This window comes from Ambystoma mexicanum, chromosome 2q (assembly GCF_040938575.1).
Source record: "Ambystoma mexicanum isolate Mex_15411 chromosome 2q, UKY_AmexF1_1, whole genome shotgun sequence".
In the NCBI taxonomy this organism is placed as follows: domain Eukaryota; kingdom Metazoa; phylum Chordata; class Amphibia; order Caudata; family Ambystomatidae; genus Ambystoma; species Ambystoma mexicanum.
The window spans coordinates 1,492,060,354-1,492,182,855 of NC_090924.1; the positions used below are offsets into that span (position 1 = coordinate 1,492,060,354).

The 122,502-nt window shown below is 47.0% G+C and overlaps 1 protein-coding gene across 1 annotated transcript; it reads right to left on the minus strand.

Annotated features, from left to right (window-relative positions):
* Nucleotides 1-58,900: 58,900 nt before the first annotated feature.
* Nucleotides 58,901-121,684, minus strand: LOC138570320 (zinc finger protein 182-like). Its single transcript, XM_069649103.1, has 2 exons — nt 121,499-121,684; nt 58,901-64,055 (listed from the first exon to the last, which is right to left on the minus strand). Exon 2 carries the CDS (start codon nt 63,432-63,434, stop codon nt 62,406-62,408), a length of 1,029 nt encoding a protein of 342 aa, XP_069505204.1. The 5' UTR covers nt 63,435-64,055; nt 121,499-121,684; the 3' UTR covers nt 58,901-62,405.
* Nucleotides 121,685-122,502: the final 818 nt, after the last annotated feature.

Here is a 122,502-nt window from a genome sequence, read left to right on the forward strand (position 1 = left end):
AATCTCCCTCCTGAAATTCAAGTAGTAGAGAACCATCTCCCTCCTGGAATTCCAGTAGTAGAGAACTGCAAGAAGCATACAGAACCATCTCCCTCCTGGAGTTCCAGTAGTAGAGAACTGCAAGAAGCATACAGAACCATCTCCCTCCTGGAGTTCCAGTAGTAGAGAACTGCAAGAAGCATACAGAACCATCTCCCTCCTGGAATTCCAGTAGTAGAGAACTGCCAGAAGCATACGAAACAATCTCCCTCCTGAAATTCCAGTAGTAGAGAACCATCTCCCTCCTGGAATTCCAGTAGTAGAGAACTGCAAGAAGCATACAGAACCATCTCCCTCCTGGAGTTCCAGTAGTAGAGAACTGCAAGAAGCATACAGAACCATCTCCCTCCTGGAGTTCCAGTAGTAGAGAACTGCAAGAAGCATACAGAACCATCTCCCTCCTGGAATTCCAGTAGTAGAGAACTGCCAGAAGCATACAGAACCATCTCCCTCCTGGAGTTCCAGTAGTAGAGAACTGCAAGAACCATACAGAACCATCTCCCTCCTGGTGTTCCAGTAGTAGAGAACTGCAAGAAGCATACAGAACATCTCCCTCCTGGAATTCCAGTAGTAGAGAACTGCCAGAAGCATACAAAACAATCTCCCTCCTGAAATTCCAGTAGTTGAGAACCATCTCCCTCCTGGAATTCCAGTAGTAGAGAACTGCCAGAAGCATACAGAACCATCTCCCTCCTGGAGTTCCAGTAGTAGAGAACTGCAAGAAGCATACAGAACCATCTCCCTCCTGGAATTCCAGTAGTAGAGAACTGCCAGAAGCATACGAAACAATCTCCCTCCTGAAATTCCAGTAGTAGAGAACCATCTCCCTCCTGGAATTCCAGTAGTAGAGAACTGCAAGAAGCATACAGAACCATCTCCCTCCTGGAGTTCCAGTAGTAGAGAACTGCAAGAAGCATACAGAACCATCTCCCTCCTGGAGTTCCAGTAGTAGAGAACTGCAAGAAGCATACAGAACCATCTCCCTCCTGGAATTCCAGTAGTAGAGAACTGCCAGAAGCATACAGAACCATCTCCCTCCTGGAGTTCCAGTAGTAGAGAACTGCAAGAACCATACAGAACCATCTCCCTCCTGGAGTTCCAGTAGTAGAGAACTGCAAGAAGCATACAGAACATCTCCCTCCTGGAATTCCAGTAGTAGAGAACTGCCAGAAGCATACAAAACAATCTCCCTCCTGAAATTCCAGTAGTTGAGAACCATCTCCCTCCTGGAATTCCAGTAGTAGAGAACTGCCAGAAGCATACAGAACCATCTCCCTCCTGGAGTTCCAGTAGTAGAGAACTGCAAGAAGCATACAGAACCATCTCCCTCCTGGAATTCCAGTAGTAGAGAACCATCGTCCTCCAGGAATTCCAGTAGTAGAGAACTGCCAGAAGCATACAGAACCATCTCCCTCCTGGAGTTGAGTTCCAGTAGTAGAGAACTGCCAGAAGCATGCAGAACTATCACCCTCCTGGAATTCAAGTAATAGGGATCTGCCAGAAGCATACAGAACCATCTCCCTCCTGGAGTTCCAGTAGTAGAGAACTGCCAGAAGCATACAGAACCATCTCCCTACTGGAATTCCAGTAGTTGAGAACCAGCTCCCTCCTGGAATTCCAGTAGTAGAGAACTGCCAGAAGCATACAGAACCATCTCCCTCCAGGTGTTCCAGCAGTACAGAACTGCCAGCAGCATGCAGAACTATCACCCTCCTGGAATTCAAGTAGTAGAGAACTGCCAGAAGCATACAGAACCATCTCCCATCTGGAATTCCAGTGTTAGAGAACTGCCAGAAGCATACAGAACCATCTCCCTCCTGGAATTCCAGTAGTAGAGAACCATCTCCCTCCTGGAATTCCAGTGGTAGATAACTCCCAGAAGCATACAGAACCATCACCCTCTAGGAATTCCAGTGGTAGAGAACTGCCAGAAGCATACAGAACCATCTCCCTCCTGGAATTCCAGTAGTAGAGAACCATCTCCCTCCTGGAATTCCAGTGGTAGATAACTCCCAGAAGCATACAGAACCATCTCCCTCCTGGAATTCCAGTTCAAGATTTTTGGAAGTGTTGTCTTGTCCCACTTCTAGGAATGGTTTAACGAGAAGCATGTTCTTGTTGACAATTCTGGGAAGGAGTGGGAACTAACGAGCAGGCGCTAAACCTGTACCTGATCATAGCTCACTTGCTTTATATGAACAAGGAGCCCATGTAAATGGCATTCATGGATCAGAGCACTGTGTTTGACAAAGTAAACATTGCACATTTATGGCACTGTCTCCACACCATGAATTGCCATAAAACCCTCAATAATATTCTTTTGAGTCTCCATAGTGATAACTCGGCTTGTGTACGATCAGGGAATAACGGACACTGCACGCCTTGGTTCCCAGTAGACCCCCTTAAAACGGTCTAACTGATTCATGATTGTCTGGCAATGATGGTGTCCCTCATTTTGGAACATATCAAATACCAGTCCTACCTTACAGTGATGATACAGTGTTTTTGGCAAGGACTCCTCGTTCATTATAGAAGCTATTGGATGCCTACAACAGATTTGTGAATGGCCTGGATATGAAGATTAATGTAGCTGAATTTTCTGTATTCGTTTGTTACCCTATGAGCATGAGAACCATTGCTAACTTTCAGCACCTTCTGGTCAACAAGTCTTTAGATCATCTGGGAGCCCCATTTTCATCTGCTTTTATTGGGGATGCGCACATGGCAAAACAAGCCTCTGGGATGTTGCACGCCGTAGGAGGCATAAAGGGGTTCTTGAAACTGTATAATGCCCAATCCATCCCAATTATTTTAAGGGCCACAACTAAAGCTTCAGCCCTATATGGGGAAGTATACATCAGAATACCTAACCCCTTTGTGTGTTGGAGAACGCTTCCAAGCAATATATGTTCAGCCTACTACACTCAGCACCTAACATTGCTGTTTAAAATAATTTGATGCAATACCCTTAGAGGACGGATTGAGATTGGGACTTGTTAAGCTATGGCTATGGGTTAGGACCAAGAACAAAGCCGTATTGAGCAATCGCTGCAGGAGGTGAACTGCTATGCTTACTTCCACAACAGCCCCACCCTAATGAAACCTGTGATAGACAGCATTAATTCTGCCCTCCCTCTTAAAGGGTAACTGGGAAGAGAATAGCAGGAACTCGAGAACTCGAGAAAGACGTGAACAGGAGACATATCCTTTTCTTGGAGAAACAGCTGCTGGACTCTCTAAAGTCTAGAAATGATGGTCTTCTCATCACCGGAGCCAGGGTTAGTGCTATCTTCTTGAATGGTATCACTGTGAAGTGGACGGGGAATAACCCAGCGAATCCATCTGTACGCTGTGTAAGGATGCTCTAGATCCATCTGTGCGATGTGTAAGGATGCTCTAGATCCATCTGTACGATGTGTAAGGATGCTCTAGGTCCATCTGTATGATGTGTAATAATGCTCTAGATCCAGCTATACTATGTGTAATGATGCTCTAGATCCATCTGTACAATGTGTAAGGATGCTCTAGATCCATCTGTATGATGTGTAAGGATGCTCTAGATCCATCTGTACGATGTGTAAGGATGCTCTAGATCCATCTGTATGATGTATAAGGATGCTCTAGATCCATCTGTACAATGTGAAAGTATGCTCTAGATCCATCTGCACAACATGTAAGGATGCTCTAGATCCATCTGTATGATGTGTAAGGATGCTCTAGATCCATCTGTATGATGTGTAAGGATGCTCTAGATCCATCTGTATGATGTATAAGGATGCTCTAGATCCATCTGTGCGATGTGTAAGGATGCTCTAGATCCATCTGTACGATGTGTAATAATGCTCTAGATCCAGCTATACTATGTGTAATGATGCTCTAGATCCATCTGTACAATGTGTAAGGATGCTCTAGATCCATCTGTACGATGTGTAAGGATGCTCTAGATCCATCTGTACGATGTGTAAGGATGCTCTAGATCCATCTGTATGATGTATAAGGATGCTCTAGATCCATCTGTACAATGTGAAAGTATGCTCTAGATCCATCTGCACAACATGTAAGGATGATCTAGATACATCTGTATGATGTGTTAGGATTCTCTAGATCCATCTGTACAATGTGTAAAGATGCTCTAGATCCATCTGTACGATGTGTAAGGATGCTCTAGATCCATCTGTACGATGTGTAAGGATGCTCTAGGTCCATCTGTACGATGTGTAAGGATGCTCTAGATCCATCTGTACGATGTGTAAGGATGCTCTAGATCCATCTGTACGATGTGTAAGGATGCTCTAGATCCATCTGTATGATGTATAAGGATGCTCTAGATCCATCTGTACAATGTGAAAGTATGCTCTAGATCCATCTGCACAACATGTAAGGATGATCTAGATACATCTGTATGATGTGTTAGGATTCTCTAGATCCATCTGTACGATGTGTAAAGATGCTCTAGATCCATCTGTACGATGTGTAAGGATGCTCTAGATCCATCTGTACGATGTGTAAGGATGCTCTAGATCCATCTGTACAATGTGTAAGGATGCGCTAGAAACATCTGTACGATGTGTAAGATGTTCTACATCCATCTGTGCGATGTGTAAGGATGCTCTATCTCCATCTATACGATGTGTAAGTATGCTCTCGGTCAATCTGTACGATGTGTAAGGATGCTCTACATCCATCTGTATGATGTGTAAGGATGCTCTAGATCCATCTGTACAATGTGTAAGGATGCGCTAGATCCATCTGTACGATGTGTAAGGATGCTCTAGATCCATCTGTATGATGTATAAGGATGCTCTAGATCCATCTGTATGATGTATAAGGATGCTCTAGATCCATCTGTATGATGTATAAGGATGCTCTAGATCCATCTGTACAATGTGAAAGTATGCTCTAGATCCATCTGCACAACATGTAAGGATGATCTAGATACATCTGTATGATGTGTTAGGATTCTCTAGATCCATCTGTACAATGTGTAAAGATGCTCTAGGTCCATCTGTACGATGTGTAAGGATGCTCTAGATCCATCTGTACGATGTGTAAGGATGCTCTAGATCCATCTGTACAATGTGTAAGGATTCTCTACATCCATCTGTACAATGTGTAAGGATGCGCTAGAAACATCTGTACGATGTGTAAGATGCTCTACATCCATCTGTGCGATGTGTAAGGATGCTCTATCTCCATCTATACGATGTGTAAGTATGCTCTCGGTCAATCTGTACGATGTGTAAGGATGCTCTACATCCATCTGTACGATATGTAAGGATGCACTAGATCCATCTGTACGATGTGTAAGGATGCTCTATATCTACATCCATCTGTACAATGTGTAAGGATGCTCTAGATCCATGTGTATGAGGTGTAAGGATGCTCTAGATCCATCTCTACGATGTGTAAGGATGCTCTAGATCCATCTGTATGATGTATAAGAATGCTCTAGATTAATCTGTACAATGTGTAAGGATGCTCTAGATCCATCTGTACGATGTGTAAGGATGCTCTACATCCATCTGTACGATGTGTAAGGATGCACTAGATCCATCTGTACGATGTGTAAGGATGCTCTATATCTACATCCATCTGTACAATGTGTAAGGATGCTCTAGATCCATCTGCACCATGCTCTAGATCCATGTGTATGAGGTGTAAGGATGCTCTAGATCCATCTCTACGATGTGTAAGGATGCTCTAGATCCATCTGTATGATGTATAAGAATGCTCTAGATTAATGTGTACAATGTGTAAGGATGCTCTAGATCCATCTGTACGATGTGTAAGGATGCTCTACATCCATCTGTACGATGTGTAAGGGTGCTCTAGATCCATCTGTACAATGTGTAAGGATGCTCTACATCCATCTATACGACGTGTAAGGATGCTCTACATCCATTTGTACAATGTGTAAGGATGCTCTAGATCCATCTGTATGATGTGTAAGGATGCTCTACATCTACATCCATCCGTACGATGTGTAAGGATGCTCTAGATCCATCTGTACGATGTGTAAGTTTGCTCTACATCCATCTGTACGATGTGTAAGGGTGCTCTACATCCATCTGTGCAATGTTTAAGGATGCTCTAGATCCATCTGTACGATGTGTAAGGATGATCTAGATCCATCTGTACGATGTGTAAGGATGCTCTAGATCCATCTGTACGATGTGTAAGGATGCTCTACATCCATCTGTACAATGTGTAAGGATGCTCTTCATCCACCTGTGCGATGTGTAAAGATGCTCTAGATCCATCTGTACAATGTGTAAGGATGCTCTAGATCCATCTGTACGATGTGTAAGGATGCTCTAGATCCATCTGTACAATGTGTAAGGATGCTCTAGATCCATCTGTACGATGTGTAAGGATGCTCTAGAAATATCTGTACGATGTGTAAGGATGCTCTAGAAATATCTGTAAGATGTGTAAGGATGCTCTAGAGGATTTGCCACATCTATTCTTCCTATGCCCAGCTTACAGGTAACTCCATCAGCACTTCTTGATGCCTCTTCTGAAACATTTAACATTTTAGACCATGTAGACAAGCTCTGGTTTACTTGCTGAAAGTCCATACACCTCTGAATGCATGGTCACTATTAAGGTTTATTAAATCAGCCATGAGCATTTGCACCAAATAGTTAAATATGGAGTGAACTCAAGGGAATTGCTGGAGGGTCATGTACTGTTTCAACTAACTCGCGATATTGCGATTTACTGCCATTATGAAGATACTGATATTTTATTTGTTTTATCTGCAAGTGGTTGTACACCAATACATTTTGAAGAAGGGAGATTTTGTAGTTTTTATATAGATTTTATGTTGTACTATGTGACAGTGTGTGGCCAGCTTATAGTGTCTTTCTTTATTGTTGCTTGTTGTAAATTGGCTAGAAACTGGATTCCTGAATGAACTGAATTTACGAATCAGTTACACAAAGTGGGGGGTGTTAGAACAGTTATCAAAGTCCCTATAAAAGTATAAGGAAGCATTGAACTAACTCAAGGCTTCCGGCCCCAATTTACAAACAAAGCTCCTGGTCAGTGCCCAACTCTTCTGAGCTCCAGGAAGATGGTTATAGCAATGCAAGGCTCAGAACTGGATAAGTCACAAATTCAAGGGAGTCACCTTGGAAGGACCTTCTTGCGATAGAGAGGGCAGATCTTCACAGAGTGTTGGTTGACTTAGACAATGGATGTGCCTTCAGAAGCTTCCAGCGTCTATGCCCAGCCTCTCGTGCTTTGTATTATTAGCTCCAGTGCTTGGCTAGCTAAATGGGGTTCCAGATCCTCTCCTGATGTCCAGAATCATGGACTGCTCTACAAGAGACCTGCAACACCAAAAGGCGAGTAACTGTCCAATCATAGACAGCCAGCGAAGGTGCCGTTATGACATCACTCATTAGTATGTTGACACCACCAGGAAGCTACTTATCATGGGACGTATGGTTTCAGAGGTTGAATTACATTCAGGACCCTCACGCATGGCACAAATATCTAACCTCGTATCTGTGATGGTCACATGTTTTAGGGATTGACTCATGGTTGTGTTCCCTGTTGGAAGAGCATTTTGATGCCATGTCTATTGGCGTAGCCAATAACCTTTCAGTATTTTCCTCCAATCGTAGAGGCCGCTCACATTCCAAGATAGTATCCAGACTTATTCCCTCACACTGACCTATCAAACTCTGTGTTACCTCCCCAACATATGTACGCAAGTGTCTAGTCTCAGGCACATCTTGCCTGAGCCGGAAAGATCATGTCAGAGGCTAGGAAGACTCCGCACTGGATGCCAATAGTTAGTAGAATCTCTTTTCACACCCTGTGCATCAGGCACACATGTCTGCATGGAATCAGTCCTGGCTTCTTGTCCAATCGTCTAGCCTGGCTGCCGGTACGAAGCGCTCTGGGGTCCAACAATGTAGGTCTCCTACAAACCATCCTGACCAAGCTTGATGCTGTGGCTCAGGGGTCTTTCATATAAGCTGCCCCGAAATGCTGGAACGCACTGCCCCCTGACCTGACCTTTCAAATATGCTGCCCCGGAATTCTGGAACACACTGCCCCCTTTCCTGACCTTTCATATCTGCTGCCCCGGAATGCTGGAACGCACTGCCCCCTGACCTGACATTTCAAATATGCTCCCTAGGAATTCTGGAACACACTGCCCCCTTTCCTGACCTTTCATATCTGCTGCCCCGGAATGCTAGAACGTACTGCCCCCTGACCTGACCTTTTATTTATCAGCCTCGGAATGCTGGAATGCACTGCCCCCTGAGCTGACCTTTCATATCTGCTGCCCCGGAATTCTGGAACACACTGCCCCCTGACCTGACCTTTCATATCTGCTGCCCCGGAATGCTGGAACGTACTGCCCTCTGACCTGACCTTTCAAATATGCTGCCCCGGACTGCTAGAACGTACTGCCCCCTGACCTGACCTTTCAAATAGGCTCCCCCGGAATGCTAGAACGCACTGCCCCCTGACCTGACCTTTTATTTATCGGCCTCGGAATGCTGGGACGCATTGCCCCCTGACATGACCTTTCATACATGCTGCCCCGGAATGCTGGAATGCACTGCCCCCTGACCTGACCTTTCATTTATCGGCCCCAGAATGCTGGAACGCACTGCCCCCTGAACTGACCTTTCATTTATTGGCCCCGGAATGCTGGAACGCACTGCCCCCTGACGTGACCTTTCATATCTGCTGCCCCGGAATGCTGGAACGCACTGCCCCCTGACCTGACCTTTCATATCTGCTGCCCCGGAATGCTGGAACGCACTGCCCCCTGACCTGACCTTTCATATCTGCTGCCCCGGAATGCTGGAACGCACTGCCCCCTGACCTGACGCCATGGCAGGCTCTACTCAAATTTAAACAGCCCCAGAATGCTGGAACGCACTGCCCCCTGACCTGACCTTTCATATCTGCTGCCCCGGAATGCTGGAACGCACTGCCCCCTGACCTGACCTTTCATATCTGCTGCCCCAGAATGCTGGAATGCACTGCCCCCTGACGTGACCTTTCATATCTGATGCCCCGGAATGCTAGAACGCACTGCCCCCTGACCTGACCTTTCAAATATGCTGCCCCAGAATGCTAGAACGTACTGCCCCCTGACCTGACCTTTCAAATATGCTGACCCGGAATGCTGGAATGCGCTGCCCCCTGACCTGACACCATGGCAGGCTCTACTCAAATTTAAACATGGGCAAAAACTCTGTTGTTCCACTGCCTACTTCCCTAATCGCGGACAGGGTATTGGTCTCTTCACTATTTGTTTTATGTTGGGTATGTTCTGTCTATGCGATTATGCCTACAAGCTTGTGCTGGGTGCATTATACATACAAATAAATACATACAATACCTCATGTGTCATGCGTACCCTAATGTGAACATTCTTCCTTTTCTGGAGTGCCCCGTAGCTTGCTCAAGATATGCCTACGTGACCAGTTTCCCTCTGGTCTGTGCCTGATTGAAGTGCCCTGTTAGCACAGCTTTCACTGGACAACTTGAGATCTCTTAGCTACCATGTGTTTTATGAAGTGTTTTGAATTCAGCAGTGGTACCCGAGTGGGCATGGAAGGAGAGCTGTAGGCTGACAAAACATATAGAAGGTTGTTGAATAGGTTTGTGCATGATGGCCGGTGGGTGAATTTGAGGATGAGGTGAAAGGGTGTCACAGAGGTATGGATGGGTAATTGCTGATGAGAGGGGTGAGTGTGGTGAGCGTGACACATGAGGGGCAAGCTCTGATTACGGGCAATATTATGGGTGGAATGGTATGGATTAGGATGGTTTAGGGTGTGGATTAGGATGTAGAAAGAATGTTGAAGGAGTGTGCGGAACATAGGGAGAGTGACAAGGTGTTAGTTACTAAGACACTTCCCATGGTGGTTTCGCCTGTGCCGGCGGTTGTCTGGGATGTGGTAACTGCGGATATACTAGGCCATGTGGGGGTGAGGGGCTCTCAAAGTATTTATATGGTGCTGGTCATGGATGTGTGGTGAAGTGGCCCGAGATGCGTAATGATGGAGATTAGTTCGATGAAGATAATTCCGGTTTTGGAGTCACTGTTTTGGTGCGAGGGATTTCCTCGACAGATCATTTCTGATAATGGGCCTCAACTTGTGAGCAGGGAGTTTGAACAGTTTTTGGAGGAGAATGGCATCCGACATGCCAGCACAGCATTGTATCATCCCACCAAAGGAAATGATGTGGTGGAGAGGTTTAATAGGACACTGGTGGATACAGTGGGGATGGCTTCAGTGGCAGGGAAGGAGTGGGTAGGTGCAGTGATGGAGCGAGCAGTGCAGTACAGGTTGGAGCCACATGAAACCACCAGGTGTTATCATTAGAGTGTCCGAGAAGGAGCAAGCCTAATACAGGGCTATGTCCGGGGTGGTTGAGAAGATCAAACGTGATGTATGTGCATGATGGCAATATGAGGAGGATACCCTGAAGAGGAGAGAAGGTGAAGGAAAGGTATAACGTGAGATGCTGTGTGAGGGATATGCCTATGAGGCCAGGGTCAGTGGTAAAAATACATTTGGCAATTAATGTTTTTGGGATGGAAATGACCCCATCACACCCCCTTAGGCACTTCCATGTTAGGCAAACCCAATACGAAGTGATATAACCCACAAGGGGGGAGCCGCCTCCACCTATAGGGCACATACAAAGGCGGCGTGCCACATAGAAGTATGCAAATAGCACTAGCCCTGTCCCTGCCCCGCAACTACATTTTGTATTAGGCCAAGACAAGACATGCTGATGGCCTGCAATGCGCGCGTCCCGAGTTTGCACAGAGGTGCCAAGCTCAACATCAGCACACCAAGCCTGTTCCGTGCAAGCCCTGTTCCCACGGAAGTCCATTTCCCTCCTGTCCTTTCAGTGTTGTGAATATCTACCATCGCTTCCAAGAATGTGCCCTGCGAAGAGCGTGAAACAGTACCAGGCTCCAGGGCTGTGTCCATCCATCGCCACTAAACTGCCATTAGGCCTCTGACCCCCACCCAGCTGGTCGGAGCCGGCCACACTTCACTGGCCCCACCCCCAGGCCGTCACCTCCCTACAGGTACCCACCAGAGATCTAATGCCTGTGCGAGTGTATATCTCTCCAATAGCAATGCACATCTCCTGTAACATGCAGTACCAGGAAGGGTAAATCATAGATCAAACCCTGGGGGGGGGGGAGACCTTGGGTGCGGGAACTGCGGTATCAATGGAGCCCTGAATGGAGGGGTCAGCATGACTGTATTTTATCCTCCCCTCTCCCTGGCACCCCTTTCCTGTGCCGCCCAGGTGCCTGCCCTACTTGAATGAATAGTCCGTCTTAGTTGGTAAGTTTAGCTAGGAAACATTGGCCTCATTACGAGGTTGGAGGTAGCCATGGAGCTATTAGCTCCATGGCTGCCCCCAAAACCCTTCCAACTCCGCCCTGGTGAATGGAGCAATTACCGGTCCATTCCGAGGTCGGAGGGACCGATAATTCCCCATTCACCAGGGCCATTCCCCATTCCCATCTGAGCCCCCATAGGGCTCAATGGGAATGGGGAAGGCACTAATAACGGTACCACAAATTGCGGTGCCTGCAGAAACCAGGCGTTAGAGAACGACCCGCAAAGGGAACTCGTAGTAGGGAGGTAAGGGATTACCGGCACCGGTGCCCTTACCGGTGCCGGTAATCCCTTACCTCCCACCTCATAATGAGGCCCATTGTGTTTTATGCCTGCCCTGACCTTCACTGCGAGGATGAGCCCAGCTCACACACGTGGAGCCAGATCGACAGAAAAGAGCCAGCCAATTAGTGCTTGGCTTTCCCTATCGAGCGAGCTCATGTGTAGGGGGCCTCCAATTGGGAGCAGCAAAATGTCTCATATAGCTGTGACATGTTTTCTGTTCATAACCCCAAGTTTTCTGATGTAAGACCATAGAGCTCTCAAGCAGCAGAGTTCTTTGCTGACACTTGTATTTTGTATGAGTAAACCCTTTTTATCCTTGCAAAATCTCTTGGCTTTATTCCCTAGTGGGCTGTATTTACTCTGGAGTGTGCATTGTACAGAAAAAGGTGTCAAAATACACTAAGACCATGATAGTTAGGAAGGATCTAAGAAATTCAGTGTGGCTGGAGAAAGGTGAGGTGTGGAGTAAGGAGAGGGTTGCAACGATCCCTGGTGCTTAAATTAATAAGGAGAGAGAGTTACAATGATGCCTGATTTAAAAGAAGGAAGGGATGGAAGTCTATTAAAATTGTAAATAGTTGTTTGTATATAGATTGCTAGTATATGGGTTGTGGAGGTAAAGTATTCTGGAATCTGTAGTGCTACAGTGGAGGGTGGAGAGCATTTGACCTCAGAGAGAGAGACAGTTTAGAGTGAGAAGGGGAGGTGGCAAGGAGGAGAAGACTGGGAGGCAGGGCTGCCGTTCTGAGAATAAATACATGAAAACTACTATTGGCGTGAGTCCCTCCTTCTTAACCTCCATATGTCAATGCCCCACCCAATGATGGTGTAACCAGTACCTACAGCATTTGGCAATGTGCCCCTTGCCCTCACAGTCTCTGCACACCACGTGATAGGCGTAACACTCTTTATCACTAGATAAATGCTCTGTGCTCCAACAATGATAACATCTTCTGACAAACACGTTTTTTCTTTCTTCCTTTTGCCTTCCCCTCTATTTTCTGCTTCACAAATACCTTTCCACTGTCCTTGATGGTTTTCCCTTTCACTGTTTTTTCTATGTTGGGAGTTCCGCCGATCTCCATCCAACTCCTTTATACAAGCCTCCATGTGCTCCACAGTCTTAGCTGCCTCTGTAGCTCTTTCCAGCTAAATATCTACCCTCCAAAGTGCTTCATGTATCTTGCAATTGCTGCGTTTTAGCATTAGTTGATCTCTCAAGTGTTCTTCTCTACAATGCTCAAAATCAAATTTATTACAGACCACCGGCCACTCCAAAATGGCTGCGCCGCTTTAGAGGCAGTTGTTCCTTGCCTGGCCTCACTCCCCTACCTCCGATTGGTTGCACTGGCCTAGATTGGCCAATCCAAGCAACCGGGAGGTGGCAGCCGGCCACAACGGTAAAGGCCCATGACGAGGCCCACCTGTTTTACTTCCCCTCCTCTGCCTCAACTCCTGAGATGGAGCTACGCTTCAGGAGGTGCTGGAGCACTCTCCCTTCCACCAGACCATCCTGGAATACAATCCTTGAAAGGGGTAAGACCTTTCCTGATTCTATGTGCACTGAGCATGTTGTGTGGTTTCTTTTTCATTCCATCATCTTGCTTCATGACATTTTTGAAAATGCACTTGTGCAGCTTTCGGGATAACTGAAGATTGTTCCCCATTCTGTGACTTTACTTTCACATGTGTCTTTTCCTAAAAATCGTGTGCTATTGTATTTTGGCCTCATTGTTACCGGCCACTCCAAAATGGCCACACCGCTTTACAGGCAGTTGTTCCTTGCCTGGCCTCACTCCCCCACCTCCCATTGGTTGCACTGGCCTAGATTGGCCAATCCAAGCAACCGGGAGGTGGCAGCCGGCCATAACTGTAAAGACCCACAATGAGGCCCATGTCTGCTCCCTGTCCGCTTCAGGTACACCTCTCACCTCCCTGGTCACCTGTTATGCTATGTGTGCCCCCCACACCCTCATGTCGCCTGTGATGCTATGTTGTGGGTACACCCTTGGGTTGGGACCTGTGTGAATGGAGTGTGTGACCAATATGCACATCATGTTGTGGCTGTCTGGTTTCTGTGTGGATGACACAAAGAATGAGACAGCCTGCCTGAAACTGGTATGAATGCAGTGTGGAGTGCTGAATGGCTGGGTACTTGTCCCAATACACATTCCTTGTTATGAGTGTCTGGAGGGAAGTGAATGGCCTGAATGCACTGTGAGTCTGATTGGCTGCCTGGCTGCCTGCCTGCCCGAATGCCCTTCTGAATGATTGGTTGCCTGAGTGTGACCCAGCAGAGTGAATGAGAGACCAAACAGTATATCTGGGGACCTCTCACTGATGGAAATTGTTCAGAAGCTGAAGTTGAAATTGATGCTTAACTTTGAGGCCCGCTGGAAGAAGAAGAATTACTGCTGCTGTCCTTCACTAATCTGAAAGCTGCGTGACCATCAAGGAACTGATCCAAGAGAGGACCTGGCTAGGAGACCTCTTCCCGAGCAACGAGGGATCATCGTGAACCAGCTAACCTTCACCAAAGCTCCCTGGAAGTCAGTCCTCGAAAGGCTGCCCACCAGTGACGATGACCGGCGCGGAATCACGAAGGTCCCTGACGAACGAAGGAGAATCCGCCGGTGGGTTTCCTGTCATCCAAAGTCTTCAGAGACGCTGATGAAGATCCGGAAGCCAGCCGTGGTCACGTCTCGTTCACTGATGCCAGACGCTGACGACCCGACGCCCTTGCTGGGCCAAAGTTCTTCATTGACTCTTTGTGGCAACAAACTGTAATCGTCGAGGTGCACCGCATGCCTCATCCTCGCGGGGACATTCACGACTGATCGTCGACGAGCACCGACCAGGACCGAAGCTGCTGCCTCGCTGCCTTCGTTCACCCTTTTCTTTGTGGGATCTCAATGATCCGAGGCTCCTGCCTTAAAGGGAGTTCACTCAAGAAGGATCCATCTACGACCCGACGTCAAACTCTGCTAAACCAGGTAAATTGGGGTGGTAGAACATTTGTAGAAGGAGATAAGTCTCTAATAGACAATGGGCCTCATTACGACCCTGGCGCTATGAGGTTAACGGGGCCAGTAGAGCTGCCGGCGCCGTTAACCCCATAGCACCTCATTACGAGGTCTGCTCGCGGGACCCGCTCAGGGCGCCTGGTTTCACCAGGCGCCCTGAGCGGGTCCCGCGAGCTGCCCAGCATGCTAACAACGGACCCGTCATTAACAGGCCCATTGTTAGCATGCTCCCCATTCCCATTGAGCCCTATGGTACCGGGTCCGGGTTCCTTGAACGGGGAAATACTGGGCCCTCCTAGGTCGTAATGGCCTGGTATTTCCCCATTCAGGGAACCCAGACCCGAGTATGGAGGCAGCCATGCCCTTATTAATGGCATGGCTACCTCCAAACTCATAATGAGGCCCAATGTATGGACTGGGCTTGTCAAAATACTTTATTTTACAGGTTGAACAGTTGGGGAGATCCTCATACAGAACTGTGCGTATTGGTAGGGGTCCAGTATTCTGCCAATTGTCTAACCAACATGTTTTCCTCCAAAGTCTATTGTTGGTTAACTTTGCTATATTGATTTGTATGCCATTTTGAAACTGTCAGCAGTTTGTGCATTTTAATGGAATCAAGAGTAATTGTGGCACCACATTGAAACTGTATATATTTATCATTTTAGAAACGCCTGAGCACAAAGTGTGTTATTGTGATTGTGTACATAACATTATCCTTATTTATATAAAGAACTGTGTTATCAGTGACATAGTGTGTGGACATTCCTTTGTGGGTGCTTGGGGACTACACTGTACTTAAGAACCAGCCTGCATCACCTCCTGAGAGCTTAAGCCTTGATTGCTCGACCTTCGCTACCTAAAGAGAATCTTGGCTGGGGGGCTCTGTGCTTTTACTCTGCCATATAGAGAGCAAGAGTACAGAAACCCCCCTCCAGTCTTTACAGTAGGCACCATGTATTTGCCCATTGCTGAACTTTCACATCTGTGTGAAATGCACTTATTATGTCCCTCATATGTACTGCTGAAGTAGTTCCCTGCAACAAGAGGCAAGCTTTTTCCAAGTATGTCTTTTTGCACTATCCAGGCCCAATGTAAGAAGCTGGCCATTGCAGCAGATGTGTGGGTGTCACATAGAGTGTCCCATAAGGACAAGACTCATCCTGGTAAGCAGGAGGAAGGGAAAAAGTCCAAAGATAAGGAGAGTGGGGAAACTGATAAATCTTCCTCCCAAAAGGGCCACAAAAAGAAAAATAAGGGTAAGACACAAGAGAACACACACGGTAGTGGAGGTTATCCTCCTAAACAGAACTCTGGTTACAGAAAGCTTCCCTATGTCCCCAGACCCAGTGGATCGTGTGTGGCTTGTGGAGCAAGTGACAATGTGAAGGGTCAAAACCTTGGGGGTCCACTCTGCTAATCTGTCTTATGAGGAGGAAGAGATCACAGGGCATCCTTCTCCTCAGACTCCTTCCCCAGTGGGATAGACTCTGAGGTAGTTTTAGCAAGTGGGCCTCATTACGAGTTTGGAGGTAGCCATGGTGCTATTAGCACCATGGCTGCCTCCAAACCGGGCTCCATTACTGGGTTCCTGCAATTCCTGCAGTGGGGACTTACAGAGTCATTCCGACATAGGAGGACCTGGTAATTCCTCCTTGCAGGAACTCATCCCCATTCCGATTTGAGCCCTCATAGGGCCCAATGGGATTGGGGAGGGAGGTAACAACGGGCACATTACAAGTGTCCTGTTGTTACCTCCCTCTTCCCCTCGCAGGACCCGGAAAAGACGTCTGGCTTTACCAGACGTCTGATCTGGGTCCTGCAAAGGGAAACTCGTAATAGGTGCTCCCGTAATGAAGGGGGCCGGTCCCGTACCGGCCCCCTTCATTACGGGAGCACCAAAGTTGTAATGAGGCCCACTGACTCAAGGTTTCAGGCTAAAAAATATAAGTACATTTATTTTTAAACCATCTGTTCATAAAACACTTCACTTCTATTAAATCAAAACCGCACTTCAAAAACACTACACACAACCAACTCCCCTTGTGCATAACAACTCAAGGTAAGTACCTTAGGATTTGACAGGCTGGTGTTATGAAACAAAGATGTTACCGTGGGTTAATACGCTATCACTTTTTGACAGTAATAACAGTTCGGTCTTACCCGCGAGAAGAAACACACTTAGCACATGAATTAACACAAGAGAAGTGGGGGTAAAAATCATAGGCAATACTTTTTTCAAGGCATATAGAATCAGAGGGTACTTTCTAAAATGTAGATAAAAGTCAATAGGCCTGCACCAGTGTCAAATGGGACAGGGGTCCTGTTGTCGAGGATCACAAGGTTAGAACAGTTCACGATTCAAGATTGCCAGGAGTACTTGGATATTGTGAAAAGGGAAGCAAAAGTTATAAGAGGGAAGGAAGACAAGGACAAGCCTTGGGTGAGGGAGAAAGGGTTCATCCCAATTCCTCGAAGTCAGACACAGTACCTTATTCGTTTGAATAAAAGCTGGTGCTACGGCAGTTGTTCCTGGTAGTTCCTGAAGACTCACGGTTCCTGGCGCTTCAGTCGTGGGGACAAGAAGGAGGACATCTGGAGCGATCTGCACTACCCAGTGATGAGGTCAGCAGCAGCAAAGCGACGTGAATAAAAGGTGCGCTCCTTTAAATCAGGAGAGGGCTCTTCTGATGGCTATCCGGACCACCACAGCACTGTGCAGTGATTTTGACCGAGAAGAGGATTCTCTGGCTGTAGGAAGGTGAGCTGGTTGATGCCACCAGGCTCAAGTGAAGAAGACTCCGGACTGGTTCTTCTCTTGTCGTTGAAGGGTAGATAGCTCAGGACTGCAGCAGGGCTTCACCGGGACTCGGGGTTGCAGCAGCCGTCTTCTTCTCTGCTTCTCTTCGGTTCCTTGCAGTAGTTCCAATGGCGACTCTGACTTCCAGCTCGAGTCCTGCCTTTTATGCCAAAATCCCCCATTCACACAGCCTGGCTGTCAATCACTCAGCAGGGGGGTTGTCCGGCCACGACAACCACCTTAGCCAATCGACACAAAGTGCGACTTGGGTCTCCAAGGAGATCCTGCGCAGGGGGTGACTAAGCCCCTCCCTCACATTCAGCCCACCTAGACACCCAGACGCCAAAGGAGGGCTTCTGGACAGAAGCCCGCCAAAGGTCGGCGAACAAAGAAGGCAAACCTGGTTTGCCGCACAAAGTAAAACACAAGAAGGACTTTAACAAAAAGAAATGGTGATAAAACCCGACTGGAGCCAAATTAAAAAGTATTTGGTCAAGCGGTTTAAGTTCGAGGCTAATACAATAGCCTAAAACAGTACCACGTTTATATACTATAATCACGGTAGAAAAGATATTGTAGGTACCAGTGCCACCAGCCAAGTCTTAGTGTTAAGGGAGCGAAACAAATCTCCAAGAGACGTAGACAAAAAGGACTAGGAATTAATCCTTCCCAGTACTCCATGTAAAATGGGGTGTACTGGGTCTGCAGTTTAAATGACTACATAAAGTAAATGGCAACTTTAACTGTTTCTGGGGGACAGTAGTCAGCCCCAGAAAACTGGAGTCAGTGGGAAGTCTTAAAGACAACCCTGTGTCACTGCACTGAAGGTGCTGTGTAACACACAAAAAGAGTTGGGCTCAGGGAGTGGTGTGGCTCCAGAGCCCAAGATCACACAAACAGTAAAAATACACATGGCAAAACACATGTAAGAGTGGGAAAAAGGTTCACACTCTTACTTGGTGGAACAAATAAACCCCATAAATCCAGCAAAGCTGCTGAGGGACTCACTAGGTGAGGGAAATTAGCCATAAATGAGAATTCTCCTTAACACTGTGCCGGTAAGCTACTGGCACCGTTGTTCCCAGGTCGCCATACTCTGAGTTCCGCGAGTGGGCGCCTTTCCGCCTGCCGGGCTGAACGGCACCCTCTCGCAGACCTTGACGGCAGCACTGGCACCGTTATTAACGGTGCCAGAGCTACCGTCCTCCCCATTCCCATTGAGTCCAATGAGACGCGAATGGGAATGGGGAGTAATTTTTTCTGGCGCTTGGCAATGGAGAATTACCAGGACCACCGGGGCTGTAATGCCCCAGTAAGTTCCCATTGCCAGGCACCAGAAAAAAAATGACTCCGGCGGCAGCCATGCCGTTTTTAACAGCACGGCTACTGCCAGAGACATAATTAGGCCCAGTGTGCTGATCAATGGAGTAGATCCTCCTGCCCTTAGGGATAGTGGGTGCAGCAGAACTGTAGTGGATTCTGGATGTAGTTGCCAGAGCTCTTCTGTTACCCACTAAGTTGGCTGATGGTCCGCCTCTGAAGTTCTCAGTTATGCCTGTAAATCTTGCTATCAATGGTTCAGTGGTCAGGATTCCAATGAGCATTCAGAAAGATGTCCCAGGGAAGGTCTTCCTTTGAAATTATCTCAGAGCATTAGGGCCTGTGGGATACACAGCAGAAAGACCCCGCACAAGGTCACAAACAAGAGCTGCCCTGGCCAGGGCCAATGCCAAGCCCAAGCCAAAGTGGAAACCCAAGGCTAAAGGAGTCAAGAAAGACAAGAGAGGGAAATAAAATATTCCCCCTAAACTCACCTACCACTGAGGTGGGGGTAGTTGGTCAACCACCGGAACCTGACGAGGAAGAGGTGTTGCCTGAAATTCTCAATCCCCATGACCATCCTGAGTTACAAGGTTTGCTAGTGGAAGGTGGTCCTGACAGGGTTGAGTTCAGTAAGGGCCAAAGTGAGTGCCCATTTTTGGATGGCCTAAGGAGACAGGCCTGCTCCCAGCTGGGGGGTGAACCCCCTGGGAAGCAAAGGATTTATTGGGAAGGTGGGCTCCTGTATGGTGAGCCCACAGAGTCTACGGAAGGAGACCATAGGAGGTTGGTGGTTCCCCTTGCTGTAAGACCCTTCCTATTGATGCTGGCGCATGAAGTGCTGCTTGCTGGTCACCTTGGAATTAAGAGGACCAAGCAAAGGATATCCATGCACTTCTACTGGCCCAAGATGGGGGTGCAAGTAGAAAGTCACTGCAGGAGTTGTGCCACGTGCCAGTTATCTGGGAAGAGTGGCACAACAATCCAAGCTCCACTGGTACCAGATAATATAAATAGAAGCTACCTCACTATCTGCGCCACCAGCCGGTATTTGTTTGATACCAATTAAAATAGTTGTAAGCACATATGTAAGGTTGGTACATTTCCAGTCTGGAAAGTACTACTGGTTAATACAGTTTTAGGTACATGTGTATAATTGACAAAATGCCGGTCTAGAGAGTACTTCAGATTAACAATTATATGCTTTGCATCAGTGGTTATTTTATTATTCCATAAAGAACGCCACGCCAACACGTGTTTCAACACTTTCTGGGCCGTCTTCAGGGCGTAAACATATCAAACTAGTAACTAAATAATAATAAAACCAATAATAGGAACAATAATGGGAAATACAAGCAACAAATCAGATTGTTTCCATCAGATGTGTTTTCACACCAATTCAAATTTAAATTTACAGAGAGTCAGATAAAAATGAAGAAAATGAAAAGACAAGAACATGGGTAAAGGGCGGGGAAGGGGAGGGGAGGAGAGAACAAAAAGGAGAATTCAAATGAGTAAAGTGTTCACATGTTTGTATAAATTCTTATGTATCAAGATATTGCTTGAGCATTTTCACATCCCAAATGCTGGTTAGACTAACTAAAGGTACCTGGTATTTCACCAAGTCGGTTTACAAAAATGTTCCGGTAGCTGCAGAGTATGATGTGGTTTGGGCAGGTAGACGATAATATAATATCGTGAAACTTAGATCAGTCTGGAATAAAAAATAAGGGTCTAGTATCTTGTCACAGATTCAAATCAATATTGATGAGAAATCAAAATAGGCTCGGAAAAGATTTGTGAGCTTACCCGCCATTCAAAATGGGTTTCCCATGAAAAAGTTTATTTTTCCTAACGGCAACGATATTCTGTGAAATTTCCGTTCTGATGACTTGTTGTCTGCTTTAATTTAGATGCACTGTTATGGCAGAATCGTGAGTAGGAACCAAAAATAAAATGAAAAGCGTATGTTAGGGATGCTCGTTAATAACGCGATTTCCTTAAACAGTCATAGAAAGAGTGTGATCAATAACATCCCATGGGGTGAATTCTTGAGAGCCCGCAGGAACTGCAGTGAGGACTTCAACTTTAAAAAAGAATGTAAGTCAATAAGAACCAGATTTCAAGAAAGAGGCTATACAAATCCAATCCTGAATAAAGCCATACTAGATGTAAAATCTTTGGAACGCTCATCGATCTTATTACAGAATTCGAATTCCCAAGCAAAAAAGTCCACTACTGTCCCTTAATATGTAAACTTTATTACAAAATTTTCGAGTGACTAAATTTAACTATCACATTCTGAATAAGCATTGGAATCGGTTACAAGTAGACCAAGACTTGGTGCCTTACATTTCAGAAAAAACCCAGTATTATATTTTACAAAGCTCCAACTCTTAAAAACCTTCTAAGTCCCTCTTTTTTGGAATCTGGTCCTAACAGACAGAAAAATTGGTTATCTGAAAAAAGTAAACCTAGTGGCTTTTACAAATGTGGAATCTGTAAGTTTTGCAAGTTTGCCATCTCACCAACCAAAATATTTACTTGTCATGGAGGTCTTAAAGTGACTATCACAGAATTCATTAATTGTCGCTCTAAATACATTATATATGCCATAATATGTGTATGTAAGAAAGTATATGTTGGCAGTACCATCCGAGAGCTAAGAATAAGGATTAGAGAACACCTTGCAAATCTAAATAGTCAAGACGCAAAATGACCACTTGCACAACATTGGCAAAAGGAACACCAGATGGCAGATCGATGTGACATCAAATTTGTGGGACTTAAAGATATTAAGCCACATATCAGAGGCGGAGATAGACAATTGAAACTTTGTCAAGAAGAAGCACAAATGATTTTTAAATTACGATGCATTCAGCTTGGACTAAACTTAATGTATTTTTATCATTTGGTTCCATTTAGTTTTTGGAGTTTGCAGAATTGGTAGATGCTGCCGCATCCCAAACAGGTTATACCCATTATGCCCATCAGGGACGGATTCTTTATCTTAAGCTACGCCCATGTTTATGTATACCAAAATCTCAATCACCTTGAATATCTGATACACCGCCATACCAGTTATACTGAGAATGTGACTCTTTTACCCCCTTTTTTGAGAATTAACTAGTGTGCACAAGCGAAAAACGTCATACCTTAATTGATACCCATATTTTCAACCCGTAATTTATGCAGGCATTTTTCACTGTGCTGGACGACTCTAAGTGAATTTATTATAAATCAAAATACTAAATGCTGCTATGGCACCCCTCTTGTAGCACCTGCTAACCCAATCGCAGGCTTAATTAATTTTCTTGCTTAATACGGCAAGCATACATGGTTTAGATTTTTTGAAAATATATCTATATCTATATATATATATATATATATAAATATATATATATATATATATATATATATATATATATATATAGAGAGAGAGAGAGAGAGAGAGTACCCTTCGTAACTTTTATAGTCATGTTTTAAAATAATTCATCTAAAAGTGAACTCATTTTAAATCAATGGCACTATGTGCACCTCTCTTGCAGCACTTGTTAACCTAAATTCAGGCTAAATTACCTCACCTGCTTAATACGGCAACCATACACGTTTTAGATCCTTTATGATATACTTATATTTACATAGTATCCTTCGTAAAAAAATGTTTAGGCATGTTTCACAATAATAGTTAAGACACCAAACCATTGCTATCATTATGTGTTAAAAACTGTGTCTCATTCTATTACAACACGGCACTTTCGCTATAAGACTCTTCTTACAGAGCCTACCCGAGTTGTTAGGTAACTGGTAAGCAACTAAGTCACGTGACCATAGGTTACATTAGCCCTGATGGCAGTGATAGGCCAATCGAGACACCACCCACATTCCAAAAACGTCTGCACACTCGTTCAGCTGAGAAGGCAGCAACTTGGAGCGTTGCACGTATTGAAGCATAGAAATGGGTAAACCGACATATTCTCAGCGTTTATATGAGCACTAGTTAGTGTTTGAGGAAATCGCGTTATTAACGAGCATCCCTAACATACGCTTTTCGTTTTATTTTTGGCTCCTACTCACGATTCTGCCATAACAGTGCATCTAAATTAAAGAGGACAACAAGTCATCAGAACGGAACTTTCACAGAATATCGTTGCCGTTAGGAAAAAGAAACTTTTTCGTGGGAAACCCATTTTGAATGGCGGGTAAGCTCACAAATCTTTTCCGAGCCTATTTTGGTTTCTCATCAATATTGATTCGAATCTGTGACAAGATACTAGACCCTTATTTTTTATTCCAGACTGATCTAAGTTTCACGATATTATATTATATTCTACTTGCCCAAACCACATCATACTCTGCAGCTACCGGAACATTTTCGTAAACCGGCTTGGTGAAATACCAGGTACCTTTAATTGGTTTAACCTCTTTGGGATGTGAAAATGCTCAGGCAATATCTTGATATATAAAAATGTATACAAACATGTGACCACTTTACTCATTTAAATTCTCCTTTTTGTTCTCTCCTCCCCTCCCCTTCCCCGCCATTTACCCATGTTCTTGTCTTTTCATTTTCTTCATTTTTATCTGACTCTCTGCAAATTTAAATTTGAATTGGTGTGAAAACACATCTGATGGAAACAATCTGATTTGTTGCTTGTATTTTCCATTATTGTTCCTATTATTGGTTTTATTATTATTTACAGTTACTAGTTTGATATGTTTACGCCCTGAAGACGGCCCAGAAAGGGTTGAAACACGTGTCAGTGTGGTGTTCTTTATGGAATAATAAAATAACCACTGATGCAAAGCATATAATTGTTAATTTGAAGTACTCTCTAGACCGGCATTTTGTCAATTATACACATGTACCTAAAACTGTATTAACCAGTAGTACTTTCCAGACTGGAAATTTACCAACCTTACATATGTGCTTACAACTATTTTAATTGGTATCAAACAAATACCGGCTGGTAGCGCATATAGAGAGGTATCTTCTTTTTATATTATCTAGTTTGCTTCAAGGGCTTTTTGAGAAATTACCCCTCAATCCTCACTACTGACGCATAACCACTTGTATACCCGTTTTGTGAAATCATTGTTTTTGTGCGCACCTACAAGTATAGGATTAATTTCTCAGTTTTGGTTTCCACTGGTACCACTCCCAGTAGTGAGGGTACAATTTCAGATGGCAGGGATTGACATTGTTGGTGTTGCGCTCACCTGGTCTCTGCGGGGACGTTGGGGCACGGTTGCAGCCCTCCCAGGATCTAGCTCGCCTGGATCAGGCTTCTTCCCCTGCTCCTGTGTTGTGAACTGCTCTGAAGGTTGGAACTGCCTCTGTAAGGATACAAAAGGTCGTGAGGATGCTGTGATATGGCTGTAGTTCTCAAACCCTTCTTCCCAGAACGTGGTGAGCATGCTTTTGCCCATATAGTCTCACCTGTTAAACTATGATGATAAGCACTCCGTCCTGCTTCTCAAGTGCAGGGGTGCTTTAATTGGGCCTAGTTCCTTCACTGGCCCTCGTGCGTGGCAGCCCAGACCGACTGTGACTGATCCACTTCTAAGGTAAATGTTCTTCAACAATGATTTTTGTCTGTATTAGTTACCAATGTCTTTTCCACATGATTAGTGTTCATATTCCTAGTAACTTCTTTCTTTCTCCCCAGTAGGTGATGAAGGCCCAGCTGAGTCGCGCTGCTGGAAGTGAGCCCGAATAGAGCCCTGAGGAGTCCACAATGTCCCAAATAGATGGTAAGTTTGAGCCCTGAGGTCAGCGCGAGGGTTAAGTAGTGCGCGACCTTAGCGAATTGTCTGTATGTGGTTTCTGACCTTAATTATCCTTTTCTTCTGCAAGTATGGCCTGGCGACTACTGACGAGGAGCAGCTGTGCGAAGACCTCTCGGTGGGTGATGGATGACTGTAGCCACAAGGTCTATGGCTGAGGAGAACTCCAGCATAAGTGTTCAAACTCCGGAACAGGTAAGGAGCACTGCAGGCAGTAGTATTGCTGGAGTCAGGTAGGTACGCTCTAGGCGATGGTAGATGGTGTTGCTGAAAGCGGGTAAGATGAGCTTCAGGCGAAGGTAGGATGCGTCTCGGGCGATGGATTTGCCGGAAACAGGTAAGATGCACTTCAGCGAAGGTTTTGCTGGAAAACAGCTAAGATGCGCTTCAGCAATGGTTTTGCTGGAAAACAGGTAAGGTGCGCTTCAGCGATGGTTTTGCTGGAAAGCAGGTAAGATACGCTTCAGTGATGGTTTGCTGGAAACATGTAAGAAGCGTTCCATGCGGCGGTGAGCGTTACGCTGCATAAGCAGACTAACGCAAAGCGCTGACATCCGGGCGGGGCAGACTTAAATAGCCTGGTCCCAGTCACGCCCCTTTGCTTCTGCTTGCTGGCTCCACACTGCCACTCCCAGAAGCTGATGCACGTGTAGCCCAATGCATTCCTATGGCCACGCCCGGCCTGGGTGCACATGGGGGTTCAGCAAGAGATGAAATAGCATGTGCACGAACACACTTTCTCATGAGCCTGGCGCCAAAGGTGCCAGGTCTGGGTCCAACTGGACCCTTTAAGTGATGTCAGTTGTGGTTCTTGCCCTGTGGCCATGACAGTTGGTCCCCTTGACTCCCAAACACCCTCAGGCAATAGGCTTATCCTGGTGCTGGTTGACCATGCCACCAGGTATCCTGAGGCCATCCCATTAAAGACTGTGATTGCCAAGTCAGTTGCAAAAGCTTTACTTGGCATATTTACTAGGGTTGTCTTCCCTAAAGAAGTTGTGTCTGCAAAGTATATGCAGGCCATGTGGAAGGAATGTGGTGTCACCTATAAGTTTCATCCGCATACTACCCACAAACCAATGGTCTCGTAGAAAGCTTTAACAGAACCTAAAAGATCATGATTGGGGCTCTTGAAGAGCTCCAAAGAAGAAAATGGGATTTGTATTACCATGCTTACTGTTTGCCTACAGAGAGGTACCTCAGGAGGGTGTTGGTTTCAGCCCCTTTGAACATCTGTTTGGTCATCCTGTGAGGGGACCCTTAGCAATAGTCAAGGAGGAGTGGGAAATGCCCACTCCCCCTGTCACTACCAATGTAGTAGACTATGTGCTAGGACTCAGAAAAAGGATGGTACCTCGGATGTGTCTGGCTAGTAAGAAACTGAAGGCAGGGCACGCACTGGTGAAACATTGGTATGACAAGAAGGCTGCCCTCATCAATTTTACACCAGGTCAGCAAGTGCTGATCATGAATCCCATAAGGCCTAGAGCTTTACAGGCCAAATGGTCAGGCCCTTACACAGTGGTGGAGTCACTGGGTGAGGTCAACTATTTAGTGGACCTTGGAAGATATGGACAAGCTCCAAAAGTGTTCCATGTAAATAGACTGAAGGCTTGCATCCCAAGAGTTGAAATCGCTGCACTGATGCTGGCTTTAGATGTTAAGGAGGAGGAGTCAGAACCTCTCCCTGACCTGTTCCAGGCAGTCCTTCAGACAGCTCCATTGAGGGTGTCCAAGTGGCCCCTCACCTGACCTCTGATAACAAGCTGAGGTGAAAGGTTTACTGAGGCGATTTTCCACATTGTTTTCACAGTCCCCTGGTTTGACACCTTGGTTCAAACATGAAATTGACACAGGAGAAAGTGTACCTACTAAAAGTAGGAGATACAGGATGTCAGACAAAGTAAGGTCTTACATTAAGACAGAGGTCAACAAAATGCTGGATCTTGGGGTGATTGAACCCTCTAGTAGTCCTTGGTCCAGCCAAGTGGTTTTGGTGCCAAAGGCAGGTACCTCTGAGGTGAGGTTCTGTGTGGATTACGGGGCTCTGAATGCCATCACCAAGACAGATGCACACCGCCTGCCTAGAACGGATGAGCTGGTGGATACTTTGGGTGCTTCCAAAAACCTGAGCACCTTTGACCTCACTGCAGGCTATTGGCAAATAGCTCTGGCAGAACATGCCAAGCAGAATACAGCTTTATCAACACCAAAGAGTCTTTACCAGTTCAGTGTAATGCCTTTTGGGTTGAGGAATGCACCTGCCACTCTTCAGAGGCATGTGAATCATGTCCTGAATGGGTTGGATGAATTCTGTCTGGCGTATCTGGATGCTATAGCAGTTTTCAGTGCCACCTGAGAGGATCATGTGAAACACCGTAGGATTGTGTTACAGGCTCTTCAGAAGGCCCTCTTGACCATAAACGTCAGTAAGTGCCAGATTGGGCAAGGTTCAGTGGTCTACCTTGGGCATGAAGTAGGTGGAGGGAGGATACAGCCTCTACCCAGTAAAGTACAAGCAGTACAAGACTGGCCTACCCCCACTACACAAACCCAAGTGAGAGCCTGTTTAGGGCTCACTGGGTACTACAGGAATTTCATGGCAGACTATTGCACCATAGCTGCCCTTCTGACTGCTCTCACTACTCCTAAGTAACCCAAGAAGGAAACTTTGTCTGAACAGTGTGGGAAGGCCTTCAATGGCTTAAAAGACTCCTTGTGCCAAGCCCCTGTTCTCAGGGCCCCTGATTACCAAAGACCTTTTATTGTGCAGACAGATGTCTCTGACACTGGGATAGGAGCTGTACTATCACAAGTAGATGAGAAGGGTAAGGAACACCCTATTGGCTGCATTAGTCGCCAGCTTAAGGACAGAGAGTTCAGGTGGTCCACAGTAGAGAAAGAATGTTACTCTGTTGTCTAGGCACTAAGGAAGCTGAGGCCCTACCTCTATGGGACCCACTTCACTGTGCAAACTGACCATAAGCCCTTAAAGTGGCTGATGAACATGAAGGGAGAGAATCCAAAGTTGCTTAGGTGGTCTATAAGTCTGCAAGGCTTCAGCTTCACTATTGAGCATAGGCCAGGTTTCCAACATAGCAATGCTGATGGGTTGCCCAGAATGTTTAACCGACCTGAGCATGAGACTCATCCAGGGGTGGATTAATTCCCCCTGTCCTTGGGCTGAGAGGGGCGAGTGTTAGGTAAGATTCCCATTTATGTGGCATTTTCCCTTCAGTTGTGTTTACCACCATAGTCTGCTTTGCCAGTGAAGCACAGCCTTCTGCTGCACTCCACTGGGCTTTTCGCTCTCTTTTATGGGGAAACTGACATGCCCTTAAGACAGTCAGTGCTGGGAGACTTGTTTCCTTTAGTCCTTTTCCAATGTTGCAAATTGTCTGCAACATGTAACAAGTGCACAATGTACCTTCCAGTACAGTGCACTTGGGGCTTCTAGTCATTTCCAAAGGCCCTAGATACTTTCAAAGGATTCTTTAGGAGAAGTGTGGATGTGCCCTGGACAGGGCTGGTGCAGCTTATCTTTTCATGTATTTTAGTAGGATTGTGTTGGTTTAAAAGTATTGCTATTGATAACTACTGTGTGTTGAACTTCAAAGGCCTTGAATAAATGTACATATAATTTTTATATATACACCTGCCTGGGAGTGATTTGTATTGTCCTTTATTCTGTGTGCTCATTGAGGTCTTTCAGCCACCCTCACCCCTCCTGAGGCCTAGTCTTGACTGCCACCAATGCTACCTTGATTGGTTTGGCTTGTCCAGAAGATTACCCTGTTTCAAGAAACTAGGCTGGCCTTCTGAACCTCTGCCCACCATGTCAGGGTTCAGAAATCCATCTTAACAAGTTCTTTGGCAAGTTATTCAGACCAAAAAACAAAATCCATGTCCAAGAACTAGAAGTCAAGCTACCTGCCTGGCCCTTCACCCTGGATTACAGGTTGTGGAGATTCTTATCAAAAAAGCAAACCTATGCAGAGCCCCTGGTCCAGACGGGATAAGGAACAATATGATCAAGCAATTACCAGATCTCTGGATACTGCTTATTCTGGACATCTTTCTTCAAATCTTCATATCTAGATGAATTCCGGACACTTGGAAAAAAAAGTGATCATTGTCCCATATTAAGAGAAGGCAGTAGGATGGATCCATCCAACTATCGTCCCATAGCCTTACTCGATGCCCTGAGTGAACTGTTCTCTACTTTTCTTTTAAAGCAATTACAACTTTGGATACAATCTACGAACAGATTTGACCACAGACAGACAGGTTTCTGGAAAAGGAACGGGTACAGAATTAAACCATTTCTTGCTTAACATACTCAAGGGAAAGGCATATAACAGCAAAACTAAGATATACTTAGCTTTTGTTTATTTGAGCAAAACCTTTGACAGTGTTGACCGGCAGCGCCTTTGGACAAAGATGTAACTTTGTAATTGCCCCATGCTATTGGCTGCAATCAAATATATCTACGATTCCACGTCCATACAAGTCCGGCTGAATGCTGAGGAGACATTGACTAAGCCGATTCTAACGTTTAGGGGCTTAAAACAGGGATGTCCTCTGGCCCCGACTTTATTCAGTCTCTTCCTATTGGATATGGTGGACCATTTAAACATATCAAAATCCTTTCCCCATCCATCGGGGGTGTGGAACTTCCTAGGCTTCTCCATGCAGATGATATCGTGCTAGTGGACACAACTCTGATTGGTCTTCAGAGATTTCTTGTAGCTTTGAACAAGTACCTGAAATAAAATGATCTCTCGATGAACTCGTCAAAGACCAATATTAAGACGTTGGGAACACAAAGAGCCAAGGGAAGACCAGCATCTAAGTGGTACGTTAAAGATCAAAGGTTAAGACTGATTTCAGAGATTATTTACCTGGGAGCCTTGGTAAATAACAGTACGTGTGACCAGCCACGGCAACTGCACCTGAAATCCAGACTTAAACCCTTGACTGGTCAGGGGAGAAGGATCCACAAAAATTACAGAAAGTTTTCTATTCAGCCGATATCATCATTTTACAGCCTAAAGGTGGTCCCCTCACTGACCTTCGGAGCTGAGGCATTTCCACTCACCTCTTGGGAAATCTGGGCTACCTTAGAAGGAACCTTTTGGAGAAAAATCCTGAACTTTCCTGGGATTGCTTCTACTGCTTTGATCAGGTTTGAATTAGGCCTCACCTCATTAAGAGCACGTGTGACATGGAAATTGTTGGCACTTTATCAGAAAACTTTAATGCCTGCGCCGGCAGTGCCATACAAAAACCGGAAAACCAAACAGGAGAGAACTGACAAGGTTTTAATGAAACAGTGGTTTGACTGTTGTCGCCACATTCTGAAAAATGTGCAATCAGATCGGGAGGAATTGTGCAATTTCCCAGAAAAGGTCAAAACCAAACCCTGGCGTGACGACTGGATTAACACCCAAAAGGAAAGAAATCTACTTCGCCTCATGGAGCCTCTAAGTGAAGAAACAAAACCACGAGGATTGCACCCCAAATACCTTGCCAACGCCCCCAATGGCTGGTATAGAGATCCCTTCCTTTGTTTTAGATTTGATACCCTACAAATCAATTACTAAAAGTCTATGGAAAATCTGTTAAGAAAGGATGCAGATTCTGTCGGAAAGAAGAAATCACGGAATCACTGTCATTGCTCTGTCAAGGTTTGACGGATCTTTGAAGCAGTCACTTGATCAAACTTCTCGAGCCATACAGAAATTTGCAGGTGAAGGAAATATGGTCCTTCTTGAAAGGAGAGAATTTGGCAGCAACTATTTCCTTGTTGAACATTTTAAACAACGTTTTTGAACTGTCATTGAACTCCCTGGGCTTCCGTTATTCTGGATTTTGATTTGTGATTCCTGAGTTGCAATTGTAATTTAATGACATTTGTTTTGGAGCTCTTTTTCTTTTAGAGGCAACGTTTGGATGTCTGATAAAGGTTTAATTGAAAACATAAATCAATAAATAAAAAAAATTTAAAAAAGTAAATGCAAAAGAACACAATCCAGAATGTAAATAATTGGCCCAGAAGCGGGGGTCGTGACTAAGAAGCCAAGGAATAGGACGTGTGGATCCTGGAACATCCGTTGTTGCACATATGCTGAAGCTAATGCACCCGAGATATAAATGAAGCCACAGATTGGGGAATATGCAAGGAACATGGAGATCGTATTACTGCATCAAACCGAAGCGTGCAACTGAAGTTACAGATGGAAGAAAAGTGAAATGCTCCTGCGGCGTAAGAAATAAAATGGTGTCTGCCTAAGAACAAAGAGGGAAGCCGTTGAGCCAGAAGGGAAGCCGGAAGGGAAGCCGTGCGGGGCGCACCGCAGCCGCAATGTGTAACATCCACGGGCAGCTGATGAAGAAGCAAGGAATACTGAACAGCAGGCTAACAACCCCTGTGACACTCGATGCCCAAGAGAGCTGCGGGTTGATTGATGAAGGTACGGAGATCCGGGACCCAGAACCAGAGCACGCAAGGGACCGGATCGCACCAACCATTGCGGAAGAGAGGTGAATAAAGGCCTGCAACTGTGGATAAGAGCTACTGAGGATAGAAGCTGAATCTCGCCAGGACTCACGTGATGCCAATAGCGGCATGTAGACAGATTGTGTTTGCCGAAGGGAAGGTGCAGACCCAGAGACTGGATGAGTGAGGCAAAATAAATGAATGTGCCGCCCCGACACAGACAAGATTACTTTGCGAAGAGGACAAAGGGATCAGGCTGGGTTCAGGTAGCTCATCGCGCAAAGAACACACAGCAAGCGTAAGCACGCCCTGAGTAAAGGAAAGACCTCAGAACGGCTACAGTAGCCAGAGACGACGCAGGTAGCTCACGCCCAGACACAATGAAGTGCAATAGACAGGATACCAGGCATTATGTAAGACAAGGAGATGAATAGTATCAGCTGGAATCAAGGCATGAGACAGTGACCGAAGCCCTGTGTGGAAGAGTGGGCGCCCGGAATAGATGTACACATAACGAGTGGCTTTCTAAAAGAAATGGCCCACTAAATGGGATGATCCAAGACACTGGATACAAAGCTGGCTAAACAACCCCAACAGCAGTTCAGGAATGGTGACAAGATATAAGGGCAGAGCAAAAGCTGCATGTCGAGGTTGCCATAAGACCAAAGACCCAAGAAAAGGTAGCTGTATTGGAACTTGTGGAACATTACCAACCGGGGCGCATGCATGCATAGTATATGGAACAGATAGACAGCCAGATACAACATAGGATGGGAAAGGAAATCAAGAGAGAAACTACTGCAGCTTTCACAAACAACGGAAGAGGTGTGCTGGCGTGAAACACCGCACATTGCTGCAATAGAGGAGGTGCTGACACAAACCCTTAGAATACAGTGAACAGCTGGCGGGACAGAAGTGCATAACATTAGCTGTACCAGGTCTGGAATCACACGGCCCCTGGAGGTGGCTACACACATATGCAAGGAAGAGGACACAGGTGCCCAGGCACATGACAGATTCTACAGGCTGTACGTTTGACACCCCACAATGGAAGGAGGCACGGAAAGGAATAACGAGACTGGTGGTAAGAAAGCGGACTCATGCAGTGTGACAGAAGAACGGATGGCGTCCAAACCGAACAAATCTAAGGTGAAACAACCATTAATAGACATTTTTGGCAAACCAGCCCAGATGGGGGAAGCAGCAAAGACTGTACGGCAAGAAATTCAAGGAGGAACAGTCCCGATACGAGATGATCATCAGATCCTGGAGGCCATTGCAGAGCTCCAGCTGTCATGGGAGTCCAAGATTGACGCTGCCATCGCAGAACTGAAAACATCATTAGAGTTCAAGATTGATGCAGTGAGTGTGGACGTTAACCTTCTGAGACAGGATGTTAGGGCGCTGGCCAAGCATACAGAAGGAGGTAAAGACAAACTCAAGCACATGTAGCACCAATGCCAAGGAAGTCTTCAAACTACAACAACAGGTGTGCAACCTAGAGTGCAGGGCAGAAGAAGCAAAGGGACGAGCGCACAGAAATTATATACGCATTGCTGGACTGCCGGAAGAAGAGGAGAACCGAGACCCCACAAATTTACATTGAAAATATGCTGTTGCAAGAAATAGGAGGTGGGTCACTTACCCAGGTGTTTACAGTGGAGAGAGCACACAGAGCCTTGATTAGGAAGCCAGCACCCTCCCCGGCTGATCATCGCAAAGATATTAAACTATAAAGACAGACAAAAGATCCTGGAGCACTTTTGCAAGGGGGGAACAATAAACAGAGCATCTGTGACTATCACAGCGGACCCGGATTACACTTTCTTGGTGCAGAAGCAACGTTTGAGCTATGTGTAGGTTAAAAGAAGGTTGCAGGAGTCTGGATTCAAATACATGCTGTTGTATCCAGCGAAATTGAAGGTCCTACACCGAGGCAGAGTGTATTTTTTCGAGACTACGGAAGATGCAACTGAGTGGATGAACAAGAGGAACTGCCCAGCAGGAGCGGATGATCAGTCAGAGAGCAGAAAGGATAAGTGCACCTACATTTCCCCGATGATGCATTCTTGGACGGAGCTAACCCGGCGATATAAGGTTGTATAAGTGACATTATCCTTGAGACAAAAGCGTAACTCAGGATCTGGGACGCGCTTTTAGACAGATCAGTTGAAATGGGTGATGATTAATGCGTGTCATTGACTTTAGGACTAGAATATAATGCAGAATATGATGAAATTAGTGCGAACTGTGCGCACAAAGGTTAAGTATACAAATTGTGCAGTACTCTATTGGCCAAATACAGGAGACACAGGGGCTGCTCCGAGAACGCTGCACTAGGAAACACGCTATCAGCCCCAGTAGTTCGATTAGTTGGGATACTGGTAGTGCGGTATCCGCCTGCTGAGCTTCGTGTATCGCCATTGGACCGAGAAAGGGACTACATGCGGGGGAGCCTGAGATCCAGGGATGGAGCTGGGCAACAGTTGGGGATAGTTGGGGGGGCGGGAGGGTTGGGAGTTGGAGTAATTGGAGGGAGGTTGTGGGAAGTTGGGAGAGTTAATGGGGGTCAAGCCTATAAACACAAGCCAGGAAAGAAGAAAAGGAGGGTGGAGGCAGAGATGGGAGGAGTAGGAAATGGATAAGATCGGTGAAATAAAGATAGTAACCTGGAATGTGAGAGGGCTTAATAACTATATTAAACGAAAACAGGGTGATGATGTATTTGAAGAGACAGAAAATAGACATTGCGTTATTGCAAGAAACTCACCTGACTAAGGAAAAGCAGGATGTGATAACAAGGAAATGGAAAGGAATAACCATGGGAGCAACGTATTCAGCGTATGCTAGAGGAGTCATAACTTGGATAGCGTCACATATCCCGTTCAAGATTTTACAGTCCACCATAGATCAAGAGGGCAGGTTGGTATTAATAAGCGGGCTAGAAGAAACCAAAGAAGTGTGTATCATCAAAGATACAGCCTACTTTAAGACCTTATATACCAAGATAAGTCAATATATGCAGTGATGTGGGGGGGGATTTTAACTGTACCCTGAATCCGGCGATGGAAAGGTCTGACAAAAGGGTTGCACAACCGACTCTAGCAGTGAAGGCCCTAAGCACCTTGTTAAAAGATTTTTGGCTAGTGGATGTGTGGAGGCTGCACCACCCACAGGATAGAGAATACTCACACTACTCTGCCCCACAGAACTTATTTACTAGGCTAGATTATATATTCATTGGAGCAGAGTTAACAAGAGAAGTGACATGAGCAGTATACAAAGCCAGGGTCCTCTCAGACCATGCCCCACTTGTAGTAACAAGGCAGATTTTACCACCCAGAGCCAGAATCCTGACATGGAGACTCAGGGGCGAAGCATTAAAAGATACAGAGAGGACCCGAGAAAGGAGATAACAGAGTATTTTGAACATTACAAGGGGAGTGTAGATTTGGCTGGGACACTGTGGGAGGCAATTAAGGTAGTAGTGAGGGGAGAGGCAATTTCCAAATCAAAGGGGTTTCAAGGCAGCATAACAGGGGAACTACAAAATGCAGAACAGGAGTTAGAAACAAAGACGCGGGAGGGCACAGGATCCCCAGAGGAGATCAAGACCATATGCCAATTACAGTGTGTCTGAAAGAGTCACTGTATAAAAGCTGAATTTAGAAAGTGTGCCTAATAGCGTCACTGTGGTAAAGTTGAACTTGGAAAGTGTGCCCTGATAGAGTCAATGTGTAAAAGCTGAATTTAGAAAGTGAGCCCTAGTAACGTCACTGTGGTAAAAGCTGATTTTAGAAAGTGTTTGTAACAGCGTCACTGTGTAAAGTTTGAGTCTAAAGGTATTCCCAAAATCATTGAGTTTGCCTAATAGCGTCACTGTGGTAAAGTTGAACCTAGAAAGTGTGCCCTGATAGAGTCACTGTGTAAAAGTTGAATTCTAAGTTTGAACGTTGAAAGTGTGCCTAATAGCGTCACTGTGTTAAAGTCTAAACCTAGAAAGTGTGTCTAATAGCGGCACTGTGTTAAAGTCTGAACTTAGAAAGTGTTTCTAATAGCGTCACTGTGTTAAAGTTGAACTTAGAAAGTGTGCCTATTAGCATCACTGTGTTATAGTTTGAATTTAGAAAGTGTTCCCAACAAGTCTGCCTAATAACGTCTATGTGCTAAAGTTTGAACTTAGAAAGTGTGCCCAATAGCGTCACTGTGTTAAAGTCTGAACCTAGAAAGTGTGCCTAATAGCGTCACTGTGTTATAGTTTGAATTTAGAAAGTTCAAGTTATCTGTATAACATGTTTACCCCTATCCATCCTGTTGCTTTATGTACGTATTCCACTATGTACGCTCCCCTGTCCTGCTCTCGTGCCTGGTCGCAGGAGCTTTACTGATAACCACAATATCACACTACTACGCTTACTCTCTCCTATACACCATCATTCAACTAGAACACAGCTATACTATGATAGAATTCGGCCTAGCTGTTCTCATACTAACATAACCCCACAAACACTGCATCATCCTAATAAAACACATCTAGCTGACCACATAACAGCTAGCTTAAGCGTCTCTTCAGGCTTAACACAGCCAGAACTCAGTCTGGGTGTCCAACCTCCAGACTGAACACATGTTTGTTTGTTTATTTGTAGAGCACTTCGGACCCGTGGGTAGAAGGGCGCTTAAGGATACGGTTACAGGCAAAAGATATGCATTTACATTTACAAGTACATCAATTTACAAAACATTTACATAGTACAACAATTTACATTTAGTGCAGGTATGGTTGCGGCTGTTAGATATTCGGGATGATGGAGGATGCTACTCTTTGTTCAGTAACCTGCCAATAACAAGTTTCCTAAAGATCGGGAAGGACTCAGTGGTTTTAATTTTGAGTGGTATGGTGTTCCAAAGTTGGGAGGCTAGTACAGTGAAACTCACGCCTCCTGCTCTTTTTAAGGCATATCTGGGCACTAGCAGGCATAGGGAGTTGGATGATCTAGTGGTTCTGGATGTGGATTTTAGAGTGAATTTGTTGGAGAGGTACGGTGGGGCTAGGTTGTTTAAGGTCTTGTAGGTGAGGCAGATAGTTTTGAGGTCAATTTTGTGCTGTATAGAGAGCCATTTGCACGCTTTCCTGGTTGTAGAACTGATTTCTCAGCACCACACCTACCGCTAAGAAGCAGCATGCAACAACCACACCAGTGGAACACATATCCTGTGCGCCCACGCACCATACGACACTCTCTCTCTCTACTGACTAGAACTGCGGTTCCCGAAGGCGTTCAACCTATCAGCGCTTTGAGGTCATATCAATGATATATAAGGTGCTATATAAATGGCAAGTAACATAACATAACAACAAAAATGCAGGAATGAATGGGAGAGGCTAAGCAACTTAAGTTATAAAAAATAGGTTGAAAGACAGCATGCGGCAATGCGATAAGCCGGGCAGATTACTAGCCTGGTTATACAAAAGCGAGACCCCGAATCACACAATCAGAGCAATACAGGGAACCGATGGCCAGCTATGACACACCCAGGAAGGAGTGAATGAATGTTTTTTGGAATACTATAGGAAACTATATCCAGACTCCACTGAAGGGGAAGAAATAGACGATTGGAAGCCTTTAACACAGATTGCACTCCCCAAACTAGAGAAAGCTGAAAGGGAGAACTTAGAGGTCCCGATAATGGCAGAGGAGCTAGAACACGTAATCAAACCTTTGCCCACCAGCAAAGCCCAGAGGGCAGATGGTCTCCCGAGTGAGTTCTGTAAAGCTTATAAGACAGAAATACTCCCTCCCCACTTCTAGCAATGCTAAATGAGGCATGTAATACAGGCATATTGGCCTGAGCTTTACGGGAGGCGATCATTATCCCGCTCCTGAAACCTAACAAACCGGACACGGATTGCGGGTCCTACAGACCACTCTCGCTGCTCAATCAGGACAGTAAGATCCTGACAGCAGTGATGGCGAATAGGTTAAGACCAGTCATACATAAACTCAAACACTCAGACCAAACTGGATATGTTCAACCAAGGAATTTATCCGACAATTTACGTAGGCTCCATCTTGTTATAGATTATGTCCAGGGGAGCTCCCAAGAGGCAGCAATAATCTCACTGGATGCAGTGAAAGCCTTCAACTCTGTCAAATGGCCCTGGCTGATGGCCGTCTTGGAAGACTATGGAATTGGGCCTGCATACCTGAGATGGGTCTGATTTTTACACAGTGCACCTTTGGCATGAGTGAAAATGGGCGGGAGCATATCAGAACAATGGCAACTGAGTAAAGGCACCAGACAGGGATGCCCGTGGTCCCCGATGCTTTTCATCCTAGCATTAGAATCCTTAGCGGCGTCTTTAGACAGCAATATGAGGAAGTAGGAAACAGTACTAAGGGAGGACAACACTTGATATCGATATATGCAGATGACATGCTGTTGTACTTGAGGTACTGTTAGGGAGAATTCTCTTCTAAGGCTAATTTCCCTTACCTATAGAGTCCTCCAGCAGCTTTGTTGGATTTCCAGGGTTTATTTTTTACTCCTGCTAAGAGTGAGACTCTTTTTCCCACTCTTAGGCATATGTATGATGTGTGTTTCAGGCTATTGTTTGTGCTTATGGGCTATGGAGTTTTCTCACTGCATAGGTATCATCTTTTTACATGTGTGTTACACAGCACCCTCAGTGCAGTAACACTGGGGTGTCACAGTGACCCCCAATCATAGGCTCCATACCCTGGGACTGACTACTGTCTCCCAGGGCATGCAAAGTTACCATTGACTTTGCTAGTCAATAGTTATGAACTAAACCAGTACAACCCATCTTACTATGGTAGTACTGGGAAGGGCTAATAGTTTTTCCCTGGTGTTCATTTTCGAGAGGGTACCGTCCAGTCCCTCTCTCCAAAGTTTCTGGCTGGTGGCAGTGGTTACTACCATAAATATTCGACCGCAAATATTTTCCTATGGGATTTTCCCATTGTTCGAGGCTACCACTTTTACTCACAGCCTCTAACATACCACCGGGTTATTTTAAAAGGAACTTTAATCCGGTATTTTTTTTTTGCCAGATATTTAATAATATTTCTTTCTCGTGTTGCTCTCTCCAATCCAAACCGAGATTGGAGCCCTTTGTTCATCCTTTTGGTGGGCTTCTGGACAGAAGCCCTCCTTTAGGCGCCAGTGAGTCTGGGGTAGACAGGATGTGTGGGAGGGGGAATAGGCGCCCTGGACAGGGCTGCCTAAGCAACCCAAGTCGCACTCAGCCCTGATAGGCTGGGGGTTATCCCACCAGGATAGCCACCCCACTGTGTGAGTGACAGCTGGCTGTATGAATGGGGGTTTTTCTGCATAAAAGCAGGGACCTGCAGACTGGAAGAGAGACATCGACACTGGACCTGAGAAATCTGAGGAGGAGAGAAGCCAAAGACATCTGCAACGACTGAACCACTGGTGAAGCCCTGCTGAAGATCCTCACCACTTTTCTCTGACGACAAGAGAAGATCGTCACCTGCAAGAGCCTTCTTCCCTTGAGCTGGTGGGACCATCCAGTTCGCCAATCGCCTTCCAGGACCTGCCTTGGTTGAATCGACAGTGCCAAGCACTAGGAGACCGGATAGCCAGGCACCCGTCCACCACGACCAATATTTAAAGGAGCATACCTTTTATTCCGTTTTGGCATCAACGCGGCTGGCTTCATCCCTGGGCAGTGCAGTAACTTGAATCTTCCTCCACGACGAGAACCTCTCTTCCTCTGCTGAATCTCTCGAACTGCAGGAACTGCCAGGAACTACCGCCACCGCAGGAGCCTCTTCCACTTTTAAGGTACATTGTTCCACCAGGCCTCCCGTTTCATTGGGTATTGCTAAAAGTGTTTTAAATCCTTTACTTACCTTCTGGGCTGGCCGTCCCTATCATCTAACATTGTCTTTTTACCTTCTGCACCCTCCTTTTCAACCATTAAACAAAGACTTGACTGCAGCTACTAGAACCATTTGAACCTGGGCACTTTGCCTTGTACCACTCACTCTGTCACAGGCCTATTGACTCTGGCTAATTCGGATACAACTGCCTTCTCTAGATTGCTTTTCATTAAGAAATGTGTTGGTGCACCTAACTCTTATAGCCACCTTTCCTTCCCCTGTCTATATTGTTGAAGTGTCATTTTGCTCGGTTTTCATCTAAGTATTGCTGATGCTAAAGTACTGCCTTGCCTAACCTGTTCACAATCTGATTGGGAAGTGTTGCTGGTGTGTTTAGGAGTCTAACCCTGTATAAGTTGACCTTTCCAGCCATCTGAAGAAATTGTTAGAGTGCCATGCCGTTTTGCTCAGTTTTCACTCTTACTCAAACTTGTCTACAATTTAAATAGGGAGTTGTGTATACTTTTCTTGACTTAACTTTCTTTAATGATAGTGATTTGTGTGTTGAATTAAGAGTTGTTAGGCAGAATCCTGTGCAGTTCCCTTAGGGAGCACTACAGAAGATTAAGACTACAGGTACATGCAATAAGTCCCCTTTGGTTTTGTACAACAAATTGCAGTCCTTGGCGGCTTTTGTTTCCTATTTTGGCGATTTCTATGTGCACAAACTTAACTTTTTGCTTGCCTGGATGCTGCACCTTTAAGTGTATATTGCGGCTGCTGCAATATTTAAATCAATAATTCTTTTTGAAAACACTTCTATGGAGTGCGCTCCTGGCACGAACAGTATTAATACACCAACAAAATAACCTTTTCAGTAGTATTTATTTTTTGCATTGAGATCATGCGGTTTCCTTCTTTATACATTGATACACATCCTTATAATTCTTTCGTCTCATCTCCTCTCAGTACACATCCTTATAATTCTTTCCTCTCATCTCCTCTCAGTACACATCCTTATAATTCTTTCCTCTCATTTCCTCTCAGTACACATCCTTATAATTCTTTCCTCTCATTTCCTCTCAGTACACATCCTTATAATTCTTTCCTCTCATTTCCTCTCAGTACACATCCTTATAATTCTTTCCTCTCATTTCCTCTCAGTACACATCCTTATAATTCTTTCCTCTCATTTCCTCTCAGTACACATCCTTATAATTCTTTCCTCTCAGTACACATCCTTATAATTCTTTCCTCTCATTTCCTCTCAGTACACATCCTTATAATTCTTTCCTCTCATCTCCTCTCAGTACACATCCTTATAATTCTTTCCTCTCATTTCTTCTCAGTACACACCCTTATAATTCTTTCCTCTCATTTCCTCTCAGTACACATCCTTATAATTCTTTCCTCTCATCTCCTCTCAGTACACATCCTTATAATTCTTTCCTCTCATTTCCTCTCAGTACACATCCTTATAATTCTTTCCTCTCATTTCCTCTCAGTACACATCCTTATAATTCTTTCCTCTCATTTCCTCTCAGTACACATCCTTATAATTATTTCCTCTCAGTACACATCCTTATAATTCTTTCCTCTCATTTCCTCTCAGTACACAGCCTTATAATTCTTTCCTCTCATTTCCTCTCAGTACACATCCTTATAATTCTTTCCTCTCAGTACACATCCTTATAATTCTTTCCTCTCAGTACACATCCTTATAATTCTTTCCTCTCATCTCCTCTCAGTACACATCCTTATAATTCTTTCCTCTCATTTCCTCTCAGTACACAGCCTTATAATTCTTTCCTCTCATTTCCTCTCAGTACACATCCTTATAATTCTTTCCTCTCATTTCCTCTCAGTACACATCCTTATAATTCTTTCCTCTCATTTCCTCTCAGTACACATCCTTATAATTCTTTCCTCTCAGTACACATCCTTATAATTCTTTCCTCTCATTTCCTCTCAGTACACATCCTTATAATTCTTTCCTCTCATCTCCTCTCAGTACACATCCTTATAATTCTTTCCTCTCATTTCTTCTCAGTACACATCCTTATAATTCTTTCCTCTCATTTCCTCTCAGTACACATCCTTATAATTCTTTCCTCTCATCTCCTCTCAGTACACATCCTTATAATTCTTTCCTCTCATTTCCTCTCAGTACACATCCTTATAATTCTTTCCTCTCATTTCCTCTCAGTACACATCCTTATAATTCTTTCCTCTCATTTCCTCTCAGTACACATCCTTATAATTATTTCCTCTCAGTACACATCCTTATAATTCTTTCCTCTCATTTCCTCTCAGTACACATCCTTATAATTCTTTCCTCTCATTTCCTCTCAGTACACAGCCTTATAATTCTTTCCTCTCATTTCCTCTCAGTACACATCCTTATAATTCTTTCCTCTCAGTACACATCCTTATAATTCTTTCCTCTCAGTACACATCCTTATAATTCTTTCCTCTCATCTCCTCTCAGTACACATCCTTATAATTCTTTCCTCTCATTTCCTCTCAGTACACAGCCTTATAATTCTTTCCTCTCATTTCCTCTCAGTACACATCCTTATAATTCTTTCCTCTCAGTACACATCCTTATAATTCTTTCCTCTCAGTACACATCCTTATAATTCTTTCCTCTCATCTCCTCTCAGTACACATCCTTATCTCTCATTTCCTCTCAGTACACATCCTTATAATTCTTTCCTCTCATTTCCTCTCAGTACACATCCTTATAATTCTTTCCTCTCAGTACACATCCTTATAATTCTTTCCTCTCATTTCCTCTCAGTACACATCCTTATAATTCTTTCCTCTCAGTACACATCCTTATAATTCTTTCCTCTCATTTCCTCTCAGTACACATCCTTATAATTCTTTCCTCTCATTTCCTCTCAGTACACATCCTTATAATTCTTTCCTCTCAGTACACATCCTTACAATTCTTTCCTCTCATTTCCTCTCAGTACACATCCTTATAATTCTTTCCTCTCATCTCCTCTCAGTACACATCCTTATAATTCTTTCCTCTCAGTACACAGCCTTATAATTCTTTCCTCTCATTTCCTCTCAGTACACATCCTTATAATTCTTTCCTCTCAGTACACATCCTTATAATTCTTTCCTCTCAGTACACATCCTTATAATTCTTTCCTCTCATCTCCTCTCAGTACACATCCTTATAATTCTTTCCTCTCATTTCCTCTCAGTACACAGCCTTATAATTCTTTCCTCTCATTTCCTCTCAGTACACATCCTTATAATTCTTTCCTCTCATTACACATCCTTATAATTCTTTCCTCTCAGTACACATCCTTATAATTCTTTCCTCTCAGTACACATCCTTATAATTCTTTCCTCTCATTTCCTCTCAGTACACATCCTTATAATTCTTTCCTCTCATTTCCTCTCAGTACACATCCTTATAATTCTTTCCTCTCATTTCCTCTCAGTACACATCCTTATAATTCTTTCCTCTCAGTACACATCCTTATAATTCTTTCCTCTCATTTCCTCTCAGTACACATCCTTATAATTCTTTCCTCTCAGTACACATCCTTATAATTCTTTCCTCTCATTTCCTCTCAGTACACATCCTTATAATTCTTTCCTCTCATTTCCTCTCAGTACACATCCTTATAATTCTTTCCTCTCATTTCCTCTCAGTACACATCCTTATAATTCTTTCCTCTCATCTCCTCTCAGTACACATCCTTATAATTCTTTCCTCTCATTTCTTCTCAGTACACATCCTTATAATTCTTTCCTCTCATTTCCTCTCAGTACACATCCTTATAATTCTTTCCTCTCATCTCCTCTCAGTACACATCCTTATAATTCTTTCCTCTCATTTCCTCTCAGTACACATCCTTATAATTCTTTCCTCTCATTTCCTCTCAGTACACATCCTTATAATTCTTTCCTCTCATTTCCTCTCAGTACACATCCTTATAATTATTTCCTCTCAGTACACATCCTTATAATTCTTTCCTCTCATTTCCTCTCAGTACACATCCTTATAATTCTTTCCTCTCATTTCCTCTCAGTACACATCCTTATAATTCTTTCCTCTCATTTCCTCTCAGTACACATCCTTTTAATTCTTTCCTCTCATTTCCTCTCAGTACACATCCTTATAATTCTTTCCTCTCAGTACACATCCTTATAATTCTTTCCTCTCATTTCCTCTCAGTACACATCCTTATAATTCTTTCCTCTCATTTCCTCTCAGTACACATCCTTATAATTCTTTCCTCTCATTTCCTCTCAGTACACATCCTTATAATTATTTCCTCTCAGTACACATCCTTATAATTCTTTCCTCTCATTTCCTCTCAGTACACAACCTTATAATTCTTTCCTCTCATTTCCTCTCAGTACACATCCTTATAATTCTTTCCTCTCATTTCCTCTCAGTACACATCCTTATAATTCTTTCCTCTCATTTCCTCTCAGTACACATCCTTATAATTCTTTCCTCTCATTTCCTCTCAGTACACATCCTTTTAATTCTTTCCTCTCAGTACACATTCTTATAATTATTTCCTCTCAGTACACATCCTTATAATTCTTTCCTCTCATTTCCTCTCAGTACACATCCTTATAATTCTTTCCTCTCATTTCCTCTCAGTACACATCCTTATAATTCTTTCCTCTCATTTCCTCTCAGTACACATCCTTTTAATTCTTTCCTCTCATTTCCTCTCAGTACACATCCTTTTAATTCTTTCCTCTCAGTACACATCCTTATAATTATTTCCTCTCAGTACACATCCTTATAATTCTTTCCTCTCATTTCCTCTCAGTGCACATCCTTATAATTCTTTCCTCTCATTTCCTCTCAGTACACATCCTTATAATTATTTCCTCTCATTTCCTCTCAGTACACATCCTTTTAATTCTTTCCTCTCTGTACACATCCTTATAATTCTTTCCTCTCATTTCCTCTCAGAACACATCCTTATAATTATTTCCTCTCAGTACACATCCTTATAATTCTTTCCTCTCATTTCCTCTCAGTACACATCCTTATAATTCTTTCCTCTCATTTCCTCTCAGTACACATCCTTTTAATTCTTTCTTCTCAGTACACATCCTTATAATTATTTCCTCTCAGTACACATCCTTATAATTCTTTCCTCTCATTTCCTCTCAGTACACATCCTTATAATTCTTTCCTCTCATTTCCTCTCAGTACACATCCTTATAATTATTTCCTCTCAGTACACATCCTTATAATTCTTTCCTCTCATTTCCTCTCAGTACACATCCTTATAATTATTTCCTCTCATTTCCTCTCAGTACACATCCTTTTAATTCTTTCCTCTCTGTACACATCCTTATAATTCTTTCCTCTCATTTCCTCTCAGTACACATCCTTATAATTCTTTCCTCTCATTTCCTCTCAGTACACATCCTTATAATTATTTCCTCTCAGTACACATCCTTATAATTCTTTCCTCTCAGTACACATCCTTATAATTCTTTCCTCTCAACACGTGTTTCCCCACGTGAAATACACGTGGTTCATCAGGAGAGATTCTAATTAAGAGAAGAAAATTATACAAAAAGTAAGACAAGATTATTTATTAAAACAAACAACAGTGGTGGTAAATGTTATAAGCAACTATAATAGTATTGCCTTTCAGTTATACTCACCAAAATTCTGTGTTTTGTGATATTATTTCTGATATATTATTCCTTTGTTCATAATTATCTCTCTCATTTATGAAAATCTTTCTTTATTAAAGTAAGATACAGGCAGGTTTCTGTAAAATAGTAAGAAAGGGTATCATGAGTTAAACCCAAGCTTTCCTGTTCCTCCATGGCCTAAAGCTGTATAGTTCCTAAAATGTTCCATTAAAGCCCAGATTATATTTCTCTCATAAGAAAATTACCTTTTGTTGCCCTTGGTACGATTGCCTCCGGTCTGCCTCAATCCGCACTGCTTAACTACACGATTTTCACTTTCTTTTATACAAACCGTGATCTCTTCCCATCATTGTCAGCGGTACCTTTTAGGCAGAATCCTGTGCAGTTCCCTTATAAAGCACTACAGAAGATTAGGACTACAGGTATATGCAATAAATCCCCTTTGGTATCAGTCTGTACTACAAAGATTTAGTTGGTAGCTGTGGCTGAGCAGTTAGACTTATCGCAAGAGGGAGATGAGCAGAGGGAGGACGTTCCAAGCTTTTGGGGCTAACACTGCGAAGCTGGTGCCAGCGGCTTTGGCTCTATTAAATGTCGGGACTGTGAGTGGGTGGGTGTAATGGTCTCGTTTTGATCTATGGGCGGGCACCTAATGCATTCTTTCAGCTAGGTAGGAGGGGCCAGACTGAGGGAGGCATCTGTGTGTGATAGTGAGGGCCTTGAATATTATGCGCTCTTTGTTCAGGAGCCAGTGGGCATCTTTTCTTGCCTGAGCGATGTGCTCTCTCCTGGGGATACTTAGAGCTGCTCTTAGAACACTATTTTGCATGGTTTGCAATTTGTTGATGTTATTGGCAGATGTGCCTAGGAGTAGGATGTTACAGTAGTCCATCTTTGCACCAATGGTAGCTCTTGCAATGTTGAGGCGTTTTTTTGGCGTTTATGATTTTTGTTGTGAGGGCCGCGGATGATGAAATGGCGCTGACTTGTCTTTCCATTGATAAGGTGGAGTCCAGGTATAGACCCAGGGTTTTTACAGCAGCAGAGACTGTAATAACAGGGTTCTCAATATTGAAAGAGCTGTATTTGTTGTCTAATTCTATCAGGGATTCTTTGGGGCCTACCAGAGGAATTTCTGTTTTTTCTCTGTTGGCTGCCATCCAGGCCTGGATGTGAGCATGTGTCTGTTGGAGAGTGTTGAGGTCTTGATCATAGTCACCTGATAGCAGGAGAAGAATGTGTGTATCTTCGGCATCGTTGGTAAAAGCTATCCCGAATTCTTCCAGGTCGTTGAACAGGGTTAGAGTGAAGAGAATATAGAGAGTGGGGGATGTCAGGAACCTTGTGGTATCCCACATCCAATGGGGGATGGAGTGGCTGATGCCTGGTCAGAAAAGACCCTCATGGCTCGGCCCTCCAGGAAGGAGGTAATCCATGTGGTTGCTTCCTGGGAGAAGTGTGCAGAATCCAAAAGGTGTTTGCACAGGATCTTGTGGTCCACCAGGTCAAAGGCTGCCGAGAGATCCAGGAGTAGGAGGAGTGAGGACTTGCCTTTGTCCATGGCTTCAAGTAGCTGATTCTTAAGATCAAGCGAGGCTGACTCGGTGCTGTGACGAGGACAGAAGCCAGATTGTCTTTTTCCAAGGATGTCGTGTGTTTCCAAGTATGATTGGATCTGCAGATACGCCGCCTTGTCCAGAATTTTCAGCAAGAACGGGATCAGTGGTGATTGGGCGGTAGTTCTTGGGGGAGTCAGGGTCAATGTTGCAGAGTGATGTTTTAATATGCTTCATGATCAACAGGACTTCAGGTATTGTTACTTCCCTAAAGGCAAAGGGTTTAGTGCCTTGTGGGCCGCCTGAGGCTAGCGTAGTGGCAGATAGTTTTGATTTAGGTATTGCAGCGTTGGGCAGGTTGTAAAGTTGTGTTTTGATTTTTTCTTTCTGGAGTGTTTTAATTTTGTCTAATATGGCATGTTATGTTATTACACCATGTTTAACTTTTCTCGGTAGGTTGAGTAGAGGTGGGTGGTATAGTCAGCTCATTTTAAATGGCGAACAACTCTTCAGATTGGGAGTTAGCTTCCTCGATCCTGGTGTTGTCGGCAGATGCTTTAGCCGTGGGGATAACCTTTTTGTATTGTTTTGCAACTGCCAGGTATGTGTCACGTGTGGACACGTTTGCCACATGGTCAGTGCTGCTCGTTTAGAGGTGCGTATTGTTAGGAAAGATTTCGTTATTGTAGGGAACTTTCCTTCCATGTGGCAACCCCTAAACTTTTTGCTATTGTTTTCAACCTGTTTTCTTGACTTTGCCAGAGAAGTGCAGCCTTCTGCCGTACTCCTCTGGGCTTTCGCTCCTTTCTTACGGGGAAACTGACATGCCCTTAAGACAGTCAGTACCGGGGAACGCTGTTTCCCGTAGTTTCTTTTATCGTGTCGCCATTTTAGTGCAACACGACACAAGAGGGCACTGTAAGCTAAGTTACAGCTCTCTTGGGTCTCTAGCCTTCTACAGACCCTAGACACTCTTGTAGGATGGTTTTTGGATCGGTGCAAGTCATTCAGGGACTGGGCTGGTGGCAGCGATCATTTGGTTTATTTTGAGCTCCTTTTGCCGTTCTGAGCACCTTTTTACCGCGAACACAAAAGGGTGGCCCGGCTACCCAAAATGGCCGGACCACGAGGCTCCTTTGTCTCGTCCACTGTCCGTCTTGCTCCCTTTACCTTCCCCCAGGTCAGGCGACCCGGGGCCTTCCTTATTTGGGCATGTAGTTTCCCGCGAAACACGGTTGCTTTCGCGGGCTTCTACATGTCGTTTGAGTGCCCCCAGGATGTGGGCTGGGCTGTCTGGTCCCAATACACATCCTGGGTGCCAGAGAGTCTAGGGTGGTGTGAATGCCTGGGACCACTGTGGTCCGTGATTGGTCCACGTATGGTATGTGTGTTGATGAGCGGATCTCCCATTGGCTCCCCTCCGTTTTGGCGCGAAGGGAACCGTGGATAAGAGGGAGCTGGAAACACCACTACCATGTCGATCTCCTGAGTTCTTACGAACCCAGGGATACAGGAGCCAAGTATCCTGCGAACACGAGGCTGGACCGAGGAATCGCTGGTGACCCCCTGAAGAACTTCTGCTCCTCATTGCTGTCGTCCGGTGAAGCCCTTTCCACCTAAGATCGAACAAGAAGGCCTGTACTGGCGCTTCGACCTATTGGAATAGCAGGACCAGCTATTCCCGGCACCTTCATCAACTCCTGCCGTAAGCCTTCGGAAGTGTCTCTGGGCCATCCAGTTGACTGACCAGCTTACTAAGGAGTCCTGCTCTGTAATCGCCGACAGGTTGGGTGGTATTCTGAGTCCGGGGCACGCTCACACGCTTCGTTTGCTTAGCAACCCTAAGCTAGAGGTGAGCGGTGCTCGTTTGGCTTGAATACACCCGGCCGTTCCGTTGCCCTGCTGTGGCGACAAAACTGTGCTTGTTTCTTCGATCGGGACGTCTTTTTACTCTGCACGACGACGAGACGTTCCCTGCTCTTCAGAACCTGCCAGAAGCTGCATCTATCGAGGAGAAGCTCGGGCCTGCTTGCTTCGGGGACCGGTGAGTAGATTAGCTAGGATCTGGTCGCCCTCCTGCAGTGCCCCTTGCTTTTCCCCGCTGTAAATACAGCACCCCTTGTCCGTACTCGCGCCCTGCTTCTGCCTCACAGTGGAGGCTGCGCTAGAGTCGCGGACCGTGTTCTCCTTCATTAGGGCACCCTACAGAGCTGTCCAACGTCCTCCGAAGAGCTTCACCTTCTGCCCATTGGCACCGGCGTGTGCAGGTACTTTTGAGCGCTAGGCTCCACTCTTCGTAGGGATTGGACTACCATCCAGTTAGGGGCCTCAGAAGGCGGACATATCACACGCATTGGTTCGCACTGCCTGTTTTCCTTCCCCTGCAGGTGGATAACATATTTCGTGCTGCTAATGCTGTGAAACTGTGTATTCTGTATATATATTGGGTGGATAGTGTATGTGTTGGTTTAATATCGTTGTATATTGCTGCTTTTACTGTGGTTATTAGTTTCAAGGCCTTATAATAAATGTGTATCTATTTTTTGATATAAACAACTGTTTGGAGTAGTTTGTAAGCGCTCTTGCTTTGTGTGCTCCCTGCGGGCTTTCAGTCACCCTCACCCCTCTTGAGACCTAGTCTTGACCGCCGCGATCGCTACCTTGATTGGTCTGGCTTGTCCAGAGGTTACCCTGTTCCAAGTAATTAGGTTGGCCTTCTGAACCTCTGCGCCACCAGGACAGAGTTCAGAAATCCGTCTTAACAAATTGGTGTACAGCGGTGGGATACGACTGAAGGTATCCAGTGTTGCGCACGAGCTAAGGCGTTTTCAGGTTATTCCAACCAGGACACGCAGTAAAGTATTGAATATAACGTTAAAAAGGCCATAGTCCTATCGACAGTATGGAAACGAATACTTTATTAACCTTAAATGCTTCGAAATCTGAAACATTGAAGAAGATGTGTGCGGAGAGAGGGGTTTCCTCTCAAGGCACTAAATTGGAAATGATCCAGAGAATCGTGGCGTGGCAAGAAGCGCAGCTTGACGCTATAACTTCCGAGGACAGTGCAGAAGGTGGTGGGGCTGCTCTCACTGGCAGAACCGACGGTTCTGCCGCTGCACTGATCCATCACGACCACGAGGACAGGGAGGATGTAATGTCTAACGTTTCCTCTGCCAGTGTTGATGGGGAGGCTATGCTTGAATTCAAGAAGCAAGAGCTGCGGTTTAGGCAGCAGGAGCTTGAATTCAGCATAGCCAAACTGAAAATCGACCAGGCAGAAAAACAAAAAGACAGGGATCACCAGTTGGAACTGGCCAAGCTTCAGTTCGCAAATGGGTCCAAGGGTCCTGGACATGGTTCTGGGGCTTCCTCTCATCCACGGTTTCCAAAAGATCTGCTCAGTGTGTATGAGGAACGAAATGACATTATGGACTGGTTAAATGCGTTTGAGTATGCATGCGAGGTTCAAGAGGTTGATAATGCGGATAAGATTGCATGGTTACTCAGCAGACTGCCCCATTCTGGTTGCAGTGCCATTATGGAAATGTCGAAGGCTGAGCGCGCTGATTTTGCAATGTTGAAGCAGACTCTCATTTTAAAGTTTGAGAAGACTCCGACCCAATATTTGAAAAGGTTTAGAGAGTATAAGAAAAAGGAAGGTGGTACTTGGGTGTCGTATGTAGCTGAGTCCCTGAAAAACTTGACTGGCTGGGTTGAAGGTTATAAGGTTTCTACCTTCGAAGGCATGATCAATCTGGTCATGCTGGAACACATTTTTGCTTCTTCTTCCCCGGAGCTTAAGCAGCATTTGGCCGATTCGAAGGAGATAGATCCTAAGAAGCTGGCCATTGCAGCAGACTTATGGGTGTCACATCGAGTGTCCCATAAGGACAAAACTCATCCTGGTAAGCAGGAGGAAGGGAAAAAGTCCAAAGATATGGAGGGTGGGGAATCTGCTAAATCTTCTTCCCATAAGGGCCACAAAAAGAAAAATAAGGGTAAGCCATACGAGAACTCACAGGGTAGTGGAGGTTCGCCTCCGAAACAGAACTCTGGTTATAATAAGCCTCCCTACGTAAACAGACCCAATGGGGCTTGTTTTTCTTGTGGAGCAACTGACCATGTGAAGGGGGATCCCCGTTGTAAGGTTAGACCTTTGGGGGTCCACTCCGCTAATCTGGCCTTCTCCTCCTACGAGGAAGAAGAGATTACAGGAGCATCCTTCTCCTCAGACTCATTTCCCAGCGGAATAGAGGCTGAGGTAGTTTTAGTGTCCCTGGGTTCCTGGGAGCCTAAAGTCGCTGAGGCGTATGCTAGGATTCCGGATAATACCAAGCACTACTTTAAAGACAGTGTGCTGATCAATGGAGTGGATACTCCAGCTCTTAGGGATAGTGGGTGCAGTCGAACTGTAGTGGATTCTACCTTGGTAGACTCAGAGGAAGTTGCCAGAGCTCCTCTGATGCCCACTAAGTTGGCTGACGGCCCCCTCCGTATGTTTCCCGTGATCCCTGTTAATCTAACTTTAAATGGTACAGCAGTTAGGATTCCAGTGAGCATTCAGAGAAACGTCCCGGGAAAGGTCTTGTTGGGCAATGATCTCAGAGCTCTAGGGCTCGTAGGAGACACTGCCGAAAGACCCTACACACGGTCTCAAGCACGGGCAGCATTGGCCAAGTCCAATACGCCGCCCCAGCCGAAGGGGAAACCCAAGGCGAAAGGAGTCAACAAGTCCCGACGGGGGAAAGAGAATATTCCCCCGAGCTCGCCTACCACTGCGGTGGAGGGAGTTGGTCAATCGCCCGAGCCTGACGAGGAGGTGGCGATGCCTGAAGTGTTCGACCCCAACGACCATCCTGAACTAAAAGACTTGTTAGTTGAAGGAGGTCCTGATAGGGACGACTTCAGTAAGGGCCAACGTGAGTGCCCATCTCTGGAAGGCCTAAGGAGACAGGCCTGCTCCCAGCTTGAGGGTGAACCTCCTGGGAAGCATCGGATTTATTGGGAAGGTGGACTCCTGTACAGTGAGCCCACAGAGTCTACAGAAGGAGACCATAGGAGGTTGGTGGTTCCCCTTGCTGTTAGACCCTTCCTCCTGCAGTTGGCGCATGAAGTTCCCCTTGCTGGTCACCTTGGAATGAAGAGGACCAAGCAAAGGTTATCTATGCACTTCTACTGGCCCAAGATGGGGGTGCAAGTAGAAAGTCACTGCAGGAGTTGTGCCTCCTGCCAGTTGTCTGGTAAGGTTGGCGCGACAATCCAAGCTCCGTTGGTACCGCTCCCAGTTGTGGGGGTACCATTTGAAAGGGTAGGGATCGACATCGTTGGTCCCCTTGACCCGCAAACATCCTCAGGCAATAGGTTTATCCTGGTGCTGGTCGACCATGCAACCAGGTATCCTGAGGCCATCCCATTAAAGACTGTAACTGCCAAGTCAGTTGCAAAAGCTTTACTCGGCATATTTACTAGGGTTGGCTTCCCTAAAGAAGTTGTGTCAGATCGTGGCAGCAACTTTATGTCGAAGTATATGCAGGCTATGTGGAAAGAATGTGGGGTCACCTACAAGTTCTCTTCTGCATATCACCCCCAGACCAATGGTCTGGTGGAACGTTTCAACAGAACGTTAAAGAGCATGATTGGGGCTCTGGAGGAGCCCCAGAGAAGAAAATGGGATCTTCTTTTACCATGCTTGCTGTTTGCCTACAGAGAGGTACCACAGGAGGGTGTTGGCTTCAGCCCCTTCGAACTTCTGTTCGGTCATCCCGTACGGGGACCCTTAGCCATCGTCAAAGAGGGATGGGAGATGCCCTCTCCCCCTGTTACTACCAATGTAGTTGACTATGTGCTAGGGCTCAGAAAACGGATGGTACTCCTGATGGGCTTGGCTAGTGAAAAGTTGAAGGCAGGACAAGCGCTGGTGAAACATTGGTACGACCAGAAAGCTTCCTTAATTCACTTTACCCCTGGTCAGCAAGTCCTGATCATGAACCCTATAAGGCCTCGCGCTTTACAGGACAAATGGTCAGGCCCTTACACAGTGGTGGAGCCCCTGGGTGAGGTGAACTATTTAGTGGACCTTGGAAGGCCTGGACAGGCTCCAAAAGTGTTCCACGTAAATAGGCTGAAGGCTTTCGTCCCAAGAGTCGAAATCGCAGCACTGCTACTGGCGTCAGACGTTGAGGAAGAGGAGTCAGAACCTCTTCCCGACCTGTTCCAAAGCGGTCCTTCAGATAGCTCCGTTGAGGGTGTCCGAGTGGCCTCTCACCTGACTTCTGATCAGCAGGCTGAGGTGAAAAGTTTGCTTAGGCAGTTTTCCCCCCTGTTTTCACAGTCGCCTGGTTTGACACCTTGGTGCAAACATAACATTGACACAGGAGACAGTGTACCTACCAAAAGTAGGGGATACAGGATGTCGGATAAAGTACGGTCTTATATTAAGACCGAGGTCAACAAAATGTTAGACCTTGGGGTGATTGAACCCTCTAGTAGTCCTTGGTCCAGTCCTGTGGTATTGGTTCCAAAGGCAGGCACTTCTGAATTGAGGTTCTGCGTGGATTACAGGGCTCTGAATGCTGTCACCAAGACAGACGCTCACCCCTTGCCTCGAACTGACGAGCTGGTGGATACCTTGGGTGCCTCCAAGTACCTCAGCACGTTTGACCTGACTGCGGGCTATTGGCAAATAGCTTTAGCAGAACATGCCAAGGAGAAGACAGCATTTTCAACTCCCGACGGGCTTTACCAATTCCGGGTAATGCCGTTCGGATTGAAGAATGCACCTGCCACTTTCCAGAGGCTTGTGAATCATGTGTTGAATGGGTTGGACGAATTCTGTCTTGCATATCTGGACGATATAGCAGTTTTCAGTGCCACCTGGGAAGACCATGTGAAACACCTCGGGATTGTGCTCCAGGCTCTTCAGAAAGCCCACTTGACCATAAAGGCGAGTAAATGCCAGATTGGACAAGGCTCAGTGGTTTACCTTGGGCATGAAGTAGGTGGAGGAAGGATACAGCCTCTCCCCAGTAAAGTACAAGCAGTACAAGACTGGCCTACCCCCACTACGCAAACCCAAGTGAGAGCCTTCTTAGGACTCACGGGTTATTACCGCAATTTTATGGCAGACTATGGCACCATAGCTGCTCCTCTGACTGCCCTCACAACTCCGAAGAAACCCAAGAAGGTAACTTGGACTGACGAGTGTGAGAAGGCCTTCAATGGCTTGAAAGACTCCTTGTGCCAGGCCCCTGTGCTCAGGGCCCCTGATTATCAAAGACCTTTTATCGTGCAGACGGATGCCTCTGACACTGGGATAGGAGCTGTACTATCGCAAGTAGATGAGAAGGGTAAGGAACACCCTATCGGTTTTATTAGTCGCCAGCTTAAGGACAGAGAGCTCAGATGGTCCACGGTAGAGAAAGAATGTTTCTCTGTTGTGTGGGCCCTAAGGAAGCTGCGGCCCTACCTCTATGGGACCCACTTCACTGTGCAGACTGACCATAAGCCGTTAAAGTGGCTAATGAACATGAAGGGGGAGAATCCAAAGTTGCTTAGGTGGTCCATAAGTCTACAAGGCTTCGACTTCACTATTGAGCATAGGCCAGGTGTCCAACATAGCAATGCTGATGGGTTGTCCAGAATGTTTTACCGACCTGAACAAGAGACTCATCCAGGGGTGGATTAGTTCCCCCTGTCCATAGTCTGGGAGGGGCGAGTGTTAGGAAAGATTTCGTTATTGTAGGGAACTTTCCTTCCATGTGGCAACCCCTAAACTTTTTGCTATTGTTTTCAACCTGTTTTCTTGACTTTGCCAGAGAAGTGCAGCCTTCTGCCGTACTCCTCTGGGCTTTCGCTCCTTTCTTACGGGGAAACTGACATGCCCTTAAGACAGTCAGTACCGGGGAACGCTGTTTCCCGTAGTTTCTTTTATCGTGTCGCCATTTTAGTGCAACACGACACAAGAGGGCACTGTAAGCTAAGTTACAGCTCTCTTGGGTCTCTAGCCTTCTACAGACCCTAGACACTCTTGTAGGATGGTTTTTGGATCGGTGCAAGTCATTCAGGGACTGGGCTGGTGGCAGCGATCATTTGGTTTATTTTGAGCTCCTTTTGCCGTTCTGAGCACCTTTTTACCGCGAACACAAAAGGGTGGCCCGGCTACCCAAAATGGCCGGACCACGAGGCTCCTTTGTCTCGTCCACTGTCCGTCTTGCTCCCTTTACCTTCCCCCAGGTCAGGCGACCCGGGGCCTTCCTTATTTGGGCATGTAGTTTCCCGCGAAACACGGTTGCTTTCGCGGGCTTCTACATGTCGTTTGAGTGCCCCCAGGATGTGGGCTGGGCTGTCTGGTCCCAATACACATCCTGGGTGCCAGAGAGTCTAGGGTGGTGTGAATGCCTGGGACCACTGTGGTCCGTGATTGGTCCACGTATGGTATGTGTGTTGATGAGCGGATCTCCCATTGGCTCCCCTCCGTTTTGGCGCGAAGGGAACCGTGGATAAGAGGGAGCTGGAAACACCACTACCATGTCGATCTCCTGAGTTCTTACGAACCCAGGGATACAGGAGCCAAGTATCCTGCGAACACGAGGCTGGACCGAGGAATCGCTGGTGACCCCCTGAAGAACTTCTGCTCCTCATTGCTGTCGTCCGGTGAAGCCCTTTCCACCTAAGATCGAACAAGAAGGCCTGTACTGGCGCTTCGACCTATTGGAATAGCAGGACCAGCTATTCCCGGCACCTTCATCAACTCCTGCCGTAAGCCTTCGGAAGTGTCTCTGGGCCATCCAGTTGACTGACCAGCTTACTAAGGAGTCCTGCTCTGTAATCGCCGACAGGTTGGGTGGTATTCTGAGTCCGGGGCACGCTCACACGCTTCGTTTGCTTAGCAACCCTAAGCTAGAGGTGAGCGGTGCTCGTTTGGCTTGAATACACCCGGCCGTTCCGTTGCCCTGCTGTGGCGACAAAACTGTGCTTGTTTCTTCGATCGGGACGTCTTTTTACTCTGCACGACGACGAGACGTTCCCTGCTCTTCAGAACCTGCCAGAAGTTGCATCTATCGAGGAGAAGCTCGGGCCTGCTTGCTTCGGGGACCGGTGAGTAGATTAGCTAGGATCTGGTCGCCCTCCTGCAGTGCCCCTTGCTTTTCCCCGCTGTAAATACAGCACCCCTTGTCCGTACTCGCGCCCTGCTTCTGCCTCACAGTGGAGGCTGCGCTAGAGTCGCGGACCGTGTTCTCCTTCATTAGGGCACCCTACAGAGCTGTCCAACGTCCTCCGAAGAGCTTCACCTTCTGCCCATTGGCACCGGCGTGTGCAGGTACTTTTGAGCGCTAGGCTCCACTCTTCGTTGGGATTGGACTACCATCCAGTTAGGGGCCTCAGAAGGCGGACATATCACACGCATTGGTTCGCACTGCCTGTTTTCCTTCCCCTGCAGGTGGATAACATATTTCGTGCTGCTAATGCTGTGAAACTGTGTATTCTGTATATATATTGGGTGGATAGTGTATGTGTTGGTTTAATATCGTTGTATATTGCTGCTTTTACTGTGGTTATTAGTTTCAAGGCCTTATAATAAATGTGTATCTATTTTTTGATATAAACAACTGTTTGGAGTAGTTTGTAAGCGCTCTTGCTTTGTGTGCTCCCTGCGGGCTTTCAGTCACCCTCACCCTTCTTGAGACCTAGTCTTGACCGCCGCGATCGCTACCTTGATTGGTCTGGCTTGTCCAGAGGTTACCCTGTTCCAAGTAATTAGGTTGGCCTTCTGAACCTCTGCGCCACCAGGACAGAGTTCAGAAATCCGTCTTAACACGTATGTCAAGAGTTCTTGAGTGAACCATGAGTTAGAATGCAGTATGTGCTTGGCTGTTTTTTATTCCAGTGGGTCTACAGCGTCTACTACCTCCTTAAGTGTGGCATTGTAGAGCTCTACTAGTTCTGTAGGATACGCTAGAGCTGAGGTTTCAAGGAGAGGGAGAACTCTATCCCTGGTGAGTCATTTTTTAGATCTTGCCATAGTGGCAGGCACTGGTTGGCTGAGTTTACCTCTCGTTTTAGACGCTATAGTGAAATGCAGTAAATGTTGGTCGGTCCAGAGGCGAGGAGTGTTGGAGCTGATGTCAGCGTCACAATTATAATCCACTATCCAGTCCAATATCCAGTATATATGAGTCGCTGATGTCTATGGTTGGGAAAGAGGTGGTCCAGACAAGATTAAATTGGGAAGAGGAGGTGGGGGAAGCAATGGAAGATTGGCAGTGGGTCAGATTGCAAGGATACCATAAAAATGTATCAAGAAACACGCAACTGCAACAGATTCAATAATACGTTACCGATGGGGCATACATGACCCCTAAGAAAATAGCTAACTTTAATAATGCAGATACTCAGACATGTCCGAAATATGGGTAAGTGAATGCAGGGATGGTACATATGCTTTGGTCATGCCCCGAAATAAGAGAGTTCTGGGGGGAGGTAGCCCAGTACATGGCAGGAAAAGAGGTAAACTCCCCGTGGGCATGCCTGTTGGGGGGGTTCCCGAGGCCTGAAAAGCTAGACACGTGAGCAAGCAATGGGATGGAAAGCAAGTAGGAGACCGCTGATACTCGTCTGGGGGCAAGATCTTAAGAAATGGGCAAATGCTGAGACAGTGGTACGGCAAGAGGAAATAAGCGAGGGGGGAGAGGAGGAAGCAGATACAATGGTTGCCTGGAGACCACTGGTAGCAACATTATTTGAGCCAGACCGAGATATCCCGGGAGAAGGTAGCCCTTCAGGGGTGGAGTAACAGAGGGAACGCACAGAGGAGTGGTTGGAGAAAGGATGATATGTGGTGTAGGCTGTAGGGTGGGGGAGGCGGAGGGAGGAGGGGGAGGAAATGTAACATGAAACCATACGTGTTAATGTGTATAATGTCTTGTCAAGCTGTATGGTTGGCGTGTTGAAAAAGTAATAGAAACCGTTTAAAAAAAATAATAATTGGCCCAAAAGAGCAGGATGAGTTACTAGTCCATGTCATGTGGCACTCTGAGGGCTCGGCTCATTTTTAAATGATTCCACGGTTCATTTACTGTGATTCGCTTGAGAAATACATGTGAATAAATGATGACAATGCTTACAAATATCTGCTAGGAGGTCCCATGTAACATGTGACTTTTTCAGCCACAATGAACCTTTTAGCCCTCTGCCTTTTGCATGAGACATTAAGGTCCTGACCTACAATGGGAAAAACAGAACTACAAGTCCCAGATTATAAAGTATTTTTTGGGGAAAAAAGTCAAGACTGCTGTACTGGTGACACATGGCATGGGGTCCTTTGGCAGCTAGCTTGTAAACACGTAACCATGCTCCTCGCCCTACATATGTTCCGTTACCTGCTGATCGAGGAGGGTAGTCTGTCTGAGCTCAGAATGTATGTCCTTGTGTGCTATAATAATGCCCCCCCCTCAAGGCATGCAGCAGCCCGTGCAGCGTCTATGGCTAATCATTGAGTGGGCCTGGCCCCTGTTCTGGGAGTCAGGAGCCTATTCACATAATAAACGAAGATGGAAAAACAGATCAAAACTAGCACTGGCAAAGCCAATAGTTTGGACTTTTGCATAGGCATGGCATAGCCCTTTCCCATGCACTGCCATAAGGGAGGTACTGGGGGGAAGTGGCTGTAGAGATAAGCATGGCCATGGGCAGGGAATGAGAGGGAGGATAACCAACCACCCACAAGCTGTGTGCCCCTCCTCACATCCATCTCACTCCTAGATGTTCTCCATAGTTTCATCCACACCCCCTAACAGCCAAAACTAAAACCAGCCTCTTCACCGTTTCCAGTGTCGGTCATGGTAGATTGGTGTTTAATATCCAGCGTCTGTAGGGGTGGGGGTGTCATCGCTGGCATTTTCCCCAGAGTCTCCCTAAGCTGACTCACACATGGGCAGCGCTGCCTATAACACATAGATCACGCATGTAATCACCATTACACGAGACCTTCTTCCTAGTCACATTCCTCATTCTGTGACGGTGGTCATTCCATCCAGGAACCTTCCAAATCCTTTCTTCCACTCCTCCTACCTGCCTCAAGCCCCCCCCCCCCTTGGCCCTTACTTTGGGGGTGCAATAGGCTCCAGCATTTGTTTACCAATGTCTCAACCAATCCCCTGGAAGATTCAACACCACCATGGGACACACAATACTGTCACCAGGTGGGAGATCCTGGGTAATAGTGATTATCAAATGCAATGTACTCATTACCCCAGGGCCACACTCCAGAGGGGTGCCCCTACGTTGGATTGGCCCATCACCCATCCTTACCATGAGACGTCTTGTAGCCGTCCTGAAGGTTAGTATTCAAAGTGTATCTGTGGCCAAAATCAAAGTATCAAAAATGGTACATTCTCTTAATCCAGAGACACTGAATCCATGAAAGTTGATTTGTATCGACATTAGCCAATGCAATACTGCACTCACTGCGACAGGCAACGTCACCGGCTGGAGAAATAGGTGGCGCTATGAAACATCCTGCAAATCCCTCCGGAAAAAAAACCTTCATCTAACATCTATGTTCAAGAGCATCGCACTTTCAATGCCAAACTAAAAAGTGAACACAATTACTATTTGGGCTAAAAAAACGTACTAAAGGTTAATGTGAACTTCAAATAATAGATTTATTTGGCAGTCACTATCTTTTCTATAAAATGTATGCATGCAGTAAAAACAAACCGTTCATATGTACAGACCCGTGCAAGACACTTACAAATGATAAAACAACCCATGTGCAACTTGTTTGGTCACTAATGAAGTCCAAGACACATCACTAGAATTCCATAATTAACATATCGTCCACTGACTGCTTATGGCCAAATATATCTGATTGTAATCATTATCACATTGCCATCCAAAAAGACTGTCCAGCAACTGTTCTCAATTGTCTGCAAGAGTCTGACTTGCTCAAGTTGACTTTTGGCAGATCTCATAAGGCAGCCCATCTCCCCCTGGCTCGGGGCGCTCTGACACAGCCATGCTTGAATTGGTTGAATAAGAAAACCCTACAATCATACTGCCTCTATGCCAACTGGGGCTATTGCTGCTGATTTGCTCAAGATGTTGCTGTTCATTCGCTATTTCCTCATATTCTGTCTTTATATTCGCACTGCAGTGAAGAATGAAGACTTTACAACAGCAGCCATGTGTGTAATTGTCCATTACATGACTTGCTCCAGTACTTGTAGCAGGTGTGGTGGCATTGCCGGTGGACATTGCAATCTGTTTGCTATAATTCTGCTGAGTCATGGTAATTCACACTGGTTTTCTGACTGAACCGCTTTTGACATTCAGAGCACTGGTAAGGTTTTATGACTGCATGTCCTCCCTGTTGTCTAAGACCATCCTTCCGACTGAACGTTTTTGGACATTCTGTGCACCTTTAAAGTTTTTCTCTGCTGTGTTTAGTCTCATGGTTAGTCAGAACCCCTTTCACACTGAAGCTGTTCTGACAGAGCACTTAGAAGTTTTTCCTACAGGGTGTTTGCCTAATATTTAGTGCGATCCTCTTCAGTACGGATACTGTTCCGCTGTTTAGAGCACTGGTGTTCTCTCCAGTGAGTTTTCTCTCAGTTAGTGTCAGATTCAGTCTCCATATTCAGAGAACTAGAGACGCCTACACACACACCCCAAAATTTCACCAAAGACAAGATATGGTGTGACGACATCCAAACAGCCATCCGTAACAAGCTGAATTCACGGCAAACAAAACTCCTGAACACCAAACACACACTCACCAGCCCTCACACCCCGCTCCCTCCTCTCCTCCTGACACCTCTCCCCTCTTCTCATTCGAGGCCATACAGGAGCAGGCCATGATCAACCTCATGAAACTATAAAGCCTTCCAACTGCAAGGGTGACTCCTGCCCGGCCACATTTATCAAGGACTGTGCAAACACTCGCCCCATTCTTAACAGCCTTTGTCAACGCCTCTATTGCTACAGGGAAAGTCCCCTCCTGCCTCAAGGAAGCCTGGGGCCGACCCCTCCTAAAAAAAAAAACACACTTGATCCCACCTCACCCAATAACTACAGACCCATCACCACCGTCCCCTTCTTACTTAAGATACTGGACAAAGCAGCGTACTTGCAAGTGCAACACTTCATAGAAGAGAACAAACTCCTAGGGCTACGACAAACTGGCTTTTGCCCCAGGCACGGGACAGAGACTGCATTACTTGACCTAAAAAAAACAGATGGATGATGCTAGAGACCAAACTAAACCTCTGGACCTCTCTGCGGCATTTGACCGCGTAGACCATAATGTCCTATGCCACCACCTCACCTCCACAGCCAAATTCTCCCCTGACGCCACTGCATGGATCACCTCTGTCTTACAAGGTAGAACCATGCAAGTTTTCTCTGATCAAGCCTCGGCCTCACCCACCATCATGCTCCGCGGAGTGGCCCAAGGCTCCTGCCTCTCCCCTACTCTCTACAACATCTTTACACGCCCCCTCTTTCTCATCCTTGATGCCATGGGTATCTCCTACACCAACTACACTGACGATACTCAGATCCTCCTCACTCTCACAGGCAACTACAACACAGACTCCACGACTCTTAACAACATCTACAACACCATCCAAACGTGGATGGCTCTCAATGGACTCTGCCTCAACGTTCCATCTTTGAATCTCTTTCTATAACACTTTGTTCAAATTGTATTGTTTTGTTGCAAATATCATGATTTGTTGTTGTTTGTAATTAATGAAAAAATGTTTTGTATACATGTGTAAGTGTGCGTTTTTTAATACAAGTCATTTGTTTTCACAGCCCCTCGAGTGCATATGGGTTTTCCTTCTGGACATTTTCTTTGGGTCAATCTATTTAAGATATACTCCATTAGTAAATACAATTAAGGTTCCTTGTTATTACAAATTGGTCATGCTTTATTCAAATGACAAATAATCAATACGAACCTTGCTTAGTAGCAGTACTACCCTTTGCTGTATCTGCCTCAACTCTGACAAGACAGAATTCCTGCTGGTAGGATCCACTGAAACTCTCAAAAATCCCGACAGCCAGTTCAGCCACTTCACCATTGACTCCATCAAAATCCCAGTATCTGACACAGTGAAAACCCTCAGAGTCTATTTGGACTCCAACCTATCCATGACGAGAAAAGTCAATACAATTGCCTCTACCACAGCCTACCATGCAAAACCATTAACGCTGCCAGGCCCTTTCTCTCCAAAGAGAACTGCACCAACATCGCCAGAGCAATCACCGGCTCTAGGTTGGACTACTGTAACATACTCTTCCTAGGGACCTACACAAACAATCTAGAAAAACTGCAAGAAATCCAGAACAGTGCTCTGTGTGCAGCCCAAGGTATCTCTAAAAGAGAACACATCTCGGCCACTAGAAAATCAGCCCATTGGCTGCCGATAAAGGAGAGGGTTATATCCAAAGCCCTGACTCTCACCCATAAATGCATCCACCCCTCTGCACCGGCTTACCTATCGCAAAGAATCCACCCCGCCACATTTGCAAGGCCAACCAGAACACCCTACGCAAACATGCTCACTGTGCCCAGGGTAAAAAGAGCCAGGGCAGGAGGTGCTAGCTTCCCCTACCTTGACTCCCTACACTGGAAGGCCCTTCCTATGATGCTTTGTGCCGAAACCTCACTCAGTGCCTTCCGCCAAGCCATGAAAACCACTCTTTTCACCTGATCAACGACAGTCTCCATAGGACTTCTCGACACATCTCCTGATAAACCTGCAAATGTATCTGCAACTAGCTGACTGCATTAATGTGTTACTAATGTAAAATATGTAAAGTGTAAAATATGTACATTCTACCTCTCTTCTATATATTGTACCTCCCTGTAACTAAGCTGTCTGTGTGCTATACAAATATAAAAAATAAATAAATTGTGTTCTGACTGAATCTTTTCTGGCCTTCTGAGCAGTGATACGGTTCTACTCCAGTATGCATTCTTTATGTTTAGTTAGATCACTTTTATAACTGAATCTTCGCTGACATTCGGAGCAGTGATAAGGTTAAACTCTGGTGTGTTTTCTCTCATGCGCGGTCAGACTGCTTTTATGACTGAATCTTTTCTGACATTCTGAGCATTGATAAGGTTTTTCTCCAGTGTGTTTTCTTTTATGTTTAATCATACTGCCTTTTTGACTGAAGTCTTTCTGACATTCTGAGCACTTATAAGGTTTTCTCCAGTGTGGTTTCTCTCATGTATTGTCAGTTGGCTTTTAAAATGGAATCTTTTTGGACATTCTGAGCACTGATGAGGTTTGTCTCCAGTGTTTTGTTGCTCATGTTGCCTTAGAATCTCTTTCTTACTGAATCGCTTTTGACATTCAGGACACTGATAAGGTTTTTCTCCAGTGTGTTGTTGCTCATGTCGCCTTAGAATCTGTTTCCGACTGAATCTCTTCTGACATTCAGGACACTGATAAGGTTTTTCTCCAGTGTGTTGTTGCTCATGTCGCCTTAGAATCTGTTTCCGACTGAATCTCTTCTGACATTCAGGACACTGATAAGGTTTTTCTCCAGTGTGTTTTCTCTCATGTATAGTCAGATTGCTTTTTTGACTGAATCCCTTCTGACATTCTGAGCATTTATAAGGTTTGTCTCCAGTGTGTTTTCTCTCGTGTATAGTCAGATTGTGTTTCTGACTGAATGTTTTTGGACATTCGGAACACTGATGAGGTTTTTCTCCAGAATGTTTTAGCTCATGTATAGTCATATTGCGTTTCTGACTGAATATTTTTGGACATTCTGAGCACTCATAAGGTTTTTCTCCAGTATGTGTTCTTATATGTTTAGTTAGATCACTTTTATTCCTGAATCCTTTCGGACATTCTGAGCACTGGTGAGGTTTTTCTCCAGTGTGTTTTCTCTCATGCTCAGTCAGATGGCTTTTTTGACTGAATTCTTTCTGACATTCTGAGCACTGATGAGGTTTTTCTCCAGTGTGTTTTCTCTCATGTATAGTCAGTTGGCTTTTCCGAATGAATTTCTTTTGACATTCAAGACACTGATAAGGTTTTACTCCATTGTGTGTTCTTTGATGTAGAGTTAGATGTCTTTCATGACTGAATTGTTTGTCACATTCAGAACACGGATACAATTGTTCTTGGAGGTGAGTCTCTCCAGATTGGGTTTTGTTGAGCAAAAATGCCATGACAAGAATTCACATAATTTCATAGTCTGTACATTTGGAAAATGTTGACTATAAACCTCAGAAGGAACGCTTGATTTGACCTACAGCAGCTTCTTTCTATGGGTTTATATATGTGCACCCATATGGACAATCTACACTGTGCAGCACTATTTTCTTGAACACCCCATTTTGCAATTCAGACAACTTCTTGACTCTCTCTTGACGAATCAGACTGATTTGTATGACCAATGGTTTTCTAGCAGGCACCACACTGATGGGTGATTGTATGAATGTTTAGTAGATTTAACCTATATGCAATGATGGGAACACAATACATTCCACCTGTGTCTTCTCCGATATAACGCCAGAACAAACATACCACTAACATACATTTGCATTGAGTTCATATGCGGTTGCCCTGTCCTCTTTGATGGTTTGTTCTGTTATAGAAAGTACTTGCAAAGATCCTGTGGTCATGGATTCCACTGTTGACCTGTACACATGGTGAGGTTTACTGGAATGAAACAACTTTCAGAGTCAGAGCCCTGGGACACTTTCAGTTTTCTTCCTGGTCAACCTTTCCAAGGTCTTCATTTCTCAGGTAATCTCCCTGAATGGCAGTGCTGCTTTCTCTTCATCCATCTGTGGAGTTAAAGCAACAGATTATATATATGCCCGTTAAACAGTGCATAGCAATTGCATGCATCCTCTATTTCAGTGGAAACTGTAATATTCTGAAAACTGGTGCAGGGATTCAGAGTAGAAGCTGTTTTTCTGAGAGGAGTGGTGGCACTGCGTGGACAGAGATCTTCAAGGCGATTAATAATCAACTCATCCCTTTTCTAATAGCACTTCATACATTTCTCTTTCCTTTAAGCACTCTAAAAACAGGTGTTGTATTACCCAATTAAGTGGCACTCAGACAGGTGTAAAATGAAATGCTGAATGAGGCCTGCAGGGATCTGAACCTGGTTGGCTATAGTTGGACAATGTCTGAGATGAGCACTTAACTTGATGAGCTATCTTACCAGTGGAGAACACAAAGTGGAAGGCATAGCTAAAGATTACTCTAAGTGGGACATATGAAGGTCCAGGCAAAGTGGTTACACATTATCTTTAAAACTGTACCTTAAGCTTCGGAAAAAAAACACCCACAAAGGGTCAATTAATATTTAAGTGTCAAGGGCTAAACATGTGTGTCTTGACTTTGTAACATTTTAACAAATCTTTCCTTCTAATGAGTTGTCATGAACTACAGTTAACTGATTCCACTCTGACTCCACAACACACAGGCACATTTTGCCTAAACATTTTTTATGAAATTCTGTCTGTGATGATCATAGTATTGCTGTCAGTGGCTGTCTCTGGGTGTCTGTCTGTAACAGGTTGTGCATGTATCCATGTCCAGACACCAGTGGCTGTCTCTGAGTGTCTGCAAGGGGATGTTTGTCACTATCCATGTCTGTGTGTCAGCGGATGTCCCCGAGTGTCTGTCTGTAACAGGTTGTGCATGTATCCATGTCCAGACACCAGTGGCTGTCTCTGAGTGTCTGCAAGGGGATGTTTGTCACTATCCATGTCTGTGTGTCAGCGGCTGTCTCTGGGTGTCTGCAAGGGGATGTTTGTCACTATCCATGTCTGTGTGTCAGCGGCTGTCTCTGGGTGTCTGCAAGGGGATGTTTGTCACTATCCATGTCTGTGTGTCAGCGGCTGTCTCTGGGTGTCTGCAAGGGGATGTTTGTCACTATCCATGTCTGTGTGTCAGCGGCTGTCTCTGGGTGTCTGCAAGGGGATGTTTGTCACTATCCATGTCTGTGTGTCAGCGGCTGTCTCTGGGTGTCTGCAAGGGGATGTTTGTCACTATCCATGTCTGTGTGTCAGCGGCTGTCTCTGAGTGTCTGCAAGGGGATGTTTGTCACTATCCATGTCTGTGTGTCAGCGGCTGTCTCTGGGTGTCTGCAAGGGGATGTTTGTCACTATCCATGTCTGTGTGTCAGTGGCTGTCTCCGGGTGTCTGTCTGTAACAGGTTGTGCATGTATCCATGTCCAGACACCAGTGGCTGTCTCTGAGTGTCTGCAAGGGGATGTTTGTCACTATCCATGTCTGTGTGTCAGCGGCTGTCTCTGGGTGTCTGCAAGGGGATGTTTGTCACTATCCATGTCTGTGTGTCAGCGGCTGTCTCTGGGTGTCTGCAAGGGGATGTTTGTCACTATCCATGTCTGTGTGTCAGTGGCTGTCTCCGGGTGTCTGTCTGTAACAGGTTGTGCATGTATCCATGTCCAGACACCAGTGGCTGTCTCTGAGTGTCTGCAAGGGGATGTTTGTCACTATCCATGTCTGTGTGTCAGCGGCTGTCTCTGGGTGTCTGCAAGGGGATGTTTGTCACTATCCATGTCTGTGTGTCAGCGGCTGTCTCTGGGTGTCTGCAAGGGGATGTTTGTCACTATCCATGTCTGTGTGTCAGCGGCTGTCTCTGGGTGTCTGCAAGGGGATGTTTGTCACTATCCATGTCTGTGTGTCAGCGGCTGTCTCTGAGTGTCTGCAAGGGGATGTTTGTCACTATCCATGTCTGTGTGTCAGCGGCTGTCTCTGGGTGTCTGCAAGGGGATGTTTGTCACTATCCATGTCTGTGTGTCAGCGGATGTCCCTGAGTGTCTGTCTGTAACAGGTTGTGCATGTATCCATGTCCAGACACCAGTGGCTGTCTCTGAGTGTCTGCAAGGGGATGTTTGTCACTATCCATGTCTGTGTGTCAGCGGCTGTCTCTGGGTGTCTGCAAGGGGATGTTTGTCACTATCCATGTCTGTGTGTCAGCGGCTGTCTCTGGGTGTCTGCAAGGGGATGTTTGTCACTATCCATGTCTGTGTGTCAGCGGCTGTCTCTGAGTGTCTGCAAGGGGATGTTTGTCACTATCCATGTCTGTGTGTCAGCGGCTGTCTCTGGGTGTCTGCAAGGGGATGTTTGTCACTATCCATGTCTGTGTGTCAGCGGCTGTCTCTGGGTGTCTGCAAGGGGATGTTTGTCACTATCCATGTCTGTGTGTCAGCGGCTGTCCCCGAGTGTCTGTCTGTAACAGGTTGTGCATGTATCCATGTCCAGACACCAGTGGCTGTCTCTGGGTGTCTGCAAGGGGATGTTTGTCACTATCCATGTCTGTGTGTCAGCGGCTGTCTCTGGGTGTCTGTCTGTAACAGGTTGTGCATGTATCCATGTCCAGACACCAGTGGCTGTCTCTGGGTGTCTGCAAGGGGATGTTTGTCACTATCCATGTCTGTGTGTCAGCGGATGTCCCCGAGTGTCTGTCTGTAACAGGTTGTGCATGTATCCATGCCCAGACACCAGTGGCTGTCTCTGAGTGTCTGCAAGGGGATGTTTGTCACTATCCATGTCTGTGTGTCAGCGGATGTCCCCGAGTGTCTGCAAGGGGATGTTTGTCACTATCCATGTCTGTGTGTCAGCGGCTGTCTCTGGGTGTCTGTCTGTAACAGGTTGTGCATGTATCCATGTCCAGACACCAGTGGCTGTCTCTGAGTGTCTGCAAGGGGATGTTTGTCACTATCCATGTCTGTGTGTCAGCGGATGTCCCCGAGTGTCTGTCGGTGTATTGTAAGGAACTCATGGTGGCAACAGTAAAGACAGACACAAGTGATCATAGTTCAAGGGTGTTTATTGAACAATAAATCCATGCAGGGTGAAAACATGCCTAACCTAAACCTAAATGTAAGACCATAAAATGAAAAATAGGGCAGTCCTTGTGGCGTCTTGTCAAAGTAAAAGGCCTACACTAAAAAAACGATTGCCAAATCCTTACAACTAATTACAAAAATAGTGTGGGATAGGGTTTCAATAAAGGAAGAAGTGTTCACAAATAATAAACATGAGCTTCCCAGCATGAGCCGACAGTTCCGGATCAGCTATCAGGTCTTCGATGGCTAAGTCTCTCTTCAATAAAAAGTCTCTTGCCTTTGAGGGCCTGATGTGTTCAACAACAAACAAACAAACAAAAAGTTCTGTTCCACGTATGTCTTTGGGTGACGGCTTCACCCTTGGGTCATCCTATTCCGGGCGTAGACCCTTCACAAAATCGTCTTCAACAAATCGACTAAACAGTTCCTTGTTCACTGAACTTTCGGTGATAACTTTCCACCCCGGATCTCCCTCTCTCGGGCTCGGCACCCTTTCAGATGTTAGCCTCTCTCCGTCCGGTTCACTGTGGCTTTTCTCAATTCACGAATCTTAATGTCTTTTTAAACAGTTCTTTGGGTTTTCCCCTTTTGTCGGCTTCCCTCTGCCGGGTTCACTCTCGCCAACTTTTACAACACACTGTTCATACGCTCATTTTACCAAGTGGGAATCATGTCCCTTAGCTTTGCAATAATCTGTCGATCAAAGACTTTCAACGGTACAGAGGATTTTACAAGAGCCCAGTATGACCACTTTGACCTTTTCTCGCCTCTTCCCAAGGTCTTCTGGTTATGGTAGTCTCTTATCATCAAGTAATCGCCCAGAGTTTCCTGCGTGAGCACCCACGTGGTGCCGGATGCCTCTGTTACGGGTTTCCCTCTCTTTTCTCAATAGTTCCTTTAAACCTTTTAAAGTTCCAATTTAGCTGCTTGCTACTTTCTATTCAACACAGTTCGGTTTCTTATCGACTCTCCCCTCGACTCACCAGCTGTGATGAACCGCTTGGGTTTCTTCTCCTTCGAGTCAAGGTTTGTACCATGGAGACCAGCGTCTCTCCCTGGCTTGGTTATCAGCGGAGAAGGGTCTTGAGTACCATTGACACCTCCTGTAACACACGCTACTCTTTGTTGCGGTCTTATGTTTCCATCTGCGGAGGTTTCACGGGCCTTAATCGGAAAGGCCAAGGTCACTTCTGTCCTTGTCACCCTCTCGGTATTCACTGTCTTTCGCCTGAATTAGCTCTCAAGTCGTACAGTCTGCCTTGCTTTTCTTGTGCTCCACTTTGGAACCCTGTGGGGAAGGGAAAGGGCCGTCAGGTGTGTGTGTGATTATGGCCAATTGCCTGACTTTGCTTCACCCTTGTATTGGGACATGTCAGGTAAACAACTCTGGTGTTAGTCTGTGGTCTTCCTTGTGGTGCGAAAGTGTTCATGTCAGAAAAGGGGGGGCAGTGTTTTGGAATATCCTATGTGGTAGGTTGGGGAATAGGTGTCGAAAGGAGGGGGATACAGTGTTTCACCCGTCAGTGTCCCACTCCCACTCCCCAAGGAACCCCCATCCAGGTAATCCTCCCTCACTGGTGCACCCCCAGGAACTGGATCCAATAGCGATGGCCGTGTCCTGGCCACCTGGATGACAGATCCCCAGGGACTAGTCAGGGAGACACCTTCAGGTTTCTCAAACAACAGTAAAGAGTATGTATCCATGCCCAAACACTAGTGTCTGTCTCTGAGTGTCTTTTTCAAATACAAAAATAGAGATGTTGTTCGTAGGTGTGTCCTCTGGAAACTCATGATCTTGTCCGTGCACCCCAAAGGTGTAGGTCCACTAAGGCATGTTTTTAAACCGTGTGAAAGGAAGACAGTAAGTTATAAGTGCTTAGATGGCACTGGCCATGTGGGCCCACACTCTCATCACAGCAATCACCTGAGTGCGATAGTCCAGTGATTTGATGAAAGTTGGGGAACTTTGATGCTACTTCTGATGGCCTACTCACAAGCATTGGCAATGCCAATAGTTTGGGCTTTTGTGTAGGCATGTGAAAGGCACTTGCCAAGCACCTCTGGAGAGGTACTAACTGGCCATTGATGGTAGCAGGTGCAAATAGGTGCGAGTACATGGGCAACTAATAGCAGTGCATGACAAATGCATAATACCTATGCACAAACCAAACGGTTGGCATTGCCAATGCTTGCTTTTTGCAGGACGTCAGTGAAGGACACGATTTTAATCGTGATAATGTCCCCTCCTATAAGGCTATTGACATATAGAACTGAGCAAACCAAGAGGAAATCGTGCTTACAGTGGGGGACACACAGCACTTAATGTGCAATCTACTCTACACACCTGCTTCTTAATTTAGACCACTGAACGTCACATGCTCCTCTCTGCCACTGCACAGCTGAGGACAATTGTTTGTGTGCTTCTTGTGGCCAGAAGGTTTGGAACACTGACATGCACTCCAGTGCCGTCACTTCTGAAGGGCACGCGGCAGGTCATGCTTCCTGGTGTTGCCTCTTCTTGATTTCCTTTGAGCATGTGAAAGCACATTCCTCATTCTTCTGCCAGGGCCTGCTACTAAGCTGCAGAAAGGGCCCTACACATGTGAAGCATTATCACAACTTTATCAGGCAGGCACATTGGCAGTGTACATCCTAGCTTTCAGAAATATACCCTGTTCACTAGTTTAGAATGTACAAGCTGCCATAATAACCCCAATATGTAATATATTTATATAATCACTGGAGCCAGTGCAAGAAAGTTAATAACTCCACCAGTACCTGCACAGGAAGAGGGTGAAGAACTCTGCACACCAGACACCCTTGTACCAGAAGTGTGGACTGGAAGCAGACAGTCCCAGCCCACTGCCTGGGTGCCTACATACATGACCTGCCGCAAAAGAAATGCATGCTCAAATAAGGAAATCCCAGCCCTGGAAAGGCAGTGAGAAGGCAAAGGCACACAATGGCCAAAGGAACAAACAAAAGACCTTGTGGCACTGCCATGTTGAACACTAGCCACAGTCAGGAGCCAAACGTGGGAAATGTGGTAAAGCTTGATTAAAAAGTTCAAAAAAGAAAAGAAAAAGCTACTTCTGACACCAGTTTGTCCTGAAGCACAATGTACAATCACCAGAAATTCCTTTCAGGGTGCCTACGGACACAAAACAAAAAGGGCCCGTTGTACAGGAAGGTACTTTGTGCAATGATAAAATATGACCAAAAAGTAGCAACAAAGTCAAAAGACTAAAAGCCTGAAGGAAGTGCCCATTTCCCCATAACAATGAGCGAAAGCCCAGGAAAGCGAAGCTGAGGGCTACACTCCACTCCACTGTAAAAGGTCAGGGCAGGAAACAAAAGCAAAAGCAATATGCTTGGGGGTCCATGGAGAATGGAGGAAAGGTTGCTTCTAGAAAAATCTTTCCTAACAACGTAACACACTGACTTACATTAATTTATTCATCTGGCGCTCTTTGCCCAGGAGACAGTCTAATATCACAAGGTGGCAGAAAAGTGGGTATACTATTGTACAGAGGTGATGCAGCACTCACAGGATTAACAGGAGCAAAGACACCGATAGCTGCACTGTTAGAGTTTTGGAAGGATTGTAATGTCGTGGTAAATACTTCCAAACCAGTGATGATGTTCTGTCAACTTTCAATGTCAATGAATGCGAGGCTCGAATTTACGGGGGGAAATCATTCGGCAAATCAATTCCTTCAATTATTGGGGCATAACATTATCTGGTGATGGCATCCCGAAGCATCAATTTGACTGCAATGCTGTTAATCGAGATAGAAAGAGAGAGAGAGAGAGAGAGAGAGAGAGAGAGAGAGAGAGAAGTTTGCGAGTTAGTCAAGCTTTCCTGCAGCATTCTGACAGCAGGGCAACACTGCCAACTACCGGAACCGGGGATGGTTCTCCTCAAGTTTTAGAGTGGCAGGGAGGCTGTTCCAGAGGGAGTCCCCAGCCGAAGACAGAGATCTAGCCCCAGCTTGTTTCTTTGAAAAACGACTGACCCTGAGGGAGTTAGAGGTAGAGGAACGGAGAGCTTGAGAGGGGAAGTATTTGCAGAGGGATAGCTGAAGGTATTTTGGACCCAGGCCCCAGAAAGCCTTGTGGACAATGCAGAGGGATTTGAATTTAATCCTTGCATCCACTGGGAGCCAATGGAGGAATTCCAGAGCTGGAGAGATACGATCCCAGGGCTTGAGGCCAAGGACAAGCCTCGCAGTCCTGTTCTGGATAAGTTGCAGAGGGCGGAGATAATAGAAGCAGATAGAATTAGAAAGAGGCTGTTATAATAGTCCAAGCTAGAGAGAACCAGAGCTTGGGAGACCATGAGCTTCTGGGGGAAGGAGAGGAAAGGCAGAGTACCTCTGAGGAGGCGCAGTAGGAGGTTTGACTTTTTAGAGACATTAGAGATGTGGGCGGAGAAGGAAAGTGTGGAGTCAAAGATGATCCTGAGGTTCTTAGCCTCGCAGGTGGAGGTAGGTGGAGGGCCAAAGGAGGCCGGCCAGAGAGTGAGGGGAACAGATGGTGAAGGTGTGCCGATGAGGAGGATCTCCATCTTGCTAGCATTCAGACAAAGATCATTGGCGGCACACCAATCTTGGATGGCAGTTAGGGAATCAGAGATGAGAGAGGGAGAGGAGGTGGCCGAGGGCAGCCTGAAAATGAGTTGAGTGTCATCAGCGTAGCACTGGAAATTTGAGCAGAAAATGGCAATGCAGGGGGTGAGTGTTGTCAGGTATTGGTTGAAAATCCAGGGTGAGAGGTTAGACCCCTGGGGAACCCCACAGGTGGAGAGGAAGATAGATGATAGGAAGGACCCAAGTTGGACCTGGGAGGGTCGATCAGAGAGGAAAGAGGTCAGCCAGGCCAGAGCCTGATCAGTGATATCCAGGTAAGCATGGAGACGGTTGAGCAGGATCTTATGGTTGACCGTGTCGAAGGCAGAAGAGAGATTGAGGAGGATGAGGACAGAGGGAATGTTAGAGTCATGTTTGGAGAGTAGATCTTCACGGATGTGCAGGAGAGCAGTTTCTGTGCTTTTGGCAGTTCTGAAGCCAGACTGTTGGTTATGGAGACAGCCAACAGAATTGGAATGAAGGTTAAGCTGAGAGATGGCCAATTTTTCCAGGAGTTTGCCCAGAAAGGGAGTAATGGATATTGGGTGATAGTTAGTGGGACAAGAAGGATCAGCAGTGGGTTTCTTGAGTTGAGGATGCACAAGGGAATGCTTCAGAGGGGAGGGAAGTGCCTCAGGAAAGGATCCTGAGGCAAAGGAGTGGTTGCAAAAATCAGGATGGCAGCAAACGCCTCAACTGACACACGCTTCATGGGCTGGATGTCTGAGAAGGTAGGTGGCAGTGTTGGGATAGGCTTGGCTTGGGGGGAAGAGAGGGAGAGATGAGATGAGAGGAGGGAGTGAGTCGGGCCAGTGGGGAGAATGGACACGGAGAGAGTGTTGCAGAGGTCATGGAAGAGTACAGAGGAGGAAAAAGGAGAGTCTAAATGTATATTGAGGTCACTGAGGAGGAGGTGTTGAGTGGTAGAGGCCAGGAGGGAGGAGGAGAAAACACCCACTCAGAGAGAAATTAGGTGATTTGACCATGTGGCTGGTAGCTGGCCGCCACAGTAAGAGAATGGGTAGGCGAGAGAGAGAGTCTACAGACAAGGCATTCAAAAGAGTAGTAGGTCTGAGTGGGGATGATGGAGGCAGGAATCCACTCAGGAAAGATCAGGGCTAACCCCCCAACCGGACCGGGAGGATCTGGGTGTGGAGAGGATTTTGTAGCCATTTTGTAGCCATCAGGGAGGAGAGTGTCAAAGCTTGTGACAGAGCTGGCCATGAACCATTTCTCAGTAAGACCAAGGATATCAAGGTCTAGTTCTTCAAGAAGGTGGCAGATGTCAGAGAAGTAGTTGACAGCAGAGCGAGAGTTTAGAGTGGCAATATGAAGAAGGTTGCCAACCTTAAAAACCTTCCTGGGGAGGGGTATAGATCAGAGGTACGCCCTGTGGAGGAGAAAGAGCCCTAGGAGGGGCAGAGGAGGAGGAGAGAGAGGGTAAGGTAGCCAAGGGGGGAGAGGAGGGGACAGCAGGAGATGAGAGGAAATTGATGAAGTGTGGGAAGCGTCTATTAAGGAAGAGTAGATTGGCCTGAGGGCCTTGAACCATGACAGTGCCATTTAGGTAGACATTAATGATGACTTTAGAGGAGTCGAAGGAAGCCATGACAACTTCCCAACGAGTGCCACCATTAATGGGAGAGGAGGAGATAGGACAGAGCACAGAGGTCATATGAGCAGTCCATAGATCTGGTTAAGGAACGACAAAGAGGATGTCGGTGAGGGTCTGTCTTGAGGAACCATTGGAGTAGGTGTCAGCGATAGGAAGACCAGGGTTACAGGCCACTCCAAAACTTTAGGAAAACAATCTCCGGTTCCGGAAGAACCTCAAGACCTTCTTCTCTTCTTCTGCCATCGCTCCCCCTCTCCCCTGCTGATCTGTTCTCTCTTGGCATTGTGCACCTGGCAACCCTCTGTCCTCCGGGCCCAGGTACCTGCTCCCCTTGCCACCCTCCCGCCCTTCCTCCGGCCACCCCTTGTACTGGGGTCTGCATCTGTACCCATACAGCCTCACCACGTTTTTTTTCCTGCACTTATCAGACCTACCCTGTCTGCTGCCTTAAACCTAGCACTTGCCAATTGCTGGCTGCGCTACCACTGTTTGTTGTCTTTATTATTTATTTATTATTATTTATCTGTTTCTCCTTTGCTTTGCACTTTCCACTTCTCCCCCTTCCATGCTTTTTTACCCTCCCCCTCTCCCATGCACTTGCGCGTTCTCAATGTCACGGGGCCTAGTAAGATCGTTGTTTTGTTCTCCCTTATTCCCCTCCCTTGACTTGTAGCGCTCTGAATCACTTGTGTACGAGCGCGATAGAAATACAATATCAATATCAATATCAACTACTGGAATAAGGAGGAACTGGTCAAATCAGCCGAATTATGGGGAGTGTTAGGGAGAATTCTCCAGAATGGCTAATTTCCCTTACCTACTGAGTCCCTCAGCAGCTTTGCTGGATTTCTAGGATTATTTTTTTACCTGGGGAGAGTGTGAGCCTTTTTTCCCACTCTTACCTGTGTTTTGCTGTGTGGTTTTAACATTTTTGTGTTCATAGACTGTTTAGTTTATTATTTGATAATGCGCTCCAAACCCAGGGGTCGCCGGGCGCAGCAGGTACAAGAATACTTAGGCTTAGGTTTCGTACAGTAGATACATTATGTGAGATATTAACAGGTATAAATACAAATATACAAATGTACAAGGAGTGCAAAATGTAAGTCCCTCTCATTCGTCTGGAGTTGCTAAGGTCAAGAGTGGTTATGCGCAATGATGGGACCGGGTTCAAAAGGCTAGTGGTCATTACTCCAGAGCCAACTTTTCAATTTACATCTGAAACTAACGTAGGGGAGATTGGCTCTCAATGCCGTAGGGAGTGTGTTCCAGGCGCGGGCAGCTCTAACAGGGAAGCTAGCACCACCTGCTTTAGTTAGTCTGAATCTGGGCATTTCAAGTAGAGCGTGGTTAGAGGCTCTAGTGTGGTGGGTAAAGGACTTTCTAGTCAGTCTAGCCGATATATAAGGGGGTGCAGTGTTGTTCAGTCCTTTATGTGTGAGAGATAGAGTTTTAAGTTGAACTCTATCAGTGATTTTTAACCAACAAGTGTCTTTCCTAATGTTAGATATGTGCGCTCTCCGGGGTATGTCAAGGGCTGCTCTAAGAGCATTGTTCTGCAATATTTGTAATTTATTTGTGACAGTTTTATTAGCACCCGCATATAGAGAATTGCAATAGTCCAATGTGGACATTACTAGGGCGTTAGCTAGTGTGATGCAATTAGTTTTAGACAAGTATGGTCTGCAGGCCCTGATTAGTTTACAGGTGTAAGCTGTGGAGGAAGCCAGGGAGGTAACCTGTTTTTTGAGAGACAAAGTGGAGTCGAGGTAAAAACCTAGTGTTTTTACCTCTGTTGCCACTTTGATTATATTGCCGTCTATATTGAGGGCGCTGTAGTTGGGGCTGAGTTTTTTGAGATTGGAGTTGAAGCCCAGTATCAGTATCTCTGTTTTGTCGTCATTCAGGCAGAGGCCATGAGAGGCCATCCATGCCTGAATGAGGAGATAAATCTTATTTACTGGAGCTGTGTCTTCAACAAAATTGCCAGATAATGGTATAAGGATCTGCGTATCGTCTGCATAATTGGTGTAAGTTACTCCCAATCTGTCAAGTTTGTCAAAGAGTGGCTTAGTGAAGATATTGTACATTGTGGGGGAGACACATGAACCTTGCGGGACGCCACAAGTGATATGTATTGGGTCCGCTGAGGCTAATGGGGAGAACACTCTCATCATACGGTTGGCTAGGAAGGATTGTACCCAAGCTATAGCTTTGCTTGAGAAGTGGACGGCAGATGCTAGATGGCAACATAACACTGCGTGGTCCAGTAGGTCGAAGGCCGCCGATAGGTCAAGGAGGAGGAGCATAGCTGTTTTAACTTTATCCTTCAACTCGTCGATTTGTGTCTTAAGGTCAATTAAGGCTGTTTCAGTACCATGTAGTGGTCTGAAGCCAGATTGGCACGATCCTAGTAGTTGGTTTGTTTCCAGATAATTTTGGATCTGGAGGTAGGCTACTCTGTCGATAATTTTATGGAGAAATGGGACTGTGGTAATGGGCCTATAATTGGTCGGGATGGCTGGGTCAAGCGTCTGTTTTTTTAAGAGAGGCAGAACCCACGATTCTTTGAGGTTAGTGGGTACGGTGCTGGATCTGAAGGAGGAGTTTATAAATTTGGAAATGAAGGGCGCCAGATCTCTAGCTGCATCCTTGATAGCTTGTGCTGGGCAGCTGTCACCTTGGCAGTTGGATGGTTTCAGGGATAATATCACCTTTTCCGTTTCCAATATGGATATGTTGGAAAATCTAAATGGTTTGCAGTTACTATGAGTGACTGTACTAAGTGTATCTGCCATGTGGGAGGTATGACTTTCAGTGGAGTTCAGGGTAGCTTTCTTCTTGGCAATTTTCATTTGTAATGTTGTAATTTTATTGGCTAAGGCATTTTGGATGCTAGTGCACCATTGTTTGTCTTTGGGGTCATTATCTATTGGTGTGATTGGGTTTTCCATTTCCCGGAGGATGAAGAAGAGTTCTTTGGAGTTAGAGTTGGCTTTGCTAATTCTCTCATTAAATGTATTCTTTTTAGCTTGGATTATTTCCTTCTTGTATTTTTTGGCCAGGCTGTCGAGAGAGTTTTTATTCTCAATTGATGGTGTGTGCCTCCAAATGGCTTGGAGTTTACGTTTTTGGATCCGTAATTCTTTAAGGTGGGGGGTGAACCATGAATTGAGATGGGATTCTCGTTTACTTTTGCGCAGTTTGATCGGGGCAATAGTTTCCAGGGCTTTAGACATGGTATTATTGAAGGTCTCAACTAACGTGTTAGGGTCAGACTTGATAGCGCTAGCGGTGAGGGCTGGTTGGAGGAGTGGAAGCAGATTTTCAGCCGTGATATCTTTTTTACTTCTAGTGGACAAAGGTGGAGCTGTTTCAAACTTATCTAGTTTAGGAGACTCTATGGTGGAAGCAAAGCAGATGAGGTGGTGGTCAGTCCACGTTTGTGGTAGGATGTTGGAGATTGTAGTGGCACAGTTTTGGTTGGCTATCCAATCTAGTGTCCGTCCTTTTATATGTGTGGGGGCTAGGACTTTTTGGGTAAGGCCATGGTCGACTAGAATAGATTGGATGGGGTGGGCCTGTTTGTCAGTGTCATCGTTGAATCCCAAGTTAAAGTCGTCTAGTAGCAGGAGCTGAGTGGAATCTTTAATATTCGTAAGGAGGCTCGATAGGTCTTCCTCGAAATTGCCTAATGGGCCTGGTGGTCTATACACCAGAAGGACAGTAAGTGTGCTGTTGTTGGAAGTAGGTATTTTAGCAGAGAGAAGTTCACAGGATGTAATAGCTGGGCATGGGGTGAGCCTTACAGCTAAATTCGTTTTGGCAATGATGGCCAGGCCACCTCCCCTAGAGTTCGGACGATCGACTCTTAGTATATTGTAGCCGTCTGGTATGGCGATCATCAGTGCGGGACCAGCGGCATCATGAAGCTAGGTCTCAGTGACAGCTAGGAGATCTAGGTTGTCCGTGGCTAGTATGTCGCCAATTTCTGTATTGTGTGCTATGAGGGACCTCGCATTGATGAGGGCTCCTGATAGGGTAGGGCTTGTTATAGTTTGTGGGTCGGTCTGGGATTGGGAAGATTGGGTCTCTTTTGGTTGTACGAGATGTCAATGTGTGATTTAGGGCGTCTGGCTGCAGCTAGGGTAGCGGTGTTAGAGTCGGAAGCCGTTCTAGTTAGTGTGTGACCAGGTGCTCTAGTTCTTTTGTTTTTAAGGTCGTACAGTCGTGGTAGTCTCGCTCTAAGTCGGATATTTCTATCTTGAAGGTTACAGGGTGTGGTGTTGGTATGATCCATTGCTATGATAATAGTAAGAGTGGTCCAGAGTATGGAACAGAGTATGTAAGTGCCGCAAGTCTTGGTAATGCACATGTTGGGGAGAGGGTAGCAGTGGCACTTGGTTGGGGCAATCCCAACAGTGCTGAGATGACTAGATACAACAATCCCACCAGTGACTAAAATGCATAGACAGTAGGGCATCTAAATGCAACAATCCCAGCAGTGACTACAATGCATAGACAGTAGGGCATCTAAATGCAACAATCCCAGCAGTGACTAAAATGCAAAAGAGCAGGAGGGCATCTAAATGCAACAATCCCAGCAGTGACTAAAATGCAAAAGAGCAGGGGGGCATCTAAATGCAACAATCCCAGCAGTGACTAAAATGCAAAAGAGCAGGAAGGCATCTAAATGCAACAATCCCAGCAGTGGCTAAAATGCAAAAGAGCAGGGGGGCATCTAAATGCAACAATCCCAGCAGTGACTAACATACATAGACAGTAGGGCATCTAAATGCAACAATCCCAGCAGTGACTAAAATGCATAGACAGTAGGGCATCTAAATGCAACAATCCCAGCAGTGACTACAATGCATAGACAGTAGGGCATCTAAATGCAACAATCCCAGCAGTGACTCACCTACTCCACAGGCATCATCTTTTTACTGTGTGTTACACAGCACCTTCAGTGCAGTGACACAGGGGGCCTCATTACGACCCTGGGGTTAAGGGTTTAACGGCGCCGTAAAAGGTGTCGGCGCCGTTAAACCCTTAACGCCTGATTACGAGGTCCCTTTGCGGGGACCCGACCTTAACGGCTGGTTTTACAGTGCCGCAATTTGTGGCACCGTACTTAGCGCCTTCCCCATTCCCATTGAGCCCTATGGGGCAAAAATGGGAATGGGGAAGGGCCCATGGTGAATGGGGAATTACCGCCCACCAACCTTGGAATGGGGCAGTAATTCTGCCATTCACCATGGCGGACCCCGGCATGGCCCATGGTGCTAATAGCACCATGGTTTAGCGCTGGGGTCGTAATGAGGCCCAGGGTTGTCTTTTAGACTTCCCAACTCAGACTCCATTTACTGGGACTGACTACTGTCCCCCAGAACATATAAAGTTGCCATTAACTTTATTAGTCTCTGTAAAACCACAGACCCAGTAAAAACCATCTTACATGGAGTACTGGAAATGGTTAATACTTATCCCTTGTTGTCTGTTTTTCTTGGAGCATTGTTTTGCTCCCTTTTCATCAGGACTTTGCTGGTGGCTGTGGTAACTACCCTATTTTTCCTACCGCGGTTATCTGAAATAACCTTGGTATTGTTTTAGGCTATCTTGGTAGCCTCGAACTTAAACCCGCTACACCATATATGTTTTATTACGGTTCCGGCTGGGTTTATTCGTCATTTCTTTTTGTAAAAGTCTTTCTCGTGTTTTACTCTGCGTGCCAAACCAGGTTTGATTCCTTTGTTCACCATCTTTTCGTAGGCTTCTATGCAGAAGCCCTCCTTAGGTGCCTGTATGTCTGGGGGAGACAGGATGTGAGGGAGGCGTATCCTTGGTGACCCATGTCACACTTTGAAATGATTGGCTGTGGTGACTGTCCCGGCGGGACAGCCACCCTGCTGTGTGATTGACAGCCAGGCTGTGTGAATGGGGGAAAACTGCATAAAAAGCAGGTCTCTGGGTCTGGAAAGGCAGAGTCGCCACTGGAACAAAAGAACCGATGAGGAGCTGACGGAAGGGGACCCCTACCACGACTGAACTGCCCGGTGAAGCCCTGTTGCAGGTCCGAATCCTCGAACTCCAATGACAGAGAAGATCCGCCAGGAATCTTCTTCCCCTGAGCTGGTGGGACCAACCAGTACGCCCAAACTGCAAGCATGGATTCCCTTCTTTGGTCGAATTCGCTGTACATAGCTACAGTGGGCCGGATAGCCAGGAAGGTCGGACCCTGCTTGGGTTTTAAGGAGCGCACCTTTTATTCGTTGCTTTGCTCTGATGCTGGTTTCTTCCCTGGGTAGTGCAGGACCCTCCAGTCTTTGTACTTCGTGTCAGTCCGACAGTCGCTTCAGGAACTGTGAGCCTGCAGGAACTACCAGGAATGTCCCCTCATCTACAGCTTCTTCTCCATTGAAAGGTACTGTTCAAATCCGGCTGTTCGTTTCATTCGGCCGCGGTGAAAGTGTGTGAAATCTTTGTCCAATCCGAGGGCTCGTCCTTCTCTACTCTTTAACCTAACTTTTCTGCTCACCAACTTCGTCCGGAACTCTTGGCAAAGACTTAACCGTGAACTACCCTGAGCTGTGTGATCTTGAGCAAAAGACTTTTGCCCTATTGACTTTGGCCCTAAGCCTTTTTGATTTGATTCCATCACTGTAGTTCCTCTTTCTAGATTGCCCTGCTTACTTACCTGTTGGTGCTATTCAATTTTTGCCTAACTTTGTCTTTCCCTCCCTTTTAAATTTCTGGAGTGCCATTTTGCTCCCACTTCATTTTGTGAGCTTAACTTGTCTGGAAACTATTGGGAGTGGTGTGGTGTATTACGAGTGTGATTTTTAAACTGCTTTACTTTAGTGAAATGTTATACAACTGATGTGTAAATAAATGTATATTTTTTTACTCAGAAACCTTGAGTCAGTGTATGTTTGAATCATAGTAATAGCTGTCCTTTGTGTAACTATTGATACTGCTCACTTACTCTTGAGATAAGACTGGCTGCTCAGCCATCGCTACCACTTTACTGTGTAGTACAAGCTTGTACCAAAGGTGAATTTGTACTGTCACTTGTAGTCTTAATTGTGTGTGGTGTTCCCAAAGGGTACTGCATATAATTCTGCCTAAAAGGGAGTCTTCTAACATGCCATCTTTAGAATTAGTTGAGAAAAGCTGCTGCGCCTCCCTAAGTGTACTCCGACCCTTCCAGTATATTTAGAATTGGGGATCTCATCAATTACTTAGTAGGAGAAGTTCAAAGCAATCAACTTTTGGTTATGACTTAATAGCCAAAGTTGCCCACCTTTGATTTATGGGATGTAGCTGGTTGTACAATATTGATTTAGGATTTGACACTCCTCTGACATCTGCTGCCTCCTGGAAGAACTTGACCTGGATGTCCTCGGTCTCACTGAGACATGGTTCATGGGCAGCTCTGTCACGAGCTTTGACACTCTCCTGCCTGATGGCTTCAACATCCACCTAGATACTCCCTGCTCCTCCTCAGGACTCTTTCGCAACCTCTGCGATTCTCTCTCTCTTTCTATTCTCCCCTCTGGCCCGACTCACTCTGCAGGGCAGACACTTGATGTTTTGATCTCCTCTGACCTCCACCTCTCCATCCCTCGGACCACTCCTCTCTCCTGGAGTGATCACTACCTCCTTTCCTCCCATCTTTCCCTCTCTTTCCCTCAGGACAAGCCAACCCCAACACTGCCACCTACCTTCTCGGTCATCCGACCCATGAAACGTGTTTCACTGCCACTTTCTCTCCCTCTCCCTCTCCGCTGCTGGCTGACTCTCACCCTGACACAGCCCTTTCCATGTTCTACTCTTCTATCTCTGATACTCTTGATGTTCTTGTCCCTGTCATGAGGATCCGCTTAAAGCCCAAAGCAAAGTGCACTCTTGGCATGATTCCGACCTAGCTACGCTTAAACGCAAGTGTAGGGGTGCTGAGAGGAAATGGCGTGCTTCCTGTGCATCCTCTGACAAACGGGCCTGCCGCATGTTCCAAAGGCAATACCAGCTCCTTATCCAAACCAAGAAGAGAGCCCACATCCAAGCCTGTGTCTCTGCGGCATCTAACAACTCGGCCAAACTCTTTCAAATCTGCAATGAGCTGGCCAACTATGCTGCAGTCTCTACCTCTCCTATCTCTTCCCCGGCCCTCTGCAATGCCCTTGCCTCTCACTTCATCTCTAAAACCCAGGACATCCTGTCTACCCTCTCGTCTTCTCCACCTCTTCCCCCTTCTGTTTCTGCATATTCTGACCCTCCTGCAGCCAGCCCCATTCCATCTTTCATTTACTTTCCTCTGTTCTCCACTGACGGGGTTTCTAGACAAGCCTGATCTATGAAAGTCTCGTCAAAACAGGTTCTTCCCTTTTCATCTAAAACCATCAAGGACCACCCTTGCTCCTGCTCCGGCTGACTTCTGCAACCACTCCTTCGACTCCGGAGCCCCTTGTTCAATCTCTTCTGAAGAAACCCACAGCCAACTCCTCATGCCCGGCTAACTATCGCCCGATCTCCATCACTCCTTTCCTGGGCAAAATCCTGGAACAGTTGGCCATCTCCCAGCTTAGTTTTCACACTGACTCTGTTGGTTGTCTCCATGACCATCAGTCTGGCTTTAGAGCTGCCAGAAGGATGGAAACAGCTCTCCTGAACATCCGTGAAGACCTGCTCTCCAACCTTGACTCTAACATCCCTTCTGTCCTCATCCTACTTGATCTCTCTTCTGCATTTGACAAGGTCAACCATGCCATCCTGCTCAACTGTCTCCGTGATAACCTGGGTATCACTGGTCAGCCCCTGGCTTGGCTCACCTCTTTCCTCTCTGATCGACCTTCCGGGTCCAACTTGGGTCCTTTCCTCTATCTCACTTTCTACCTGTGGTGTTCCCCAGGGGTCTAACCTCTCTCCCTGGCTGTACAACCAATACCTGGCACTCTTTGCCCATGGCATTGCCGCTCTCTGCTCCAACTTTCAGTGCTATGCGGATGACACTCAGCTTCTTTTCAGGCTTCCCTCTGCCACCTCTTCTCCTTCTCTCATCTCTGACTGTATGTCTGCAATCCAGGAGTGGTGTGCCTCCAATGATCTCTGCCTTAATGCCAGTAAGACGCAGATTCTCCTCATCGGCACACCTGCTCCTTCCTTTCCTGTCACTCTCTGGCCGGCCTCTCTTGGCCCTCTTCCTGCTCCCACCTGTGAGGCTAAAAATCTTGGGGTCATCTTCGACTCCACACTCCCCTTTTCTCCTTACATCTCTGATGTCTCTAAGAAGTCAAACTACCAACTGCACCTCCTCAGAGGTATTCTTCCTTTTCTCTACTTCCCCCAGAAGCTTACTATTTCTAGAGATCTGGTTCTCTCCAGGATGGACTACTGTAACAGCCTCTTTCTAAATCTGCCTGCTTCTACTTTCCACCCTCTGCAACTCATCCAGAACAGGACTCTGAGATTTGTCCTTGGCCTCAAGCCCTGGGATCATATGTCTCCAGCCATGACATCTTTTCATTGGCTCCCAGTGGCTGCAAGGATTAAATTCAAAACCCTTTGCATTGTCCACAGGGCTTTCAGGGGCCTGGGTCCAAAATACCTTAAACTGTACCTCTGTAAATACCTACCGACTCAAGCCCTTCGCTCTTCCACCTCTAACTCCCTCAGGCTCAGTTGCTTCTCCAAGCAACGAGTTGGTGATAGATCTCTTTCTTTGGCTGGGGCCTCCCTCTGGAACAGCCTCCCTGCCTCTCTGAAACTTGAGGAGAACCATATTCGGTTCCGGAAGCACCTCAAGACCTTCCGCTGCTTCTGCCTTCGCTCTCCCTCTCCCCTGCTGATCTGTCTGCTTCGGCACAGTGCACCTGGTTTACCCCCTGATTTCGGGCCCATGTCCCTGCCTACCCAGCCACTCACCCACACTGCCCCTGGCAACCTTTGCACTTGGATATGTATCTGTTACCCTACAGTCCGCTACCTGCACTTACCAGACACCCTTTGTCTGTGCTCAAAACCTGCATTTACCACCTTGCTGGCTGCACTACCTTTTGTTTTGTTGTATCCCGTGCTCAGCACTTCACATGTCTCCCCTCTCCCTTGCTCTTTCCCCCGTCCCTCTCCCCTGCACTAGTGCATTCTCAATGTCACTGGGCCTGGTAAGATCGTTGTTTTGTCCTCCCTTGTTCCTCCCCTTGCCTCGTCGTGCTCTGAAATATCATATCATATAAATCAGGCCTCCAAGTGGTGGGAACGAGAGCGAAGGGTGTGAATCATGACAACAGGTCCCTGACCCTGTCGCAGAATGTCATAAGAGTTTGTGATATAAGGTGTATACATGTTTTGTGTGTAAGTAGCATATGAGTGTTTGCCATACAATCATGAAATGAACATGTCCTATACACCTTTTTTAATCATATGTATATTACTGTACGTTGCCAAAATGGCTTCAGTAACTTAGGACTCAGGTATGAGGGTTAGGTATTTTATTTACAGAGTCCAAATGGTGACTGATGGATGACTATAGGATGCCAGACTAAGGGGGGTCGCTGGCCTATACCTTGCCCTCCGGTGGGCTCCCTCCACTCTAGCCTAGGCTTCCCTATTCCCCAGCAGGTTGCAATAATAGCCCATCAATGGGTAATTCCTACTAACAGGGTATATGCTGGTCCTTCGTGAGGGTCTAAATGTTGCAGCCATATGTACTGTGAGGCAAGTATGGTATCACGAGATAGAGACAGACCCAGGATACACGTTTCCTAAAACTTTTATTAACTTGAAATGGGGTTGGAGACTTCCGAACTGGCCCTGTCTCTAAACGGGAGTAGTCTCGACCATTAAACTAAGTCAAAAGGAGTCAAACGTCTGTCAGTCAAAATAATAAAGATGTCTGTGTCAAACCTATGCTTGCCCTCACGTTCTCCAGAACAATAATGTGTACGGGAGCAAAGTAAATGGTGTATCCAAATTAATATCGGGATGGACTGGAGTTGTTTCACAACTCCCTTCCCCACGTTCCAGCCACGTGTAATCTTCACAAGTTCTGGACTCTTCTCGGTTAGTCACAATTCACACAGGTCTCCGCCATTGAGGCCCACTTGCCAAAATCCCTAGGGGTTAAGTGTAGCAGGCTCGACTCCCTAGTCCCTAAGAGGGCCCCCCCCTTGGAAAGAAGGCACTACTTCCCAGGATTTGTCACATGCCCCTTCCGTTGGTTTGGGGCTCCCCTCTTTTGGGGGCCACTCAAGTAAAGAGGCCTCTCTTCCAAACACATGGTGGTTCATTGTTTGTTCCTCGGAATTCCTCCCAGGATGACAGAGGGGAATATTTCTCTGTTTTCTTTCCTTTGGGGGTGTGGTTATGTAAGTCAGGAAATGTTGGGAAATCTGTCCCTATAATTACCTCTTCTGGCAGCTCTGGAATGACTACTACTTTCAGGGCTGTTGGATCTCCCCTGACCTCTAAGGTGATTGGGACCTTGATAATGTGAGGAAAAGGGGAGTAGGGGTTGGCTGTGTTGCGGCTGGAATTTGGAGGCTCCATTGGCGGTCCGCTTGGACCAGGAGACTACGTTTCCCATGATTCTTAGGGGGATTAGTGTGCGCACGTGCATACAGGAGACTCGCTATAAAGCTCCTCCCCAGGCTCTGCCGCTTGCTGGTGTTTTTGGGTGTTCTGCCAGCATGGGCCGGAGGAGAGTGGACGAGGAACTTGGTGACGGTCGGATGTGGAGCTGCAGCGCTGAATGAGGGACAGGAGGAGGAGTCACCTGTAGACTCCCTCGCAGTGGGAGAGTGAGCGCATCACAGACCGCAGGATCTTCCCGCTTCACGGCATGTTCTACAGAGCCTGGGGAGGAGGCAGTCACACCGCCTCAGGCCTCAGTTAAGTGCTCTACTGCTTGTGTTCCATTGCTTGTGTCACTGTCATGCTAAACGGGGGAGGGATGAACGACGAGTACAGGTTGCACTATGGGCCAATAACGCTGCTGTTAAGGAATGCTTCTCCTGGCATACGAAACGTTCTTCAGGCTACCCGGTGAAGGCATATGAACGCTATTGCCTAGCTCTCAACCATGTGTGTTGCAACAGGGTGAAATCACCCTATTTTGTTTTTGGCGGGTGACACGCCCATTGGAATGAATGGGCGTGCAGGAGGCTTGGCGGGTGAGTCAGCCCTTTACAAGGCGGGTGACACCCGCCAAAAGCCTGTGAGTTGAGAGCTATGCTATTGATGGAGTGTGTTTGTGGACATGGGTCCGGGAGCATGCAATATTTATTTGTACGTTGCAGCTTGCTAGACATGCATTTGGGATTCACAGGCAGACAAGAGTCTGATGCGTCAGTGGGGAATTGTACATTGGAATCCTTCTCTGCCTAATGCCATTTACTGTGTCATGTGTTCATGTGTTCAGCAAGCACCAACGTGCTAAAAGGTTATGCTCTTGTGTCTTGTACTTGTGTCCATGTTATTGCTTGTCCAGATATTTCTGGTGCTATGTGCTTTGTTAGTGGCTTACCAGCTATGTTATGATTTACTGAATGTTTGCTGATCATGAGAGCATAGTCCTAATCAAGAAGGAGTATGCTCAGTTTAAGAGGAGTGTGTATCTAGGAGCAAGGAGGCCAGGGAAGTAGGAGAGGATAGTGCTCAGGAAGAAGGAGTATGCTCAGTTTATGAGGAGTGTGTATCTAGGAGCTAGGAGGCCAGGGAAGCAGGAGAGCATAGTGCTCAGCAAGAAGAGGTTTGCACAGTTTAGGAGTGTGGATCTAGGAGCTAGGCGGCCACGGAAGCAGGAGAGCATAGTCCCAATCAAGAAGGAGTATGTTCAGTTTAGTAGGAGTGTGGATCTAGGAGCAAGGAGACCAGGGAAGTATGAGAGCATAGTGCTCAGCAAGAAGGAGTATGCTCAGTTCATGAGGAGTGTGTATCTAGGAGCAAGGAGACAAGGGAAGCAGGAGAGCATAGTCCTAGTCAAGAAGAAGTTTGCTCAGTTTAGGAGGAGTGTGGATCTAGGAGCAAGGAGGCCAGGGAAGTAGGAGAGCATAGTGCTCAGCAAGAAGGAGCATGCTCAGTTTAGGAGGAGTGTGTATCTAGAAGCGAGATGGCCAGGGAAGTAGGAGAGCATAGTGCTCAGCAAGAAGGAGTATGCTCAGTTTAGGAGGAGTGTGTATCTAGGAGCAAGGAGGCCAGGGAAGCATGAGAGCATAGTCCTAGTCAAGAAGAAGTTTGCTCAGTTTAGGAGGAGTGTGGATCTAGGAGCAAGGAGGCCAGGGAAGCAGGAGAGCATAGTCCTAGTCAAGAAGAAGTATGCTCAGTTTAGGAGAAGTGTGGATCTAGGAGCAAGGAGGCCAGGGAAGTAGGAGAGCATAGTGCTCAACAAGAAGGAGTATGCTAATTTTAGGAGGAGTGTGTATCTAGCAACAAAGAGGCCAGCGAAGCAGGAGACAATGGCCCAGGCGTTGGACCATGGTGCTAATAGCACCATGGTCCATGCCGGTAACTTACCGACTCCGCCATGGCGGAATAGGGAATTACCACCCCATTCCGAGGTTGGCGAGGCAGTAATTCCCCATGCCGCCATGGCCCTTCCCCATTCCCATTTTTGCCCCATAGGGCTCAATGGGAAAGGTGAAGGCGCTAGGTACGGCACCGCTAATTACGCTGTAGAGGTTTTTGGAGGTTTCAAGAACATTTTCCGCCTTTTTGACTCAGTGTAAGCTGCATTTTCTGTGTAAGCCGACAGCGTTTGAGTCAGCCCAAGCGTGCACAGCATTTGTCATATCATACTTGTCAGGGGATGCCGCGGCTTGAGCCATTCCTTTGGTGCAGAAGGATGACCCGATCCTATATGACTGGAGGAAGGGGGTTTCCGCTGAATTCGCACATTTGTTTGTTTATCGCAATGTATCTTTGGCACAGGTTAAGTAATTATTGGCCCTTCGGCAGGGAACCAAGTATTTGGTAAAGTATGTGACGCAGTTTAACCGGTAAGTGGTGGAGAATGCTTGGACTGAACCAAAACAGACTGTTCTATTTTATCAAGGATTGACGGATGAGCTAAAGGATGCACTTGCGCTGTAGAACCTCAACCAGATTCATGAAGCACGTTAATCAATCTGGCTCTAAGACTCAATCACCTATTGAATGAACACAGGTGAGAAAGGCAGAGTAGGGAAGGAGCACCATTTGCTAGGATGGACAGGAGAAGAGAGATTGGTGCGCATTCAGGGAGAGCCCATGCAGATTGGGAGTGTCCGGGGACCATTGTCTTCGGAAGAAAAGGAAAAAAGGAGAGCTAACAGTTGATGTTTATACTGTGGTAAAGTGGGCATTATATTAAGAACTGTCCTAATACTCCAGGCCAAAACATGGAAAAGAAGAAGTCATAGGAGGGAAAAGAGGGGGCTCAGTAGGTGGGGGAACGACTACACCAAGACTTAGGGCCTCATTACACGGAAGGCGGTAATGGTTAACGGCCACCGTTAATGGTAACGGTGACCGTTAACCATTACCGCCTTACTACGAGGTCCCTTAGCGGGTTGGTGTTTAATGCCTGCTTTTTGCAGACGTTAAAAACCAACCCGCTAAGGGACCTCGGATCTAATTACAGCACCGCAAAATTGCGGTGCCGTAATTAGCGCCTTCCCCATTCCCATAGAGCCCTATGGGGCAGAAATGGGAATGGGGAAGGGCAATGGCGGAAGGGGGATTTACCGCCCCTCCACCTTGGAATGGGGCGGTAAATCCCCTTTCCGCCAAGGCGGTGCCGGTATTTTAACGGCATGAGCCATGGCGCTAATAGCACCATGGCTCACCGCCTTCCGTGTAATGAGGCCCTCAGGGAGGAAGATTTCCCGATGTCAGTGGCTAACACCACAAGGTTCACATTTATACATGTTGGTAACTTTAATTTTTGCCAATACTAGGGAGACAGTTTCTGCCATGGTGGACTGGGGGTTACAGGGAATTTTCTAGACATCTCGTTAGCAGCCAAGTTGAGAATACCTACAGTGTTGAAAAAAGAATGTGAGCCGGTACAAGCAGTTGATGGGTCATGTTTCACATCCGGGCCCATAACCACACAGTCCCAGGGAGTGACGATGAGGTGTGGGGCAGGACATGAGGAGACTATTGCATTTGATTTAAACGCAGCTCCCCAATTTGGGGTCATTTTGGGCATGCTGTGGTTAGTGACACATAACCCAAGAATTGACTGGGGGGAGAGGACATTGACATTTGAGGCGGAGCATTGTGGATATTGATATTGATATTTTATGTCTATCGCGCTCGTACACAAGTGTTTCCCATCTGCCTGAGGCAGGGGTTCCTGCACATTTCTTGGTGGAAGGAGTTTTTCCACAGAGCAATCTTGGCGAGGTGACCACCAGTTTGCAGGAGCAGTATTGGGAGTTTTCAGGGGTGTTTGATAAGGGGAGAGCAGCACAGTTACCCCCTCATAGACAATTTGATTGTGTTATGGACCTAAAGGGTAATGCTAGACTCCCTTGTAGTCGGATTTCCACCCTCTTTGAGAAAGACTCAACATCTGCGTGAGTACATTGACGAAATGTTGGCTTGTGGGTTTATTCGGCATTCCTAATCACCTATCCCCCCCATTATTCTTTGTGCCCAAGAAGGAAGGAACTTTGAGGACTTGCATTGATTATAGGGCATTGAATCAGGTCGCCATCCAGAATAGGTTCCCACTGCCATTCATTTCTGTCTGGTCCGTTGGGTCAAGTAAAGATGGCTAAAATGTATAGAAAGTTGGATTTGAGAGGGGTTTACCATCTTATTAGAATGAAGGAGGATGATGAATGGAAGCTTGCTTTCCGGACCACGTTTGGTCTGTTGAGTATCTGATCATGCCTTTTGGTTTATGTAATTCTGCAGCAGCTTTTCAGCATTTCATGCAGGAGGTGTTACACGAGTATTGGGATTTATTTGTGATAGTTTACATTGATGACATTTTGATTTATTCAGAGTCTGTCGAACAGCATGTTCAGCACGTGGAGGTGGTGCTGAGAAGGTTGCAGGAGTATCAGTTGTTTGCAAAGTTGGAGAAGTATGAATTCCAGACTACTAGAATAGAATTTCTAGGGTTCATTCTGATGCCTACTAGGGTGGTCATGGACGACAGGAAGGTTCAGATGGTAACCAAATGGCCATCACCTCGTTGTGTAAAGGACATTCAGTCAATCCTGGGGTTTGCTAACTTCTACCGAATGTTTATTAAAGACTTCTCAGCTACTATTACACCCATTACACGACTGTTAAGAAAGGCAAGCACATTCAGGTGGGACATGGGGGCAGAGGAAGCTTTTGAGAAGTTGAAGCTAGCATTTACTAAGGCACCGATTTTGTAGCATCCAGATCCGGAAAGACCGTTTCAACTAGAAATGGATGCCTCCAACATAGCTATTGGGGTGGCTTTGTCACAGGCTGACAAGGAAGGACTCATGCATCCGGTGGCCGATTTTTCGTGCAAAATGCAAGTTGTGAACAGAACTTTGCTATGAACGATAAAGAGCTCATTGCCATCCAAGCTGTCTTCCAAGAATGGCGACGTTACTTGATGGGGGTACGACATTCTGTGGTGGTTATTACGGACCATAAGAATGTACAATATTTAAGATCAGCCAAAACCTTGAGCCATCCTGGAAGGAGCAATGGATGCTGTGTCTAGACAGGAGAATACAGGAGGTCTGTGTCAGGTGGAGCAAATGATCATACCTGTGATTAAGATTGTGGGGGCAGTAATGAAGAATATGCTCTGTGAAGTGTGCAAGGAGTTTCCTAGAAAGAAATGGCAGGAATGGGTGAGGGGAAACAGAACGAGGAACATTCGGGAGGAGCATCCCTATCAGAAGGGCAAATTGTTTCTCCCCACATAGTCTTTGCGAAGGAAAGCCTTGTTTTGCTGCCACAAGTCCTCTCTGGCAGGTCATGTAGGGATAAGAAAGACTCAAGACATGATGCAACGTTATTTTTGGTGGGATGGATAACCTGCTGATGTTCATGATTATGCAGCACAATGTGAAACCTGTGTGAGATCCAAGGCAGATCACGTGAAGAAGGCAGGATTGTTGGAACCTTTACCTATCCCGGAAGAAACTTGGACATGCTTGTCTATGGATTTTGTTACAGAACTGCCCAAGGATGGGAGGTTTGAGACTATCTGGGTGGTTGTGGACTATTTGACTAAGCAGGCACATTTCATTCCATGTTTAGGAATTCTGAGTGCCGGAAGGCTGGCAAAGTTGTTTTTACAACATGTGGTGAGGTTGCATGGGTTAGCTAGAACCATTTATTTATTTATTTTAATTTGTATAGAGCACACCAGCCCATAGACGATGGTACATGCAAGATAACAAGGTCACATTACAATGATACAGTACATAGTGCGCATGGGTTAAGACAAACAGCCAAGTTTTGAGGGCTTTGCGGAAAGCAGTGAGGAACGGTTCAGCTCTCAAGGTGAGCGGGAGGGAGTTCCATTGCCTGGCAGCATCGAATGGGAAGCTGGCACCACCAGCTGTAGCACGTTTGTAGCACGTTTGACTCTGTGGACTACGGGTTAGTGGGAGTAGGGTGTTCTGGTGGGTATGGAGGAGCCTGTTCTGATTACTTTCTTTGAGAGAAAGGGTGGGGCCATGTGTGTGATGCACTTGTGGGTGATGGCAAGTGTCTTAAATAGGATCCGTTCTTTGATGGGGAGCCAGCATACTTGCCTTCTTACTGCAGAGATGTGTCCTTTTTTGGGAATGCCAAGGGCTGCCCAGAGAGCGTTATTGTAGATTATTTGAAGTTTCAGTAGGTTTTTTGCTGTGGGGTAGGCAAAAAGGATGTTCAAATAGTCCAGTTTAGAGCCTATTATCGTGTCTGATCGCAGCTCCCAGTTTACGTCCAGGTTTTGGTGTGCCTTCTGCAACATACTCGGAATCTCATGTTCCATCCTCAGGCGGCCGGGCAGACTGAGACAGTTAATCAAACCATGGAGCAATACTTGAGGTGCTTTTTGGCAGAGGGCAGGTCATCTTGGGTTTGGGCCTTGTGGCTGGTAGAATTCTGCTACAACAATACTAAGCATGACTCATTAGGAATGTCCCTGCATTTCTGTTTGTATGCTCAGGATTGTAAGATGTTGCTAGAGGAATTCCCAGTACACAATAGAATACCTGTGATTACTGAGCGTGCACAGGTACTGTTGGGCATCATGAAGAGGGCACGCCAAGATCTTGATAGGGCCAAGTTGGCTTATAAGAAACAGGTGGATCTGTTACGCTCACCTGGTCTCTGCGGGGACGTTAGGGCACGGTTGGAGCCCTCCCTGGATGCGGCTCCCCAGGATCGGTTCTCTCCCCAGCTGCTGCCAAGTACACTGCTCTGGATGCTGGTACTGCCCCGGCCAGAACACGAGAGGCAATGACAAGGGTGTGGAGGTATTGTGACTCCCCTCAGACCTTTCGTGCCAAAATTAGGTAAGTAAGCGTTTACCCATATGGGCTCACCTGATATATAGTGAGGGCGAGCTCTTTGTCCTGCTTCTCATCAGCAGATACGCTACGAGAAGTTGCTTCACTGGCCCATAGATGTGGTGGCCTAGGCCGGCTGTGACCGAACCACTTCGCAGGTAGGAGTTTTTGTGATGATTATTGTTCATATAATTATTAATTTCTTGTCACATGATTTAAGTTCGTATCCTTGACAATGTCTAATTCTCCCTTATAGATAATGGCGGCCCAGTGGAGCCGGTGGAGGACACAAAGTGTTTCCAAGAAGATTGCAAGTTGGAATCTTAAGGTAAGCACTAGATGCGATGGTGCGCAACCTTAACAAATGTCCTTATTGGGTTTCTAAACTTATTTGTTCTTTCCTCCTGCAGGTATAGCCTGGTGGTGCTTCGAGAAGAGTTGCGGTGGACGGACATGTCAGCGGGTGAAGGATGCCTGTGACCCTGACGAAGCTGGCCGTGTAGAACTCCCAAGTTGGTGTCCGAGCTGAGGGTCGGGTAAGGCGTGCAGCAAGTGGTTGTATTCCACGAGCCAAGTAAGTGTGCTCTGGTCGATCGCGAATGGAGTCACTGCGAGCAGGTAAGAGACGCTTCAGCGATGGTTCTGCTGGTTCTGCTGGAGAAAACAGGTAAGTTGCGCCTCTGCAATGATTTTGCTGGCTCTGCAGGTAAGATGCTTCTCCGCGATGGTTTTGCTGGAAGACAGGTAAGATGCTTCTCTGAGATGGTTTCACTGGAAAACAGGTAAGATGCTTCTCAGGCGGTGGTGAGAGTTACGCTGCTTTAGCAGAATAACGTGAAGTGTTGGCCTGCAGGTGGGGCAGGCTTAAATAGCCTGGTCCCGGCCACGCCCCCTTGCTCTGCTAGATGGTTCCACCCTGCCACTCCCAAATGATGCTGCACGTGCAGCTTCTTTGATTCCTATGGACACACCCGGCCCAGATGCACATGGATGATTAGTATGAGATGGAATAACACATGCCCAAGGAAAAAAGTGTGCTGGGGCCCTTTAGGGGATGTCAACTAGGGTTCCTCTACAGTGGCCATGACAGCACTCCCCCTCAACGCCCCTCTCACGATTGTCCTCCCTCCTGGTCTTGGTTTGGTGGGATTATTATGATGAAATCGTCTAGCTAGCCGTGGGGCATGGACAAATTCACTGGGCTCCCAAGTTCGATCTTGCCGTCCGTAGCCTTTCCAATCAATTAAGTAGTACAGTTTGGATCGTACTACCTTAGAATCCAAAATGTCTTTGACTTCGTATTCCGGTTCCCCATCTATGACATCTGGTTCAGGTGGAGTTTCTATCCGAGTATCTGGCTTCATTGGTTTCAAGAGTGAGACATGGAATACCGGATGGATCTGCATGTTAGCTGGTAACTCTAACTTCATGGCTGCAGGATTAATAATAGCCTTGATGAGATAGGGTCCCAAGTACCCAGGTCGGAAGGCTCAGGGTCTTTTCAATGGGATGTTCTTGGATGCCAACCAAACTTTATCCCCAACTTGGTAATGTGAGGCTGCCTTTCGGTGTCTGTCCGCAAACCTTTTCTGTTGTTCTTTAGCCCTGGTTTGTGTCTCTGTAGCCTTTTTTAGAGTTCGCGAGATAGTCTCGTGTACGGTTTTGACAGCTGGCATTTCAAAATCGTCAGGAGAATCAAAGATGAATGTTCGAGTGTGACGACCTTGGACTGTATAAAACGGGGTCTGTCTGGTGCTAGTGTGGACTGAGTTATTGAAGGCAAATTCTGTTAACCAGAGAAGGTCTTTCCAAGGCTCCTCAGTTTGTTGCAGCATGCACCGGAGCTATTGCTCTAAGGTCTGGTTGGCCTTTTGGTCTGGCCATCAGTTTGGGATGGTGACTCGTGGATAGACGGAGGTCAATCTTGGCTATTTTTCAGCATCTCCTCCAGAGAGCAGAAACAAATTGTGTTCCACGATCCAAAATTAGCTCCGACGGGAAGTCATGTAGTTTAACAACTTGCTCTAAAAACACAGTGGCAAGTGCGGAAGCAGTTGAAAGCCCTTTCAAAGGAATAAAATGGGCCATCTTAGAGAACAAGTCTACAATAACCAAAATTGTATTGAACCCGTTGCAAGAAGGTAGGTCGGTAATAAAATCCATCGACAGTGTGTGCCCAGGTGCTGGTGGTACCGCTAGAGGACGTAATAGCCGCGCAGGGCTTTGTTTCTGAGATTTATTTTGTGCGCACACCCCACAGGTGGCGATGTATTGGGCAATGTCCCTTCTCCAGGTTGGCCTCCAATAGCCCTTTTGGATCTTGGCCCGAGTCTTGTCGATTGCAGGATGCCCTTCCACTAGCGATTCATGGTAGTTCGCTATTATCTTCCTTTGCAAGGTTTTGTCTTGGATATATAACCTTTCTCGGAAATAGGGCAAGTCGTCCTTAATGGAGTATTGAATTCCTTTAGCTAGCCATTCCTGTTGTGCAGTTGGATTCATTTGAGATCGAAGATCAGTTTTCAACTCTTCCAAACAGGAGGTTGCAGCGATTTGATTCTGAAATCGTTCTTCGGGTATAATGGCCACAGGCTCGGATGTTGCGAAGGCTTCCTTGTCTTCTCCAATGCGAGATAGGGTGTCAGCTTTCCCATTGTGCACCCCTGGTCTGTATGTAATTAACAAATAATATTCTGCAAAGAAAAGAGCCCAGCGGAGCTGGCGTGAGGATTGGGCCTTGGATGTTTTTAAATATTGTAAGTTTCAGTGATTTGTAATAACCCTGACTGTGTGCCTGGCTCCTAAAAGATAGTGGGCCTCATTACACGGATGGCGGTAAGGGATTACCGTCACCGGTAAGGGCACCGTTGCCGGTAATCCCTTACCGCCCTACTACGAGGTCCCTTAGTGGGTCCCGTCCTTAACGTGTGATCAGACCACACGTTAAGGACAGGACCTGCTGAGGGTCTTCAGAGCAAATAACGGTACCGCTAATTGTGGTACCGTTATTTGCTCCTTCCCCATTCCCATTGAGCCCTATGGGGGCTCAAATGGGAATGGGGAAGGGCCATGGTGAATGGGGAATTACCGCCCCCGCCAACCTTGGAATGGGGCGGTAATTCCGCCATTTACCATGCCGGACTCCGGCGGCAACCATGGCACTACTAGCGCCATGATTACCGCCATCTGTGTAATGAGGCCCAGTGTCTCCATGTCTTGAAGGCCCCTTTGATGGCCAATAGTTCCTTGTCGGTAATTGCATAGTTTAACTCTGGCGCAGAGAACTTACGGGACCAGAAGGCTATGGGATGCAGTTGTCCAGTATCCGGATCTCTCTGTGATAAAACGGCTCCATTGGCAGTACTAGAAGCGTCTGTTCCGACTACATATGGCAAGTCAGAACGGGGATGCCGAAGAACTGGTGCGTAAGTGAAGGCCTTTTTCAGTTCCTGGAAGGCCTTTTCCGCCTCAGGAGACCAAAGGAATCTTTTATTCTTCTTCAGTAAGCACGTGATTGGATGGACTATCTGCGACAATCCGGGAATGAATCGTCAGTAAAAGTTAGCAAATCCAACTACGCTTTGCACGCACTCCTTTGATGGATGTTGGTGATGGCCATTGTAGAATTGTGTTCACCTTGCGGGTATCTATATGAACAGCTCTTGGGGTAAGCATAAAGCCCAAAAATCCGACTTCTGTGACGTGGAAAGAGCACTTTTCTAATTTGGCAAACAGCCGGCGTTGACGTAGCTTTTCCAAAACTGCTCTTACATGGGTGACGTGTTCTTCCTTGGACGAAGAATAAATGAGAATGTCATCGATGTACACGAGTGCACAAACGTCCAACAATTTGTGAAGTACATCATTCATGAAGAACTGAAATGCAGCAGGTGCATTGCATAATCCAAAGAGCATGACCTGATACTCGAAAAGCCCAAACTTGGTTCGGAATGCCGTTTTCCATTTGTCCCCATTTTTTACCCGCACGAGATGGTAGGCCCCTCGTAAGTCCAATTTCGTGTAGATTTGGGCATTCTTAACTTGATTGAGCAATTCCGGGATAAGTGGTAAGGGATAGCTGTTCTTTATGGTGATTTGGTTCAGTGCTCTATAGTCTATCAAAGTTCTCAAATCACCTTCCTTCTTAGGTACGTAGAATAGAGCTGAAGAGGCAGGGGACTTAGACGGGTGGATAAAACCATTAGCTAGGTACTGGTCCAAGTAAGATTTTAGATGCTGATTTTCTTGCTCAGTTAGAGCATAAATTCGACTGCATGGAATTTGCGCCCCCGGCACCAGATCTATTTGACAGTCGTAAGGCCTGTGAGGAGGAAGAGTATTTGCTTGTTCCTTCTGGAACACATCCTGATAATCCATATATTACAGGGGTAGAGAGTCAGAAAGTCCCAAGATAGATTTGGTTTTGGGTTCTTTGCTATTTTCTTCTTGGTGGGAGCAAGTGTTAGTGCATTCTGGAGGAAAAATCAGCACTCTTGTTCGCCAGTCGATCCTTGGGTTATGTGTTTCCAGCCACGGCACTCCTAAAATCATCTGAAACTGTGGAGCTCCAATAAGGTCGAAGGTAATATCTTCCCATTGGCCGCCCTGACATATCAGCATGACTTTGTCGGTATGTTGCGTCATAGGGCCAGATGACAGTTGAGACACGTCCACGGCTGTGACATTTTCTGACTTGATCTTTTGCTGAAGAAGAAGGCCTATTCGTTTGGCCAGATTTTGATCAATATAATTTCCCACTGCGCCACTATCAATATATGCCTCCAAGGCATGTACTTTTGTGGGTTGCTGATGGTTGACCAAAAGTACCAGGATGACCAGGACTGAGGTCTGTACAGATTCCTTCTTTCCGCTCGACAAGTGGGCCCCTACACTTGCCAGGCGCTTGTGTTTTCCTGATCTTGTTCCTTTTCTTCATTCCCATTGTCAGTTGCTCCTACAATTCTTTTGGGGGGTTTGATGGGGCACTCTCGAAGGAAATGTCCTGCTTTTCTGCAGTATAATCATAGTTGTTGCTGCCTCCTCTTCTCTCGCTCCGCCTTGGAGATAGGAGTGCGTAATCCTCCAATCTGCATGGGTTTGACTGATTAATGGGTTTTGGGTGAATTGTCCTGGGGTCGCATATAGACAGACCTCCCTTCATTCCTTGAGCGGTCCATTCTTTGATTCTGCAACCTGTGATCTAGTTGTACCATCAGATTTATATACTCTGCACACCCTTCAGGAGGATTAACCACTTGGGCTAGCACATCTTTTAATTCCCCACACAAACCCTGATAAAAGAGCATGGTCCTCTTCTCTTCCAGGCAATTTGTCTGTACCACGGGTCAATTGAAAGTGGAAATATAGGTAAGCAAGTCTTGGCTCCCTTGTCTGAGAGACAGCAGTTCGATGTCCAAGGCTTGGCCTTGGGTATGTCTAGCAAACAACTTTTCCATTTCTAGTTTGAAATCCCCAAAGTTTCGGAGCAGAGGATCATCCTGGTTCACTAATGGTATCGACCAGTCTGCTGCGCTTCCTCCTAAAAAGGAAAGGACAAAAGCAACTTGTGTGCTATCATTTGGAAAGGCCCCAGGTAGGCACAGAAAGTGAAGACGACATTGATTCATAAATATTGCATATTTTTGTGGATCGCCAGTGAAACATTCAGGCAGGGCTAGCGGCAGTGCCCCCGGAAGCACCACCTGGACTGGTGGTGATGGCTGCGGTGTCGGAGGTTGTGCCATCCTAGGTAGCGGGATATGTCCTGCATGTGTCTTAAGCATTTGCCTTGCCAAGTCATCAGTTCGTTCCCGAGCTACAATTAAGTCCCTTCGCAAGGCACTGGTCTATTGTCTAGAAGCATGGACTTCAGCCGGCAGTTCCCCTACTAATTGGGCCAGCTGGTCGGTCTCCGAGGTTTCCATAATGCCCAGGCAGAGATTCAGAGAGGCTTCGAGTTCTGTTACACTCATCTGGTCTCTGCGGGGATGTTGGGGCACGGTTGGAGCCCTCCCTGGATGCGGCTCCCCAGGATCGGTTCTCTCCCCAGCTGCTGCCAAGTACACTGCTCTGGATGCTGGTACTGCCTCTGCCAGAACACGAGAGGCAATGAAAAGGGTGTGGAGGTATTGTGACTCCCCTTAGACCTTTCGTGCCAAAATGAGGTAAGTAAGCGTTTACCCATATTTGCTCACCTGATATATAGTGAGGGCGAGCTCTCCATCCTGCTTCTCATCAGCAGGGGCGCTTCGAGAAGACCCAGTTGCTTCACTATTCCATAGATGTGGTGGCCCAGGCCGGCTGTGACCGAATCACTTCGAAGGTAGGAGTTTTTGTGATGATTATTGTTCATATAATTATTAATTTCTTGTCACATGATTTAAGTTCGTATCCTTAACAATGTCTCTTTCTCCCTTATAGGTGATGGCGGCCCAGCGGAGCCGGTGGAGGACACGAAGTGTTCCCAAGAAGATGGCAAGTTGAAATCTTAATATAAGCGCTGGATGCGATGGCGCGCGACCTTAACAAATGTCCTTATTGGGTTTCTAACCTTATTTGTTCTTTCCTCCTGCAGGTATAGCCTGGCGGTGCTTCGAGAAGAGTTGCGGTGTGCGGACCTGTCGGCGGGTGAAGGATGCCTGCGACCGTGACGAAGCTGGCCGTGTAGAACTCCCGAGTTGGTGTCCGAGCTGAGGGTCGGGTAAGGCGCGCAGCCAGTGGTTGTATTCCACGAGCCAGGTAAGTGTGCTCTCGTCGATCGCGGATGGAGTCACTGCGAGCAGGTAAGAGACGCTTCAGCGATGGTTCTGATGGTTCTGATGGAGAATACAGGTAAGTTGCGCCTCTGCGATGATCTTGCTGGCTCTGCAGTTAAGATGCTTCTCTGAGATGGTTTCGCTGGTAAACAGGTAAGATGCTTCTCCGAGATGTTTTTGCTGGGAAACAGCACTGCTGGAAATGCACGCGTATGTTAACTTGCATGCTCGCTGTACGCCGTTCTGGTGTCTGGGTGTTTCCCGCCTGTCAGTATCTCTCCTGATGAACCATGTGCATAAAACGTGGGGAAACACGTGTTGAGAGGAAATAAAATCAGTATGTGAATTAATGAATGAAAAAGGAAATTACATGTAAAAAATAAAATATCACTAAAGAAGTAATCTTGTTGATGTGGCGTATATTGTTTTTACCCGAAGCGCATTCCACATAAGTGTCTTCTAAAAAGGAAAATTGAATAAAATATTGCAGCAGCCGCAATATACACTTACGGGTGCAGCATCCAGGTAAAGTAATAGTTCATTTTTGTACTTAGAAATCACTGAAATAGGGTGGCGCTGTGGAGCAGCCCAAGATGGCTGCCTAGCCTTTCAGCTCCGTGCGGCCTCGGCATTCATATGCTCCCATCTGCGGTTCCGATATTGTGAAGGACTATCGGCTGGCCGAGTTGTTTCTGCCACTGCACTGGACATTTTGTGCGTTTTTGGTCATGATCGGCCCACCTGGGACCTGGCTGGCGGCCCTGTCGGATTTGGGCCTAGCACTTCACCTGGCCCCGGCGGTTGCCTAACATCCGGCCCTCCAGCCGGGCCTGCCTGACTCCTGGGTCCCCTCCCCGCTCCCGCTGCCCGCCGCTCTGTGAAATCGCGGCGAGTGCCTGGGGGTCCCGCTGCGGATACCGCCACACTGTGGATGCCACCTGCTGCGTCAGTGATCATCGCAACCCCCCCCGCGTCGATGACATGGAGGATCCCATCATCCCGCTGCCGCTGTCCAGGTGAGCGGGAGCTGGAGCGGTGGGCGTCGAGACCTCTGCCCGCTGTCTGCGACACTACGGGCCTGTACTGTCATAAGGAAGCGGCCCTCACCATACTGTCTGCCCACGTTTCCGCTGACAGTGTTGCCGCCTCGGCCCGCGCCCCCCTAAGAAAGATCCCGCTGGCACCCCCATGCAACCTGTACACATAAGAGCGCCGCGATCGCTCACCGTCACAGCCTTGCCGCTCCACTGTTGACTCTCTGCTATCCACGGCGGTCCCGCACCTGCCTCTAACCGCCTACCGCCACCGAAGGACATTGCGTTTGAGCCTGCCAGCCCTGGCCCATCTCAGCTCTCCATCCTACCCATAAGTGGACCCTCACTGCAACCGTGCCCACCACAACGACAATGCCTAGCAGAAATAAGGCGGGGCCCAAGGAGGTACAATGGACAAATACACTAAATCGGTCCCTCGAGATGAGCCAGCCAGCACATCATCGCTACAAGACGAGCCAGACTTAACCCTGCACTGTGCGGCCGAGGCCCCTGACCACACCCTACTGATGGAATCCATGGTTAAAACTTTGCCTCCTTGCATGAAAAATTGGACGACATCAATGCTAACATCGCCTCACTTAAGGCTGGAGTGGACCAGACAGGATCGAGGATCACTGAGGCGGAATATAGGATCTCGGTGAACGAAGATAGCATCACCGCGCTCCAGGACACTGTGGCCTCCCTAACGCGCGACATGAAAGGAGTCAAGGCGAAGTGTGACGATCTGGAGTCTCGCTCCAGTAGGAACAACTTGCGCATTATCGGGGTCCCCGAAAATGCCCTCAAGGGGCGGATGGAGGGCGCAGTGGAGAAACTCCTCAAGGACCTACTGGGCGACCCCGCTCTCTCTCCGCATTTCACGGTCGAGCAGGCCCACCGGATTCTCAACATCTTCTGCCTGTCACGGGAAACGGGAGACCTGTGATTTGAAGCCCATACGGTCAGAATATTCCCAGACTTCTCGCTGGCGGTGCAGCAGGAAAGGCGCCAGTTCCTAGGCATCAAAAAGCTGCTCAGGGAGCGCAACGTCCCCTACGCCATCCTGTTCCCGGCACGACTAAAGATTACCCATGATGGTAAGATCTTCTTCTTCACTGACCCTGACGAAGCAGTGAAGTTCATTGAACTACATATACCTCTCCCCGGGCCGCGAGCCGACCACACGCCATAGACTACACAGCCTACAATCTTCTCAAAGTGTCCACAGATCCATGACTTTTGATGTGTTGATGGCAAGCCCACGGTGTCCACTCGATAACTGCGGCCTCTTGCCATGCGTATGCAGGCCACAGGCTAGCTCCTACACTGCTTCTTCGACTTCTCCCTCACCTGGCCCCTGGAGCTATCCCTGTGCCCTGCTCTCTCTTGTGATGTCATCTCACTAGAGCGTCTTCTCTGGTCTCGGACGCTGGCTATGATACCTGTTTTACCGCAACAATATACTCGGGACAGCATCTGCTGCCCCACATCAAGCCACACATGCCGGTCGCACGGCACCAGCGCCCCCCGTTGCAGTTGCAATGTTTGCTTTCATTTTTATGTTGTTCTTCCTATTGACTGGCCCCTGTTGGGCTAGGATGTGGCCCTATCCACGTTGGATCTGGTCCTCTGACCTTTGGTTCCCGGTCGGAGCAAGCCCAAGGGGCTTCGGGTGTGTTTTGGGGTGGGGGATCTGCACTGCATGTTGGGGTTGGGCAGTGAGGGTGGGGGGTGGTATAATTGGGGTTGTGTTAACAGTTAAAAACATGGCTGAGAGATGCATGACCTTGACTCAACACTACTGTGCACACGGCAGGCGCATGAGGGACAATCCTTACGAATACTACTACTGGGATGGTCCATAATATATTGCTATGGCTCTAAACATTGTCACATGGAATGTTCGTGGCCTAAGCAATTTCACTAAGGCCCGCAGGATAACTGCCTATGCCCAGCGACATGGCGCCAAAATCCTCTTTCTCCAAGAGACCCACGCTCACGGGCGCTTAGCAGCAGGTTTTGCCCCCACGTGGGTCAACAACAGATTCTACACGAAGTAATCCACCCAATCCAGGGGGGTCCTAACTCTAATCCATAAGTCAGTCCAGTTTTCCCTGCGCTCCAGCCATATTGACCCTGAGGGTAGATACGTAATCCTCCATTGCTCACTCGCTAATATGGAATGCCTCCTAGTGAACACATATGCCCCGAACTTTGATGCCCCTGAGTTGTTTGATGCCATCACCACCACGCTTCTGAAATACATTGGGATTCCCATCATCTGGGGCGGAGACATGAATTTGATCCTAGACAAAGACCTGGATAGGTCCGGGACAGCCCGCAGAGCCCCATCACGCACAGCCCATAGGTTACACGCCCATATAGACACACTGGATCTCAGGGGTGCATGGAGAGCTCTCAACCCACAGGTTAGAGAGTACACATTTTACTCATCGGTACACAATAGCCTCTCCAGGATCGACCTTTTCCTCACATCGAGTTGCATGATGGGCAGGGTCACAGAGACCGAGATATTACTCCGCACACTATCGGACCATTCACCGGTAACACTCCAGATAACACTGGGACACGACCAGCCCCCCGCTCCTTTTGGAGATTTAAGTCGGAGGCCCTCCTAGACATAGTCTTCAAAGCTGATAACCTAGCTGACATCAAAACCTTCTTCGAGTGCAACAACAGGCATGACACCTCCGATGGGGTGCGCTGGGAGGCATTCAAGGTCTTCATCAGGGGGATGTGCATCTCTAGAGAGGCTGGGGTCCTCAAGGCCATAAAAAATAGCTTGCAGCAGTCAGAAGCGAAATTAAAAGAGCTTGAGAGGGTATATGCCTCCGACCCTTCCCCGACCATACTGGCACAGATCAGAGCGGAATTGGAAACATTTGAGTCCCATGCCCTGAGAGAGGTTCGGTACTTCGTCCGCCCTGTGGCGGCCAGGAAGTATGGTGAGGGGGACAGGCCTGGTAGAACACTGTCCAGGCTGGTCCGAACTGAGGGGGGCAGGAATCGCATTGATTTCACATCAACCAGGAAATCCTCGGGACATTCACCACATTCTATACGACCCTATATGGCCCACAGCAAGAACACAGCCTGCAAGACATTGATGCCCTATTGTTTCAGATCCCCATGACCCTCCTCTCCCGTGCGACCAGCGACCTCCTTGAGGCCCCTATCACCCTCGATGAAATAACCACGGTCATCTCAAACTGCCCCAGGGGCAAAGCGCCAGGCCCCAACGGCCTCACCTTAGAGTTTTATCAGGAGCATGTGGCCATTCTGGCACCCAGACTCCTGGAGGTGTGGAACGAATCCCTAGAGTCAAACATCCTAACCCCATCCATGCGTGAGGCGCTTACTGTATTACCCAAGCCAGGCAAACCATTGGACGAATGTGGGTCTTATAGGCCCCTTTCTCTGATCAATACTGACACAAAAATATTCGCCAAGATCATTGCCAATAGGTTTCTCCCCATTATGCCCCACCTAGTCCACCCCGACCAGAGTGGCTTTGTGCCCGGCAGATCCACCGCCCTAAATATCCGTCGCCTATTCAATGTTCTGGCCAGAATTGACCCCAACGCACAGGCCGTGGCGGTCACCCTTGATGCCCAAATGGCATTTGATATGGTGTCCTGGCAATACATGTGGGCGGTGCTCCACAAAATGGGAATTGGCCCTCGCATGAGGTCGTATATCAAACTCCTCTACACAAGCCCCGCAGCAAGAGTCCTGTTCAATTCCAGGGCCTTGGCCCCCTTTGCTCTCCACAGAGGTACCCGCCAGGGCTGCCCGTTTTCTCTGATACTCTTTGCGCTTGCCATAGAGCCCATGCTGATACTGTAAGGGACAAACATACACGCAAAAGTATACGTCTCTGTGATACTCCCGAGATTATTTCTCTATACGCCGACGACGTGCTTCTATATATTAGAGACCTGGCTGCCCACCTTGATCCGATATTGAGAGACATAACCAAAATTGGCACTTTCTCGGGCTTCACCATAAATTAATCCAAATCCGAAATCTTCCCGCTCAGCCCATCCACTACACAACCGTCCTGCGAATTCCCCCTTCGATGGTCACCGGGAGGCATCAGGTACCTTGGAGTGCAGGTGTCCCTCACTAAAGATTCACTGTTGGCTGACAACTATGTGGCTGTGGCACAGCTTGCTGAGGCTCAAATGTTGAAATGGCGCAGTCTCCCACTCTCTTTGTCGGGTAGACTATCTCTAATCAAAATGATTATGGTCCCTAAATTCCTCTACGTCTTTACAAATGTGCCGATATTTCAGGAACCTACACGCTGCGTGTGCCCAATTTTTGTGGCACTTGGGCGCGGTTCGTAAGAAATGGCAACACATGACTCTCCCCTATGGTAACGGGGGTTTCACCGCCCCCGATTTTGCCAAATATTGGATAGCTGTGCAGGCCCAACATGCCACATACTGGTACACGTTCTCCGACCCCCCCGCATGTGAAGCTCGAGAGACTAGCGAGCGAGAGCATCAACACCCTCTCCCTCATCCTCCATCGCACATATCACGCCAACGCCCCGGCAGACCCTGTAGCGGCCACTGTTAGGGCCTGGAAACATATCTTTCAGATACAACCTGACCACCACCCGTACTACAAATGGCTGCCCGTCTGGCAGTTCCCGGGCCTCATCCCTACACATGATAAGCTTTTGATGAAACACTGGCATGATCTAGGCTATCGGGCACTGACCGACTTTTACCCTGACGGGAAGTTTATCACTCCACAGACGTGGTGCCCCAGACACCTAGGTACTGCATTGGAGCTGCTACAATACTACAGGCTGAGAGCGGCGTTCCACGCCTGGTGGCCCTTATACCCGGATGAGCCTCCAGACTCACCTGAGATCCAGTATATATCCAACTCGGCTGGTGCTAGGGGGATAGTGTCCGCGCTGTACAAACTGTTGATCGCCGACCCCACAGACGTGCCAATCAAAGCGCGAGATACGTGGAGTGAGGAGCTGGGCCTCCCCATCACGGACGCGATGTGGGGGAAAATGTGCACACACACTCAGACCACCTCTCTGAATGCCAGGCACAGGTGTATGCAATACAACCTCCTTAACAGACTATATTACACACCTCAAAGACTGGACAGGTTTGCACACACCCAGGCCCGCACCTGCCCTAAGTGCGGTTCTCCTGCTGCAGATCATACTCATATGTTCTGGTCCTGTGACGCGCTGGGCCCATAGTGGAAGGCCATAATTGAAGCTCTCTCAGACATCACAGCGTCCCACATCCCTGCAGCACCCCTAGCTGTACTGTTCGGCCTGTGGGATAGCCCGGAGTTGAGGAAAAGGTCTAAGTTTCTCAATGTCGCCACTATAATAGCCAGAAAATGCATATTACAATGTTGGAAGCGCCGATTCCCCCCCTTGTTTGAGATGTGGATGAGGGCCCTCACCTGGACTCAATCGTGCGAGGAGGACTACATCAATACCCTCCCGCTGGCCTTCCGCCCCAGGAATGTGTGGACAGAATTTTGTACATATTTGAATAACAAAGACGACCTAGAACTATTGTCCTTCCCTCCTCCTGGTGATGTAATCTAATCCACTGCTGTGCCATTTGGAGCTGGGCAATGGCCCCACCGCTATCTACCTTACATTCCCATATGTTGCACTACTATGTATATATCTGTCACTCTTGCTATGCTGTACAGTGTGTTGATTGTCTGTTCTCTCACCATGCCAATAAAGAAAAGTTTAAAAAAAAAAAGAAATCACTGAAATAGGAAGCATAAGCCGGCAAGGTCTGCAACAAGTTAAACAAAACTTATTGGGTTTCTAACCTTATTTGTTCTTTCCTCCTGAAGGTATAGCCTGGCGGTGCTTCGAGAAGAGTTGCGGTGTGCGGACCTGTCGGCGGGTGAAGGATGCCTGCGACCCTGACAAAGCTGGCCGTGTAGAACTCCCGAGTTGGTGTCCGAGCTGAGGGTTGGGTAAGGCGCGCAGCCAGTGGTTGTATTCCACGAGCCAGGTAAGTATGCTCTGGTTGATCGCGGATGGAGTCACTGCGAGCAGGTAAGAGATGCTTCAGTGATGGTTCTGCTGGTTCTGATGGAGAAAACAGGTAAGTTGCGCCTCCGCTATGATTTTGCTGGCTCTGCAGGTAAGATTCTTCTCCGCAATGGTTTTGCTGGAAGACAGGTAAGATGCTTCTCTGAGATGGTTTCACTGGTAAACAGGTAAAATGCTTCTCAGGTGACGGTGAGCGGTACGCTGCTTACGCAGAATAACGCAAAGTGTTGGCCTGCGGGCGAGACAGGCTTAAATAGCCTGGTCCCGGCCACGCCCCCTTGCTCTGCTAGATGGTTCCACCCTGCCACTCCCAAATGATGCTGCACGTGCAGCTTCTTTGATTCCTATGGCCACGCCCGGCCCAGATGCACGTGGATGATTAGTATGAGATGGAATAACACGTGCCCAAGGAAAAAAGTGTTCAGAGCACACTTTCTTATGAGCCTGGCGCCATCTGGACCCTTTAGGGGATATGAACTGGGGTTCCTGACCAGTGGCCATGACAGATCAGAGGAGACGGAAGAGTCCCGAATTTGCTATGCAGGATCGTGTTTGGTTGTACACTCAACATATCAAATTTGGTGGATCTCATAAATTCCTGCCTCGATTCCTTGGTCCCTATGTCATTGTAAAAAGTATCCATCCTGTTGTCATGATTCTTTGGTTAAACCTGCTGCACCTGGTGTAGCTACACAGAAGTCTCCCGGGGTGGTGTGGAATGGCCAGGAAGAATTGGAAGTGCATCACATTTTGAACTCCAAGTGGCGTTGCAAGAAGCTTTGGTATTTGATTTCCTAGGTAGGTTATGGTCCAGAAGATGACTCTTGGGAGCCTTTAGATGCTGTCCACACTCCCCCTTTGGTAAGATCCTTTAATCTTGCTCATCTGGACAAGCCGGGTCTTGGAAGTGGGCCTGTGAGAGGGGGAAATGTGAGGAAAAGGGGAGTGGGTGCTGGCTGTGTTGTGGCTGGAGTTTGGAGGCTCCATTGGCGGTCTGCTGGGAACAGGAGACTACGTTTCCCATGATTCTCAGGGGGATTGGTGTGCGTGAGTGCGCACTGGAGACTCGCTATAAAGCCCCTCCCGGGCCTGTGCCGCTGGTTGGAGATTTCGGCATTCTGCAGGCACGGGCTGGAGAAGTGTGGGCGAGGAACTTGGTGACGGTCGGAGGTGGAGTGCCGGTGCTGAATGAGGGACAGGAGGAGGAGGCACCTGTAGACTCCCTTGCAGTGGGAGGGTGAGCGATGCACAGACCACAGGATCCTCCTGCTTCACAGCATGTTCTACAGAGCCTGAGGTGGAGGCAGTCACCCCGCCCCAGGCCTCAGTTAAGTGCTCCACTGCTTGTGTTCCATTGCTTTTGTCACTGTCATGGTGAACGGGGGAGGGAGGAAAGACGAGTAGAGGTTGCGCTATGGGCCAACAACGCTGCTGTTAAGGAACGCTTCTCCTGGCATACAAAATGTTCCTCAGGCTACCCGGTGAAGGCATATGAATGCTCTTGGTGTAGTGTGTTTTTGGGCATAGGTCAAGGAGCACGCAGGCGTCAGAGGGGAATTGAATATTGAAATCCTTCTCTGCCTAATGCCATTTACTCTGTCATGTGTTCATGTGTTCAGCAAGTACCCATGTGCTAAAAGGCTATGCTCTTGTGTCTTGTACATGTGTCCATGTTATTGCTTGTCCAGGTACACCTGGTGCTATGTGCTTTGTTAGTGGCTTACTAGCTATGTTATGATTTACTGAATGTTTGCTAATCATGAAAGCATAGTCCTAATCAAGAAGGAGTATGCTCAGTTTAGGAGGAGTGTGTATCTAGGAGCTAGGAGGCCAGGGAAGCAGGAAAGCATAGTGCTCAACAAGAAGGAGTATGCTCATTTTAGGAGGAGTGTGTATCTAGGAGCAAAGAGGCCAGCGAAGCAGGAGACAATGACCCAGGCGTTGGACCATGGTGCTAATAGCACCATGGTCCATGCCGGTAACTTACCGACTCCGCCATGGCGGAATGGGGAATTACCACCCCGAGGTTGGCGGGGCGGTAATTCCTCATGCCACCATGGCCCTTCCCCATTCCCATTTTTGCCCCATAGGGCTCAATGGGAAAGGGGAAGGCTCCAAGTACGGTACCGCTAATTGCTTAGCACCAAGGTCCCTTTGCGGCACCCTACTTTAACGGCTGGTCTGTACCAGCCGTTAAGGTCGTGTCCCACAAAGGGACCCCGTAATCAAGCGCTAAGTGTTTAACTGCGCCGTGGCCTTTTACGGCGCCGTTAAACACTTAGCGCCAGGGTCATAATGACCCACATAGTCCTAATCAAGAAGGAGTATGCTCAGTTTAGGAGTGTGTATCTAGGAGCAAGAAGGCCAGGGAAGCAGGAGTCTACTTGTTTTCTCATGATAAATGTTGTATGTTCCTTTCCTTTCCTTACTTCCTCTCTTAGATAAATGAGAGAGTACAGGATAACAGGAAGCAATGATTAAAATGAGCAATAGTAGTGCACTCATATACAAAATCAAATGAAGATATTTTTAATAATACTGGAAAAAATGGTTAGAAAAGAATAAATAGGTACATATAAGTTAGCACAAAGGCTACCTAACATAAAAAGCAGTAACATAGGAAAACGTCAAAATCAATCAATGATTTGTGTAACAGAAATACATTTTCAGTATCTCAATGCATTTCATTCATTGTATACATTAATCGACTTATTAACAATCGTTAAATATTTGTTCGCTCTGTTAACATCCAGAGCATAGGGGTCTCAACATGTTTCTATTCTTTACAAATAAATATAGAACATTCATCAGGAGAATAATATTCGGGGGCTAGATCCTATTCAGAAACTCCAGATGGAGAAAGAGGAATCAAATGCAACCTTGGGGGGGTGGGGGGTCCTTGTAGGGGTACACCACTTCATAAATAAGTTAGGACTCTTAAATGGGTCCTCAGTTGACACAACTGGACGGTAAGCGAAATAAAATTGTGGCTGGTGAAATCGAGTTGTAAAACGCTAGGTCATGTGTATGTAGACCATGCTGCTCTCATCTGGGCTCTAGCTATTATCTGAACCACGATCAGAGACAAACCTCATAGGGCGCTAGTGAAGGCTCCTGCACAGAGTGCCTAGAGAAATCAAGGAGGACAGAAATCCCTCAGGAGAGTGGGCGAGACCGCTCAGATTTAATTCCGGACGAATCTTGAGCTTGTGAAGAAAAAGGGGGGCAGCGGACCGTAGAAATGGGCTGCCACGAGTATCCGAAGAAGTAAATGCTCTAGATGGAATGTTAGGAATGTGTCTGCGCTCCTTGTGCCCTGCCTCCTCGACCACCAGTCTCTTTCCCTACTTCCCCACTACCCATCCATTTACGCAAGACCCTTAGCCTCAATCCGGTTACCCTAAGAGCCCCTTGATATGATATGATATGATATGATATGATATGATAGGTTATTTATAACACGCTTAATACCCAGAGGTTTCTAAGCGTGGACCCGGGGATCAAACCTATGTTGCTCCGTGCATCCTTGCTTCCAAGGAGAGCACATGACCCCTGAGCTATCCTCCCAAGCCTTCCCTATCCACAGCCTCTCCCTAACCCTCTGTTATGATTTATGAATAATGCACTAACAAGCTAAGACAGTTATGCCACAGATCAGATGACCTCAGTAGCAACAGCAAAACACCACTACTGTGTGGTGAACACAAAGTACACGGTTGCACATAAGGTAAGGGCTAGTGGCAACAGACAGATGCTAACACATGCTATTGATAATATAGACTCCATTGAATGCAAACGAACGTGTAGTCAGCGAAGGCCAAAAGCATAATTTGCTGCTTTGTTGTAAGTGAGGGGCGAAGCACAGGACATGGGAACTTCCTCTTTATAACCACAGCGCAGCTCCCTGTGTCAAATGGCCAAATTGAAGGGAGGCCGGTTGAACATGTGCACAGACAAGTGTCCCTCTTTACCACTTCATTAACAGCTTTAATATAATGGGGTGTTAAAGTGGTCTAGGAACCAATGACAGGCTTTGCTCTTGTCCCCAGAAGAAGCACATTCACTCTAAGGGAAATATTCAAGAAGCAAAGACCGTGCCGGTCTCTTGATTTTACACATAGGTACGTCATAGGCCTCATTACGACTTTGGAGGCAGCCATGGTGCTATTGTCACCATGGCTGCCTCCAAAGTCGTGTCCGGGTAGTTGGTATGGGGACTTACCGGGTCATTCCAACCTTGGAGGGCCTGGTAGGTCAGCATTCTGAAAACCATTCCCCATTCCCATTCGAGGGAATGGGGAAGGAGCTAATAACGGGCCCGCAAATAGCAGGCCCGTTATTAGCTCCCTGGTCCCTTAGCGGCTCCCGTTAAGGGACCTCGGAATGCAGCGGTACGGGGTTAATGGCACCAGCATCCTTACCGGTGCCGTTAACCCCCTACCGCCGTACTCGTAATGAGGCCCTTTGACTTTCAACAACATTGACTTCCAATCACTTTGAGATAAACACCTTCTTTTGGGAAGATTCAGTACACTTTGGTGCTGTTTGTTTATTGATTTCTCTGGCAATGCAGGTTACTTTCCTCTCCTCCTTGATACCTTTTCAAAGGAGGGTTCCTCTCCTTTCACTTTTGACTTCCAACTTTCAAACCAAATATTTGCTGACAGAGTCTCCTTATGATATTTTATCTTTGGCTTAGGCAATGCTTGTTGATGTTTGGCTCAACTGTTGCTTCTTCACTCTGGGAATAAAGGTTTCTCTCCTTTCTTTGGCAATGCTGGTTATACTTATTCTGAGGTTTTGCCCCTCATTACTTTGCCAATGATGGTTATAGTTTCTCCTCAGTATTGGTTCAATATTGCCCCTCCTTGCCTTGGCAATGATAGCCGCAGCCTTTCTTCTTTTTCCTTCTTTCAAAGTTAGTATAATGCCAGTGTGACTTTCTTGCATTAGTTCGGTATTCAAAATATATGTTAGCAGTCAGCGGTTGATTACAGAGCGTCCCAGGCTTATCTAGGAACGTATAACTCACTGGTTTCTCTCTATGAGTCTGCTCGATGCGCTGCCACTTCTGCTTCTCTTCTCGTTTCCTGAACGTCTGGCAGCTATGGTCGTATTCCTGTGGCCCACAATTAGGGAAAGGAGCGTATCTAGCTGCTCGTGCACTCCGGTCACTCACCTGCTACCAGGGCAAGACATAAAATAATGAGAGCTTCACTCTCATAGGGAACAGCTTGTAAAGACACTGCTTCCCGCCGTGCGACCTCTGCACTTCAGGTTCTCTGCCTCGAAGACTCTCAGAACCGGCATCCGCTTCAGCAACAGCAGTAAATCCGGCGTCTTCGATTTTCGGCTTCTGCATCTGCAGCTGCAACGGCAGCTGCACACTTCTTTTTGCTACTCCACCTTCTTGTACTAATGGCCGGCACCTGAGGGGTCATTACATATTCACAAGTCCCGCTCAGGTGTGGGTCATTAGATCTACTAGACTGAATACTGCAGTTCTGCACTTCTGAGCTTCTCTTCCTTGTCCCAGTACTTAGGGTATTGTGGAACTCAAAGTCCCCAATGTTCTGCTTACTTTCCATATCACAAATTTCAAGTCCAACCTTATCTAATTCTATTGTAGGATTTTAGAAGTGGAAATGGATGGTTCTTATCTTCATAACTCAAGCCTAAGTGGGAATCATATTTATCAGAAGCCATGGTATTAAGGCTCTGATTAATATATATATATATATATTTCATATATATATATATTATTCCCATGTTGAGTGTTAGGCAGAATCACCTGCAGTACCCTTGGGAACACTACAGGCAATTAGGACTACAAGTGACAGTACAATTTCACCTTTGGTACAAGCCTGTACTACACAGTAAAGTGGTAGCGATGGCTGAGCAGCCAGACTTATCTCAAGAGTTTAAGTGAGCAATAGAACAAGTTACACAAAGGACCAATAATACCGTGATTCAAGTAAACACTTGCTCAAGGTTTCTTGGTAAAAGAATATACATTTATTTACTCAGTCATTTAGAAAACATGACTCTAGCATAAGCAGTTCAATATCACACACTAATAATACACCACAAAAATCCAACCGGTAAGTAAATGAACAAGTTTAGCTCCAAAATGAAGTGGGAGCGAAATGGCACTTCATATAATAAAGGAGGGAAAAGTCAAGGTTATAAGAATAGACAGCCCAAATACATTCATAGGCAGGGCAAAGGGTTTCAATTAAATACAACCAGAAATTCTTTTCAACAGGCCTGGGCCAAAGTCAATGGTTCAGAGTCTTTTGTATAGGATAGCACAGTTTTGGTATATAACAGTTAAGTCTTTGCCAAAGATTTTTAAAGGATTTGGCTAGGCGAAAAGTCTGACGAATGTTTAGGGAAGGACAAGCCTTCGTAGTTGAGGAAAGTTTCACGCACTTTCTCGATGGCCGAAAAGATTTCTAGACTGCTTTTGCACAGTACCTTGTCAATGAAGAAAGCTGTAGCTGAGGCAGTTGTTCCTGGCAGTTTGAGCAGATCTCGTTGTTCCTGAGCTTCAGTCGTGGGGACAAGAAGGAGGACGTCGGGAGGTTCCTGCACTGCCCAGGGAAGAGGCCAAAAGCTGTAGCAAGACGTCGGTATAAGGCGTGAGTGCCTTAAAGTCCACAAGCTGGTTTCCTTCCCTCTGGCTATCTGGTTTTCAACAGCATGCTGATGAAAATTCGACCAGAATAGGACGGTGTCCAGGTGGCTTGCGAGTTGGTTGTTCCCACCAAACTCAAGGGAAGAAGTTAACCTTGAAGGGCTTCTCTGTCGATTGGAGTTTCAGGCAATTCGGACCTGCAGCAGGGCTGGTCATCCAGGAGTTGCAGCAGTCGTCTTCCTTCAGCTCGTCTTCGGTTCTTTCGTTCCTGTGGTCGACTCAGATTTCCTAGTCCCAGAGACCTGCTTTTAAACAGTTTTTCCCCATTCACACAGAATGGCTGTCAATCACACAGCAGGGTGGCTGTCCTTGCCGGACAGCCAGCCAATCACGCCAGAGTGCATTCAGGTCTCCTATGAGACTAAGCACAGGGAGTTTCAGGCACCCCCCTCACACCCTGTCCTCCCCAGACACTCAGGCGCCAGAGAAGGGCTTCAGCACAGAAGCCCGCCAAAGGCCAACGAACAAAGGGACCAAACCTGGTTTGGCGCACAGAGACAAACACAAGAAGGTCCTTTTGTTAGGGACAATTCTCCAGAATGGCTTGTTTCCCTTACCTACTGAGTCCCTCAGCAGCTTTGCTGGATTTCTAGGATTTATTTTTTTCACCTGGTAAGAGTGTAAGCCTTTTTTCCCACTCTTACATGTGTTTTTGCTGTGTGTGTCTAACATTTTCTTGTGATTCATAGACTTTGGAGCCTCACCTACTCCATAGGCATCATCTTTTTACTGTGTGTTACACAGCACCTTCAGTGCAGTGACACAGGGTTGTCTTTCGACTTCCCATCTCAGACTCCATTTTCTGGGACTGACTACCGTCTCCCAGAACATATAAATTTGCCATTGACTTTATTAGTCTTTTTAAAACCACAAACCCAGTACAAACTATCTTACATAGAGTACTGGAAAGGGTTAATAATTATCCCTTTTTGTCTGTTTCTCATGGAACTATGTTTTGTTCCCTTTTCATTAAGACTTGGCTGATGGCAGTGGTATCTACCCTATCTTTCCTACCATGGTTATTTTATATAGCCTTGGTATTGTTTTAGGCTATCTTGGTAGCCTCGAACTTAAACCCGCTGGACCATATATTTTTTTATATGGTTCCGGCTGGGTTTATTCGCCATTTCTTTTTCTAAAGGTCTTTCTCGTGTTTTACTCTGTGTGCCAAACCAGGTTTGGTCCCTTTGTTCACTGACCTTTGGCGGGCTTTGGCACAGAAGCCCCCCCTTAGGCGCCTGAAAGTCTGGGTAGGCAGGATGTGAGGGAGGGGTTTTAGGAGCCCTGCCATGGGTTCCTTTGGTAACCCAAGTGGCACTCCTGTTTGATTGGTTGGGTGACTGTCCCGCCAAGACAGCCACCATGTTGTGTGATTGACAGCCAGGCTGAGTGAATGGGGGAAAACTGCATAAAAAGCAGGTCTCTGGGACTGAGAAGGCAGAGTCGCAACTGGATCGAGAGAACCAAAGAGAAGCTGACAGAAGAGGACCTCTACCACGACTGAACCTCCCGGTGAAGCCCTGCTGCGGGTCCGAATCTCCAAACGTCGACAACAGGGAAGGTCTGCAAGGAATCGTCTCCCCTTCAGCTGGTGGGAACAACCAGTTCACCAAACTACAAGCCAGGCCTCCCCCCTCTGGTCGAATTTGCTCTGCACAGCTACAGTGAACCGGATAGCCAGGAGGACCGAACCCTGCTTGGGTTTTAAGGAGTGCACCTTTTATTCGTCGCTTTGCTCCGCTGCTGGTTTCTTCCCTGGGCAGTGCAGGACCCTCCAGTCTTCCTCCTTGTCAGTCCGACAGTCGCTTCAGGAACCGTGAGCCTGCAGGACCTGCCGGGAATGTCTGCCTCAGCTACAGCATTCTTCTGCTCTAAAGGTACTGTGCTAACCCGGTTGTTTGTTTCGTCCACCCGTGGTGAAAGTGTGTGAAATCTTTCACCAATCCGAGGGCTTGTCCTTCTCTATTCTTTAAAGTAACTTTTCGTCCGACCAACTTCATTCTGAACTCTTGGCAAAGACTTAACTGCGAACTACCCTGAACTGTGTGATCCTCTGCAAAGACTTTGGTCCATTGACTTTGGCCCTGGCCTCTTGATTTGATTTCCTCACTGTAGTTACTTTTTCTAGATTGACCTGCTTACTTACTTGTTGGTGCTGCTCAATTTATGTCTAACTTTGTCTTTCCCTCCCTTTTTATTACTGGAGTGCCATGTTGCTCACACTTTATTTTTGTCCAGAATCTATTGGGTGTGGTGTAGTGTATTAGTAACATGATTTTTCTACTGCTTGATAATAGTGAAATGTTTAATAACTGATGTGTAAATAAATGTATATTTTTTTACTCAGAAACCTTGAGTCAGTGTTTGTTTGAATCATGGGGCCTCATTACACAGAAGGCGGTGATCCAGGGTGCTATTAGCACCCTGGACCATGCCGGTAAATTACCGGCACCGCCTTGGCGGAAAGGGGATTTACCGCCCCATGCCAAGGTTGGTGGGGCGGTAAATCCCCCTTCCGCCATTGCCCTTCCCCATTCCCATTTCTGCCCCATAGGGCTCTATGGGAATGGGGAAGGGGCTAATTACGGCACCGCAATTTTGCGGTGCCGTAATTAGCTCTGAGGTCCCTTAGCGGGTTGGTTTTTAACGCCTGCAAAAAGCAGGCGTTAAAGCACCAACCCGCTAAGGGACCTCGTAGTAAGGCGGTAATGGTTATCGGTCACCGTTACCATTAACGGTGGCCGTTAACCATTACCGCCTTCCGTGTAATGAGGCCCATAGTAATTGCTGTCCTTTGTGTAACTATTGATACTGCTCACTTTACTCTTGAGATAAGTCTGGCTGCTCAGCCATCGCTACCCCTTTACTGTGTAGCACAGGCATGTACCAAAGGTGAATGTGTACTGTCACTTGTAGTCCTAATTGTGTGTGGTGTTCCCAAAGGGTACTGCATATAATTCTGCCTTACACCTTTCCTAACAGAAATGGCGAAAAAAGATGACCGGAGTCTGTTTTTACAGATAGGTCTGGGGCGCCATATTGAAAAACATGGCTGACCCGATTTTTAGCTACCGTTGTTAGCGGTCAGGAAAAATCACGGTAGTTGATCTAAACCACTGCCACCAGCCATTTAAAGTAGGAAAGGGTAACATTTTACTGTTACATAAGTGTTTTGACTCAGGGGAAGCTAGGCAACCCCTCCAGCACTCTATAGGAAGATAGTGTGTGCTTGGTCTGTAAATTTAAAGAGGCTGGTAAAGTCAATTTAACTTTACATACTCTGGAAGACAGTAGTCAGTCCCAGAGAAGGTTTTTAAACCTTGGGGAGTCTAAAAGACACCCCTGTGCCACTGCACTGAAGGTGCTGTGTGACACACAGAAAAAGATGATGCCACTGAGTTGTTTTAAAACTCCATAACCAAAGAACACAAAAATAAAACACACACAAAATACATGGAAGAGTGGGAAAAAAAGGCTCATACTCTTCCCAGGTAAAAAATCAAATTCTAGAAATCCAGCAAAGTTACTGGGAGTCTTAAAAATTAAGGGAAATTAGCACATTTGGAGAATTCTCCCTAACACTGATCATAACGGTTCTTGCTACTACCAAGGGGGGCAGCTTGACGACAAGACATTAAATATTTTGGTAATATGGAAGACTCGCCCTCTGAAGAATAGTACTGCGTCTCTCATAACGTAGCCCTCCTATTCTGGTAGGGGCTTCTCCTCCCAGGTGATCCACCTGACTAACACCACCCCCAGGGTCAGGATCACATATTTTGGCTCCATGGGTCGTGGGTCGCATTTTCTGGTCATGATTGACCAGTGGTCCAGATACCCAGAGGTGGAGCTAGTAGATTCTACGTCATTCGAGCAAGTGGCGCATGTGATGGAGAAGATATTTGTGACCCATGGTTTTCCCTGGATAGTTTGCTCAGACAATGGATCTACAATCCAAGGGAATGCTTCACAGAGTTCTTATGAGAGTTTCGGAATAGTACATCAGAAGAGATCAACTGTCTGGCCGCGAGCAAACGGCGAGGTGGAGCGTTTTATGCGCACTATAAACAAAAACTTCTGCATTGCTCAAGGACAAGGAAACTGCCTCAAACGGAGGCTATATCCGTTTTTCAGGAGTACAGATCCACGTTGCATTGGTGGAGGCCCTTTTGAAATGTGTCCCCGAGACCTGATTCCCGAGGTGGAAGGAAGAGTCCCTGGTAAAATTGACGATGACAGAGTGTTGGAGGACATGAGACGACGAAACGCAAGGGAAAACATGAGAAGGAACCTAAAACCACCTCACCTGGTTGTGTGTGACAATGGCAATGGCAAACTACAAATTCTGCAAGCGAGTGCCGTCCCGCCGGCCAGGTCTAACCTGGCGGGCGAAACAGCACCTGCCCGCAGACAGACGTGGAAACACCAGCACCATCCTATGGTACTCCACGGGAATGGGGAGTAACGGAATGCGGGTTCTGGAATTACCGGACGGTAAGTCCTGCAAGTCCGGAGCCTGTAAATCCCTATGGGTCTGGCGGCAGCCTGCCGGTTTTACTGGCACACCTACCGCCGGACTCGTAATGAGGGCCAATGGGCCTCATTACGGGTTTGGCGGTAGCCGTGCCTGTACCAAAGGCACGGCTGCCGCCAAACCCGTGATTTTACTGGCACCCGCGAATGGGCAATTAACGGGTCATGCCGAGTTCCGTGGACCCAGTAATTGTCCATTCGCAGGTGACGGCAATAAGGGACTCTCCATCCCCATTTGACCCCATAGGGCTGAATGGGAATGGGGAGCTCAGATGCATCTGCAACGTTCATAACGGTGCCGGTGCATCCACGAGTTGTGCTCACGGGCGCTGTACTGCCCGCCAGGTCGGACCTGGCGGGCAGAGGGAGACCCGCAAGCACAACTCGTAGTATGGCGGTACGGCAGCAATGGTGCCGGTAGTGATACCGGCGCCGTTGTTGCCTTACCACCATACTTATAATGAGGCCCAATGTGTTAGTAAGAAACAGACATCCCGAAGGAAAGTTGTCCCTCACATACAAACCCTGTCCCATAGATGTTGTTCAGGTGAGGGGGTCCATGGTCATGGCAGAGGGCACCCGAGGAATGGTGACACGAAACTCCAGCGTTTTAGGAGGGTGAAGGTAATACGTTGTCTGGGGAGGTAAGAGAGGAAAAAGATGCTCAGAGCTTTGAGAGTGATGACGACGACCCTGGGCCCACCCAAGAGCCTGATGCCCCAGTCCTGGTAAGTGAACGGGCACTGGGAGAGGGTGCAGGTGGCATGTATCCAAGTCATGAAAGTAGAAAGAGGACTACCCGTTTTGATGACTATATGATGTCAGAGTAAGTGAACTATGAGACATGAAGCATGGGATGCAGTATGCTTCTGTGGGAAAACAAAACACTCAGGCTAATTTACTGTTCATCCAATGGTACAGTCATGTTTTGTCATGCCATTTTACTGCCCACGTTGGGTCATGTATTTTTCTATTTGTTCACAACTAACTGTCATTTGTTCAGTTTGTTCCCTATAAAAAGGGAGGAATGTAGCATGTCAAATGATGCGCAACGGCTATGTTGCGTTTTACAAATAAAGAGGCGTTCCCGCGTCTGTGAGAGCAGAGCGTGCCCAGAGCCGAACCGCAGCAGACCTGGGTCAGTGTAGTCATTGTCCTGGTTAGTCCTGTGTAACCAGGGATCTAAACTATCCCACTGGTTCTTCAACGTCTATATGGCTGCCCTGGCACAGGGGATTGCCACTTTCACCTCTAACTTCCAGTGCTACGCAGATGACACGCAACTATCTTTCAGGCACATCCTCCTCTTCGCTCATACCGGACCGTCTGATCTGGAATAGCCTCCCTGCAACCATCCGTCTTGATCTGGATCTCCTTAAATTCCAAAAACTTCTCAAGATTTTCCTCTTCTCCTCTTCCTTCTCTCTCCCTCTATGCTGCTAACCCAGCTCTCTGTTTCTTCCCTCTCTCCCCCCTCTTCCCTACAGCATGCTGACTGGCCGCTGTGTGTACCTCAGAGTCTCACTGATATGATATGATATGATATGATATAAGGCATTTATAACGCACCTGTACACAAGTGTTTCAAGACGTGACGAGGCAAGGGAGGGAGGGAGAACAGAGGGAAGACAGACAACGATCCTAGATTCCAGGTGTCATTCAGATTGTGCAAGTGCATGGGAAGGGGGAAGGGGGAAAGTGCGGGGTAAAGGGGGAGGGGAAAGTGCAGTACATGGGATAATAGAATAAATAACAGTAAGTAAAGTATGGCCAGCAGGTGGAAAGTGCAAGGGTAAGTGCAGGCGTTAGGTGGCAAGTGCTGGTAGTGGGACTGAAGGGATACAGAAAACAGTCACCAAGTGCGGGGGTTGCCGGGAAGGCAGTGCAGGTGTGCGACTGGCGGTGGAGGGGACCTGGGCCCGAGATCAGAGGATGGCCAAGTAACCGTTTCAGTTTCAGCCAGGAAGTCAGCAAGGGAGAGGAGGAGAAAAAGCAGAAGCAAAGAGAAAGGTTTTAAGGTGCTCCGAACCGGAGATGATTCTCCTCAAGTTTCAGGGAGGCTAGGAGTCTGTTCCAGAAGGAGGCCCCAGCCGAAGAAAGAGATCTACCACCAACTCATCATTGCTTGGAGAAGCGACTGACCCTGAGGTAGTTGGAGATGGATGAGCGAAGAGCTCGAGAAGGAAGATATTTAGGGAGAAAGAGTTGAAAGTATTGAGACCTCAAACCCCAGAAGGCCTTGTGGACAATGCAGAGGATTTTCAACTTAATCCTCGCCGCCACTAGGAGCCAGTGCAGAGATTGCAGTCCTGGAGAGATACCATCCCTGGGCTTGAGGCCAAGGACAAGTCTCGCAGTCCTGTTCTGGATGAGATGCAGGGATGCAGGGGGCAGAGAGTAGAAGCAGACAGATTTAGAATGAGGCTGTTGCAGTAGTCCAGCCTAGAGAGAACCAGAGCTCTGGAGACAGTGAGCCTCTGGGGGAAGGAGAGGAAGGGAAGAATACCTCTGAGGAGGTGCAGCTGGTAGTGTGACTTCTTAGGGACGTCAGAGATGTGAGGCGAGAAGGAGAGTGTGGAGTCGAAGATGACCCAAAGGTTTTTTGCCTCACAGATGGGAGTAGGAAGAGGGTCAAGAGAGGCCGGCCAGAGAGTGACAGGAAAGGAGGGTGTGCCGATGAGGAGAATCTTGGTCTTACTGGCATTAAGGCAGAGATCATTGGCAGCACACCACTCCTGGATGGCAGACAGACAGTCAGAGATGAGAGAGGGAGAAGAGGTAGCTGAGGGTAGCCTGAAAATGAGCTGAGTGTCATCGCATAGCACTGGAAGTTGGGGCAGAGCGCTGCAATGCGGTGGACAAGAAGAGCCAGGTATTGGTTGATCACCCAGGGAGAGAGGTTAGACCCCTGGGGAACACCACAGGTAGAGATAGAGCTAGAAGAGAGGAAGGACCAAAGTTGAACCTGGGAGGGTCGATCAGCGAGGAAAGAAGTCAGCCACGCCAGGGCCTGATCGGTGATACCCCGGTTATCACGGAGACGGTTGAGCAAGATGGCATAGTTGACCGTGTCAAAGCTAGAATTGAGATCGAGGTAGATGAGGACACAGGGGTTGTTGGAATCAAGGTTGGAGAGCAGGTCTTCACAGATGTTCAGGAGAGTAGTTTCCGTGCTTCTGGCAGCTGTGAAGCCAGACTGATGATCATGGAGACAACCAACAGATTCAGTGTGAAGATGGAGCTGGGAGATGGCCAGCTTTTACAGGAGTTTGACCAGGAAAGGAGTGATGGAGATTGGCGATAGTTAGCCAGGCAGGATGGGTCGACAGAGGGTTTCTTAAGAAGAGGGTGCAGTAAGGAGTGCTTCGGGGGGGAAGGGAAGACTCCAGTGGCAAAGGAGTGGTTGCAGAAGTCAGCCAGATATGGAGCCAGGGTGTCATTGTGGTCCTTGATGGTTTTGGAGGAACAGGTATGAACATGTTTTGATGAGACTTTCATAGATCAGACTTCTCCGGCACCTACGCCAGTCCTCTTTCGCACTTGCCTTAGGGACCTACACTCACCCACACTCAAGGCACTTGATAAGTCAACCCTAGAGAGTGTCTCTCTCTGCACTTACCGCAGTCTCAACCGACCGGGTGCACTTGATCCCCCCCGGTGACCCTCTGTGCACTTGCTGGATCCTTACGCACCAGGCCTGAAGAGCGTCCATCTGTTCTCCCTTGTCTTCACCCCTTAATTGCACTGTTAAAACTGCAGAATCGCTGCCTATTTGTTGTCTCCCAAACTGTATTTTTCCGCACGTACTCTGCCTGTGCACACTATCCTCATCTCAGAAATTCAAGGGCTCTAAGCGACTGTTGTTTTTCCCATATGCCCACCCTCCTTGAGCGCTTTGACACACTTGCCTGTGCATAGGCGCTATATAAATAAACAATTCCAATACCAATTTATGGCGGGTGGGCCTCCCTGCAGTTCCCGGGCCGCAGATACCAACTATTCAAACCCATCACACAGCACTCCCTGCACAGCCCATCACACAGCACGCCCTGCACAGACCAACACCACAACACCACTGGGCTGTCCAGGCTTCATCCCCTCCTCCCCCACCCGAAATTCTGGGCTATGTTAACTCGACCTGACTGACCTACAGAGCGTGGCTGGACAGAACAGGACACAGACGTTAAACGGTGGCGCCTGCGCGTGAATGTTAACAAAGGCCCTGAAATTACTAAGGTAATGCATTTCACTGTTTGCACCTGCATTCACATGCACACATCATGATGGGGTTAGTCCTTGCACGCCAGGGGAGAGATTGGAAAGGAGGAGCGGGGGGCGGGTGGGAGAGGACAGCTTCTCACAGCAGTCCTTAAGTGGGTGCTTTCAGACTTAAAGGAGAGAGTTAACTGCTTGTAACATTGAAGCTGTACTAGAATATTCTCATTAGCATGTGTGACGAAGTTAGAGATCCCCACACAAGCAAGTTTTCCCCTCACCCACTGTCTCTGAAGTTAGCACTTCTCCCAACATTTTGTTAATTCAGTTTTTCGTGAGCCCCTGCCAATCACTCACCCGATCAGAAGCTTCTGGAACTTTTCACTCCCCGCTGTGATTTACTGCAGCTAAAATGTGCGTTTTTGGGGTTGTAACTGCAAGAGGAGAGTTGTAGTCACCAGACCCGACTGCTGCCCCCAGAACAGGACCGAAATCCAATACACGGCAGAGTAAAGAACATCTATTGCACCGAACACACTCAGAGACTGAGACACTGCACCCCAGGGCATGAGACACTGCTCCCCAAGAGAAGCGCAGAGTCAGCCCCAGAACCCCATTAAATAATGTAATGCACGAGCCCAGAGCCCAAAACACTGCCCCCAGCACATGCACAGAGGCAGCACCACAGCCTGAGACACTGCTCCCCAGCACATGCACAGAGGCAGCACCACAGCCTGAGACACTGCTCCCTAGTACATGCACAAAGGCAGCAGCAGAGCCCCAATAAAAGCCCAGAGCCTGAGACACTGCTCCCCAGGACATGCACAAAGGCAGCGGCAGAGCCCCAATAAAAGTCCAGAGCCTGAGACACTGCTCCCCAGGACATGCACAAAGGCAGAACCACAGCCCCAATAAAAGCCCAGAGCCTGAGACACTGCTCCCCAGGACATGCACAAAGGCAGCACCACAGCCCCAATAAAAGTCCAGAGCCTGACACACTGCTCCCCAGGACATGAACAAAGGCAGCAGCAGAGCCCCAATAAAAGTCCAGATCCTGAGACACTGCTCCCCAGGACAAGCAAAAAGGCAGCACCACATCCCCAATAAAAGCCCAGAGCCTGAGACACTGCTCCCCAGGACATGCACAAAGGCAGCACCACAGCCCCAATAAAAGCCCAGAGCCTGAGACACTGCCCCCCAGGACATGCACAGAGGCGGCACCACAGCCTCGGTCTCCCGTTGTGACTAGGTTGCCACCATATAAGGTGAGGCCTACATCGCAGAAATGAAGGGGACCCGCGTGCAAGCGTGCGGCAGTCCCCATGGGCCTTCCAGAAACCTATCAGGGTTGACACCTCAAC

What these genes read in the sequence shown, in the direction of transcription:
- LOC138570320 (XM_069649103.1), bottom strand. Translation starts at nt 63,434, where the DNA reads ATGGCATTTTTGCTCAACAAAACCCAATCTGGAGAGACTCACCTCCAA.